General features: G+C 41.8%; 2 protein-coding genes across 3 annotated transcripts; one reads left to right on the top strand and one right to left on the bottom strand.

Annotated features, from left to right (window-relative positions):
• Positions 1-12,758: 12,758 nt before the first annotated feature.
• On the bottom strand, positions 12,759-54,171 carry fam168b (family with sequence similarity 168 member B). Of its 2 annotated transcripts, none has more exons than XM_033031409.1 (7): positions 53,990-54,171; positions 32,017-32,101; positions 31,014-31,097; positions 27,668-27,810; positions 24,379-24,556; positions 20,833-20,964; positions 12,759-17,646 (listed from the first exon to the last, which is right to left on the bottom strand). In XM_033031409.1, exons 2-6 carry the CDS (start codon positions 32,084-32,086, stop codon positions 20,852-20,854), a joined length of 588 nt encoding a protein of 195 aa, XP_032887300.1. In that variant the 5' UTR covers positions 32,087-32,101; positions 53,990-54,171; the 3' UTR covers positions 12,759-17,646; positions 20,833-20,851. The 2 variants fall into 2 exon arrangements, with proteins under 2 accessions (XP_032887300.1, XP_032887301.1); XM_033031410.1 differs by having other exon boundaries at positions 31,014-31,094.
• Positions 54,172-86,715: 32,544 nt separating this feature from the next.
• Positions 86,716-117,776, top strand: plekhb2 (pleckstrin homology domain containing B2). The gene is made up of 8 exons (XM_033031407.1): positions 86,716-86,844; positions 94,126-94,181; positions 95,383-95,535; positions 95,911-96,013; positions 97,131-97,170; positions 97,957-98,049; positions 106,240-106,360; positions 113,624-117,776. The coding sequence occupies exons 2-8, from the start codon at positions 94,145-94,147 to the stop codon at positions 113,752-113,754; spliced, it is 678 nt and encodes a 225-aa protein (XP_032887298.1). The 5' UTR covers positions 86,716-86,844; positions 94,126-94,144; the 3' UTR covers positions 113,755-117,776.
• The last annotated feature ends 11,991 nt before the right edge of the window (positions 117,777-129,767 follow it).

Here is a 129,767-nt window from a genome sequence, read left to right as displayed (position 1 = left end):
CCCCAACCATTTTTTCCCCAGTAACTTAGTCCCTCTCTCAGAGTTGAACATAGGTCACCGAAGTAATGAAGCAGCAACATTACCTGCTTCACTTCCACCATTTCATTGCTGTTTTTTTATGGCTTCATCCAATCCTTATTTTTGTTTTTTCATAACAAATGATCTCATGGAGGTGCTCTGACATGAAAAGTCCAGTTCTAAACTATTCATCTACACCAGCATGAGAGGAAAATCTCCCATTTGGTATTTGTCTATAAATGATGTTATCTCCTTCCTACCTTCGAAAGTTTTGGCAGTTTATTTAGTATAAATAGCTTTTATTATGTTATGTGTCCATGTACCAATTAAATTTGATAAGTTAGCATCAACATCTTCTTCATATTAGGTTTTTAATTATTGATGTAGCTTAATCAAACCACAAACTAAGAAAATAGGTTAAATTGTTTGTGTATTTTAAGGACTCCACAAATAGCAATATGATAATGACCAGATAACTTAGTTTTATTGAAGGTACACAAAAAAGCTGGAGAAACTCAGCGGGTGCAGCAGCATCTATGGAGCGAAGGAAATAGGCAACGTTTCGGGCCGAAACCCTTCTTCAGACTGATCGGGGGTGGGGGGGCGGGGACAAGAAAGGAAAACGGAGGAGGAGCCCGAAGGCTGAGGGATGGGAGGAGACAGCAGGGGAACTGAGGAAGGGGAGGAGACAGCAAGGACTAACAAAATTGGGAGAATTAGATGTTCATGCCCCCAGGATACAGACTCCCCAAGCGGAATATAAGGTGCTGTTCCTCCAATTTCCGGTGTTGCTCGCTGTGGCCATGGAGGAGGCCCAGGACAGAGAGGTCGGAGACGGAGTGGGAGGGGGAGTTGAAGTGCTGAGCCACCGGGAGGGAGGTCAGCTTGGTTATTGCGGACCGAGCGGAGGTGTTCGGCGAAACGATCGCCAAACCTCCGCTTGGTCTCACCGATATAGATCTGTATTAGTTTTATTGATGTTGTGATTAAAACTGGGCAGGACACAAGTGATTACATGGGATATTTTAACATACATCTGTGAGAGCAAATTACTGCTTTAATTTATATTTATATAAATGGGACGCAAATAGAGAAAGCTAGTAGACAGTGTGCGAGGCAGGAGGCAGAGAAGGGAAGCACTCCGACACATGTAGGGGAGAAAGAAGAAAAATCTAATAAACAGAGAATAAGAGGTGGTGGGTTTCTTAAATGTGTATATTTTAATGCTAGGAGCATTGTAAGAAAGGCGGATGAGCTTAGAGCCTGGATTGACAGCTGGAGTATGATGTTGTGGCGATCAGTGAAACATGGTTGCAGGAGGGCTGTGATTGGAAACTAAATATTCCAGGATTTCGTTGCTTCAGGTGTGATAGAATTGGAGGGGCAAGAGGTGGAGGTGTCGCATTACTTGTCCGGGAAGATATTACAGCAGTGCTTTGGCAGGATAGATTAGAGGGCTCGTTTGGGTGGAACTGAGAAATGAGAAAGGTGTAGCAACACTTATAGGGTGTATTATAGACTGCCTAATGGGGAGTGAGAATTGGAAAAGCAAATATGTAAGGAGATAGCAGATATTAGTAGTAAGCACAAGGTAGTGATTGTGGGATATTTCAATTTTCCACACATAGACTGGGAAATACATTCTGTAAAAGGGCTGGATGGTTTGGAGTTTGTAAAATGTGTGCAGGATAGGTTTTTGCAGCAATACATAGAGATACCTACTAGAGAAGGGGCAGTGCTGGACCTCCTGTTAGGAAATGAGACAGGTCAGGTGACGGAGATATATGTTGGGGATCACTTCGGGTCCAGTGATCACAATACCAATAGTTACAATATAATTATGGAGAAGGTCAGAACTGGACCAAGGGTTGAGATTTTTGATTGGGTAGCTATGGAAACTGAGGATCAAAGAAGAGGAAGTACTGACACTTTTGAAAAATATAAAAGTGGAAAGGTCTCCAGGTCATGACAGGATATTCCTGACGGAAGTTAGTGTAGAAATAGCAGGGGCTATGACAGAAATATTTCAAATGTCATTAGAAATGGGAATGGTGCCAGAGGATTGGCGTACTGCGCATGTTGTTCCATTGTTTAAAAAGGGTTCGAAGAGTAAACCTAGCAATTATAGTCCTGTTAGTTTGACGTCAGTGGTGGGCAAATTAATGGAAAGGATACTTAGAGATAATATATATAATCATCTGGATAAACAGGGTCTGATTAGGAACAGTCAACATGGATTTGTGCCTGGAAGGTCATGTTTGACTAATCTTCCCGAATTTTTTGAAGAGGTTACTAGGGAAATTGATGAGGGTAAAGCTTTGGAGCGCAGAAGATTAAGGGGGGACTTGATAGAGGTCTTTCTTTAAAATTATGAGAGGGATAGACAGAGTTGACGTGGATAAGCTTTTTCCATTGAGAGTAGGGAAGATTCAAACAAGAGGACATGATTTGAGAATTAAGGGACAAAAGTTTAGGGACAACATGAGGGGGAACTTCTTTACTCAGAGAGTGGTAGCTGTGTGGGATGAGCTTCCAGTGGAAGTGGTGGAGGCAGGTTCGATGTTATCATTTAAAAATAAATTGGATAGGTATATGGGCGGGAAAGGAATGGAAGGTTATGGTCTGAGTGCAGGTAGATGGGACTAGGTGAGAGTAAGTGTTCGGCACGGACTAGAAGGGCCGAGATAGCCTGTTTCCGTGCTGTAATTGTTATATGGTTATACTCTCATCTGATAATGCAATGTTGTCATATTTGAATCGGAATGTCATCCTGGATTTTGGTGCTCATATCACAGAGTCTTGAAACATGAACTTCAGAATTGGGTAGGCATGCTACGATCTGAGCCACTGTTATTATGTAAGTCAGAGATAAATAAGCCCCTGGCTATTGTTATAAATTTACTAATTCATATCTGGCAGCCTCATTCACATAAAAAGAGGTAGCTGTTAACCCCACAACTAAAGAAACTAAAGTTTGCATTCTCTCTCTTCATTTACTGGGGGTGTGGGTGTGGGTGTGGGGGGTGTGGGTGTGGGGTGTGTGGGTGTGGGGTGTATGTGTGTGTGTGTGTGTGTGTGTGTGTGTGGGGGGGGGGGGGTGGGGAGGAGACAATTGTCATTTGAAGTCTTAAATATATTTATTCATTAAAAAGTTTCTACAACAAAATTGAACCATCCGTTAATAAAACGTCAATCCATTTGGCTGGAAAAATAAACTGTGCTGCAACTTGTCGTCATTTGACCAAGTTGAACGAGTTACGTCTTTATTCTTTGGAGCGCAGAAGGTTAAGGGGGGGCTTGATAGAGGTCTTTAAAATGATGAGAGAGATAGACCGAGTTGACGTGGATAAGCTTTTCCCACTGAGAGTAGGGAATATTCAAACAAGAGGACATGACTTGAGAATTAAGGGACAGAAGTTTAGGGGTAACATGAGGGGGAACTTCTTTACTCAGAGAGTGGTAGCTGTGTGGAATGAGCTTCCAGTGGAGGTGGTGGAGGCAGGTTCGATTTTATCATTTAAAAATAAATTGGATAGTTATATGGACGGGAAAGGAATGGAGGGTTATGGTCTGAGTGCAGGTAGATGGGACTAGGGGAGAATAAGTGTTCGGCACGGACTAGAAGGGCCGAGATGGCCTGTTTCCGTGCTGTAATTTTATGCGGCTTTTTCACGGGGCGACGACGCAAGATGTAACCAGAGTGAAGTGGTCGTGGTCTAGCACGATATCACACGATATAACGGGGGGTAGATAAAGAGTTCCCACGGTACTCGGCATTTCTGTTATTTGTGCGAGTGACTTGTCCGTCTCCCGAGCTTTCCCGTTAAATCTTGAATGAACATTGTGAAGTGTTGTTAAATCATCACATGGCACAAATGATGTCACTTTTTTTTCACACACTATAAATATCCTCCCTTGGTTGAATTGGCTCATTTGGAGACATGTTTTACTGTGTATGTGGGAGACACAGATGGACTGAGCACAGTACCTCGGTCTTACTGTGTGTGGGAGAGGGGGAGAAAGAGATGTACACTCACAGAGGCAGAGTCTCTCAGCCTGTGTAAGAGGGAGGGAGGGAGAGAGAGAGAGAGAGAGAGAGGCACACACAAGGTGGATGTGAAATCTCACCTGCCTGTTTCAGTGACAGACACCCGCCGCCAGTAAATGAAGACTGTAAAACTGGGACCCTGGTTCTGGACTCCCCCAACATCGGGAACATTCTTCCTGCATCTAGCCTGTCCAATCCCGTAGATACTGATTAGACTGGTATCTATTTATTTACTTTATTGATGATTTCAATTAAATATTGGGAACATCAGGCCGCAAACGTTATTTCTTGAGTGTTAGTGCTGGACTTTGACTCGACCTTCCTAGTTAGCCGGCGCCTGAGACTGAGACAAGCAATGTCCAGACCTGACTTCAACACAAAGTGATGGAGGAACTCAAAGGGTCAGGCTCGTCCAACGCTCTGTGTTTTGCTCGTGATTCCTGCATCTGCAGTTCCTCGTGTCTACAGACCAGAGTTGCCACTTGACTCCGAGATGACCATCACAGAGCATACGGAAGATAGACACGAAATGCTGGAGTAACACAGCGGGACGGGCAGCATCTCTGGAGAGAAGGAATGTGTGACGTTTCGGTTCGAGACCCTTCTTCAGAGTCTCGTCCCGAAACGTCACCCATTCCTTTTATCCAGATGCTGCCCGTCCAGTATTTTATGTCTGTCTCCAGTATTACTGTGTCTATCATCGGCGCAAACCAACATCTACAGTTCTTCCCGACACATTAGAGGATACCGTCTCGCCATCGCTCGGATTACCCGCTTCATTTCCATAACGTTGCCACCTCTCTTTACTTTGCTTACTGAAGCCTGATCCTTGTCACACTCAGTGCTCTATCGCCCAGCCTCTCATCTTTCAATCGGGTTCGGCCAGGAAGGAACTGCAGATGCTGGATTAAAACGAAGATAGACACAACATGTAGCTCAGCGGGACAGGCAGCATATCAGAAGGGTCTCGACCCGAAATGTCACCCATTCCTTCTCCCCAGAGATGCTGCCTGCCGTCGAGTTACTCCAGCATTCTCTTTAAACCGGCATCTGCTGTTCCTTCCGACACATGCACAAGAAATAGGCAACTTTTTGGGCCGAAACGTTGCCTATTTCCTTCGTTCCATAGATGCTGCTGCACCCGCTGAGTTTCTCCAGCATTTGTGTGTGTGGGTGGGAGTTGGGGGGGGGATTCGAATCGGAACCCTTCTTCAGCCATCCTAATCGGAATTGAGTCTGAAGATGTGTCTCGTCCCGAAACATCACCTATTTTTCTCCAGAGATGCTGCTTGACTCGCTGAGTTACTCCAGCTTTTTGTGTCTGTCTTCGATTTAAACCAGCATGTGCAGTTCACTCCTTACACGGGTCTCTGGAGAACATTGATTGGTAGCGTTCCGGACCCTGCTTCGGAAAGGCATCGATCGCTAGTTGGTGAGGACTCTGAGCTGTATCTCTCAAAGAAGTACATGTGAAAAATTTCTCACGGACCATAAAAACGCGGGACCTTTCAGTAAAGTCCCTTTTAAAGATTCTTGAATCTCATTAACATAACTCATGAATAAGTTGATGTCCATATGCGGATGCAAATCTTTATTTTTAAAATTCAATCCCACAGAAGACAATTTTTACTCACCTTCTGTCCCCTCTGTCCAGCTTCCGGGTTCACCGTTCGCAGGAGTTCTCACGGTAACCGCAAGAGTTATTACGGATATCGCACGGATATCGCACTGGCCACTACGTTCATATAATGTTGCAATGCTCAACCACAAGTGTACAAGTCACTCTTGGAGAAATTCAAACTTGCTTGAATTTTCTCCCGAGTCACCAAGTTACACGATTACCTGCCGTTAGCGCCACGGTGGTCTACGAATGCCGTACTGTTATCGCACGAGGTTCCCACGATGTTAAACTCTGGTTAACTCTTGCGTCAAGTCGCCCCGTGAAAAAGCCCCATTATACGGTTATATTTGCGGGTTGAAAATGTAAAAAACAATGACATCCAGATCCAAAATAAGTCACCCAGAAATATAAACTATTTGAACAGGGCATTGCTGGCAAGGGGCTTGACCGGATTTTGACTCCTTTCAGGTCATGCCTCCCTATTAGTTTGACTTGCAATTATTATCAGATTGTGGTGTTTCATCAGGCAGGTCACTAATCTTGAAGCACTGAAGAATAATCCATGTAAAACATTCAGACTTCTCAGTGATCTCCCCGACCAAAACAAGGTCTGTTTAACAGACGCATCGTATTTTACATCAAATCACCCATTTGATGCAACTGCTCCATGCTGCTGTTAATGCTCCACACAATCATCCTCCCATCTCATACTATCCATCTTTCCTTCCTTGCCATCTCCAGGTTTTTCCCTTGCTTTCATCCTGGTTATTTTTCCAAATATTGAATGTGGTGATGAGTTCAATGTTGTAACCACTAGGAGTAAAGAACACATTACCTCTCCAAATTCTGAAAGTCAAATTGCTCTTCCCTTGGCCTTCACCGTAGAACTTGATTTATCATTTACCTTTACATCATTCTACTGTTATTTTTGGAAGTACATGACATTTCCTTGCACAGACATATTTCACCCACTTCTTTTGTCTTTTTGTTAACAACAAGTTTACTTACTTACCTAAAATGAGTCAAACTTCCAGCTATAAATTGGCATTTACTAAATTATTCATATTTCCATTGAAAGGCAGGTCTATTCTGTGGACAATAACAAAAGTGATTGTTACCTGTGACAGAGAATAGTAACCACGACTCCTTTATGATGTCACCTAGGTTTGGATATAAACCTCTTAGTTATGAACAATAATATACAAAACAAGCTAAAAGATGGAACAATAATGCTGGAGAAACTCAGCGGGTGCAGCAGCATCTATGGAGCGAAGAAAATAGGCAATGTTTCGGGCTGAAACCCTTCTTCAGACTTGCAGTTCCTTCTCCATAGATGCTGCTGCACCCGCTGAGTTTCTCCAGCATATTTGTGTACCTTCGATTTTCCAGCATCTGCTGTTCCTTCTTGAACATAATGAGTTGTGTGCAGGGTGTATATTCTAACAAAAAGATACCTGGTCGCGCTGCCCTGGCAGCAGCGGCTCACCTGCAGTCCGTCTGTTTTTGCGTTGTTTTTTTCGTTTTGGTTAGTCTAGTTTTTTGGTTTTTTGGTTTTTTTGTTTGTGTTTGGGGGGGGGGGGGGGGGGGGGGGGGGGGGGGGTTGAAACGGGGCTTGCTGTCTATCCCTGCAGGGGAATGCAACCTTTTTGTCGTATTCCCCTTCTCTGCCTCCGTCTGTGCTGAGGCCTAATGGCGGAGCTGGTGACCTCGAGGCTCAGGAGGCAGAGCCCGCCAGGACTCGCCCTGAGCTCGCTGACGTGACGACGGTCCGGCTCGGGGCTGGAACAGGGCTTCCGTGAGGGGCTGTGACGATCCCGTGAGGACGGCCGGCCCGAGGAAGGAACAGTGCTCCCGTCGGAGTGTCTGAGCTCGGGGAGGTACGGCGCTCCCAGCCCGAGGGAGGAGCGGCGCCCAGTCGGGGCGGCCCAGCCCGAGGGGGGAGCGGCGCCCAGTCGGGGCGGCCCAGCCCGAGGGAGGAGCGGCGCCCAGTCGGGGAGGCCCAGCCCGAGGGAGGAGCGGCGCCCAGTCGGGGCGGCCCAGCCCGAGGGAGGAGCGGCGCCCAGTCGGGGCGGCCCAGCCCGAGGGAGGAGCGGCGCCCAGTCGGGGTGGCCCAGCCCGAGGGAGAAGCGGTGCCCAGTCGGGGCGGCCTGGCGCGAGGCTGAGACGGTAACGGCACTCACGTGAGGGCGATCCGGCTCTGGGCTGGAGCGGTGCTCCGGTGGCTGGGACGGCAGTTCTGGTGGCAGTGACCTGAGTCCGGGGTTCGGCCGCGAGCCAGCGGCTGCGTGTGCTGGACTGGTGGACGGCAGCTTCGACCACCCCGGGCCGCGTGACTGTTTTTAACATCGCCCGGTGGGGTATCGCCTCAGCGCAGAGAGAGAAGAGGGAAGAGACTGCAGCCCTAAGACTTTTGCCTCCATCACAGTGAGGAGGTGCTAGGTGGACTCGCTGTGGTGGATGTTAATATGTGTTTATTGCTGTTTTTTATTGTATTGTATGTATGACTGCAGGCACGAAATTTCGTTCAGACTTCGGTCTGAATGACAATAAAGGAAACCCTGTAACCCTGTAACCTGGTCACCACTAATCATAAAATAAATATAAGATTGATGTTGGCATTAAATGGTTTATGGGTTGTGATTGGAAGTTACTTATCAGTTTTGGGAACTTGAGATTGAGGAAAAGATTTGAATATCATTCTACATTAACACAAAATCCCACAATCATTAAATATATTTAAACTGCTTTAACAAATCTTTCTTGAGGATTGTCCAGTGTGCCACAGTATAGGAAATTTAAGTTTGTTCTCCAACCTACCCTGCAATTAGTTGGGCTTTTGGATTGATATACAATACGATAGAACTTTATTTATCCCAGGAGGGAAATTGGTCTGCCAACATTCATAAAACACAAGATACGCGAACCATGAAATTAAAGTGACGAGTGGAATGTCCAGGATTGGGGATGTGCAAAGATTTGTGAGGGGGTGGGGGGAGAAGGGGAGTCAGTTCCATATTACAACATGAGATTCAAGATTCAAGAGAGTTAATTGTCATGCGTCCCAGATAGGACAATGAAATTCATGCTTTGCTTCAACACAACAGAATATAGAAACATAGAAAATAGGTGCAGGAGGAGGCCATTCGGCCCTTCGAGCCAGCACCGCCATTCATTGTGATCATGGCTGATCGCCCCCTATCAATAACCCGTGCCTGCCTTCTCCCCATATCCCTTGACTCCACTAGCCGCTAGAGCTCTAACTCTCTCTTAAATTCATCCAGTGACTTGGCCTCCACTGCCCTCTGTGGCAGGAAATTCCATGAATTCACAACTCTGGGTGAAAAAGTTTTTTCTCACCTCAGTCTTAAATGACCTCCCCTTTATTCTAAGAATGTGGCTTCTGGTTCTGGTATCGCCTAACATTGGGAACATTTTTCCTGCATCTAGCTTGTCCAGTCCTTTTATAATTTTATATGTTTCTATAAGATTCCCCCTCATCCTTCTAAACTCCAGTGAATACAAGCCTAGTCTTTTCAATCTTTCCTCATATGCCAGTCCCGCCATCCCAGGGATCAATCTCGTGAACCTACGCTGCACTGCCTCAATCACAAGAATGCCCTTCCTCAAATTAGCAGACCAAAACTGTACACAATACTCCAGATGTGGTCTCACCAGAGCCCTATACAACTGCAGAAGAACCTCTTTACTCCCATACTGAAATCCTCTCGTTATGAAGGCCAACATTCCATTAGCTTTCTTCACTGCCTGCTGTACCTGTAAGCCAACTTTCAGTGACCTGTGCACAAGGACGCCCAGGTCTCGTTGCACCTCCCCCTTACCTAACCTAACCCCATTGAGATAATAATCTGCCCCCTTGTTCTGGCCGCCAAGGTGGATAACCTCACATATCTATATGATACTGCATCTGCCACGCATCTGCCCACTCACTCAACCTGTCCAGGTCACCCTGCAACCTACTAACATCCTCTTCATAGCTCACACTGCCACCCAGCTTTGTGTCATTCACAAACTTGCTAATGTTGTTCCTAATTCCCTCTTCCAAATCATTAATATATGGTAAACAGTTGCGGCCCCAACACCGAGACTAGCGGCACTCTACTCGCCACTGCCTGCCGTTCTGAAAAGGACCCGTTCGCTTCTACTAATTTTCTATCCATGTCAACACCCTACCCCCAATACCATGTGCTCTAATTTTAGTCACCAGTCTCCCATGCGGGACCTTATGAAAAGGCTTTCTGAAAGTCTAGATACCCTACATCCACTGGCACTCCTTCATCCATTTTACTTGTCACATCCTCAAAAAATTCCAGAAGATTAGTCAAGCATGATTTTCCTTTCATAAATCCATGTTGACTTGGACTAATCCTTTTACTGCTATCCAAATGCCCCATTATTACCTCTTTAATAATTGACTCCAGCATCTTTCCCACCACCGAAGTCAGGTTACCTGGTCTGTAATTCCCCGTTTTCTCTCTCGCTCCTTTCTTGAAAAGTGAGATAACGTTAGCTATCCTCCAATCCACAGGAACTGATCCTGAATCTATTGAACATTGGAAAATGATCACCAATGCGTCCACTAATTCTAGAGCCACCTCCCTGAGGACCCTGGGATGCAGACCACCAGGTCCAGGAGATTTATCATCCTTCAGTTCCATTAGCCTACCCAATACTATTTCTCGCCTTATGAAAATTTCTTTCAGTTCCTCTACCCCCTTAGATTCTCTGTCCTCCAGTACATCTGGGAGATTGTTTTTGTCTTCCTCAGTGAAGACAGTTCCGAAGTACCTATTCAACTCTTCTGCCATTTCTTTGTTGCCCATAATAATTTCACCCGTGTCTGCCTTCAAGAGACCCACATTTGACTTTGCTACTCTTTTTCCCTTAACATATCTAAAGAAGCTTTTACTGTCCTTCTTTATATTCCTGGCCAGCTTCCCTTCGTACTTCAACTTTTCAGCCCGTATTGCGATTCTGGGGCTTGCATGTAAATCTGAAAGTCCGGAGCTTGTTATATTTTGTTGGACTTGTTTTAGTCCTGACCTTGTATCCTACATTGATGCTGTGGAATCCATTTTCAGATCTTGCCCCAAGCTAGACTTGCAAAATCCACAAGCCCATCGTGAACAAGCTGTACATAAACCTGGTCGTAGAGCTGTTGGTCCACTTTCTCTGCTGCACCATCAATGGTAGCGGCAGGACAAATTGTTGGTAATACGTATGCCAAATGGGGTTCTAATAGTGTGGAATTTGTTAAGTGCATCCAAAACAGTTTTCTGAGACAATACGTATATATTGGACTCCTGAAATATTCGGCTATTTATCCAAATATTGCTTTATTATTTAAGGTTGTTCTTGTCATTGAGGGAGCAAATATTCACCTGCTTCCAAAGATGGCGGATTGACCATACAAGTGGGGAATAGCAATCTGGGGTGGTATTCTTTAGAACAGTGGCGCAGTGGTAGAGTTGCTGCCTTACAGCGTTTGCAGCGCCGGAGACCCGGGTTCGATCCCGACTATGGGTGCTGTTTGGACGGAGTTTGTACATTCTCTCCGTGACCTGCGTGGGTTTTCTCCGAGATCTTCGTTTTCCTCCCACACTCCAAAGACATACAGGTTTGTAGGTTAATTGGCTTGGTATAAATGTAGATTGCCCTAGTGTGTGTAGGATGGTGTTAATGTGCGGGGATCGCTGGTCGTCGCGGGCACTGTGGGCCGAAGGTCCAGTTTCCAAGCTGTATCTCTAAACTAAACTAAAAGTGATCCCATCAAAACTTATAAAACTCTTTTAAGAGGCCAGATGGATGGAGGACGTTTTCGCCAACTGAGGTGTCTAGGACCACGCACAGACTGAGACAAGGAGACATTTCTTCACTCTACACGTGCGTGCTGAACCTTTTGAGTTCTGTACCCCAGTTATGGTGACAAAGTCATTATGGTCATTCAAAGCAGAAATTGATATATTTTGGGGATTTATAAGAATCAAAGGATATGGGGGATATGCTATAAAATGTGGAAGATAAGCCACAATCTTAAGGAATGGCATAGCTTGTTCTGCCTGGATAAAGGATCTCAACCCAAAATGTCGGCAATTCCTTAACCCCCACAGATGCAGCTTGATTTCATCCAATAATGTTTTACTTCAGATTCCAGCATCTGCTTTGATTTTGTCTTCTTACATGCTTCTAAACTTCCTCTCCTTGACAGTCTAACATCCCATTATCAAGCTGTTTATGAATGTATACTATCTTTGTTTGCACTTCCCTCACTCAACTGACTGCGAAGATTAAATTTCTCACAAAAGACAAATCTAGCAATGAAATGTTAATTTAAAAGCCAACAGTATCAATCAAAATTGTTTCCTGAAGTGTTCATATAAAGTTATGCAATTGTGTCAGCACTTCATACATTTGCTGATTTTCTATCATTCCAAACTGATGAAACTTGCATTGGACAGAAAAATAGCTCAGTCATCTGCAGCAGCCAGTTAACAGAATCTAATGGAAAACCTCTCAATGCAACTTTTCCCAAAAAATATTAAAGCCCCAACTCACCGTTATCACATTTTTGAATGTTACATGATGCAGGTCCTCCATAGTTTACAGAGAGGCTTATGTACAGCCAGTTCATAAGCCTGAGCGGGATAGAGTTGCCGGCTGCTATGAACAGGTTACAGGGATGGAATCCTGCCACAGCCTGGGATCACCTGCAATTTATTTCAGTGAACCTGGAGAGTTTACGGAGAGTAAGAAATAGAACCTGGTGGGGTTCAGCTTGAATGGTTCAGCCCACAGACTGCAAACCTACCCATGCTTAAGACCACATACCCCAGTTCCATCAACACATCGCTACCTGCACTCCAGACTCTGGTCTCGCACTGTGGACTAACTGTAGCAGATGAATATGTCAAAGCAACAGGATTTCTAAATAATTGGATAGTTAAGAGCATTAGTGTTTAACCGTACTGCAAACAATTAAGTGTTCTTCCTTTAAATGTGATCTAATGACATACTATATTTTTTTAAAGTATAAATATTTTCACACCAGTGATGTAAGCAACACAAGTCAATCTTTATTGAAAACTTAAGTATTAATACATAACAATTCTTGTTACAATAAACATGCCTTGAAGTTTCTTTTTTGAAATCTGAGCTCACCTACTTGTCAGATTGCTTTAAAAAAACAATGTATGAATTTACACATAATTGAACTGGCTCAGAAAGAAAATGTCAGAGTTTCTGGTTTATATTATCCAATGTAAAACGGTGCTTTGCTTTTAAAACTGATTTTTGGAAGACAACACTGACCTAGACTAAATATGTACCAAAATAATATGTTTATATTTATTAAGCAGAGTCATTTTTAAAAGAAAAAAAGTGTGCCTCTAACAAAAACAATCTGGGGTGATTTTGCTGTGCCTATGTGTTGCATCCGATTAGGTTATTTTGAACAGAAAAGCTGTCATACAGCACACCAACGTACACAAATCTACTCAGTCACTAAAATTTTGCAATTCACAATTGCAACCTCTTAAGACAGAGAAACATTTTGGATCAAGTCCATCTCAAATGCAGCGGAGTATATTGGCTCTGCTAAGAATATGAACAGGAGCTGGATGGATGGAGCGATGAATAGATATTCTCACTATATATTCTGTTTTATAATCTAATAATTCCTTATTCTGCTTCTCGGTTGATGCTCACAAAGCAGAAAAAAGGGAGAAAAAAGGAGACCCTCTGCATCACCATCATACAAAGAATGAATGAGAAAAGTAGCATCCAGTTGCTTGGCAGGGATCCAACATTTTGGAATGTGTCAATCTAACTGTTAAATGCTTTCATACAAACATATGTGCATATACCAAATGCAGAAAAATATATTTTTGCCAAGGAATCTATATTGACTTTTTTATTTGTCCCAATCCAAGTCAACTGCAAATTATTTTAACCAAACACTGAATATCATTGAAGGAATACATGCAACCCATTTCAAATTTAAGAACTGCTGAGGCATTAAAGTTAATTGGAAAATAGACTTCAATTAAAAATTATATTCATGAACCAAACAAAATACACACTCATTCAACACCATATGTCATTTTCAATCAGTCAGTCTCTAAGCCAAGGCATGCATTACACAAGCAGCTTGAACATATTTCAAAGTCTCAAAATTGCATGAGGCTAGCACACTTTGCTGTAACTTTTAATATCACAAGACATTTAATTAGCTACCCCGAATAGAACCTTTAGAAGGTGGAATAGAATTAGTCTGTCAACATTTCATACAAAAGTTCAACAATGGCTCAGAATCAGTCTGCCTGCATTCCAAAGTGCAGCAAAGTTACTTAACTGTTTGCAAATTTCAAACATAGCCCATGAAGAGTTTCTGGATGCTAAAGAAAGTCAAGTTTTGGATTTCCTTCCAACCACACTTTAAAAATTTGACTCAACGAGCACTCACCAAAATGCAAGTAGGAATGTGAACACCAAATGAGAGCGATTTGTCATAATTTGTCATAAAGCATAATTTGGTCTGCCAAGTTTTAAAAAGAATGCCAAACTCTGCATGAGTGCAGTGTAATATGAAAAAAAACTCCCAGATTTAAACAGTGCTTTATATTAAACATCACCCTCGACAGGCTTCCATGTGTTTTCTTTCTCATCAGTATCCATTATTTTCTCCTTAAAATATACATTAAAGAAAAGGAAGTGTACAAGCTGGTTACAAACACTGCCTGAGCAGCTCTGCACTGTTAATCAGTCTCCACGACCTGTTCATCTACTAACCATTGGTATGCAACAAATACTACAGAAACTACAAACAATTCCAAATCACCATTGCAGAAGCGAAGACTGCGTATTTGAAAAACTACACTGAAATTTTCTATTCAGCACTCGGGTACATTGCCTACATTGATGCCACCGTAGAAATGAAAGCAACATTTCAGTATATATCAGTTTAGTTGGTGGATTGAAATAAAATGAGTGGAGATACATTTATTTCAATAAAAGGGAAAATAAAGCATTAGTCCAGTGTATAGCGTTGGTTTCAAGTTGATAATTTTTGGTTCACTTTTTATGTAAATTTTAATTTGTAAATCTTTAAAAGAACAAGCACCGAAAACACTATTTTTTAAAGAATCTTGCTATGCTGGTCATGTCTGTAAATGTTATTAAAATCAGGAATCTTTCAGAAAGTCTGTACTGTGAATGTTTTAAGATTAAAAAGCCACAGTACAGTGCTATGAAATAATGATCACTTTGTTTAGTCACATTTGTTTCCAACACCTGTAATAAAACAGGTTAGAAAACAGCCTGTAAATCCCACATTGAAAAATGAGCAAAGACTTCATTATCTAACTCACATCAAACTGAAGAGGAATCAAGAATACAATTACAATTTAAAAACTACTTTCTTGTTTGTGCCATTTTAATGCAAGGTTTGTAATAGAACCTCCAAAGTCCCAGCTAAAAGACACACTGCCCTTCCGAAATGCAGCTACATAGGAGTCCTGCATAATTCCATTTTCTGGCGTCTGCACAACTGGATGTTAAATTTGAGTTCAGAACAAACCATTAAGATTCATAATGCTCTACTTCCAAAAATTAAATTCCTTAACAATTACTATTACCAGCAGCAATGCGCTGACTATTCAGAATTGAAGAATTGGTTTTGGGAGTATTTTAAATATGAAATTAACATACATGCTAAGTCCACTATAAAATTTCAATATAGAAAAATGGAATAGGAAAGATTTGAATCTAAAAGTTGTGTGCTTGTTCCCCTTGAATACTTCCTTGCTAGCTATTATCAAAACAATTCTGATTCATCAACTGACTAAATCCTCTACATAAAATGGTATCCACAACTAATTTTCTCCATTTGTGCTAATTTAGGTAGAATCTGACAAGAGTTCAGAAAGTAACAATCCCATAGAATTTGGATCCTTTATGCATCAAGTATGATACCAGCATCAACCTGTTAAAGTCCCTATATCAATCAGATATCACATACAAGAAGACAGCGGTATACCCTCAACTGCACTGCAAGACAATTGCAAACCTTGGACAATTAGAATTTGCTATAGTGTAGGTATATTTCTGCAATGACATTTCATGATAAATTAATGTTATGACCATTATTGATTGCTTAGAGGGCACCATTTTACTTGGCCATAACAATTTGTTTCTTGATGTTATATAACAAATATCCTACAATTGAAACTTTTAGGTCCTATGAAATATATTAAAAACCCAAAATAACCTTTCATTTTCAACGGTCAGTTGTACTATCCAATTTACCAACCGAGCCCATTAGATGCACACAACTGATTTTTATGTTACAAATCAAAATAATGCAAGCAGGACTCAAAGATTTTTACATTGGATACTATAAATTAAGCTTCTTAACTTCTGTTTTCCCTCTAAATCTTTGTCCGAAACTGTTGGGTCTAGATTTTAGCCAAGTCTTCTGTGTAATGCATTTAGCCCAAACAGGAAAAGCTGGCGGGTCAAGCTATTTTATACCATTCATTTTATGGTCCGAAAGAAAGCTCGATAATGACATTACCAGGGCATGGAAACAAATAACGCTCTATTGCAGCGATTTGGGTGAAAGCTTTTAACAAATGCTGAAAAACTATCTGCCCTTCTTATCATTATCAGTGAAGCAGTTTTTAACTGCGACAGTCTACAGATCACAATTAGTGCAGAAACTAGCATGCCCTGCAGAAGTCATATTACAAATGGATGCAATGGGCAGATTCCTTAAACCAGCAACAGGAAATTTACTTCCTTTATTTTTATACTAGTGTGAATATTTGCAAGCATGAAATCATTTATGCCATCAAAGATGTTATTCAAGCTTGCTTAACCAACTAAGCCATCCTATGCAATACAAAACCTGGAACAAATCAAAATAATTCAAATTATATATGAAGATTGAGAAAAAATTTCACTTTTGTTATTTTTGCCATTTTTGTAACCATGGAAGGAATGTTATTAAGCACTGGTAATTTTTTTAATTTTTTTTATTGCCCAGTGATTTTGAATTTTACAAAAAAGAACTTAGGCATGAATAAAATATGAATGTAAAGATTGCCAAATTCAAAAACTACAAATCATCAAGTGCCATGATTGTAAGTCAGAGGCATACTGAAATATTAAATCAAAGATTATAAAAATACTTTATTTTACCATACTACTGCCCATTTCAGATCCTTTTAAAAGTTAATACATTTCCTTTATCCATCTTGTTTTAACCCCTACAATTGCCTCTCCCTAACATAACACCGAATCTAATGCAGTTATAAATGAAAAAGGACTGGTAAGTCAATGCCTGTAGGCTTCATGTCATGCTTACCAGATCACCATCTCCAGGTGATGTGCTGTAAATGCACCAGTTGCTCAAGAAAGTAAATTAACATACTGGTTAAAGGAATTTGACTGTTCCCATTAAAAAAACAAATATAACAGATCAGCCGAAGTTTTTCTATCTGTTGTACAAATTCACTTGCACATTTTTTTTTTTTAAGATTACATACATAAGACTCTGCATTATTGAAATTAAGTTGCAAAACATTTTTGAATCTCAGTTCCTTTGGATTTTGCATATGATGGTTTGCATCAGTCATTGCAGGTAGATTTGAGCAAGCATTTTGTAACATGCATTGAACTAGATATGAATCCAAATATATTTATACTCCCTTTTGTATAATGTATAAAATTGCAAGACAGTCCACAAAACAGGTTTTCATGACTTGAGTACTGCTGAGTTCCAAGATGCAAGATATGCAGCCACGATAATCTTCGTGATATTTTTGGTAGTGTTTGGCAAGTAGAGAGCATTGATGAACTGGAAGGAAGGATCCTGGTTGGAGGCATGTGGGAATCAGCACCAAGTGTTAAAACTTGTTTGATTGCATATCTCCCACCTTTCAACCTGTGAAAGAGTGTTTTAAATATTTAGTCTTGAATACTTTTCTATCATTCTCCATGCTAACAATAAGCTAAAACTACAGTTACCTACCAAAAACAGGTGATTTTTGTAATATATATTTTGTTATATAAGTACATAATAAAAACTTAAGGGGTTGATTTATACAAAAATGCCCTCGCTTCTCAGTGAGAGAGAACTTGTACAAACATTAGTTGCAAAATTATGAAAAAGTATAGATTTATAGTGCAATGCAAATGTACTTAATATGGAAAAATAAAGTAATTGGGTGTAGTCAAGGTACACAACAGCAAAGTAATGATAAACAGGACTGACATTGGAGCTAAACTCCCATCAAAAATGGCCTTGGCTGGGAACTTTGTTTCTGATGTTGATAGCTACCAAACATCAGTTGAAAGGAGACCACTGGCATCCAGCAATTGTGATGTCAGCACAATCGCTGAGCTACCAGTCTCATGAAAGAATTCTCAGGCAAAGGGAAAAGCCAAACTTTAATTTTAAATAAAGACTGGAATACACAAATATTTTTGAAGTAGAAACTAAACTGACTTAAAAAATCATTCGATTTTGAAATAGTTATCAGGAATTTACACCTCACATTCAAATGGACTTTTAAGACACCTTTTATGAGTTTGTTAAGCAGTATCTATAGTTTGTTATGCTATTCAAAACATATTTTGACCGTTGGGCAATTTAACATTTTCTGGGGTTTTTTTAAATAAGAAAAAGTTTGGGAATAACTAGCAGATGTTAATTGCAGTGATTTCCCAACTATTGAGAAGACTTGGAAAAATAATGAATCAACAGAAATTTTGGGATTTACACATTAAACTACATGTGCAGATATTAAACCTGCTGTGAAGTTTCATGGTTTAATGACCAGCAATTGTTGATATTATTCCCATGATTTACAAATTCATAATCTAGATTCTAAACTACAAAATCAGGATTTCTTACTGGTGAACTTTTGCCAGAAACATGCTCAAGAACAATAGGGGTTTATCAATTTGACAAGCTGCACGATAAAAATAACGTGATGAAAATGTCAACTAGTGGAGTTATTGAGGCAATACATTAATTATATTTGTAAATCGTTACCCCCCGCTAATGGTTTTTGTTTGTAACCAGTTTATTTCGGCAATCCAAAAGCCTATTCCCCTTAAAATATGGATATCCAATGTGTTTAATTGGACGGATGCTTGAGTAAACTTGCCCAAAATCTCATCTGGGTGGACAAGAGGATGGGGACTGGACTTTGTGCCTTCCCCCACAGTGGAAACCACTGTGGGGGGATGTTTTTGTGTTTTGGTGTTGAACTTCTTGAATGCTATGTTGTATTTTTATTAGTGTGCTGCAAGGACATCTGAATTTCCCCTAAATAAGGGGATTAATAAAGTAAATCTAATCTAATCTTGAACCCACATTAGAATAACGCAACTATTTTTTTTGTCAGCAGTAAATTAATATTTCATTAGTTTTCTAATGTACACTTGTGATTTTCCTGTGTACATTAGGAAATACCAAAATGAAGGAAGGCAATGCTCAAAAGGCATTTAGAAAGTGTACAACTAAATAACTCCGATTTTGCATTATAGTGAATAACACACAAATTATCAAATCTGATCTTAGTTTTGTCATTTGCCCTGAAATTTCAAATTCAGGTGATGGTGGGAAGAGGGCTTATGTGATTTAATTATTAAAAAATGATATTCTGTAATAACGTCAAACATGTGACCACACTTTCTGTAAACAATCAATAGTTTGTTACCATTGGCAAAATATTGGAGTCCAACATAAATACACACAGGAAAACTATAAAAGATAAAACCTATGATGCATTTCCACACTTTTGCTAAGTTGTGCTGTGCATAGTTCTACAATTCTCAGGCTTTCCACTGGCAAATCTCTAACTGCCACCTAGAATGTCTCTATCACTTACTAGTCCAGCTGTAAAAGGACAGCATTTTCCAGCATTGATTTTTGGCCCTAAGTGTTATCAGTTCATCAAGTGGAGTGATCCAATGCTCCAGTTGCCATCCTGTGCCTAATTCAGCAGAGAATGCATTTGAATATATTAAAGTGAAAATGCTAGCAATCAGAAGGGGCATCATGGAGAAAAATTACCTATCAATTATGATTCTGAATATATGAGTGGAGTTGCACTAATTGCTTATACTTGTTCTGGTTTACAAAAGTTCAATTTGCTTTGTGAAGTTTGCACAAATCCAATAATCAAGTTAATTATTTTTCTTTCTAAAGTTACGTAAACATCTGGGATAACAAGGACAAGCATATGTGGCTACAGATGTCCAAGCTAACTGAAGGCTTGTAAATTACAATTGCAACCAGATGGTAGGCAAATTTATTTAAAAACACTTCCTGCACTTTGCATAGGCATGTATGTTAAATTCAATGCAAGCTCTGAGGGGAATAATTATCTAATAACTCAATTCTCTGATATTGTTGCCTTTTTCTTTCAGTGATCTAACTATTTAAACAGATTGATACACTATGTTAGCAATTGACATGCTAAGGAACTAGAGATCTATTAATGGGTATAAATGTTAAATAGCCAACAAAAATTAATTCTATTTATCAGAAAATATCGCACTGCCTCTCCCAAATCAACAGTCCTATTCTCAATCATAAAGCGGTAAGCAAGACCAATGGAAACTGGATATCACAATTCAATTTATTTGTAATGTGGTCAAGAAAATTAAAATGTCGCTCCACTGTGAGTTGACAGGAAAGCAAAGAGCATGGTTTGGCGAATGCAGGATCTCTCAGAATCATAATTGATAGATCCGGAGCTTATTTTCCTAAAAAAAAACCAAGCCTTCCTCATTTGTTACTTTTTAATGGAGGGCACACTAACATGCCCATCTTTCCAGTAATTAAAATAACGTTTTTAAATAAAAGGACAACCACTAAACGGGATTTTAATCAGTTCAATGCCTGAAAGTAGTAGCAATTCCATAATTTAGTCCATTCACGAATTGCGCACTACTAAATCCTGTATAGATCTGGCTTACTGAGTTCCCCCGATATTGAATTGCAGTAAATTCCATACTCAGTTCTAATTTATTATCTTGCACAGCAAATGCATTTCTTTATCATCTGTGTTGGTTGAAATACTAAATGGGAACTACTTTACAACAGAAGAAGACTTGCATTTCCAGTAACAGCTTGATCACCACTGCGAGGGTACATAGTTGTAAGTCGGTGTTCCTGGAGTCCTATAAGCTGGCATGGAAACAGGATGAGTAGCTACTGGCGTTGGGGAATGGGTTGTCAACAAAGTGCCTGCAAGGAAGAATATAACACAGTCAAATCTCAGTTACATTCAGTTCTGAATACTGAAAGGTAGAAGGCAAAATCATCAGAAAACCTGAAGCACTAAATAAATTTACAGTAAGATAATTGACTATTATATGCAACACAGAAGTAGTCATCATTTTTGTATTTTAATTTCCTGCCAAGAAATTCAAACAAAATCTGTGCGATATCAACATATTGTTGGTCTACTTGAGCGTAGAAATAAAATGCTGTTTTAGCCGAGAACTAAAATGTAAGAAAATGAACTCATTTGAAGGGAAATCAACCATATACTCAAAAAATGATTTTTTTTTTTGATTTAAAAAAAAATAATAAAGTGAGCGATTCTCTATCTTCAACTGCAATTTTTGTTCCAACAGAAGCTGGTTCAGCTTCCGGGCACAACTCGCCACACACGTCTAAAACAATCAAAAACTGCTTAACTCAAGCAGTTGATTTAGCATTTGATATTAGAAACACATGGAGACACAATGATGAACAGATTTGACAATAATAGAGCTTTAAGATAAGACAGTACGTGACTAACACCGAAAGCAAGCTAAAAAACACTTGCATGAGTGCGCTAGTTGGGATATGAGTAAATGTGCCTTGGATGCTCTCAAGCTTATAGAAGGGTTAGATTGAGATGTTGGCACAGAGTACTAGATAAGTCAAGTCCGGACGTAACGTAGTTACGGGTAAAATATTCAGCAATATGAGCTGTGGCAGAACAGGCATTGGCCAGTGGAATCATATATGTGGTTGGAAGCTCATCTTGTTATATTTTGATTAAGCTTCCAATTACAATACAATTTATTTTATTGTCATTTGAACCTCAAACACGAAGTTCAAACAAAATTTGGTTTCTGCAGTCATACAAGAAAAGAACCAAGTCACACAACCAACACAATTTACACAAACATCCAAGTTTTGTCTCTCCCGTGTTCCATTTTTCTCCCGATGTTAAAGCCCCCGGCGAGCGATGGCAAGTCCCGCGGCCGTTAAGGCCGCACCGGACGATGTAAGGCCCCGCTCCGGGTCTTAATGTTGGAGCCCCCGGCGGGCGATGGCAAGTCCCACGCCGGGCGATGTAAGGCCGCGCTCTGGGTCTTAATGTTGGAGCCAATTATTAACATGGAATCAGATTTGGAGCAAAGGGAGGATGGCATTAGTCTTCGCAATATCTAATTAAAGGAAATTATTAGTTATCCTGCACTGGATGTCAGAGAGCAACATGATGAATCAGGTAGTGAAAGATTAAAGAAAGATGGAAAGAGAGCATCATTAGCATAAAAACAGGAAGGGTCAATAATAGAGAAAAAATCTTTAAGAATCAAGAGGTATGCATGGAGTACGAATAGGTGTATTGCAAGCGCGCACTTGCCGTGAGTGATTACTCAGGGTAGGCAGTCAGTCGGCATTTTAAAAAAAAACTTAAACCGCGCATGCGCAGATGGTTCTCTCCTTAAAAAAAAGAATGGTTGGGGGGTGAAGGGTGATGGCAGGTGGAGAGATGATGGGGAAAAACGGGAGCACACCGGGAATAGATGAATCAGTTGTCATCTGATTGAATGACAACACTTGTTCAAGGGACCAATTGGGGGGAAGAGTTCCTTTCACAGCATGTGGGGAGTCTGGCCAGGGGTTAAGTTGCGGGGAGGGCAGGAGTGTTGAGAAGGAGGTGGTCGGGGATCACGCCAGTAACTCACTCACCGCTGCTGCGGCGCTCCGGATGCAGAGCCACCGCAAACCGGCCGGGGAGGGAAGCAGCTCGGGTGGCTGCGAGCGGGCACCCGGACCCGACAACAGAACTGGCCGCCACTTCAGCGCCTTCTGCCGGCCCGCTCACCTCTGGCAGTGCTCTCCGTCTGAACACTTCTCACCTGCCGCTCGCCGACTTAGCTCATGTCAGCCGTTTCCTGCAAATCCTTAAATTTCCACAGCCGAGTAACCTCAATCGTGCTGTCGGAATTTAAGGATTTGCGGGAAGCGGATGACATGTGAGGCCGTCGAGCGGCAGGAGAGAGGTTATTAGATGGAGAGCTGCCAGAGGTGAGCGGGGGCTGGCAGAAGGCGCTGAGGTGGCAGCTGGTTCCGCTGTCCGGCCCGGCAGCCGCTCGCAGCCACCCAAGCTACTTCTCCCCACCGGCCTCAATGTGGTGGCTCCGTGCAAGGAGCGTTGCAAGTGGGTTACTGGCATGATCCCGATCCCATCCTTCACAACGCTCCTGCCCTCCCCACAACTTTATCCCGGGCCAGAATCCCCAAACGCTGTGAAAGGAATCCCCCCCACCCGGGAAATACGGTATTTAAAAACATATAGCACCAAGAAATGTACTTACCACATTATCGTTACACTAACTCCATTCTTCTCTCTTTGTTTCTTAAAATACGCTCAAGATAATAGCAATCCATATTTGAAAAAACCCGCCAAGAAACTAGCGCTGCGTATGCGCAGTAGGCTGCTGCGCCTGCGCAGTACTGCAAAGGCAGAATTTCAGTTGCGTTCAGCCCCGCTTGTCATTGACGGCTTCAAGCGGCGCTGATGGCACATGGGCTGCACAGACCTTCGCGTGTTGCAAGTACTGCGGATGAAAGGCACAGAGAATTATGCCTACCTAAGGGATCGATCTCTTAGATAGGCATAATTCTCCCATGCCTTTACTATTTATATTTAGTGATTACCATTGTATAATTTTAGTCAGGGTAGGCAGTGCCTACCTTGCCTACCCTGACGGCATGTGCCTGATTGCAAGCATAGTCTGAAGAATGGTCTCGACCCGAAACGTCGCCTATTTCCTTCGCCCCATAGATGCTGCCTCACCCGCTGAGTTTCTCCAGCAGTTTTGCCTACCTTGCAAGCATAGATAGTAAGAATGAAACCAGACAAGGGAATTCCCATTCTGTTTGAAGAAATAGAGCAGAACTTGGAGGGAAAGGGTCGGGATCAATTGTGTTAACGGTTGCAGACAGTTGAGAAAGTTGAATGAGATTTTGCCTTGGACAAAGCTATGGGATTTTCATACGAGTTTCACCAAGGCTGTTACAGGAATTGGTGGGGTAGAAAATGATTAGATGGAATTAAGCATGGAATCATGAGAAAATTGGGGAATGAATTTGAGGTGTGCCAATTCAATAAATTTGCTATTTTGTTCAATACTAAAAGTCTTAAAACAAATTTACTACTGTTACATCTATTAATGGAAATCAAATTTTCTGGCTAGGAACTAAACTGATATCTGGATTACGTCATTTTTAAATGCAATGTTCTGTGAACAACTTGAACTATATAATATCTGCCTTACTCCCTTTTCCAATCTACTGTATTTGTGGCATGTTGTCCATTAGATATCATTGATAAGTTAAATGCAGAACATTTATCTCAAAAGAACTGAAACCCACCTGCAGACATTGCCATGGTGGTCCCGGCTACCATTCCCATGGCAACACCGTTTGCTCTGGGTGATTGAATTGGTTGTGGGTACATGGCAGCAGGCATTCCATTTGGCTGGACAACCGTGGTATGATGAATTACATGAGGTGGTGCTGCATATAGTGGCTGTGTGTAGTAAGTGCCTTGCTATTTAAAAAGAAGTGAAAGATACTGTTGAGGGATAATCAAAATAAATTAGAACATCTATAGAAAACACAATAGGAATCTTCAAATTCAAGCCAAACTATATAATATTTTTAAATATCTTACAATTTCACAAAAGCAGTTGAAATATTACAATAGAGAATAGGTGCAGGAGTAGGCCCTTCGGCCCTTCGAGCCAGCACTGGCATTCAATGTGATCATGGCTGATCATCCACAATCAGTACCTCGTTCCTGCCTTATCCAGAGAACCGGCCTCCACTGCCCTCTGAGGCAGAGAATTCCAGACTCACAACTCTGTGCGAAGAAGTGTTTCCTCATCTCCGTTCTAAATGCCTTACCCCTTATTATTAAACTGTGGCCCCTGGTTCTGGACTCCCCCAACATCGGGAACATGTTTCCTGCCTCCAGCGTGTCCAAACACTTAATAATCTAATATGTTTCAATAAGATTCCCTCTCATCCTTCTAAATTCCAGAGTATACTAGCCCAGCTGCTCCATTTTCTCAGCATATGACAGTCCCGCCATCCCGGGAATTTACCTTGTGAACCAACCCTGCACTCCCTCAATAGCAAGAATGTCCTTCCTCAAATTAGGGGACCAAAACTGCACACAATACTCCAGGTGTGGTCTCACTAGGGCCCTATACAACTGCAGCCATTCGCTTTCTTCACTGCCTGCTGCGTCTGCATACTTACTTTCATTAACTAATGAACAAGGACCCCTAGATCCCGTTGTACTTTCCCTTTTCCCAACGACACCATTTAGATAATAATCTGCCTTCCTGTTTTTGCTACCAAAGAGGATAACCTCACATTTATCCATATTAAACTGCATCTGCCATGTATCTGCCCACTCACCCAACCTGTCCAAGTCACCCTGCATTCTCATAGAATCCGCCTCACAGTTCACACTGCCACACAGCTTTGTGTCATCTGCAAATTTGCTAATGTTACTTTGAATCCCTTCATCTAAATCATTGATGTATGCACTGGGGACAGTGCAGCTTAGCTATATACACACACACACACACACACACACAAAGTCTATAACCACAAATTGTTCAAATAAAGCAGCTCCAACCAGGAAAACAATTTTCAGTAAAAATTATTACAAAATGGAGAATGGTTAAATGTTTAATAGACCAGGCAGCATCGTGCAGATAGAAACGGGTCTTCAGGTCAATGATCATTCACTGGAACTGAGAAAATCACAAGGAAAACAAGTGTTGAGATATACAAGAAAGATGGTGGAAGAGGATTTAAGATATATTCATGAATAAAATATGGATTTGGAAGAATTGTAAATTCGACATAGACAAATATCTGAAATGATCGGGAGAAAACATAATGGCCGGTGCTAATATAGAATACAAAGACTCGCACTGCTGATTATTTGAAATGACTTAACTAAACCCGAGTTAAATATTGAGCCCAGAATGTTGTATTACATCTAGCTGCAAAGTGAATTGTTGTTCCTCAAGCTTGCCCAACCTTTGATATAGGATGACAATGGAAACATTGCAAATCTTGAGCCTGCCTAAGTGTAATTTATTATTCCCACATTCCTGTACTTATGTATGATTGTGCCCGTATACAATATGACTTTTACTGAAATGTATGCAAAATAGGAATTTCATTGGATCACTGTGTCATTGTATCACTGAAATTCAAAGTATCACTGAAATCACTGCACAGACCAGATGGCAGGAGTATTCGGACATCTTTTATCTTTCCCTACTCTACTCTGATGTTCCCACATGATTTAAGACCACCACAATCATCCCAGTACTAAAGCAAAGTGGGTAATGATTATTGAAGAGTGACTATGACATCCACCATCAGGAGGTTCTTCTTGAGGTTGGTCATTGCACACAATAACTCCAGCCTCCAAGACAGTCCAGTCGCTGCAGACCCATGACAGACACCATCTCCCTGGCCCTTCACTCATCACTGGAATATCTGGACAACAAAGACACCTACGACAAACTCTTTATTTAACTAAAGCTCTGCCTTCAACACCATAATCTCAACCAAATTAATCTCCAAACTCCTGGACCCAAGAGTCAGCAATCCCCTCTGCAATGGTATCCTCCACATCTTGACACAGACTGCAATCAGTGAGGTTTGTTGACAAAATATCTGCCATGATAATTGCCAATATTGCTTCATCTGCAAGTTTGTGTTCTCAGCCCTTTACTCCATGTGCACTTATGACTGTGCAGACAACGTAAATACATTATATGCTTTAAGCACATGGTCCAGACTCTCCACCTTGGAGCATTTTGAGAAAAATGCTGGCTTATTACTCAACACTGCAAATGCAATTGGTTGACAATATCAGATCCTGCATTGGTTGACAAAATCAGATCATCCATTTAGTACCACAAATTTCAATGATGCACAACGTAAAACTTATTTATAAATACAAACCCATGATGTAATCCTTGCTATATGGAAGAACCAAATTTACAGATTAAATATTCCAGAATTTTGAAGTGCTGTAATGTAAGCATAGGGTGGAAAAATGCTTTGTGGAATAGTGTTTGGTGCATAACTCGAATATCAGAACAAACTATTTATCAAAGAAGTACATGACATTCCATGACATTTTATTAATCAATTTAAAACCTGTGCAACTGAAACAAACATCTTTGACCAACATTCATATTGTTCAAATTCAAAGGTGGCTAAAATGTAATATACAAATCGGTTTGCATTTTGCAAATTCTGCAACAACAAATCTGGTCCATTAGGTAGACAAAAATGCTGGAGAAACTCAGCGGGTGCAGCAGCATCTACGGAGCGTAGGAAATAGGCAACGCTTCGGGCCGAAACCCAATCAGAAGGGTATTGGCCCGAAACGTTGCCCATTTCCTTCGCTCCATAGATGCTGCTGCACCCGCTATGTTTTTCCAGCATTTTTGTCTACCTTCAATTTTCCAGCATCTGCAGTTCCTTCATAAACAACATATCTGGTCCATTAAATACCAGGTTTTTTTTGCTAGTCACATTTAAAGGAACAACACACCCTCAAAAAGACATCCATTAAAGACATGCACATTTTTTTTTTACAGGAAATGGTTTAATTTCTAACCTGTGCATAAGGATTCTGTTGTGCGTAGGCACTTCGAACTGGGTATACAGCAGCCTGGTATGGGTTGGGAGAGGAGGAGTAGGGTGGTACAGCTCCACTGGTCGGAGAACATGAGACTTTATACGGTGTGCCTGGTGTATAACCTGAGAAAGCAGAATCCAAGAATGTCAGAACTACCATTTATCAGGGATGATTCACAATGATACTAAATGGTGGGGATACAGTGGAATGGCTCTTCCATTTCTGGTTCTAAAGCAAACAACCACATTACTTTCACTGCAAGCATATAAATCACGTTTTACCTAATTGAATAAAAACTGTGAATAAGTAGCTATACCAAATATTAATCACTGCAATTGGAGAGGGAGAAGGGTAGATCGCAGGTGTCAGTGTTTCAGTTGAATAAAGGGGACTATGGGGCCATGAGGGAGGAGCTGCCCAAAGTTGACTGGAAAGATACACTAGCAGGGATGACAGCGGAACAAAAAATGGCAGGTATTTCTAGGAATAATACAGAAGGTGCAGGATCAGTTCATTCCTAGGAGGAAGAAAGATTCCAAGGGGAGAAAGGGATGACCATGGCTGACAAGCGACGTCAGGGACAGTATAAAAATTAAAGCGAAGAAGTACAACGTAGCAAAGATGAGCCGGAAGCAAGAGGATTGGGTAATGTTTAAAGAGCACAGAAGAAAACCAAAAAGACAATACGGGAAGATGATGGAGTCAATTATAAAAGATGAGATAGCCGAACATTTGGATAGCAGTAACAGGATCGGTCCGAGTCAGCATGGACTTACGAAGGGGAAATCATGCTTGACTAATCTTCTGGAATTTTTTGAAGATGTAACTAGGAAAATGGACAAGGGAGAGCCAGTAGATGTAGTGTACCTGGACTTTCAGAAAGCATTTGATAAGGTCCCACATAGGAGATTAGTGGGCAAAATTAGGGCACATGGTATTGGGGGTAGAGTGCTGACAATGATAGAGAAGTGGTTGGCAGACAGGAAACAAAGGGTAGGGATTAACGGGTCCCTTTCAGAATGACAGGCAGTGACTAGTGGGGTACCGCAAGGCTCGGTGCTGGGATCGCAGCTATTTACAATATACATCAATGATTTGGATGAAGGGATTCAAAGTAAAATTAGCAAATTTGCACATGACACAAAGCTGGGTGGCAGTGTGAACTGTGAGGAGGATGCTATGAGAAGGCAGGGTGACTTGGACAGGTTGGGGGAGTGGGCAGATGCATAGCAGATGGTTTAATGCGGATAAATGTGAGGTTATCCACTTTGGTAGCAAAAACAGGAAGGCAGATTACTATCTAAATGGCGTCAAGTTGGGAAAAGGGTAAGTACAACGGGATCTGGGGGTCCTTGTACATCAGTCTATGAAAGTAAGCATGCAGGTACAGTAGGCAGTGAAGAAAGCGAATGGCATGTGGCCTTTATAACAAGAGGAATCGAATATAGGAGCAAAGAGGTCCTTCTGCAGTTGTACAGAGCCCTAGTGAGACCACACCTGGAGTATTGTGTGCAGTTTTGGTCCCCTAATTTGAGGAAGGACATTCTTGCTATTGAGGGAGTGCAGCGTAGGTTTACAAGGTTAATTCCCGGGATGGCGGGACTATCATATGCTGAGAGAATGGAGCAGCTGGGCTTGTACACTCTGGAGTTTAGAAGGACGAGAGGATATCTCATTGAAACATATAAGATTGTTAAGGGTTTGGACACGCTAGAGGCAGGAAAGATGTTCACGAAGTTGGGGGAGTCCAGAACCAGGGGCCACAGTTTAAGAATAAGCAGTAAGTCATTTAGAACGGAGACGAGGAAACACGTTTTCTCACAGATAGTGGTGAGTCTGTGGAATTCTCTGCCTCAGAGGACGGTGGAGGCAGGTTCTCTGGATGCTTTCAAGAGAGAGCTAGATAGGGCTCTTAAAAATAGCGGAGTCAGGGGATGTGGGGAGAAGGCAGGAACGGGGTACTGATTGGGGATGATCAGCCATGATCACATTGAATGGTGGTGCTGACTCGAAGGGCAAAATGTCCTACTCCTGCACCTATTGTCTCTTAATCACCATGTTTTCATCTTAAATCTCCCCCAACTAATAAAGCAAAAATAAGCTTGAATGTGGGATTGCTACTGATCTTCAGAGAGTGGTCCTAGAGGGCATCCCATTTATCTACAGAACGATAGTTGAATATTCAACAGGCAAATTGAAATTTTGTTTTCTGCTGACTGCAAAGAGGTATGGCTCCATAAGGACCACTATTTAGTTCTTATTTATTCACAATCTTTATTCATGACAAAGGAATTGAGTACACAACAGACAAAGTTGCTGATAGAAAGATAAATAAAGCAAAGGTAGACACAAAATGCTAGAATGCTAGAATAACTCAGCGGGACAGGCAGCATCTCTGGAGAGAAGGGATGGGTGACATTTCAGTCGAGACCCTTCTTCAGATAAAGCAATGCGTGATGAGGACACAAGAGGCAGGGCTCTGATGAGGACACAAGAGTCGAAGGGCCGAATGGCCTACTCCTGCACCTAATTTCTATGTAAGAGCTTGTAATATGGGCAAATATTTGGCAAATGAATACAAAATCATTACATGAAGCTGTTCATTTTGTTTGCAACCAGAATACTGTTTAAATGGATTGAATACAATTTTCTGCATTACATAAGAATCTGGTTGTACATCAGTTAGCTGGCATATAGTAAACCATTAGGAAGGCAAACTGAATGATGGGATTTATTCCAAAAGAGTTTGAGTATACACCATGGAAGTCTGGCTTCAACTGTACTGTGACTTAATGATACCCTGGAGTATCGGACTTTGTGAGATCACCCAAGTCCAGAGCCCAGGTTTGATCTCCTAATCATGGATAATGGAGGTCTCTCAGAGAAGATTCACCAGATTGATTCTTGGGATGAAGAAGCCATTTTATGAAGAAAAAGTTGAACAGCTTGAGACAATACTCATTAGTCTTTGATTAAGAGAACGAGGCATAATATTTTGAAATAAACACATTTCTAAGTTTTTGATTTCACTCAGCTATATTTGGCATCAAGTTAAATGTTAAAGGAAAGTAAAGGCATCTCTGATATCTCTCAACTTAATTGTCTTGTAAATTCACTTTTTCTGCCTTAAACGTATTAAAGATTTATGACCACTTTCTCATCAACCAACTTTTTTTTAAGGCAATAACATTATATGACTATATTACAACACTGAGCTTTAGTCCTTATTAATATATTAAAATATATTAAATCAGTTAATGCTGCACGAGTAAAGTTATTTTTGCTAATCACAAGGTTGCATATAACAATCAATTAGGTGGTATACCTGTCGGGAAGGCTGGATTGGTACCAGCATACATAGCAGGAGAAAAAGCAGGAGCAGCCGCTGCATAGCCAACTGGGAAACCTGCTTTGTTCAAAACAGATCAAACAATCAAGCCAAAAACATTAAGTAACATCCAAAAAACAAACAAAAATTACACAAATCCATTAGCACATCGAAACCACTTTTTAAAATATGAAAGTTAAGACTGTATTGTGTCCCCATACACTAAAACTTGTTTGAGAATCATAACCGAAGAACCAAAGGATTAAAAATAAATTTTAGCTTTTCTCACCAAATACCATTGATTGTCAACTGACTTTCTCATTACTGATGACACGATGAAGTAGCGAAAACAGAGTAGAAATCATTAAAATCGACAACTCACAGAACATTTCATGTACATGACTACAGGATGGTGCACTAAAGAAACAGAACCATAGCTCAATTTAACAGTCCCAGAAATTGTACTGTTCAAGCATATAACATTCATGTTCGCCAAACCCCTCCGCTCGGTTCACAATAACCAACCTGATCTCCTGGTGGCTCAGCACTTCAATTCCCCCTCCCATTCCGAATCTGACCTTTCTGTCCTGGGCCTCCTCCATGGCCAGAGTGAGGACCACCGTAAATTGGAGGAGCAGCACCTCATATTTCGCTTGGGCAGTTTGCACCCCAGCGGTATGAACATTGACTTCTCTAATTTCAGGTAGTCCCTAGTTTCTCCTCCCCTTCTCAGCTCTCCCACAGCTCACTGGCTCCACCTCTTCCTTTCTTCTTCCCGCCCCCCCCCTCACATCAGTCTGAAGAAGGGTTTTGACCCGAAACATTGCCCATTTCCTTCGCTCCATAGATGCTGCCTCACCCGCAGTTTCTCCAGCATTTTTGTCTACCTTCTTACTACTTCATATTGTTTTTTCTTTGATCCTCATTCCTTCCCCTCGTAACCACCTTCCACACAACCGAGCATTTTTTCTTAACTTAGTAAATTCAACTAATAGTTTACCTGCGTATCCAATTCCTTTTGGATTTGCATATGGAATCCCTGAAGCACCTGAACTATAGACTGGATTCATGGTTTCGATGAGGAGCTGTGGAGTAGAATATACATTAAAATTAAAATTTTAAACTGGAGCAAAAAACTATATTTTTCATTCTTCCTCATATAAAGGAACTAATTACAGGAAGCAGTGAGGAAATTTCAATATAACGCAAATTTTTTTGCAGATGAAATCCACTGGCAAAACAATCATCTGTTGAGAGCCAAAATAACTTTGCTAAACTTGAATGAGTTTCAGATTTTATCCATTCCCAATGTTGGTACAAACCAACATTACGAAGGGCCTATGGCACACATTATTGCTCACAAGCTACAGCAAACACTCACCAGGCCCACATAATCATTACACTCAACTGGTTTGAAACATACAAGTTTCTGTAAATTATACAGACTATGTAGATTAAATTTGTTGAAGGCTATTTTGACACGAGAAATTGCAGATGGTAGAATCCTGAGCACAAAACAAAAGGCTGGAGGAATTCCAGTCAGGCATTATCCAGAAAAGTCCAGTAAAGAGTGTTGGGTAGGGCAAATCCTGGAAACTGATAGGTGGATACAGGTAAGTGAGTGTACTTGGTGGATGGGTGGAGTAACTGACTAGGTGAAAAGACGACAAAAGGGCGCCAGAGGTGAAATATAAAACTGGAGGGAGGGATATAGGTGAAAGGAGACATGTGGAAGAGAAGGGAGGCGATAAAAGCAAAATATGGAACTCGCAATGGGAGATGAAACAGAGGGGAAAAGAGCAGGGTGACTAGGCGGTGGGTGAAATATGCATGCACTTGGTTGGGTATTTATTACAAATTGAAGAATTCAATGTTCCTATCATTAGGTTGAAAGCCAGCCAAGTGGAATGTGACGTGCTACATAGATACATAGACAATAGGTGCACGAGTAGGCTATTCGGCCCTTCGAGCCAGCTCCGCAATGAGTACCCCATTCCTGCCTTCTCCCCATATCCCTCCGCTAGCCCCAAGAGCTCTATCTAACTCTCTTTTGAATGCATCCAGTGAATCATCCTCCACTGCCTTCTGAGGCAGAGAATTCCACAAATTCACAACACTCTGGATGAAAAAGAATTTCCTCATCTCAGTTCTAAATGGCCTACCCCTTAATCTTAAACTGTGGCCCCTGGTTCTGGACTCCCCCAACATGTTTCCTGCATCTAGCGTGTCCAATCCCTCAATAATTTTATACGTTTCTATAAGATCCCCTCTCATCCAAGCCCAGTCATTCCATTCTTTCATCATATGACAGTCCCGCCATCCCTGGAATTAACCTCGTGAACTGACGCTGCACTCCCTCAATAGCAAGAATGTCCTTCCTCAAATGTTCTTCTAGTTTGTGTGTGACCTCACTGACAATGGGGGAGGCCAAAGACAGAGGTTGGAATGGGAATGGGGAGGGGAGTTAAAATGACTAGCAGCTCGGATCCCCAGCAGACCTTGTTAGACAGAGTGCAAGCTTTCCCCGATGTAAAGGAGGTCACACCGGGTGCACCAAATGAAATAGATAATGTCTAGAATCTTCAAATCAACATATTATACATTCAAATATTCTATAGCATCCCTTGTATTTTAGGGCCTTTGAGATTTTCACATATGCTGGTTGACCAGGTTACTCCACTTAGTGTAAGCAGAGGTTTTTCGGCCATTCTGCCTTTCAATTTCAGCACCCATGACTTTTCCAAGGGATTCCTCTCACAAGATTTGAAAATAAATGGTGTTAATGCCACCTGATTAGGCATTAAAAACTAGCAAATCACAGCTGATATGTCAACAAAAATTATCCTATTAATTTAGCTCATTTAACTAATATGGGGGTTTTTTGACAAAAAGGATAATAGAAGCCACAAATTTTCCAACAATAATCTCAACTGATTTAACAAATCATCTTTAAGATGGACCAACATTATGATGCACAATTAGTTTCAAATGCTCCTTTGTGGAAAAAGGTCAAGTTCAAATAAAACTAAAGCAGAATTTCATTCAATGGATATACCTATGGAACTGGGGGCGGAAAGGAAGTTGGTTCAAGGAAATGTTGAAATAATTTTGGAATTCTTGTGAATTACAAGATAGGTCAGGAGGTGAAAATTACAAAACAGAGTCACTAGTATTATTGCTGCACAGGAAGTCACCATCTGGTCCATAGATCTACATTGAGAGCAGATTAAATTTTTGGCGACAGTATTTTGACAACATTAGATCAAGTTCAAGGAGCCCGGAATAGCGTTGATTTGCTATGAAAGCAAATTGTTTCTTTTAAATACATGACAAAAAAAAAAAAATCACATTAACTCATTGTGTAAAATAATTGATTTCAGAGCCAGGAATTAAAAACACAACATATGATATATCAATTTTCTTGGGACAACCATAACCAGTAAAGAAATTCCAATTATAAACAATGAATATTTTATGTTTCAGGTTTAATTCTCTTCATTAGACTAGAAGAAATGTACTATTTCTTGATCCTTAATCTTTGATTCAGTATTTTGACAATTAATATTATAAATTAATCCAGCTCATCATTTGCAATATACAAAATATGAATCAAATGCACCAGTCCAGGGCAGGACTCAGATTGATCTTTTCCAAAAAAAATACATGTGGATGACTAATTTATAGGCACAAACTGATTTGGAAGCCATTCACACAAAATTTGAAATTGGGATGCAAATAACCGGGAGTACAATTGGAGCAAAACAGAAGGAAGCATGCACAGCCTGGTCTGCTTTCATGGATATTCAGCCATATTGTACTGGTTTGAAGGGAATAAAAGTACATTTGTTTGTCTTCAATTATCACAATGTGGAATCGTAAATGTACGTCCTAGACAGAAATACAGCATACAACTGCTGTACTGTCCCTTCCAACCACCCAAACTTTACAGGACTATCAGTGGGATTGTTTTCCAAGGGTCAATTGATGGTGCAGCACTAGAGCCGTGATTAACATTCAAAATGTGCCGGTACAATGAAAAGGATGGTGGTGGCCAAAAAGCACAAAACTAAGCCCCTTCTCTTAAGTGAATATGAATTTCATACCAAGTGTTGGCACAAAACTAACTGCTTCTCACATGCAGAAACATATGCAACCATTGCATTTGAACATTTGGAGTCCAATGATTAGACTTTTGACCTTGAGTTCACAGATTAAAAGGCGAAAAGAAAATTATATAACTTCATTCAAGATCACTGTGCATTTCCCCAGGCAGGTGGAGCTTATTCCATCACACTCCTGGTGTGAATTGTCGATGACAGAACAGTCTTTGCGAGTCGTACAACACTGTCCTGGCGTCCAATAGCCTCAGACTTTCCTTTGCCAAAGAATGACTGGCCAGTATAGAATCTTTGCATTAATTCTCGCAATAATTCTCTTATTTATACCTTCTTCATGGCAATAGACAATAGACAATAGGTGCAGGAGTAGGCCATTCAGCCCTTCGAGCCAGCACCGCCATTCACTGTGATCATAGCTGATCACCCACAATCAGTACCCCGTTGCACACTTGATTTATAAAAAAAGTTATGAATAAAATTAAATTTTGTAATGCTAGTGTTTTATTTCCATTCCAAATTTCTCCTGAAATAGCCACAAAGACAATTCATCAGTCGCATTGCCGTGGGTTTAGAGACACATGTATCGCAGACTGATTAAAAACAATAGATTTCATTTCTTTCGATGGCATTAGTGAATGACAGGTTTTTACAAAGACGGTTAAATTTGGTAGATTTATGTGAATTTAAAATTCCCCAGCAGCTGTCGTAGTATTTCAGCACATACCTACATCATTAGTGTGTGCTGATGGATCACTAATCCAGAAACCTCTCAAGCTATCATAATTTGAAGCTGAATATTTGGATAATTAATTGTCTGAGCAACATGTTTATTCAGTGGAATAATTACAAACACCATTTGGAAAAAATGAAATAAATGACAGGCAAATTTGAAGCAATCAATAAAGATCATGACCAAAAATCATTACTAAGACAAGTTTTGAGAAGGTTGGACTAAATTAAACATCAAAAGATAATTCAAGCCGCAGTGGTTTGAATTATTAATTTATTTTTTAAATAATTTTTTACTACACATTAATGTTACAAAGTATTGCAAGTATTAAACTTTGAAGCTAGCATTGGTTACCAAATTAACTTCCAATATTATTGTCTTTACATGGTTAATTCTCCTATTTTTTAACTACATGGTTTATAGTAAAAGACCCAAATGAAATGATTCTGAATCCCATTTTTATTTTAACCATTTTAAATTGTATTCCCATTCCGACTTTTCTGTTCGGGGCCTCCTCCATTAGTGAGGCCATATGCAAAGTGGGGGAATCCTATTCCAGGTAGCTTACAATCCAACGGTATGAACATTTTTTGGTAATATCCCCTTTTCCCCCTCTCTCCCCCAACCATGATGTCTACCCAGTTCACCCACTAACCTGCCCCTTTTCCCATTCCACCCATGTTCCTCCTGTCTTCACATTTCATTCCACTTCTCCTTACCTTACATCCCTCTTGTCCCCTTTTCATTGTTAACCTATTGTCTCTTTTGTATCCCTTGTGTATCTTTTGTCTTTTTTTCCCTATTGTTAATCTATGTCCAATCATCTGCTATTCCTCTTATCACTAGCCAGACTTTGGTCCGTCCGGACCTCTTCTCCAACTTACTGCCTCCTCTACAATAAGTTTGAAGAAAAGCCCTGATGGAATGCCTACAACGATAAGCATTATTTCCATATTTAGTTTAGTGACACAGCTTGGTAACTTATTTACATGCTCCCCAACCTTATCGTGGTCGGGGTGCATGTGTGTCTCAGTGACCCCTAGAGCTATGCCAGCGGGAGATTTGTCTCCTGTTAGGGTCTCCCATGCTGGACAGGTCGAAGGGTAGAGGTGAGACGAAGAGCAATCCACTGGTCCTCCAGGTTGGAGGTTGAGCACAGGGCTAACAACCCTGTCTCGTAAAACAAATATGTTACGGAAACAGCAACTGAAGGAATCAACACCACTGGGCGTGATGGACTTCCAGGACTATCGACAGATGCTAGGATGAATGTAAGAGAATCAGACAGCATCCCAAGAATAGCCCTGCACTGGATACCGGAAGGGAAAAGGAAAAGAGGGAGACCCAAAACCACCTGGTGTCAAACTGCAAGGGAGGAAATGAAAACAATGGACCTGACCTGGGGTAGTATCCAGAAGCTAGCCCAGAACAGACAGGAGTGGAGGACCTTCATTGCTGCCCTACATGCAGGAGGCATAATTGGCAGTAAGTAAGTTGGTAACAGGCCCTTCGGCCCACCAAGACCACGCCGATCATTGCTCACACGTTCATTCTCATACTATTCTATCTCACTTTCTCATACACTGCCTATACACTAGGGCCAATTAATGTACAAACTCACACATCTTTGAGATGTGGGAGGAAACCAGAGCATCCAGAGGAAACCTACGCGATCACAGGGAGAATGATCATTGTGCGACAGCAGCTCTACCTCTGTTCTACTGTGCCACCCAAAAGGATCAAATTAAAAAAACAAATGTAAACATTGAAAGACAGTCTGATAAGAGTACTGGAAGAAAGCTCTTTGGTTGATGGTCGATACACACGCACCCAAAATGCTGATGCAGCTTGATCTACAACGATTACCTACCTGGATGTCCTAACATCTGATCTAAAAAACGTGAAGAAATTAAAATGTCAATCCAGCTCCAATGAACTGCACATCTGATCTAGCTCTTTGGCTTGAGAAGTAGCAGCAAAATGCAAATAAGCAATATTTGCTCTGGCAAAATTACCAGATCTAACAAACTGCGCTTTGACATAGTACTTTACAGTATCTATAAATCTTGGATAATTTATTTCCTTTCTATTGGTATTAAAGATTTTAACTTGGTCCTTGAGAGTTCACCAACACTGGAAAGTATCTAATATATTTCAGTACAGCTCAAGAGCAAGTTACATTAAAGATGGACTGAAATTTTATAATTAAATTTGAGAACCTATTGTTGGACCTATTCTGATCAACTTTTGCGAATGAATATCCAGGACCCCAAGATGCAGACTTTGTTAAGTTTGTCACTTAACAAGATATCTGCATGTTAACATTTTCAAATTCAACTTGCATGAAAAAGCAGAGGTAGCAGCTGAGTCTGGTATTGATCGTCAACCATTCTGGACAAAATAGAGTGAATCTTCACAGGGAGATTGGTTCAGATTTCAAAATGAATCCAAATTTTATTTAAATACTCTGAATGAGATGAGTGCAGCAAGTGGTAAAAGACACAGAGTTTAAAAAAAAATCTATGAAATGCTGCTTTGAGCTGGAAAAAGTAGCGAAATATTTCTGTCAAATACAGGGCATTCAGATGAAATTCATTAAATAAAATGCTTAGTATAATTAATCTTTGACAGTGATATAAACTCAGATATAAATTTAGCATCAATCAAACCTCAATTTTGAGTAGAAAGTCACAATTCATTGAGATGGTATGCAGATGATTCTGATTCTCAAGGATTAAACTTGAAATGTTTAACACGATAATAGAAGGGATCCAGCATCATTAAAAAGCAAGTGAAGCAAAGGAACGAATAACAGGGATATGTGCATCATATTTTACTCCTTTCTTTGACTGCAGCTATGGTGCAGGGGAGCTGAAAGACCATTAATGCTTCAGAAGAGGGAAGAGTGAGCAAATATAGGGTTATCAGCTTGGCAAAGGTGGTGAACAAATTATTCCCAGGGGCACAATAAATAATTATTTATTAAGGCACAGTTTTATCAAAATCAATTAGCATGGAGGTGTCATAGGAATAACGGACTTAAAATGCAAGGATCATTATCAAGAGCAATGCAGAAGAAATCAAAATTGGCAATGTGGGTTATGGTAAGAAAATTGCAGGTGACAGGAAAATTTCAAATGGGCTGTCAAGTGGGTAAGAAGAGTAAAGGATGCTGAAAGAAAGGGGAAGCAAGGCAAAATAAATGGTCAGATTCAGAAAAATATAAATTAATAGAGGATCATAGAATGAATAGATAAGGACAGGAGGTTATGATTCAACTATAGTACAATGTACATCTGGTCACCATATTACATGAAGGATACAATAGTATTGGAAAGACATAGAAGCAATAAACAGAGCGTTACCTGGGCTGCCAAATTAGAGTGAAGAGACAATGACCACAACAGGTCTTTAGAATTAAAGAAAACTGGGGAATTTTATCAGTGTTGGAAATTATAACAGAATTATAACACAGGAAGGACTTACTTCCTTTAGCAGAGAAGCTGAAACTTTAGCTTAGATACAGCGTGGAAACAGGCCCTTTGACCCACCATGTCTGCGCCGCCGACCAATGATCACCTGTACACCAGTTCATTCCTACACACTAGGGACAACTTACAGTAGCCCATTATGGAATGTGGGAGGAAACCGGAGCACGCAGAGGAAATCCACGCGGTCACAGCACAAATGTGCTAACTCTACAGACAGCACCCGCAGACAGGATCGAACAGGGTCCAAAGGCTAGGGATTAAATGTAACTAGTAAAAAGTTAAAAGGAATGATGAAGATCCTACTCTCTACCTAGCCAAAGACTCAAAGTGCTTCTGTAGACAAAATGTTGGGAGTTAGATTAGTCAACAGACCTTTACCAGCCAGCATAGATGTGATGGACCAAAGGGTTAAATGGTAGTCATACAATACAGACATTTCCTACCCATGTACCTGTCCGTGCCTTTTAAATGATACTAGACTAAGTGGGACCCGTTTGAGTCCCAGCATCACACGGTAGGGCTGGTATTCCAACGCAATATTCCACCTCTCCACCAATTCCAATATTAGCAGCCAGTGGGGGGTGGGGGTTGGGGGCTTTCTGGAGCGCCAGTATGGGTGTTGTGGGCTGAAGGGACTGGTTTCCGGTAGGCTAGTATGGACATTGTGGGCCGAATGGATTCGTGGGCTGGAGGCTCAGTCACTCAAGCCTGTTGCGCTGGCAGCTCACTCGCTCACGGTTGGTGGGCTGGCAGTTGACTCAAGGCTATTCCTTGAAATTCCATTCAAGCAGGGTGCAAGGCCACCAATTCAAGTGTAGTTTCACACCATTTCAAGCAGGGTGCAAGGTCACTAAAGACAGCGAGTCGTGACGTCTCCCTCCTCCATACTGCAGAGACTGAGCCACGCCCACACTTCTGGGTTTTATAGTCCCTCCCCCCCACCAGAAGGGGCGTGGCCTTCATAGCATGATTGACAGGAGAGCGAATCTCAACATTTTAAAAACACTAATAACTCTTTTATTTTTCATTGATGGGAAAAATCCTCGGCACCTGATGAGCGGAGGGGGACTCTGAGTAAGATGGCCAAAAGTCACAGGCGTACGTGGTAGCGTTCTTTCTAAAAACAATATAAAGTGCAAACGGGAAGTGGTCAAGATTAGACCTTTAATTATATAGAAGGCAAGGCAAATTTAACTAGGCAAGGGACCTTTAATTGGGCAAGGCAACTTTAATTAGGCAAGGCAACTTTAATTAGGCAAGGCAACTTTAATTAGGCAAGGCAACTTTAATTAGGCAAGGCAACTTTAATTAGGCAAGGCAACTTTAATTAGGCAACCCAGCTTTAGCATTTCCAAACCAAAGGCAACACAGCTTTAGCATTTCCAAACTATATTTTCAAACCACATTAAGGACATTGACAGGTCAGTAAAACCACTCACAGTTTAGTAGACATATATTCAGTGTTATTCACAGCTCAGACTGAGAGATGTAACCCTCTCACTCCCCCATCTTGCAGAGACTGACTGAGGCACTCAACACTTCCGGGTTTTATAGTACCTCCGGAAGGGACGTGGCCTTCAAGAGAGAGAATCTCAACATTTTTTAAACACTAATAGCTCTTTTATTTTTCATCGATGGGAAAAATCCTCTTGTCCTGCACAGCGGAGGGGGACTCCGAGTAAGATGGCCAAAAATCACAGTGGCAGCGTTTTTTCTAAAATCAATATACAGAACAGGAAGTGGTCAAGATCAGACTTTTAGTAATATATTGATTATATTACCTGGCTCTACTACCTCCTCTGGCAACTCATTTCATATTCTAATCACCCTCAGAATGAAGTAAATTTAGTGCAGTAAAATTGAATGATTCATGATACGGCACATGGCCTAACTAGAGCACAAATGTTTCATCTACGTTTGTACTAAATTATCATTATTTTTGCTAGTTTCAAATATTTGCTAATAATTAACAGATAATTTTTTTCAAATTTAAAGTATAAATGAATTATTAAATGATAAACCAAGCCTCGAAGTTACCAATAGTTGATGAAATTGTTTGTGCATGAATCTCCCTCCTATAGAAGGTTATCAGACACGACTAAGATAGGCTTATGCTTATTGGAGTTTTGAAGAATGAGGGGGATCTCAAACAAACCTGCAAAGTTCAAACAAGGCAGGACTAATTAGATGCAAATGGATGTTCTGAATTTTCTGTTATCAGAGAATGGTGCATCTGAGAATTCCCTATCACAGAAAGCAATAGAAGCCAAATCATTGAATATATTCATGTGTAGGAAGGAATTGCAGATGATGGTTTCCACCATAGACACAAAGTGCAGGAGCTCAGCAGGACAGGCAGCATATTTGGATAGAACGAATGGGTGATTATTGGGGTCGGGACCCTTCTTCAGACTAAGAATCAAGGGAGAGGGGAACACAGATAAGGAAGGGTAAGGTGCGAAAACAGGACATCAAAAGAGATGAAGTTCAAGGAAAATGTAGAATAAATTATTGTTAGCTGGGAGAAGTTGACAACGAAGCAAACAGATAAAATTTAATCGCGGTCACTCAGATTGGTCAGAGAACTATGAAGGAGATTAGAGAAGTCAATAGTCATACGGCTAGGGTGTAAGCTGCCAAAGCGAAATATGAGGTATTGAATAGAATATATTAAATTCATTAAACTCAATAAAGACCGTAAAAGATAAAGGTAACATTCCCTTCCCTCAAGATAAATAAACATTAATGATTGGTACAGATATCAACTTGCCTTGCTCTATTCAACATGGAGACCAGAGAGCTTTGAAAATATTCACCCCAATGGCTCGGAAATACAATGCAACTGTCAGGTTTTAAAAATTCACTAACAGATCAACTCTGATGTTGCTGGGTCAACTTAAATTTTGCTAAATCAATATGCACAAGTAACGATGGGTAAATACTTTTAATAGAAATGAGTTAACTGAAAGTTGAGCTGATTTGAGATTCTGAGTCTGATCTTGATCTTATGATAAAGTGTTAGATCATCCAATGCAGAATATATAATTTTCCACCTATTTCCAATACCAAAGTCAAATCTGTTCTCACTAAACTAGCACTGAATTGCAGCATTGTGACAACTCAGATAATGTGATGCTTTATAATGGAAGCAGTAAACAAAACACAAAAGGAAAGTGTCAACACAAATTAAGTATGAAATTTAGCCGGGCACCCAGGCTTGGGAGTCAATTTTCAACTGACATGTTTTGTGTGAAAATTGTAAAATAAGCAAAACTGATAACCACAATCACCTATGCATGTGCTTCTTATAAATTGAATGAGAAGGCAATATATATTTGCCCATTCTTTTGTGTGATGGACTTATTTTTCAGGATGAGGGCTTAGTTGGCAAGGCTAGAATATATCATTTTATGAAATTTCCCAAATTGAGAGGCAGCCTGGTGGAGAGGAAGGGCAGATTTCCTTCCCAATGGACCCAGGTGAATCTGAAGGATTACAACAATCCAATAGTTTAGTAATCATTAATGATTCATAGTGAGATTTGAACTATTACCTCAGCACTATGCCCAGTGGATGTTGCCACTGCACCACTACCTTAAACCTATTGTGCTGAATGCACATAATTCAAGGACATAACAGAAACCACACACCAGCCAAATTACAAGTTTTGCTGGTTAACCATTTTGCATTTTGTCATCATTTTCTGTGTGGTATTGGCCTTGAACAGACCAACTGATTTTAATGATTTACTTTATAATTGGATGGATGTTGTATGAAATAAGGAAACAACATTGTTATTTTCATGGAAAGTTGGAATCTGCTTGCATTAACCAGTTCCAGATATTCTTGAACATAAGAACAGAAGTACTTTCACACCTTTGATTCTATTATGTTATTCTATTCAATCTGGCTAAATTATATCTTGACTCAATCTACCTACCATAACATTTACCAACACAGAAGTTCAAAGTTTCTGACAGCAATTTACCAGCATTTTGTGATCCATTCTGGTCTGAACATTATGAAGAACATGGAACACAAAGTAATTAGATTGGAGAAAATTGTTCAGAATGGCTAATGCAGAAATAACTAAGCGCCTAGAGTATTTTATTGGTATATTGTACTGGAACGAAGCACTGACTTGTGCAGCACAGGTATGTAAACACAGTACTCAATAGATAATGTAATAAACAAACAAAAAATGTTCGATACATTAAAAAAAAAAACAATATAGTGCAAATTACAAAACAAAGCCTGATGTCTCTGGTGCAACCAAGGCAGTTTGTAGTTTAGTTGGAGTTCATAGTGTTCAATAGCCTGATGTTTTTTTGGAAAAATCTGTTCCTGATGTTACAGTTCTCAGTCTCCAATATCTTCTTCTTATTGGCAGGAGTGAAACGAGGGCATGGGTGTGGGTCCTTGACGATACTGGTTGCATTTTTGGGACAGTGCCTCGTATAGATATCTTCGATGCTGGGGAGGTCAATACTGGACCGGACAGTTTTCACCACTTTTTGTAATCCCTTTTGTTCCTTGGATTTCAAGTTGCCATGATGCAACCATTCAATATGCTCTCTGCTGTACACCTGTAGAGGTTCAAGGGAGTATACGTCGATGTTCGTAATGTTGTCAATCTTCTGAGAAAGTAGAGGTGTTGATAGGCTTTCTTTATCATTGTATCAATGTACAATCAAACTTATTCCTATATCAATAGTGAAAGTTGGAGGTCAGTCGCTGACGACTAAAGGGGGGTCAATAGCTTTCATCATTCCTTTACACAGATCTGTAAAAAAATTTAAATCACTGACAGTTGCTAGCTATTATTTATAATATTCTGATTTAGCTTTCTTATATTTAAAATACAAGATCGCATATTTCACTATGATGAACTCCACCTCATTTTTTCACTTCTGACTTAAAAATTAATGTCCTTTTGCTCCCACATACATCATTTTGCCATACAAGATGAAACTGTCAGCAAATAGATTTGTAGGGATGATTTTTCTTAATCTAATTTATTTATAAATACTGTGACATAACCTCTCTTCATCAATTGGCTAGCGAGTTTCAATGGGCCAGATTGTCCAATAACCAACCAGTAGTTGTGAAGTACATGCTTGTATTTATTCGCTTTACTGATGGGACCACACATTGATCGCTAATCTTCAAAACATCCCGTAACAATCCAATGCATCACTGAGCTCCTGTGGAGTTCAGAACCCTCAGTCACCAGATTGCTTTCATTACTGTGATCCATGCAGTTGGACAAATGGTATGATGACGAGGCCTTTAGAAACTGCAAAAACCCAACGAGCAACACCACTGTTGCTGTAAGCACGCAGAAAATAGTTGATGAGTGGAGGATGATGTGATCCAATAAACTGCCTTTAATTTTATTTCTGTCCTTTTGCTAATAGCATTAATGCACATTTTGGTCGAAAGTCTTCCAAAAATATATGCAAACGTCCAATGATTCCCTTGTCTACCACAATAGTTACCTCCCCCAAAAAACAATACTACGTTAAATGTACATTGCCAAAACAGTTCAATACTGATTTTCCTGATTAGATCACATTTGTACTCAACTGTAGACACTAGGAATCTGAAAGAAAAACAGAAAATCATGGAAACATTCAGTGGGTCACATGACATCTGTGGAAGAGGAATTGATGTTTCTAGTCAGATACCCTTTGATTTTACAGGGAACAAGATCAAAAAGGTAATTTTAAGTTGTAGAGCTGGGGTCAGAAATGTATGAATAAAATGGAAAGTCCGTGTTAAGGGAAGAGCAGAATTCAGCATATGCAATCTTTATCACTCCAATACATATTTGATCGTGCAAAGAACATTTATATATTCAACTGTCCACTTTACTCAGTTTGGACACGAGGCTGCAATGGAAATCAAGTATATATTTTGCCTGCTATAAAAATGAACCGTTCATTCCTCTTCTCCAGTAACATTCTGAGTTTGGCCTATTTCTGCCAATTTTGTTGTAGAGAGCAGGCCAAATGCATGCTCAGCATTGATTGGTATCTTCTAGTAAGATCTATAGCATCGTGCAACAGGGAAAAGCAATTAATTGCAAAAACATTATTTTCAGAAAAGGGACATTGATAGATTAGGGCTGAAGATTACTATTGCACAATACCATTTCATTAAAGTACTAATAAACTAATAACATTCATTTTTCAAGTAAAGGGATTCTACTAAGATTTCAATACTTTTGTGAATTTTAAGGTAGGAAGGCAAGATTATCGTGTTTTTTAAAAAACATTAAATTAATGTAGATGCAAAAGAGTTGAAGATCCAAAACTCAATTGGAAACATTATCAAAAATTAACAAAAAGTTTTCTCCTTTAAATTAAATAAAGCCAATATATCCTCAAGAATTTATGGTACTGGAACACTCTGTTGTGTGCATCAATATCAAACTTCAATTTCAAGGGGCGCAGGTTAGTTTCTGAGGTTAGTGTGTAGTTCTTGAACACGATGATCAGTTTTCAGGCTCCAGTACCTGCTTACCAATGGTAATAGTGAAATCAGAGAATTGCACAGGTGGTAGAACACAGAACAGTACAGCACAAGAACAGGCCCTTTGGCCCACAATGTCTGTGCCGAATATGATGCTAGGACTATCTCAGTCTGAAGAAGGGTCTCAACCCAAAACGTCACCCAGAGATGCTGCCTGCCCCGCTGAGATAGCTCCAGCTCTTATCAACCTGTGCATAATCCATATCCCTCCATTTCCTGCATATTACCTATCCTATTAAATCCCATGAGACGATCGCCGAGCCTGCGCTGAACATCACCGCTTAGTCCGCCTAAACCCACTTGATATCCCGGTTGCTCAACACTTTAACTCCCCCTCCCATTCCCTCACTGACCTTTTTGCCCGGAGACTCCTCCATTGTCAGAGTGAGGCCCAGCGCAAACTGGAGGGACAGCACCTCATATTTCGCTTGGGTAACTTCTCGAAATAACTGCCAAAAACCGAGTGAGGTGGAGGACATTTGTCAATGGCCTATGCTCCCTAGAGAAGCAAAGGGCTTAAGAAGAAGAAGAAGTAGCTTACACCCCAGCGGTATCCAACTTCAAGTTCAAGGGGCGCAGTCGTCTTTCTTACAGTTTGGCTTTCTTCCCAACCAATTGTTCAAGCGCTTTTGATTGCAACATGCGCCTTAATTTAGTTCAACAAAGAAACTGACAAGTTACAAAGAAACTGACAAGTTACTTGCTTTCCCTCTCTCTCCATCCCCTCCCCCTTCTCAGTTCTCCTACCAGTCTTAATGTCTCTGACTTTATCTCTATACGGCCCACTCCCCTGACATCACTGAAGATTAGTCTCGACCCGAAACGTCACTTTCCTTCTCTCAAAAGATGCTGCCTGTCCCGCTGAGTTACTCCAGCATTTTGTATCTATCTTCAATTTAAACCAGCATCCGCAGTTCTTTCCTACACATTTAGCTACTTGGGTTGCCACTTTCAGGGAGCTATGGACTTGGACCCCAAGATCCCTCTGTACATCAATGTTGTTGAGTGTCATGCCATTAATTTTATAATTTCCCCTTAAATTTGACCTACCAAAGTGCAACACCTCACACTTGCTTAGATTAAACTCCATCTACCATTTCTCCAGTGGGACTGATGATATTAGCTCCTTTTTTTGAGGAAGCACCTCCTATCGACCTCCTCCCTTCAATGGTGGGGACGTCAATATCTGTGATGGACTGAGCAATGTCCAACACTCTCTGTAAGAGAGTGGGTCTTCCCTTTGCCGAACCAGGCCGTGATGCAATCAGTGAGTGTGCTCTCTACCATACACCTATAGAAGTTCGATTGAGTATTTATTGACCTACTGAATCTCCTCTATTTCAAATTAGCATCTACACTTGAACTTGGTACAAGAGTCATACGATATTCAGCTAATGTTCTAACTCACATCCTTCCTAGCTCTGTTGATAAAATACTGCGATTATAAAGGTATTGGGGTTGTTCCACTCTGAGGCTTCAGCATATAAACTTGCACAGCAACTCCTTTCTAATGCAGTGGGAAGGATGTTTTGTCATGAATGCAGTCCTTCAGAAGAGAAATTAAATTGAAGCACTCATCTAATTCCCTGGGTGCATGGACAATGCCCCAATGTAACCATTTTGAAAACCAATGAGCAGCTCAAGTCTTGATCAAATATTGTACCTCATTCAGAGTTACATTGAAAGGGTCTTTTTTTTAATTAAACATTGTTTCCTGTAATTCAATAACGATTACAGTTCAAAAATTGCAAAAGCCCAATGGAGTCCTTTGAGACGCATTGAAAAGAAACAAAACAAAATTAGGGTTTTTCAGCAAAAATACAAATCGGAAAATGCATGTTTAATTTCTCAGGTAAAACATATATTTGAAACATATAGGCATTTCCTGTAACCCTGTCAGCTAGTGAAATTTTCCCAGTGAAAAAATGATTAAAATTTCTAATTTGATAGTTCAAAAGTCATCCACTTATATAATTAACATAACATATCTGAAGAAGGGTCTCGACCCGAAACGTCACCCATTCCTTCCCTCCAGAGATGCTGCCTGTCCCGCTAAGTTTCTCCAGCATTTTGTGTCTACCTTCGATTTAAACCAGCATTTGTAGTTCTTTCCTACACATATATAATTAACATATTTTAGCTGTGGTACAGTCTGTAGGTCAGAAATACACATTTTGGATTGACATGACACAGAATCATGCTACAAGTTTTAACCTGATTTAAATGCTGAACGACTAAAAAAACAACTTTTGCACATTTACTTTCAACTGATGCTGCCAACTGATCCTAAAAGAGGTAGAGGAAACAAGGCTGCTAATCCGACTCTCCACACAAATGCTGTTGAACAGACAAAATATTGTCCACATTATTTTCATACAAGACTAATTTGTTCTCCTTCAGTTTGCTACAAAGCATATGATCATTACAATGGATGGTCATTATATTTAGAACCGGAATATAAAAATGTTAAACTATTTATGACCATCTTAACAATGTACGTTCATAAAACACGACATCAAAAAACCTGTTTTTGAAAAATATATATTGAATTTTTGAATAATTTGGGATAAGAGGAAAATTTGGTCTAAAGAAAGCATATGCAAGTCTAATCTTCAAAGCAACATCACAAGTTAATCTACCATCTTGCTTTCCAAGCCACATACAAAAAAAAATTCTGCTAGTCAAATAACAGGTTCTCAATTTCACACCAAATAAACTTAGAAAAAGAATATGAATGTTTTTTTTTTACCACAAATTTCATAACTGCCACTGGATTTCTAGTAGAGAATGATAGTGCTTGCCATTTTATCTACTTCAACTTGAAAGGGGTGGAATTTATTTCAAGAACAAACTTAATCATGTAAAATAAAGATGAATCAATGATTATAAGAACAATATGCCTAATCAATATGCCCAAAAATGAGAGAAAATTGACATATCAAATAAGCACCTAGTACACTAAATTCATTATCTTATGGCCAGACAGTAAGAACTTGCAATCTTGAAATGGAGGTTTTTTTAATTTAAAAAAAAAGGAAAAGATAAAGAAATATGAACCAAAGGCAGATGAATGGAATTGGAATACAGATCAGCTGAGAAATGGCATTTTAACTCCATCAAGCACACACTTCCGAAGCCCTACCGTGAACTTCAATTTTCATTGTAAATGGGGTGGCCAAAACCTTGATGTTTTCAGGTTGAGGGCATTCTAAACTTTCTGAATTTTCATTACTGCAAGCAAATTTTGTTTATATTGCTCAAAATATTAGATATGTAACTGGCCATAATGTCCATTACATACTATAAATAGAAATATCTAGACTCAAAATGAAGCTGTTCTTTTGTCTGGCATAGGATTATGTCACAACTGCTGTTCATATATAAATACAAAAGAATTGGGCTTTATGTCAATTTTCATCATCTTACAATGTTCAATTTAAAAAGGTAAAAAAAGAATGCTCTACTCATGAATATGAGATTTTAGTGTTTCCAGATGCTTCACATTTTTTTATTTATATTAAAATTAGAAGGAAATTCACCCCTTGTTCCGCTCTAATATTCAAAAAGATAATGAAGATCAAATACTTCACTAACACTTTTGTGCACTAAACTCAAATTCTAAACCCATATTCCTCATTTCCAATAATCTAGATGCCTTCAATATAACCAATACTGAGGTTCAACACAACCTCCTAGGTTGAAATGACCAAATATTGTGTGAAGAAATGTCTTCTCCGGTCCAGAGTAGCCAACATCTTATTTGGAGGCTAAAATACCTGACCCCAGGGCACCACAGCCAGAAGACTGATTCTTAAAAATATCAATGACACCTAACAGCTCTAATCTATAAACCATATTTAACAAATCCCTCTACATTACATTATCATTCAAGCTACATATCATTATCATTAAAATCTGCCGTATAAATTGATAATATAAATGCAATTTAAAAGATCCACAGCAGAGAGCAATTACATATCAGATCTCTGTATTTAATTAAATAAATAACATTTTTTACACTCATTGCTCCAGTCAGTCATTTTTAAAAGTCACATGCAATACACATTTTTAAAGCGAGAATGTGGTGATAGCTTAAGGGCCTGTCCCACTTGGCCATCATTTGCGCGCCATTTACGCGATCTGCTAGCGTGTGGGTAGCGCGGGACGGGCGCATGGTGTGGAGGAGTGTGGAGTGGCGTGGAGGAGTGTGGACTTCGTCCTGCACGAAATCTTCACGCGCCACCGGCCTGTCGCGCAACTGACGGCCAAAGTGGGACCGGCCCAAGATACTGGCGCGGCGCAACATCTCACCTCCAACAGCAGCAGAAGCAGGCAAACGATTGCAGAGCTCGGCCTGGGCCTCACGGCCGTTGTGGATCCGGATCCACCGCCACTCCTACTCCCAGCACGGAGCCAAGATGATTGGAGATAGACACAAAATGCTGGAGTAACTCAGCGGGACCGGCAGCATCTCTGGAGATAAGCAATGGGTAACGTTTCGGGTAGAGATCCTTCTTCTGAATGAAGAAGAGTCTCGAACCGAAACATCATCCATTCCTTCTCTCCAGAGATGCTGTCGGTCCCGCTGAGTTACTCCAGCATTTGTGTCTATCTTCAAATGACGTCACGCGCTCCAGACGGCTGCGCGGACGCATGATGACGCGCGGTCAAGTCGCGCGTCAGTCACTGCCGGCCTGTCGCGTAAATGACGGCTAAGTGGGACAGGCCCTTTAGCACTGTTCTGCCCCATAATTAATTTACTGCATAAATCGTCAACATTGGTATGAATATATAGGTCTCATGGCAAGTTATTTTACTTCATTTTCATGATCTGGGACAGCTAGCAATGCCAATATTAACTGTCCCTACAGGCATTCAGAAGGTGGTAGGGACTCATCTTGAACTGCTGTAGGCCTTTTGGTGATTTAGAATTAGAGAATTTAGAACCCGCAATGATGAATGAACATCAAAACATTTCCAAGTCAGGAGTGGAATCTGAAGGGGGTAGGCTTACCTTGCCTTTTACCCTTCTTCGTGAAAGGTCACTAATTTGGGTGGTGCTGTCAGAGTTCCCTAGGTAAATACCTGCACTGCATTTTCGAGTTGGCACACACTGCAGCTACAGATTACCTATAGAGGAGGGAATGAGTTTTCATGATATCAATTACTTTGATTGGTATTATTGGAACCACAAAGTGATTGGTGCTGGATTGCATTGAGCATCAGGAGTGTTGCAGCTGCTGTGTGCTCAACCAGGCAAATGCCAAGTAATCCATTACATTCCTGATTTGTGCTCTGTAGGTGGTGAAAAGATTTTGGATTTGTGGAAGCGAGGCAATTACTGCAGAACACTTAATTTCCAATCTCCTTTGCTGCTCCAGTACTTGTTTGGACAGTCCATTTTATTTCTGCCCAATGGTGACCCCAGAATATTCATGTTGGGCTCAGAATAATGCCATGAATGCAAAAGGTAGATAGCTAAACTTTCTCAACAGCTAGTCTCATTTGCCACTTCTTAGGTTATGCCTTAATGTTCTTGCATACAAGGGTAAACTGCTTTATTTGCTAAACAGTTGAATGGTACCAAGCATTGAACAGTCGTGAGCACAAACACTTTTGACCTTATAATGCCATGAACACCAATGATGAAACAGTACATTAACTCCTTTTCTGCAAGGATTGACCAACAACTACCATCCTTTGTTCAAGGCATAACTAACGATTGGAATGATTGCCCCTGATGGTTAGTGGCTTCAGTTTTATCATAGGTCATCCGATAGTAGTTTATGCGATAGTAGTGTGATATCAAAGTAAGTGGTCTTAAAATTGGTGGAAATAATTAAATGTTTGGTCGTGGAACAATCAAGTCAAATCATGTCTTCATCAGCTTCAGGATATTGTGGGGGGAAATTCCAGATCATGAACAGTTCCACAGTTTTATGTTCACTAAATTGTTAACTCAGGTCTCTGAATTACTAGTCCAGTAAATTAACTTCTATGCCACAACAATGCCAAGCCATTTACTTCCTTTTAATTGAGATGATTGAAGTATATCTAAATTAGGTTTTAACAGACATGGCTGCAAAAAAAACCGGATGGATTGGTTATAACGTGCCAAAATCCCCAGGATTCTAGAGAGATTCCAGGGAATTGAAAACCAAAAGATAAATGTTATACCATTCTTGAAGAAGGGAGGGATATAAATATTATAAACCTAACATCTGCCATTGGGAAAATGCTGGAATATGTCACTGAAGACATATTCCTAAAGACATTTAGAAAAATCACAAAACAATCACAGAGCCAACATGCTTTTATGAAAGGTTAAATAGTGCCTTACAGATGTTCTGGAGTTTGTTGGAGATGTAACAAATAGGGTAGATGACGTGGAAAATAGATGTAGCATATTTTGATTTCCATATCTTTGCGATTATTGTACAAGATTGTATGTAATATTGGCATAAATAAGGGAATGGCAAACAGAAAACCTAGTAAGGATAAAGGATTAATTTTCAACTGGCCACCAGTAACTTGTGGAATGCCATGGGGATCAGTGCTGTGGTCTCCATTATTTGCGGCATTGATGGTTTGAATAAAGAAACCAAGTTTACAGCAATAAAATATATTGATAAAAAATAAGTGAGCTTGCAAGTTGTGAGGTTGATACAGGAAGTGGAAAAGGTTATAATGTGTAGGAAAGAACTGCAGATGCTGGTTTAAATCGAAAGTGGACAACAAATGCTGGAGTAACTCAGCAGGCCAGACAGCATCTCTGGAGAGAAGGAATGGGTGACGTTTCAGGTCAAGACCCTTCTTCAAAGTTATCCAGCATTTTGTGTCGACCTTGGAAAAGGTTAGTTTGGCCAAGCAGCAGGCGAGAGGTTGGGAGATGGAGTATAATGTGATACAAGATTATCCACTTTGGTAGGATAAAATTAAAAAGCAAATTAATATTTAAGAGCAAGGCAATAAATTATTGCAGTTGAAATGGATACAAAATACTGATAATATGCAAGTGTGAAGGCTAATGGAAGGAATTTGGAGTAGAAAGATTGGGAATTTTTCTTTGATGCAATTTCATTTAAATATAAAGTTCTGAGGGAGATTGTCAATGTAGTTCCTGAGACATTTCTCCCAGAATCGACATCTATAAGGAGATGCAAATTTTCAGAGAAAGATCAGTCCTTTTGTACAGATACCAGGAGGAATTGCTCTCACGGCCATGAATTTTCAAAATCCTCTATAATGGCAAACGTGGAGGTAGAATTATTGAATACACTTCAAGACCAACAGACCTTTGAACCACAATGCAGTCAAGGGCTATGAAGAGAGCAAGAAAATAATACTGATGCCAAAATTCGATCTGTCACATCTTATTCAATGGTGGAAAAGGCTCGAGGGGCCAACCCCTAATCTTGTTCTTGTATTCTTATGTGCAGATTTTTTTTAATGGGTATATTACATATTCTAAAATATCTCTACTCAGCTTTGGTATGCATTCCAAGACTAACAGATTTCGTAATCAATGTTAAACCAATTTTAGGTAAATAACGATCGCCGCGGTTTAATTTTAAGCTGAAGACATTACTTACATTGGAACGGGCCTGTTGACAATACTAACAAATTAAGGGTAATGAAAAGTAGTAATAATATTCAATTCCGTTTCAATGGGCCTACAATATTCGTACATTTAATTGTAACCTCCAGCGGCCCGCCCGATGCCATCATCAGTGTGACAGGACAACCATCAGCGGCTCTCGGGGGAACAGGTAACAGACCTGCAAAACGAACCACCAAACCTCGAGCGTTCAGCGGCGCCTCCCAGCACAGCGGTCGGTCGCTCCCTCCCTCCTACATACCGCGCTCCGTGCCCAACAGTGTCGCAGTCCCCGTCCCCGAGCAGTGTCGGCGTTACCGTCTCTCTCCCCCCCCCCCCCCCCCCCCCTCCCTCCCTCCCTCCCTCCCTCCCTCCTATGGGCTGGGGCGAAGGCACGGATCGAGAGCCCGAGGCCTCCGCACACAGCAACAATAATAAAGCCCGGGCCCTGTGCGGAGGAGGCGCTGGCTGAAGGAGCGGGCCTCAAGCCCTCACAGACTGACCGATCAACAGCGATGTAGTCTCGGTTCGGTTCTGTTCTGCTCTGTTGTGTTCTGCTCGGTTGGGTTGGGCTGGGCTCGGCTCTGATCTGTTCCACTCTCCGGCGTTGACACCGCGGCTCAATCTCTCATCAGCGGCGCTGCGCAGCAACTCCAACACCACTTCCGGCCCCACTCTGGCGTCGCCACGCGGGGGGGGGGGGGGGGGGGGGGGACGTAATGATGTAAGGGGCAAGGGTAGCGTGATGGCGTCATTGGCGGGCGGGGGAGGTCAAGAGCTGTTTAAGAAGGAACTGCAGATGCTGGAAAATCGAAGGTACACTGACATGCTGGAGAAACTCAGCGGGTGCAGCAGCATCTATGGAGCCAAGGAAATAGGCAACGTTTCGGGCCGAAACCCTTCTTTAGACTGATGGGGACAACACGGGGACAAGAGCTGGTTTGTTCTGAAGAAGGGTCTCGACCCTAAACGTCACCCATTCCTTCTCTCCAGCCTTGCTGAGTTGCTCGAGCATTTTGTGCCTGTGTTTGGTCAGAAATGCTCGCCCAGGTTCTCCAGATCTTCTCTGTAATCAAATAGATGCAACCCTTAAAGGGGGAAAAAAAATAAAATGCATGTATGTTTCAGGTTGGGCAATTCCAACTGCACATTGGTTCAAAGGACAGTCTTTAACCAAAGTGTGGTGAATGTGTTGAATTCATTGCCACCAATTGCTAACTTCTTGATTAGTAATGGCGTCAAAGGTTACGGGGAGAAGGCAGGAGAATGGGGTGAGAGGGATAAATAGGTCAGCCACGATCAAATGGTGGAGCAGTCTCGATGGGCCGAATGGCTCCTGGAGCAAAAGTAGGTTCTTTATGATCTTATGGTGTTTGCCCTGACTTGGGTGTCCAGAACTTGGGCATAAGTCTCATTTCTTATTAGTTATCATGGAAAACCTAGGGGTTGGTGAAATGGATTGACAGCTAATAACAAGCTGCCGTCATTGAAAGTTATCCAAAAATGATCATAGTAATCATTTCCATGTATGACAATTTTCTGCTGCTGGGATATATCAGAAGAAGCACTGTAGTACAGGTATTAAACTTAGTGGTTAGTAGAGATTATTCAGGAAATGGTGTTGGGTAGACTGATGGGACTGATAAATCCTCAGGGCCTGATGGTCTGCATCCCAGCGTACTTAAGGAAATGCCTCTAGAAATTGTGGATGCATTGGTGATAATTTTCCAATGTTATATAGACTCAGGATCAGTTCCTGTGGATTGGAGGGTAGCTAATGTTATCCCACTTTTTAAGAAAGGCGGGAGAGAGAAAACAGGGAATTATAGACCAGTTAGCCTGACATCGGTGGTAGGGAAGATGCTGGAGTCAATTATGAATGATGAAATAGCTGCACATTTGGATAGCAGTAACAGGATCGGTCTGAGTCAGCATGGATTTACGAAGGGAAATCATGCTTGACTAATCTTCTGGAATTTTTGAGGATGTAACTAGGTAAATGGACAAGGGAGAGCCAATGGATGTAGTGTACCTGGACATTCAGAAAGCATTTGATAAGGTCCCACATAGGAGATTAGTGGGCAAAATTAGGGCACATGGCATTGGGGGTAGAGTGTTGACATGGATAGAAAATTTGTTGGCACACAGGAAACAAAGAGTAGGGATTAACGGGTCCCTTTCAGTATGGCAGGCAGTGACTAGTGGGGTACCGCAAGGCTCGGTGCTGGGACCGCAGCTATTTACAATATACATCAATGATTTGGATTAAGGGATTCAAAGTAACATTAGCAAATTTGCAGATAACACAAAGCTGTGTGGCAGTGTGAACTGTGAGGAGGATGCTATGAGAATGCAGGGTGACTTGGACAGGTTGGGGGAGTGGGCAGATGCATGGCAGATTAAGTTTAATGTGGATAAATGTGAGGTTATCCACTTTGGTATCAAAAACAGGAAAGCAGATTACTATCTAAATGGCAGTTGGGAAAATGGAAAGTACAACGGGATCTGGGGGTCCTTGTTCATCAGTGTATGAAAGTAAGCATGCAGGTACAGCAGGCATGGCATGTTGACCTTTATAACAAGAGGAGTCGAGTATAGGAGCAAAGAGGTCCTTCTGCAGTTGTACTGGGCCCTAGTGAGACCACACCTGGAGTATTGTGTGCAGTTTTGGTCCCCTAATTTGAGGAAGGACATTCTTGCTATTGAGGGAGTGCAGCGTAGGTTTACAAGGTTAATTCCCGGGATGGCGGGACTGTCATATGCTGGGAGAATGGAGCGCCTGGGCTTGTACACTCTGGAGTTTAGATGGATGAGAGGATATCTTATTGAAACATATAGGATTGTTAAGGGTTTGGACACTCTAGAGGCAGGAAACATGTTCCCGATGTTGGGGGAGTCCAGAACTAGGGGCCACAGTTTAAGAATAAGGGGTAAGCCATTTAGAACAGAGACGAGGAAACACTTTTTCTCACAGAGAGTTGTCAGTCTGTGGAATTCTCCGCCTCAGAGGGCGGTGGAGGCCGGTTCTCTGGATACTTTCAAGAGAGAGCTAGATAGGGCTCTTAAAGATAGCGGAGTCAGGGGATATGGGGAGAAGGCAGGAATGGAGTACTGATTGGGGATAATCAGCCATGATCACATTGCAGGGGTGCTGGCTCGAAGGGCCGATTGGCCTACTCCTGCACCTATTGTCTATTGACTATTGTGTTTAAGAAGGAACTGCAGATGCTTGAAAATCGAAGGTGCTCAAAAAAGCTGGAGAAACTCAGCGGGTGCAGCTGCATCTATGGAGCGAAGGAAATAGGCAATGTTTCGGGCCAAAACCCTTCTTCAGACAATAGTTCAGACTGACTATTATCTATTATGGTGGTTTGTTGAATGCTGCCCAAAATCTTTACCATGTAAGTTACTTGCTGAGCAACTGAGAAGCAAGAGGATTCAAAAGAGGCAAATAAACTAACTGCATTGTGTCTGAATTAACTGTAAAGAACTCAAGTTCAAAATAAGTCCTGAAGAAGGGTCCTGACCTGAAACGTTGCTAGAGATGTTGCTAGAAACGTCCAGAGATGCTGTCTGACCCACTGTGTTACTCCAGCACTTTGTGCGTTTTTTTAATCGTTAATAAGTGACCACATCTCACTTCACGGTTCACAAATGGTGAATGACTACCTCACCTTCCCTCCATCAAAGAGAACCATAAAACCATGAATGAGCAGCAAGTAGCCAGTTTACTCATTTGAGCAGCAAGAATGCTGAATGAAGTCTCACCAGAGGCATGGATTGATTGGTGTGAGCAACAATCTGTTAGGCTGGTGATTACAGCTGTGTGTCTGTGAAACATTCGAACAGCCCCAAAATAATGTACTTTTTCAAAAAAGAATTCTGCCTTTTGACAGAAACTATTGAACAATCTTGCATGGCTTACCCACTGTTTCCAATTTTACTTCAGCCATAATAATCAGATTGAAATAGCCCTAGTTTATATATTTAAGGAAACAAGCTTATTTTAGACAACTACCGGGGGCACAGAAATTAGTCTGAGGCAATTATCTGTCTTAAAAAAAGTTATGCTTGTATTTATCTGGATAATAGTAAGATTAAACGAGAACTTACCAGTTTGAAGTTTGATCTGTATTTTATGAGGAGTTACGATGAGGGATTATGTGAAGAGCCCGCTCAGCACGCATGCGCGGCATACTTCAAAGCAGCGGTGTGGAATCACAGATAGACACAGTTATTGAAGTAAACATAGTAAAGACAAGGAGACATCAGTTTATCAGTTTGACCCATATTATTGAGGGTGGGAGCGGAGGGCAAGTAAACCCTCATCGTAACTCCTCATAAAATACAGATCAAACTTCAAACTGGTAAGTTCTCGTTTAATCTTACTATTTTACTTCGGAGTCACGTGAGTGACTACGTGAAGACTTCAAAGCTCTGTGATTTCAAACCGTGTAACAGGTATTACTTCACGCACTACCGAAGTCCTTGAGGGAGGAAGTGTGTTATCGTAATCAACCAATGAATCTGTTTGTAGAAAAACACAATGGTATATTTTAACAATAACAACAAAGAAATTAAATTGCTCCCCTGGGCTTAAATTAAATATTTGCAGTCTGTAAAATCTTTTCTGCAAATAAAACAGGTTTTGCCAACAGCTTATTATAAAATTTGTGAACGGTCTTTCCCCCGACCATCCTGCTGTAGCCAGGATGTGGTCCATTCTTTTAGCCGTCGACGTGGATGCTGCCCTGGTGGAATGAGATTTGTACATGTTAGTGTTTATCCCAGCAGCTTTTAGCACCTGCTTGAGCCATCTCGCAATGGTTTGGCTCGTCACCCGACCATAAGATTTTTTATGACTGACCCACAAGGCTTTCCATCTCCCTCGAATATTTTTGGTTGTGTCTATATAGGATAGTAGGTGGGTCATGGCACATAACCGTGGTTTTGGCGGGTAAGCCCGGAATTCCACGACTGGATTAGGTGTTCCTGGTCTGCTCTGTTTGATCAGTCCCTGGATAACGACAGAGATCTGGTCTGGAGCTGTGAGCATGCTGTCCAGTCGCAATAGGTGTAGTGACTAACCCTCTGTGCAGATACAAGTGCCATCAAACATGAGTATTTTGAGCATAGTTTGTTCCAGGTTGAGGGATCTGGCTGGTGGCCATCCCCTGAGGTATGTCAGGACCACACTGACATCCCATGTATGGGTGTACCTTGGTCTAGGGGGTTAGAGTTGTAAATACCCTTCATTAGTTTGACCACCAGCGGGTGGGACCCCATGGCCTGTTGTCCTGGAGCTGGTTTTAAATAGACAGGCAGGGCACTTCTAGCTGTGTTGATGACTCTGTAGCTGAGTCCTTCATCGTGGTGAAGGTTCGCCAGGAATTCCAGTACGTTGGTAACTGTAGCGGTTGAGTAGGTGGTCCCTGTATCCAAGCAGTACTTCTCCCATTTTTTGATGCTGGACAAGTGCTGTTTTTTAGTGGATGTTCGGAGGGATGCTGACATGGTGTCGACAGTTTGTTCTGATATTCCCAGTCCCAGAAGTGGTTTGTGCAGAATCTGCAACCCAGGAGTTTGATTTTTTCATGGCACGGGTGGCTTGTGCCCAACACTGGTTGTTAATAACTCTGGGTCACTGGGGAATACCATTGGAGTTTCAACAACCATGTCATGGAGTATTGGGAACCATGGCTGCGTAGGCCAGTCGGGTACTATCACAATACCTGAAGCAGAGTCCATTTGTATTGTGCGTAGTCCCCAACTGATGAGGCAGAAGGGAGGAAATGCATAGAAGAAGAATTTCCCCAATCCAGCGCGAACGCATCTACCGCTGCTGCCTCAGGGTCTGGTTCCCAAGCGACATACATAGGTACCTGGTGATTTAGCCTTGATGCAAATAAATCGATATCTGGCGTGCCATATTGCTTGATAACTTTTGCAAATTTTTTGGGGTTCAACATCCATTCGATGTTGTCATTAAATTTACGTGACCTGGTGTCTGCCACTGTATTTAGCTTACCTGGCAGGTAAGTTGCTGATAGCCAAATATGTCTTTCGACACACCATTGCCAAATTGTGTTGGCCAACTTGTCGCATGATACCGATTTTATGCCGCCCATATGGTTAATGTAGGCCACCACCGTAGTATTATCTATTTGTAACCGTACATGCAAGTGATGCATATTTGTGCATGTGCTTTTAAACTATAAAAGTCACCCAACATCTCTAGATAATTAATGCCCAGTGTAAGTGGTAACGATGACTCTGGGTTAGTCCATCTACTACTTGTGCTGGATATAGAGTTAGTTGCTCCCCAGCCTTGAGCACTGGCATCTGTTTGGATAACTAACGTAGGGTTAGTGATGATAATAGGGCTGAAACTATGCCAAACGTTTTTTGCCCACCACTGTAGTTCTGATATTGCTTCAGTGGGTAACTTTATGACACGATCATAATGACCTGTATGTCGTTTTGGTGCCTGTACCTTTGCTCTTTGTAAGTTTTGACAGTGCAAAGGTCTGAATCATTAAATTGTTGCATGATTGTGCCAATTCAACTGTTTTGTCTCTTGGCAATGTTACAGTCATGTAGACTGAATTAATTGTGAAGCCCAAGTAGTCCATGATTGTGGATGGCTTCAACTTAGATTTATCTGGATGTAAGACAATCCCAGGGTTTCGAATAACTGTTTGGTAGCTGATACAGCTAACATAGTCAATTCCATGGTCTTGCCTACTATTTAAGATATCATCAAGATATGCCATGACAATATGTTTTTGTCTTCTGAATATTGCCAAAGCTGGTTTTAGTATCTTGGTGAATAATCTTGGGCTGATGTGAATCCATTGGGTAACGCTTTAAACTGCCATAGCTGCCCCATCCAGGTAAATTTCAGGTATCTGCGATGATTCTTGTGAATGGTACTAAATAGTAAACATCTTTAAGATCAATGCTTGCCATGAAGTATCCTTTGGAAATTAGTTGTTTGGCAGTAACAACCATTTCCATTTTGAAATGTATATACTTAACAAACATATTTAGTGAAGTTAAGTCAATGATGATGCGACATACACCATCTTTTTTTGGGTTTAGTGAATATATTTGATACGAATTCCAAGGGTTCATGTTTCCCCATGATACCCTTTGTAATTAGTCTCACCAGTTCAGCTTGTCCCTCTCGTTTCTTTAACGGAGAGGGGAAAATACCCTCTGGGATGAATGTTGAACTGGTGGCAATTTTTCTAGTATGAATTGTATTTGTATCCACTAATGCCATTGAGTATATACTGATCACTCGTGATAGACTCCCGTGCTTCTTAAAACAGGTGTAATCTCCCCCCTGTTAGTATTAAGCCCCTATTTTCTATATGCTGGTAGGAACCAGACCCACCTACCTCCATGGTTATGGGTATTGTTCTGTTTCCTGCCGGTCCAACGAGTCTTGCACGTCGTCTGACGTAGCGGTGATGTTGGGGGGTGGCGCATTTTCCATGGGGTCCGCTCTGGGCCCTGGTCTAAAGAAGACTTCCGGGGATAGAATGCGGACCTCGAGCTTTACACCAGTCCAATATGGTAGACGTCGACTGATGGACGCGATGGGGTGCTGCTGCTTAGGAATTATTGTTTTTGGTTTTTGGTTTGCTCGTCCCGGGGCCTGCCCTCATGAGACCGAAAGTTTTTTAAAAGCCTCTTCCATCCTTCATATGCTTTGTGAGGTTTTTGCCAAAGAGCAGTGGGTCTGGCTCAGTGGCTGGGGTATGCACAACCCCGCAAATTTATGATGTTATGGCAGGTTTTATGATTTGTTTACGAAGGTTGTGGTCATCTCCGTATTTGTCCACGGAACAAGCAAACGATATGATGGCTGACGTCAGGAGCCTGAGGATCCGCTGCAGTTTTCTAAGGCCTTATTAACCACCTCTCCTGTAGGGGCCTGCTGGAGAGGTGGTTAATGCTGGCCGCTGGTTTGGCCTTTAACGGCCTCCTGCACGTGGGGTTGCCACGTAGCGGTCCACCACACCTAGCAGCTCTTCCTGTTCCTGCACCCCTTGCATACTCCCGAGATCTTCAGCCATCTTCTTGACCAGCCCAGTCCTGGTCACCAAAGCTACCCTCGGGTAAGGAGGAAGCAATGGGCAGTGCACAAGGCACTGTGGAGGGAGTGCCTGAACATCCCCCTGCGAGAGCGCCCCTCACGAAGCGCGTCTCGCTGGAGCTCCTGCTTCAGGAGCCGCTCCATGCGGCTCAGGCGGCTGTCTCTCCCCCGGGCGAGTGGAGAGACGTCCCCATCCGACAAGTCGGAAGCCTCTTCCGTGGCTTTACTTCCAGCCCGCTGCTCAGGCGCTAGCGGGCTGGGCTCGGCACGGTGTCGGGAAATAGTGGAGCGCCGGGTAAGTGGTCCTACCGCCTTGTTGCTGTCCCCCCCAGATGGAACGCTCCTCCGTGGAGTCGAGCGGGCGACAGGTTTGTCCAAGAGCCTTTCTTCTCTGCCTGAAAGCAGAAGGCTCCCTGTGAAAGAAAACCCGACCTCAGAGCTTACCTGACGGTCCGTTCTTTCACCTGTAGCGGGAGCGCCTGACTCCCGATGCGCCGCTGTTGCACTGCTGAACGTAATGCCGCGCATGCGTGCTGAGCGGGCTCTTCACGTAGTCACTCAGGTGACTCCGAAGTAAAATTTATATATGCAGACTTCTTTTAAGCAGGGCAAGGGAGACCTGCCTAGATATCACTTCACATGGACAAATTAGGATTTTTAATGTGGAATATGTAATTATAAAATGTTTACAAAGGCACACATAGGGATGGGCAATTTCTTCCAGCGAGTAAATTGCTCAGAGTAAGAACTGCATATGGAGGTAGCAGTGATAAGATTTTCCTCCTCCCAAAATATGCAGAGGCTGCCTGATATTCACCATCAGACGGCGTACTACTGAACTAAGTTATGCTATTGCATTTTTCTTTGGAGAACATGCAGAAATGACTTTTTAAGCTTGATTTCTAATTTCATTCTGAAGTAAAGGAAAACTCCAGTAGTAGATTGTTAATTTTATAATCCAGAATTCAAAACACACCATAAGCCTTAGAAGGTTTACACTTTTATACTACACTTTATGAAATAGCTAAATTTAATTCAAGGTTGAGCACAAAAGCAGCGTACCCAAATAAATTACTGCATATCTTTTGCCTTTTTTACTACATCTGTTGAACAGAAGAAAGAAGATGCATACACGTTAATCAGAATTGAATTGAATTGAATACATTTTATTAGCCAAGTATGTATACATACAAGGAATTTCTTGGTGCTTTGCTCGCAAGTAGCAACACGATATACAGCAGACAATTAAAAATAAAGCATTATAATTTAAACATGTGAAGAATGAAATAAAATACCAGAGCTAAAGGAGGCTACAGACCTTTGGCTGTTGAGTAGAGCTATTGCTCGTGGAAAAAAGCTGTTTTTATGTCTGGCTGTGGCAGCTTTGACAGTCCGGAGTCGCCTTCCAGAGGGAAGTGCTTCAAAGAGTTTGTGGCCAGTGTGAGAGGGTGAGAGATGATCTTACCCGCTCGCTTCCTGGCCTTTGCAGTGTACAGTTCGTCGATGGGGGGGGGGGGGGGGGGTGGAGAAAGGTTGCAGCCAACAACCTTCTCAGCTGATCGGACGATGCGCTTCAGCCTCCGGATGTCATGCTTGGAGGCTGAGCCAAACCAGACCATGATGGAGAAGGTGAGGACAGACTATGATGGCCGTACAAAACTGGACCATCATTGCCTGTGGCACATTGTGTTTTCTCAGCAGCCGCAGGAAGTACATCCTCTGTTGGGCCTTTTTGACTGTGGAGTCAATGGTGGCCTCCCATTTAAGGTTCCTGGAGATGATGGTTCCAAGGAACTTATATGACTCCACAGATGTGACTGTGGTGTTATTGATGGTGAGTGGGGGGAGGGGAGAGGGAGCTCTCCTAAAGTCTACAATCAATTCCACTGTCTTAAGAGCATTGAATTCAAGGTTGTTGCGATGGCACCAGGACACCAGCTGTGTCACTTCCTGTCTGTAGGCAGATTCTTCCCCATCATGGATCAGTCCAATCAAGGTCGTGTCATATGCAAACTTGAGATACTTGACCGAGGAGTCTGGAGGTGCAGTCATTGGTGTAGAGAGAGTCAAGGAGAGGGGAGAGTACGCAACCTTGCGGTGTTCCTATGCTGAGGGTCAGCGGGTCCGAGATGTGCTTTCCCGGCATCACATGCTGCTTCATGTCTGTCGGGAAGTTGGTGATCCTCTAACAGAGAGGTTCAGGCACAGTCAACTGGGAGAGTTTGGAATGTAGTAGCTCTGGCACGATGGTGTTGAATCGAGAGCTAAAATCAACGAACAAATTCCTTGCATAGGTCCCTTGGCGGTCTATGTGCTGGAGGATGAAGTGCAGGTCTAGGTTGACTGCGTCATCCACTGATCTATTGGCCCGATATGCAAACTGCAGGAGGTTTGTGATAATTTTCAGGTGGGCCAGCACGTCTTTCAAGAAAAGGTCTAATTAAAAAATGTCTTGATATTTGATATTTGTCTACTTATTTATCTCTTTCTATGAGGAAATTGACAAAAATCATGAACTTCCGTAAATGTTACGAGAAAATATTGTGCATAACACAGGGAAAACTTGATTATGATCTAAACCTGTTAAGTGTTTCATTGTCTGGCTGATAGATTGAGGATTATATAGCACTGACTGAAAAATATAGTGCAAGTGAGAATAGTGAATTTAATATCTAATCAGACACAGAAAACAAAAGAAAAAAGAGGAAAAGAAGGACTAAGCTGAGAATGAAATTAAAAAAAAAAAATATTAAAAAAAAATCATAGACAATTAATAGTGATGGAATGAGACTCCTGAAGTCAATCACAATCTCCTTTGTCTTGCTGACATTGACGGAGAGGTTGTTGTCTTGGCATCAGGTTATGAGGTTCTCAATTTCCTTTCAGTACTCTTCATTCATTATTTGGTATCCCACCCACTACGGTGGAGTCATCTGCGAACTTGTAGATTGAGTTGGATTGGCATTTGACTGCACAATCATGAGTGTATAAGGAGTATGGGAGGGGGCTGAGAATGCATCCTCACCAGTGGTGAGAATTTTAGAGGATGACTTCTCACCTATCTTCGCTGATTGTGGTCTGTTGCTCAGGAAGTCAGGCATCCATTTGCAGATGGGAGTGCTGACTCTAAGTTGCACAAGTTTAGAGATGAGCTTGGTTAGGATAATGGTATTGAAAGCAGAGCTATAAGGTTCCTCATGGAAGGTTGGTTAAGAAAGTTCAATGGTTGGGTATTAATGGTGGAGTAGCAAGATGGATTCAACAGTGGCTGAATGGGATAATCTAGCATTGAATAGAAGTCTGACGTGGGTATCCTTAAATTATCCAGGTGATCCAGGGACGAGTGTGGGGTCAGGGAGATGGCATCATTCGTGGACCTGTTGTGGCGGTCGGCAAACTGCAGTGGATCAAGGCTGCTTGGTACGCTGGATTTAACGCGTGCCATAACCAGCCTCTAGATTAGAGGTATTCATGATGATGGATGTCAAGGCTACTGGATGGTAGTCTTTAAAGCACGACATCTTGGAAACAGACTGATGAAATTCTGGCAGCAGCAGCACAGCAGGTTTGTAAACACAGTACTCAATTGATAATAATGTACAGACAAACAAGAAAAAGTAATTAATTTTTCAATTGCTTATCACACCTTTAAAAGGGATGACTATATAGACAAGCCCAAGTTCACTGTGGTTCATATCATGCATTACATTTGTGCAGTCAGCCAACTGGCAAAATACTATTTCTTCAAAGCAAGAAGAGGACTGCCCCTCTACAATACCAATTATCAAATGTAACTATTCCCTGCCCTCAACTGAAGATGTTGGGTGTGGGGCAGTGTGTGGAAGAGGGAGGGGGAGGTGTTCAAATAAATAATTGTACAGAAGTTGGGCAGAATGTTTTCAAGAAGCATGGTCTCAGACCATGTGTGTAGTATACCTCGAGGTCAGAGAAGTGGTGAAGGTCAGGGGCCACTCCAACTGACTAAACTCTGTGTGACTATACTCGTGTTGTGCCCCCTATGGTGGAGCAGTAACTTGGAGAGGGTCTGGACACATTGCATCCTGCCATCAGTGTTTTGTCAGATGGAACTGACGATCAGAATGTAACCTGTGTATTTGAATGGATTTGTTGTCCCGGTGGGAAATGTGCTTCTCTTATTTTATCCTACTGCAAATTCATTATTGTATTTATTTATGTTTTGATTTACATTTAATCAACTTTACAGATTTTGTTTTAAAAAAAATGATAACACTTAAATCTAGATGAATAATTTCAAAATGGTTCACCTTCGTGGGCCATCACAACAGTTGGATACAAGTGTCAGAGTGAGGCCCAGCGCAAATTGGAGGAACAACACCTCATATTTTGCTTGGGCAGCTTACACCACAGCGGTATGAATATTGACTTCTCTAACTTCAAGTAATCCTTGCTTTCCCTCTCTCTCCATATCCCCCCTTCCCAGTTTTCCAACCAGTCTGACTGTTCCCGATTACATTTTATCTTTGTTTGCTTTGTTGTTAGCTTCTCCTAGCGAACAATGATCTATTCTACATTTTCCTTGATCTCCACCCCCTTTGATGTCTCGTTCTCACACCTTAAACTTCCTTACCTCTGTATCTCCCCCTCCCCTGACTCTCAGTCTGAAGAAGGTTGTCGACCCGAAACATCACCGTTCCTTCTCTCCGGAGATGCTGCCTGTCCCGCTGAGTTACTGCAGCATTTTTTTGTCTATTTTCAGTTTCAACCAGCATCTGCAGTTCCTTCCTACACAGCTGGATACAGGTAGTCTGGAAGAAGTGTGAGCTGGAGTGGATAGTGAATAGCAGGTCTGGGCAGTGAGCCACAGCCAAGATAACCTAGCACCAACGTGACTGTCATTAGGCTCACTACGTGACAAGGAAGTTATTGTTTTAGTCCTAAAAAAATAGGATAAAAGTAGAAAAAATACATTTTAAAGTGCTGCATTTGAAAGCTTGTTTCCTCAAAGCAAAAACTTAATTTTTCAAAATAATTCTTCACAGTTTTTGTTTATAATTTTGAGTTAGGTATGAGATGATCATATGAACTACAATACATTTGCTTAATGAATCCTCATGACAATAAACAGTTTTATTTAATCAGTTTTTTTGCTTCACAAAGGCTTTGTTTGCCATAATGAAAGGTGGGGAACAGATTTCACTTCTCATGAAGGTAGACAAAAATGCTGGAGAAACTCAGCGGGTGAGGCAGCATCTATGGAGAGAAGGAATAGGCGACGTTTCGAGTCGAGACCCTTCTTCAGACTGAATCACTTCTCATGATGTAACTGGGCTCAAATGAACTCACCGCACCAAGCAGCAAGCTGTTAACTTGAGAACAGTAGGCGCAAGCTCAATGGCTTCAGGTGATGAGGTCTACTTAGGATTCACTTTGTAGGAGCCGCCTCAGCTGGAGGGCTGTGCGTTTCCACTCGGTCAAATTGGATAAGCAAATGCAACTGATGATCACGGATTGGTGAACCAGATTCGTTCCAAAATGTTATCTTCTCCCTTCACCATTATCTTCCTAATGCTAGATACCAAACTGAATATTTTAAAGAAAATAATGGAAAGCCACCTTCTTCTTAATGCTGGAGTAATTCATCAGGTCAGGCAGAATCCCTGGAGGACATGGATAGGTGATGTCTCAGAATGGGAACCTTCTTCAGACCCAACCCAAAAGGTCACCTAACCAACATGTTCTCCAGGGGTGTGCCTAACCACTTAGTTACTCCAGCACTTTGTGTGCTTTTTTGTAAATCAGCATCTGCAGTTCCTTCTTTCTCCATTTTGGCCGCTCCACTGCAAAATCTCCTCAGGTTATGCCTATGTTGAAGACATTCTCTTCCTCACTCTGACGGGAGCTCTGTGAGACCCTCTCTCACTGCACCCCCTCTGTGGAGTCCGAAGAAGGGTCACGACCCGAAACGTCACCAGGGATGCTGCCTGACCTGCTGAGTTGCCTCAGCACTTTGTGCTTGTCTTTTCCACGCTATTAATTTTCACATAATGAAGGGTGCTTAAGGAATATAATCCCATTGTTACCCAGTGGAAAAAAACTCTACTTTTGTCTACTTTCAGAAAGACCTCTGAAACGATACCTTTGGTCTGAGATTGAAAAACATTTTGGAGGTGGGTTGGGTGGGGGAACATTTGTTGTCAATGATGCTGCGCATTGCCTTTTTCTACTTCTTCCAGTATTACATTCCAACTGCCCCTTGAGTGCATGTTTGTTCTCTTGCAGTACCAACAATCTTCCTCACTGCTTACTACACTTCCATCCACGCTGCATCTTGTATAGATTTGGACACTTTACTTTGTACATAATACTACATTTCAAAAATGGTAATTTTGCACTGACCTTCCGGAAAACAATGTCACCCCGAAAACAACCGTTACTTTTTATTTTGCCTTGAAGTCAATTTCTCAGCCACATTGCTATTGACCTTTTAATTCCATGGATCTGCATTTTGCTGCAGCAGATTCATAATGGCACAGTTCACATCCTGGAACCTTTAACAGCTTAAAAACAAAATAGTATTTTGTCAAACATTTCTGGCAGCTCATGACATTTACCACCTTCCCTTTCTCAGCCTTTTCTGGCTGCATTAATCAAACACAAATTTCCTCTGTGACAATCGTAGAAACATAGAAAATAAGTGCAGGAGGAGGCCATTCGGCCCTTCGAGCCAGCACCGACATTCATTGTGATCATGGCTGAACTTCCTCAATCAATAACCCGTGCCTGCCTTCTCCCCATATCTCTTGATTCCACTAGCTCCTAGAGCTCTATCTAACTCTCTCTTAAATCCATCGCGACTTGGCCTCCACTGCCCTCTGTGGCAGGGAATTCCACAAATTCACAACTCTCTGGGTGAAAAAGTTTTTTCTCACCTCAGTCTTAAATGGCCTTCCCTTTATTCTAAGACTGTGGCCCCTGGTTCTGGACTCGCCCAACATTGGGAACATTTTTCCTGCATCTAGCTTGTCCAGTCCTTTTATAATTTTATATGTTTCTATCTGAGATCCCCTCATCCTTCTAAACTCCAGAATACAAGGCTAGTCTTTTCAATCTTTCCTCATATGACAGTCCCACCATCTCAGGGATCAATCTCGTGAACCTACGCTGCACTACCTCAATCACAAGGATGTCCTTCCTCAAATTAGGAGACCAAAACTGTACACAATACTCCAGATGTGGTCTTACCAGAGCCCTATACAACTGCAGAAGAACCTCTTTACTCCTATACTGAAATCCTCTTGTTATGAATGCCAACATTCCATTAGCTCTCTTCACTGCCTGCTTTACCTGCACGCCTACTTTCAGTGACTGGTGTGCAAGGACACCCAGGTCTCGCTGCACCTCCCCCTTACCTAACCTAACCCCATTGAGATAATAATCTGCCCCCTTGTTTTTGCCGCCAAAGTGGATAACCTCACATTTATCTATATTATACTGCATCTGCCACACATCTGCCCACTCACTCAAACTGTCCAGGTCACCCTGCAACCTCCTAACATCCTCTTCACAGTTCACACTGCCACCTAGCTTTGTGTCATCCACAAACTTGCTAGTGTTGCTCCTAATTCCCTCTTCCAAATCATTAATATATATGGTAAACAGTTGCGGCCCCAACACCGAGCCTTGCGGCACTCCAATCGCCACTGCCTGCCATTCTGAAAAGGTCCCGTTCACTCCTACTCTTTGCTTCCTGTCTGCCAACCAATTTTCTATCCATGTCAACACCCTACCATGTGCTCTAATTTTAGTCACCAGTCTCCCGTGCGGGACCTTACCAAAGGCTTTCTGAAAGTCTAGATACACTACATCCACCGGCTCCCCTTCATCCATTTTACTTGTCACATCTTCAAAACATTCCAGAAGATTAGTCAAGCATGATTTCCCTTTCATAAATCCATGGTGACTTGGAATAATCCTTTTTACTGATATCCAAATGCCCCATTATTACCTTTTTAATAATTGACTCCAGCATCTTTCCCACCATCGAAGTCAGGCTAACTGATCTGTATTTCCCCGTTTTCTCTCTCGCTCCTTTCTTGAAAAGTGGGATAACATTAGCTATCCTCCAATCCACAGGAACTGATCCTGAATCTAATGAACATTGGAAAATGATCACCAATGGGTCCACTATTTCTAGAGCCACCTCCCTGAGGACCCTGGGATGCAGTCTATCCAGCCCAGGGGATTTATCATCCTTCAGTCCCATTAGCTTACCCAATACTATTTCTTGCCAAATGAAACATTTTCAGAACCCCTACCCCCTTAGATCCTCTGTCCTCCAGTACATATGGGAGATTGTTTGTGTCTTCCTTAGTGAAGACAGATCCGAAGTACCTCTTCTGCCATTCTTTGATAAACCGGCTCTCCGGGTATCAGCTAAAATCTGTCCATGTTTCCACGAATTATTATTTTTAAAAGCTTCCCCACAACCAAGCTTAAACTGATGACCTGGCATTTCATTCCGTGGGTGTTACATGTGCATTTTTCCAGCCCTTACCTGTGTACATGGACACAAGCAAATCTGTAATGGTTTCTACCCCACATCAAGACATGAGGCCCTGAACCAAGGGCATATCTGGCTCTTTTAAACTGATGCTCACCCCTATCACATTTGTTAGTGAGCCAAAACCTCTTGTGTCCAAGCAAACAAACATCTTCCTTGACATGACAAACCTGGTACATAATGGCAAGGCCCATATCCTGAAACTCTTCCCAATCTTGAGGCAAAAGGTAATTGGTGACATTGAGGATATTGGGAATACACATAAAAAAAACTTCCAGTAATTTCTTGATGATTAAGTGTGATTATAGGTCATTTTGGGGAGGTGGAATTTGGAATAGATTCTAAATAAAGCTTTGCCTATAAACCTGCTTTGATAAGGCATTTGACATGGTAGGCCGGTCCAGAAAAGTAAGTAACTTTGGATTCGTGGTAAATTGAATACAGAATAGTGATGTAAGGGTCTTTTCTTTTCCTGAATGGAGTCCTGTGATCTGTAATGTTCCACTATGACCTTGGTTGTTTGTGATATATATACAGAGGTGATCTGATTGGTAAATTAGCCATTAACTCAGAAATTAGTGGTGTTGTGTATTGTGATGAAGTTAGTCAAAGGATATAACATAGTATAGATCAGTTGGTAATTTGAGCAGAAAAATGACAGATTAATCCGGACAAGTATAAGGTGATGCGTTTTGGGAGGACAAATGCAAGAAGAAAATATGCAGTAAATGCCGGGACCCTAAGGAGTATTGATGTATAGAGAGATTTGGTGTGCGTCAATAGCTCCCAAATGTGGCAACAAATGTGGACAGGTTGGTGAAGAATGTATGTAACATGCTTGTTTTCATTGCTTGGGGCATGAGTAAAAAACTTGATATGTCATATTGCAACTATACTTTGACAATAGACAATAGACAATAGGTGCAGGAGTAGGCCATTTGGCCCTTCGAGCCAGCACGACCATTCAATGTGATCATGGCTGATCATCCCCAATCAGTACCCCGTTCCTGCCTTCTCCCCATATCCCCTGACTCCGCTATTTTTAAGAGCCCTATCTAGCTCTCTCTTGAAAGCATCCAGAGAACCTGCCTCCACCACCCTCTGAGGCAGAGAATTCCACAGACTCATCACTCTCTGTGAGAAAAAGTGTTTCCTCGTCTCCGTTCTAAATGGCTTACTCCTTATTCTTAAACTGTGGCCCCTGGTTCTGGACTTCCCCAACATCGGGAACATGTTTCCTGCTTCTAGTGTGTCCAAGCCCTTAACAATCTTATATATTTCAATGAGATCCTTCTAAACTCCAGAGTGTACAAGCCCAGCTGCTCCATTCTCTCAGCATATGACAGTCCCGCCATCCCAGGAATTAACCTTGTAAACCTACGCTGCACTCCCTCAATAGCAAGAATGTCCTTCCTCAAATTAGGGGACCAAAACTGCACACAATACTCCAGGTGTGGTCTCACTATGGCTCTGTACAACTGCAGAAGGACCTCTTTGCTCCTTTGGTTATGATACATGGAGTATTGTGTGCAGTTCTGCTTGCCCCATTATGGGAAAGATTTGGAGTATTTGATGAGGAAGAAAAGATTTGCCAGTATGTCGCCTGAATTTTATTAGTATTAGCCTGAAGAAGAGGTTGGACAATCTTGGATTGCCTTCTCTGGAAGGTCAAAAGCTGAAGGGCGACCCAAAAGAAGTATATAGCATTATGAGATGCATAGATAAGGTGACATTCCGAATCTTTATCTCAGGGTGGAAAAGTCAAATACGAGGTCATTGTTTAAGGTAGGAGGGGCAAAGACAAGTTTTTTATTTCACAAAAATGGGTGGGAGGGTGGCTGGAATATGCTGTCAGGGGAGGTGATATCAGATAGGACTGCAGTGTTAAAGAGGCATTTAGATGGACACATGGACAGATTGGAAATGGAGGGATGATTGACCATGTACAAGCATATGGAATTAGTTTGATTGGCATCATGGTCATCACATACATTGGTGCGTCTAAGGGCTTATTTTTGTGCTGTCCTATTCTATGTTCTATGCTTCATCTGCTGGTCAATCCGTGGTGAATTTTAAATATTTTATGCCTTTTAAAACAATTGTACAGATGAAACAAGAAATTCCAGTTACTCAGGTTAGCAAGTGTGTGATTAATGGGTCGGTATGATCTTCCTCCATTTGCGATTTTAACTGAACCAGAATAGCAGAGTGAGAGAAATTTCATTCAGACAGATTAGGTGTTATCATCTAAAGTAATACCTTACAGCTTGATCCTGTGGGGGGAAATGATTGTTCTTGTGCCATAAATAAACATAATACAGTTTGCAATACTTAAAAGAAAAATCAAGTGCATCTGAAAATAGAAACCATTATGAGTTTTGTGCTCTCAGGAAGATTTAGCTGACAACGTTTAATCTGAGTCTGCAATCAGTGGTACTGTTATTGATTACAAATGCCATTTCTCATATATAGTATTGTCATTGTTGTCCATGTACATAGGCTGAGTACACTATTCTGTATATGGCATTGTGGCAAAGCGATATCCACAAGCAGTGCACAGAAAATCTTAAATGCAAACAGTAAAGTAGCAGGTCAGAACTATTTATTCATTTAAAACACTACACATCATTCAACGCAATTCAGTTGCAAAGTAATTACAGCCATATAAATGTACATGCCCCCCCCCCCCCAGTTGGCTCTATAATGGTACACCGACAATATGATTGTAACATTTTGAGAACTCAACATACTTCCAGTATTAAAATGGGGTAATTCAAAGAAGAACGTGTTAACAATTTCTGAATATTAATTGGGGATTTTGGAAAGTTAATTACTACTATTATAATGTGTAGGCAGGAACACAGGCCTCCGGTAAGGAAGCGACCGTTCCTGGTTTCCCAAGCCACTGTGAGGATTCTCCCGATGCCGGAGCACCATCATCCGGCGAGAACGGCTTGGAACATCGGGCCTCCGTAAAGGCGACTGCGGAGGCCTCAATAGGCCCGACTATGGGTGGACATGGGGATGGGGACCGGACTTTGTGCCTTCCCTCATAATGAGAACCATTGTGGGGGGATGTTTTTTATGTTAAATTTCTTTATTATTGTTATGTTGTTTTCTTTTTTATGTGCTGCAATGGCAATACACATTTCACTACACCAATTGGTGTATGTGACTAATAAAGAACCTTTGAACCATTGAGATGCTGGTGTACACAAGATAGACACAAAATGCTGGAGTAAACCAGTGGGACAGGCTAAGTTACAAGGACAGGGATGAGTTAACCCCTCAATCTCCACCCCTTTCCACCTTCCGCAGAGACCGTTCCCTCCGCAACTCCCTGGTTAACTCATTCCTTCCCACCCAAACCACCCACTCCCCAGGTACCTTCCCCTGCAACCGCAGAAGATGCAACACCTGTCCCTATACCTCCTCCTTCGACTTTGTCCAGGGACCCCAACAGTCCTTTCAGGTTAGGCAGAGGTTCACCTGCACCTCCTCCAACCTCATCTACATCCGTTGTTCAAGATGTGGACTCTTTGTACATCGGTGAGACCAAATGAAGACTGGGCGATTGTTTTGCGGAACACCTTTGGTCAGCCCGCCTGAACCTACCTGATCTCCCGGTTGCCGGACACTTTAATTCTCCGTCCCATTCCTACACAGACCTTTCTGTCTTAAGTCTACTCCATTGTCAGAGTGAGGCTAAACACAAATTGAATGAACAGCGTCTCATATACTACAGTCTGAAGAAGGGTATTGACCCGAAGTGTTGCCTATCCATGTTCTTCAGGTTTGCTTCCTGACCCACTGAGTTACTCCAACTTTTTGTGAAGGACTTTGCTATTGACATTGAGAACCATGATGGTATATACCCCAGTCAGCATCAGTGGTGCCAAAGTGTAGGCAGTCAAGAGCTTCAAGTTTCTAGGTGTAAATATCACCAACAATCTGTCCTGGACCAACTGCATTGAAACTATGACCAAGAAAGTAAACCAATGCCTCTACTTATTCAGAAGGCTAAATCGGTTTGGCATGGCTCCAACAACTCTTACCAACTTCTACCCAAGTACTGCAGAAAGCATCCCATCAGAATGCATTGCAGCTCGGTTTGGCAATAGTTCTACTCATGACCGCAAGAAATTGTGCATGTTTCCCTATCACACAAAACTAGCCTCACCATCAACTTCATGTATAGTAAGTTCATGCTGCCTCAGGAAAGCAGCGGAAATTATTTTACACCCAGGACGTTCCTCCTTTTGGTGGTGGAGGGGAGGGGGGGGGGGGGGGGCTGAATACACAAGGCTGCGAGGCTGAAGACACAAATGCTTGCAAGCACATACCACCAGATTCAGCAACAGCTTCTTCCCTGCTACAGTCAAATTACTGACAAACATGGCATAAGCCAAGGATCTAGTTCCCATTTCCCAATCTCATTGCTTACACTTTCTCTGCAAGCTTATGCTATAATGCTGCAACACCATATTCTGCATTCTGGTATTTTCTCTTTGCACTACCTGTTGGAATTATGGCTTGATTGTACTCATGTATAGTATATTTAAGTGGACAGCATGGGGTGCAGAGAAACCAATGCTAATTTAGCAAATTCATCTGGAGAAGTGGGGGCAGAGAAGGAGAAGTGAAGAAAGAGAGAGCGAAGTGGAACCACATGTAGCAGGACTCGTGGAGTAGCAGTAGCTCCAGCATGTATTAGCCGAATACAGCTGAAGCCATATCCTGGGGCGAAGCAAGAGAGAAGACATAGCATGAGTACGACCATCCTGCAGGCCTGGTGGTAGCGTTGGATGGGCAGAGACATGGATAAATTGTGTCAGCAGTGCGTTATTTGTGCCCAGCATCACCTAAGCAGGATCACATAAATGCGGTTTCAGGGGCTCTGGGGAACATCCAGATGGACTTCATGTATCCTCTAGAGAAGCTACTGTTCAATGATGGTGGGTAGAGACTTTCCCAACTTCCTGATGGGTAGAGGCTTTCCCAACAAGAGGCTGTACAGCTAGCACAACTGCATGCATTGTAGCTCAGGAAATCTTCTCCAGGTGTGGCATGTTTCTGGTGTGATTACGGGTTTTGGTGAATCAGGAGTGTATAGAGATAAAATGACCCAGTCTATGAAATACCTTCGTAATCAGCTTGAGATGTTGAGGGACCAAACACAACAGCGGCAACTCATTGCTGATCAAAAAGAGCCAGAGGCAGAAAGGTAATGCTATAGCAGCTGAGCGAGCAAGTAAATTGTAAGAGAGCTCCCAGCTGAATAGGGCCACAGGTGATGCTACTGAAAATGACACCTTTGTTTATGTGAAGACCCTGCGAGGCAGCTAGTGGAAACACTGGACTTTATGACTCACCTTGTGCACACCAACACACGCAGACTGAGGAACCATAGCTAACAATCTCATTACAGAGGATTTAATTGATGAACGCCACTGTCCTCTTTCACATCTGACCACTCCCGATGTAAGCAGGTCCACAAATGAACAGGAGTGGAAACATAGACCCTGAAAACATGTAGAGTTGGTCAGCAATCCATGAGGAAAGTGGTAAAGTGTAATGGTAGAAAGAAGGAACAACAGATGCCAGTTGACAAAAAAGAAGATACAAATTGTTGGTGTAATTCAGCGGGTCAGGCAGTATCTGGGGATATATGTCATTTTGGGTCGGGAAGGGCTGGGTAGCATACAATCCAACAAGATGAACATTGAATTCACCAATTTTAGGTAACTACTAGACTAAGTGAGACCCGTTGGGTCCCAGTCACACGGGAGGCCTGGTCTCCCAATGCAACCCATTCCCCAACGCAATATTCCACCACTCACCCATTCCCCCAATGCAACCCGTTCCCCAACGCAATATTCCACCACTCACCCATAGCCCCTAACTGCGCAGGTGCAGCTCATTTCCCCTCATTCCCAGCAATCCCTCCCCCACCTCTTCATGTGTAGGAGGGGAGGAGAGGGGGGTGGTGTGGGGTGGGAGGAGGGAAGGGGGTGTGTGGCGGAGGGGGTGTGGGTGGGAGGGGAGGAGGGTGTATGTGGGCGGGGAGGTGTAGGAGGGGGGAGAGGGTGGCATGGGGGGAGGGGGGTGTGGGGGAGGGGGGGTGAGTGTGGGAGTGGTGTGGGAGGGGGAGAGGGATGTGGGAGGAGGTTCTGTAGGGGAGGGGGTGTGTTGGCAGCCAGGCTGTGTTGCCTTTGGTTTGGAAATGCTAAAGATGTGTTGCCTTTGGTTTGGAAATGCTAAAACTGTGTTGCCTTTGGTTTGGAAATGCTAAAGCTGTGTTGCCTTTGGTTTGGAAATGCTAAAGCTGTGTCGTCTTTGGTTTGGAAATGGTAAAGCTATGTTGCCTAAGGTTTGAAAATGCTAAAACTGTGTTGCCTTTGGTTTGGAAATGCTAAAGCTGTGTTGCTTTGGTTTGGAAATGCTAAAGCTGTGTTGCCTTTGGTTTGGAAATGCTAAAGCTGTGTTGTCTTTGGTTTGGAAATGGTAAAGCTATGTTGCCTAAGGTTTGATAATGCTAAAACTGTGTTGCCTTTGGTTTGGAAATGCTAAAGCTGTGTTGCCTTCGGTTTGGGAATGCTGAACCGTGTTGCCTTTGATTTGGAAATGCTAAAGTTGTGTTGCCTAAGGTTTGAAAATCTAAAGCTGTGTTGCCTAATTAAAGTTGCCTTGCCTAATTAAAGTTGCCTTGCCTAATTAAAGTTGCCTTGCCGAATTAAAGTTGCCTTGCCGAATTAAAGTTGCCTTGCCTTCTATATAATTAAAAGTCTAATGTTGACCACTTCCTGTTTGCGCTTTATATTGATTTTAGAAAAAACGCTACCAAGTACGGCTGTGATTTTTGGCCATCTTACTCAGAATCCTCCTCTGCTCATCAAGTGCCGAAGATTTTTCCCATCGATGAAAAATAAAAGAGGTATTAGTGTTTAAAAAATGTTGAGATTCTCTCTCCTGTCAATCACGCCATGAAGGTCACGCCCTTTCTCGTGGGAGGGGGGAGGGACTATAAAACCCAGAAGTGTGGGTGTGGCTCAGTCTCTGCAAAATGGAGGGAGAGGTCACGACTCGCTGTCTTTAGTGGCCTTGCACCCTGCTTGAAATTGTATGAAACTGCACTTGAATTTGGTGGCCTTGCACCCTGCTTGAAGTGGTAAGAAACTGCACTTGAATTTGGGGGCCTTGCACCCTGCTTGAAATGGAATTTCAAGGAATAGCCGTGAGTCAACTGCCAGCCCACCAGCCGTGAGTGAGTGAGGTGCCAGCACAACAGGCTTGAGTGACTGAGCCGCCAGCCCAAGAATCCATTCGGCCCACAATGTCCATACTAGCCCTCTGGAAACCAGTCCCTTCAGCCCACAACATCCATACTGGCGCTTCAGAAAGCCACTCCCCGCCCCTTCCCCCCCCCCCCCCCCAACTGACCAGTAATATTGGAATTGGTGGAGCGGTGGAATATTGCGTTGGGGGACCAGCCCTCCCGTGTGATGCTGGGATCCAACGGGTCCCACTTAGTCTAGTTAGATTATAAATCATTATCAAACACTGAAGAGGCTCCAGAATGTACATGTCGTCAAGTAAGATGGGACTAACCAGCTCAGTATTACATACATTTCCTGCATTTTTCTGTTTGTTAAAACCCTGCGGCAATTAATGAAAGATTTAAGCGTATGAATGGAAGTTGTGATTTAACAGCCGTAATCTTTCAGTAACCAGGCTGTCATCTGGAATTACTTCACGTTCAGATGCAGTGATCTAATATGATGCAATCTGCTTTATAACATTTAATCCAAGAGACATGATTTGCGCTCTGACTATTCATGTTCTTTGAACTTGTGACTTCTCTTTATTCAATCATTGGATGCGGTCACTGTTGGCAAGACTAACATTTACTAACCACCATAAAAGCCTTTAAGAAGGTGGCGGTAGTGAGCTACTATTTTAAAAATGTTTAAGAAGGAACTGCAGATGCTGGAAAACCGAAGGTAAACAAAAATGCTGGAGAAACTCAGCGGGTGAGGCAGCATCTATGGAGCGAAGGAATAGGCAACGTTTCGGGTCGAAATCCTTCAGAAACAAGCCCCAATAGAATACATTTATACATGATTTAAAATGATTATAAGACTCTTGGTGATTATGGAGTGCACTTCTGCAGGAATATGAAAAATATTTCAGAAAATTCTTCTTATGATTTATAAAAGAGCGGGAAAAGGTTTTGGGAGTCAGATGGCCAGTATCAGCTTCTGAACCACTCTTGTAACCACAAGAAGGATTTCGTCCCGAAACGTTGCCTATTTCCTTCGCTCCATAGATGCTGCCTCACCCACTGAGTTTCTCCAGCATTTTTGTCTACCTACTATTTTTAAATGCTGTATTCTATGTGTTGAGACAACCCACCACTCTGAGGTAGTTTATTCCAAAATTTTAATGCAGCAACAAAGAAGAAATTGTTATATATTTCCAAATCAGTAAAGTTGGGGATTGGGTAAATTGTTTCTTCTCATCAGGTGCTGGATAAAGACTATAAATATGTGGGTAAAGATTTGGAAGCTGATGACTTATGAAATGTGTGTCTTCCTCTTCCAGATAGCGTAGTCTGCAATTATGGTATATAATGATGGAGGGTCTAAAGATTTAAGATGAGTACCAATCAAGAAAAGTACATGGTTGAAACTGATGATAAGACTCTTAGTGATTATGGAGTTGCACTTCTGCAGGAATATGAAAAACATTTTAGATTAGATTAGATTAGATTAGATTATTTAATGACCACACAGTCAAGCTGGTGGAATTCAGGTTCAGTACAGGATGTTACAAGGTAGGCTGATTCCCGTCAAACATACCATAAAACACAACATCATACAATATACAGTACATGCATGGGGAGGATTTGTGCTGTTATCATAGTGTGTTCAGAATTCGGATTGCGTGTGGGTAAGAACTGTTTTTAAATCAAGATGTCTTGGCGGGCAGTGAGCTGTAGCGCCTTCCTGATGGCAGCAGGTGGAAGATGTGGTGAGCTGGGTGGGAGGGATCAGAATTCTTAACTTATAGTTTATTAAAAAAAAGTGAGAAAAAGATTTGGGAGTCAGAGGGCCAGTATCGGCTACTGAACCACTCTTGTAACCACAATGATAACATGGAACATTGAGTAAACCATTTGGTGAAGAGCGTTTTGAACAATGTTGATGGTGAAGAATTCAGTAAATTATAGAAGTGCATTAAATGCCAACCTGATATGTTATATTTTCTAATTAAGCTGTCCCATTGTGAATAGCAAACATTACTTGAAACCTATCAGACCAGGCCAGGATGTGGTTTATGTCTTACTGCACATGAACACAAACCATACATTGGTAACCTTAGTAAAAATTCAATATAGGCAGCAATGGAAGTAAGGATGGAACCTTCGGCACTTGAGGTTGTCCATAATGCTGTAACACTTGACCACATATCACCTTGATATTAAGTACAGTCACTCTATGATCAACTCTGGAATTCTGAGACATTCACTTCTAAAAATAGTAACTTACCGGTATCTTATACAGTAATAATCCAATCGGCAATTCCTGAAATTGCTGATTATCCTACATGGATTCTGCATGAAGCAAAAGCCCCAGTAAGGATAACAAACCCACCCCATTCGGCATTCCAGAGACCACTGCCTCCGCAGCTCCTTGGTTCAATTATCCATCCCCACCCAACCTGCCCTTGCCCCAGACACTTTCCCATGCAGCTTTCAGGAGATATAACACCTGCCCCTATACCTCCTAGTCGTCCTGCTCCTTTCCTCTCCTCCATATGCCCATCTCTCATTCCTGAGTCCCATATTTCCCTTTTATCAACCCCCCCCCCCCCCCCCCCCCCCCGCTTTCCTCTACTCGCTATCCCTCCTTTCCTTATCTTACAACCTGTTGTCCCCTTTTTACCTGTACCTTTTGCCATTTATCCTACCCCCATCTGCCAATCAATTCCCCTGCTGCTCACCTCTATCCACCTATCATTTGCCGGGATTTGTCGTATCCCCATCTCTCTTTTCCAGCTTTCCCCAATCCACTCAACCTGAAGAAGGGTCTCAACCTGAAAGATACTCTGTCCATTCCCTCCACAGATAATGTCTGACCTGTTGAGTTCCTCCAGCACTTTGATATTTTCTCACGATTCCAGCATTTGCAGTTTCTTTTGTCTCCAACAAACACCGTCTTTGGCAATAGCAGCCATAATTTAAACAATCATCATTGATGTTTGTCCTGGATGGGAGTGTCATTAAACTGTTCTGTAAATAACTGATATTTACCTTGTGCTGATGTGGGAGGAGGGAGAAACATGGAGTAGGGCGTGTAGGAAGGAGGGAGGAGAAAATAATAGGTTTGCAAACAATCCCACACTAGTTAGGATGCCCTGTGTTTAAATTGGAAATTGGCTTCCCTGTTCAGTTTTGTGTATCTGATGTTTTTGTTTTGCCTATATAATTGAGTACTGGCACACAGCCTTACAAAGATTGAGTCCTGGAGTCATGCAACCATCGAATCATAGAGTCTTACAGCCATATAGCACAGAAACAAGCCAATTGGCCAAATCTATCTATGCTGACCAAGATGCCCTATTTCAGATAGTTCAATTTACCTGCTTTGGGCTCTTTTCCCTCTGTAGCTTTCCGACCCATGTACCTGTACAAATGTCTGTGAAGTTATTATTCCACCTGCCTCAACTACTTCCTCTGGCAGCTCGTTCCATGCACCCACTACCCTCTGTGTGAAAAAGTTCCTCTTTAGTGCCTATTAATTATTTCATCTCGTATCTTAAACCTATACTGTCCAGCTCTTGATTCCCCAACCCTGGGAAAAGACTTAGCTGAATGATTTTTGTTAACAATTCCAGGTGATGAGTCACTCGGCAGTCACTTGGGATTTTACTGCTAACACTGCCAATTTGTCACATCTGAAATAAATTGAATCTTGCCTCAGATTGATCCTCGTAGCAGGCATTTCCAAGAATAATCTAATCCTTCTGACAAATTGGAACGCTAATTTAGAGCATTAGTGAGATGTCCCATGCTGACCAGTCGATGTTGACACCAAAATGACTTCCCTGTGCAGATTATCGGATAGGTACCAAAACAACAGTTTTTCACTACTTTGCCGATTTGCTTTTCAAATACACATAATATATAAAATAGTCAGGCCATTTGATTTCACCTGTGTCTGCGAGTATTTATGCTTCCCTGGGTTTCTTCCCACCTTTGCTTACCTAGAACTACAGCTGATATTCGACAAAGGGTTCCAAAACATTAACTCTGATTCTCTTTCTACAGATGCTGCCTGACTTGCTAAGTGTTTCCAGCATTTTCTGGTTTTATACCTATTACCCCTCTCTCTTAGGTGTGTACTGCTTCCTCTTAACTACATCTGTAAAATTTGTTGCAGCTCCTATTCCACAACTCACAACTGGGTAAAAAATATTTAAAACAATCCCTTATTGTATTGCTGGAAGACTGACATTTATTTATGGCCTCCAGTTGTGCAGGTTATCACAAGTGATAACATTCTGCCTGTATATGTCACCATAACCTTTAATTATGTAAAGATTAATAATTACATAAGCATCTATAATTATAAAACTCTGATCTTGGATGTAGATTTATTTATTTGCGTATTTGTATGTTTGTCTATAATTCACATCTCGTCGAAAACACGACGCGCTAACGGTGAATTTTTTACATATTCCGATAGAGATTAACGCCATGATGTCAAAAATCGCCTTACCTGAAAATTGGATTAATTATTTCTTGTTATTAATTAAAATTGTTCACAAATCTGAAATCTTTTTAAAAGTTAATGAGCTGATGACGTCACAATGGCTCTGCTCCTCGCGGCCCGCTGCGCACTGTTTTCCACGCTTGCTCCTCGGCTCGTGTTTCCCGAGAGCACCAGAGCGCTTTAGTCGAAGCACGCCCGCAGCCCGCCCAAACTCTTTGGGCCCAACCTGCGCTCCTTTGGTCGACACTCGTTCGCGCCTCGGCTTGTGTCTCTCCCTCTCCCTCTCCCTCCCCGCCTCTCTCCCTCCCGCTCGGCTCGGGCCTCCCCCCTCTCTCCCCCCACCAATGTTTCCTCCTCTCACCTGGAGTATTGCGTACAGTTTTGGTCTCCTAATCTGAGGAAAGACATTCTTGCCATAGAGGCAGTACAGAGAAGGTTCACCAGACTGATTCCTGGGATGTCAGGACTTTCATATGAAGAAAGACTGGATAGACTCGGTTTGTACTCGCTAGAATTTAGAAGATTGAGGGGGGATCTTATAGAAACTTACAAAATTCTTAAGGGGTTGGACAGGCTAGAAGCAGGAAGATTGTTCCCGATGTTGGGGAAGTCCAGAACAAGGGGTCACAGTTTAAGGATAAGGGGGAAATATTTTAGGACCGAGATGAGGAAAACATTTTTCACACAGAGAGTGGTGAATCTCTGGAATTCACTGCCACAGAAGGTAGTTGAGGCCAGTTCATTGGCTATATTTAAGAGGGAGTTAGATGTGGCCCTTGTGGCTAAAGGGATCAGGGGGTATGGAGAGAAGGCAGGTACAGGATACTGAGTTGGATGATCAGCCATGATCATATTGAACGGCGGTGCAGGCTCGAAGGGCCGAATGGCCTACTCCTGCACCTATTTTCTATGTTTCTATGTGTCTATGACTGTTGGATGTCAAACATCCCAGACTCGATCCCAGACTGCCAGAGCTTCTCAGCATAGTTTCCAAGGCCAAATATGTTCAGCTGTTTCATCAATGGTATTGCTTCCACCATAAGTTCAGACGTGGGGATGTTCGCTAATGAGTACATAATGTCACATTCTACGTGCAACTGGTGAACGAGTGCATATCTGCACATGATAAGACTAGATGAGTGGGAACATCCACACTGCACAAATTTCATGCATTTGCAATCTCCAACAAGGGAAAGTTAAACTACCTTCTCGTGATATTTAATGGCATAACTATTCCCCCCCCCCGCCCATTACTACTGCCACCAGCTTCGTTGATCAACACCTTCGACAAAAAAACTCAACTGGACCAGTCTTCTAACATGTTATGAGTGTAAGAGTACAACAACAGAGGTTAGGTGAGTGACTCACCCTCTGACAACACAAAGTATTTTCACCATCCATAACATATAAATTAGGAATGTGGTCAACCACTCTCCACTTGCCTGAATGTATGGAATTCTAAAACCACCATTCATGTCAAAGCAGCTAGCTTGAAATTCCCCACCATTAGTGCTTAAATCCACACAACCCACAAAGGAAGACAAACCCAAATCCTAACATTGCCTACTCCTGCACCTATTTTCTATGTTTCTATGTTACCTCTCTCCCCCCTCTCTCTCCCCCCCCCTCAGTCCCCATCTCCCCCCCCCCTCCCCTCTCTTCCCACTCTCTCTTCCCACTCTCTCTTCCCACCCTTCTCCCCCCCCTTCTCCCCCTCTTTCTCCCCCACTTTCTCTCAACCTTTCTCTCCCCCTTCCTTCCCCCCCTCCCCCTCCTTCTCTCTCTTTCTCTGCCCCCTCTCTCTCTCTCTCTCTCTCTCTGTCTCTGCCTCCTCTCTCTCTGCCCTCACTCTCTACCACCCCCCTCCCTCTCTAGACGTGCCTGCAAGTTGGAGGCTATGTGTCAGTGGATAGGGCGGGGATGGGGTAATAGGAGCCAATGAATAATATGAATATAATATCAAGGGGGGTGGTTAGTGTGTGGGGGGGTGGTTAGTGTGTGTGTGTGACGCCGCAGGCCGCGCCCCCCCCCCCCCCACAACGACTAGTATAATTATATAACCTTTTATATAATAATTTATATGATTGTATAATTATTCACACGATTATAGAAAATAATATTTTTTATAGAAAGAAACAACATAGCCTGGCTAATTTTATGAAACAGATACAATGGATAGGAAAAGTTTAGAGGGATATGGGCCAAACGCCGACAGGTGGGTCTAGTGTAAATGTAGCAATGTTACAAAATTTTGAGATTTAAAAAATCAAGTCTAATTTATCCCATCAGATAAAGCATAAAAAGAAGTTTAATTTGACACCTAATTCACTTTCATATCTTCAGTATTAAAAAAGTTATGGCCATTTTCATACTCGGAAATTAGCATCTTGTTCCCTATTGCTTTTCCATTGCCTTAACACAAAAGCTGTGATCGAGGACAGTCAAAAGCCCATAACTTTCTTAAAAATTAAGAGAACTGAAAGAAATTTTCAGTTATTATAGATTGAAGCATTCTGAAACAAATATGAAACAATCTTACTTAGATGACATGAAATTAAAGCTTTTAATTCGTTAGTTACCTAATTGTAGCTAATTACAAAATTCAATTACTAGATCTAAACATCTATCAATTTCTTAAGAATAGATTAACATTTTTAAATAGCCTAAGTGTCCAAATAACATTCACACAAGAATTCACAATACAACATAATTTTTAAATCTCATTGTCATGGATTTATAGGCCAAATGGAAAGAATTTAATGTTTAATACCTGTAAATTAATGGACATTTAAATCATCTTACGAGTGGGTTTTTCTGGAACGTGATCAATTGGAACGTTGCGGTTGCGGTGAATTTAAACTCCATATCGGCAGGAAAAATACTGCCGGTTCGTATGGGGAACAAAAAATCAAATTTTCGCAACGTAAAATGTGAATTAAAGGCATCTTAAGGAGCACTTTTATACATAAAATAAACGGCTTTTATTTACCTGTCCCGTACGTGAAATCCATCCCCGTTGTCGGCGTTGACGGCTTTAGAAGCTGATTTTAAAATTACTCCAGCGCTGAATTATTCGGGCGATTATAAAAAGGTAGGAGAAACCCGCGTTTTAACCCCGCCCCTCCCCCCCTCAAAGGCACCAAAATCGCGCACACGGCCAGTGGCAGAATTGCAGCGCAGCTGAAGGTAAGTTTTGTAACATACTTAGTAAATGGAGCAGTTTTGGTCTCCTAATTTGAGGAAGGACATTATTGCTATTGAGGGAAGGCAGCGTAGGTTCACCAGGTTAATTCACGGGATGGCAGGACGGACACATGATGAAAGAATGGGTCAACTGGGCTTGTATTCACTGGAATTTAGAAGGATGAGAGGGTATCTTATAGAAACATATAAAATTCTTAAAGGATTGGACCGGCTAGATGCAGGAGAAATGTTCCCGATGTTGGGGGAGTCCAGCGACAGGGGTCACGGTTTAAGAATAAGGGGTAGGCCATTAGGACTGAGATGAGGAAAAACGTTTTCACCCAGAGAGTTGTGAATCTGTGGAATTCTCTGCCACAGAAGGCATGGAGGCCAATTCACCGGATGTTTTCAAGAGAGTTAGATTTAGCTTTCAGGGCTAAATGAATCAAGGGATATGGGGAAAAAAGCAGGAACAGGGTACTGATTTTGGATGATCAGTCATGATCAACACATAATCCACTGAAATTTCCACCACCTCCAACAGGATCCCACCATTTTTCCCTTTCCGCCTTCCACAGAGACCGTTCCCTCTGCAACTCCCTAGTTAACTCATCTCTTCCCACCCAAACCACCCTCTCCCCAGCTCCCTTCTCTGCAACTGCAGAAGATGCAACACATGTAACGATACCTCCTCCCGCGACTCTGTGCAGGGACCCCGACAGTCCTTTCAGGTTAGGCAGAGGTTAACTTGCACCTCCTCCAACCTCATCTACTGTATCCGTAGACACAAGATGTGGACTCTTATACATCGGTGAGACCAAATGCAGACTGGGCGATCGTTTCGCAGATCACCTTCGCTCAGCCTGCCTGATCTCCCAGTTGCTGGATACTTTAATTCTCCTTCTCATTCCCACAGACCTTTCTGTCCTAGGTCTCCTCCATTGTCAGGGTGAGGCTCAACGCAAATTGGAGGAACAGCATCTCATATTTCGCTTGGGCAGGTTACAGCCCAGTGGTATTGATTTCTCTCACTTCAGGTAGCCCCGGCATTCTAGCTCTCTTTATCCCTCCCCCACCCAAGTCGCACTAGCTTCTCATTTTCACGCTACAAACAGCCAACATTACTTTTTTACATATATTTCATTCATTGTCCTTTATCTCTCCACATCACCATATATCCCTAACCAGTCTGAAGAAGGGTCTCGACCGGAAACGTCACCCATTCCTTCTCTCCAGAGATGCTGCCTGTCCCGCTGAGTTACTCCAGCTTTTTGTGTCTATCTTCGGTTTAAGCCAGCATCTGCAGTTCCTTCCTACACATGATCATATTGAACAAAGATCATAGAGCCGCTCTATGATCTTTGATATTGAATGGCGGTGCTGGCTCGAAGGGCCGAATAGCCTACTCCTGAGCCTATTTTCTATGTCTATCTTGGATGGCCGAAGAATGGCTCTGTTTGGGGAGCAGCAGGACTACAATTTACCGTTGGTGAAGGGCTGGCTGCTGTTTGTGTTGGCTTCAGCTGATCAGGCCAGGGAATGGTCGCCGCGCTTCCCCATGGGATTTGTAGTGAGGTTGGCGCTGCGGGCACAGCGGAGCTGGGTTGTACAGACTACAACTCCCAGACAACCCCAGGAACGGAGCAGGCGGGTCTGGGACGTTGGCGTGACTGAATCTGGAGCGAAGCGTCATTAGTTGAAGTGGACAGTGCAGTTTCCTTCGGGTGTCTGGTGTTGACTGTGGACTGTTAGCCGGTAAGTGAGGTGTTTGGGGAGGGGTGACCGGCGGATGGGGTGGGATGGGATGTAACCGGTAACACGGCGTCCTGGTCCCAGTTCCATTCAGTACCAGAATTGCAGCTGGAAACATCGGTGACCGGGCTTGGCCCAGGCCTGATCCCCATCCCTCTGTGGGTCAAGGTGGTGGGAGGTGGGTCACAGGTCGTGCTTGACACAGGGCTGTTTCATAACTCGGGATGTGCCTGTTGCTGATGTTTACATAGAAGAGGCAGCCATCGTATCTGGGCGTCTGCTGCTGAGAATCTATCCTTACTTCTTGCACCTTCTTCACTTCACTTGCACTTTCTTCACTTCTTGCCCTCTGGTCTGCCTTACTTAAAATCGGAATTTTCCTAACCAGTCAGGTTCCAGGGTTTCATTAAGTTTCAATAAGATAATCCCACGGTGTTTGCATCTTGGGTGTATTAGTTAAATGGCGTTTAGTTCAGAGTGTGATTGTGTTATAAATGGCATCATGTGATAATGGATCACTCCTAAAAGCAAACAATGTGATCCATTTTCATTTTTGATTCATTTCCGCCCTCCTTCCAAAAAAGTTGAATCCATTCTCCGTCACCGATACCACATTGATGTGCAGTTCTGAAAATATTTGTGTATTTCAAGAAATAGATAATAGATAATTAAATTCATTGTGCAAGATAAGCACACCACGCGATGATGTAATTGGTTTTAATTTCCAGGAAAACTTGTTGTTGTGGCTTTAATTAACAGTTTTTTCTGGTGATTAAAATAATCTGCGTATCCTAATCTGAATAATTCAGTGACATCAGTTTCTTTTTTGAAAAGTGGATGTGAGGATTGGACAGTTGCCTGTGGTTGTTCATTACTGATCCCTTTTCTAAGCAGGTCACATCTGTGATCCCAGAAAAAATAACTTTGCTCTTACTTTCAGTTCTTAGTTCTCTTGTTAGTACTATACTGAAAACAATATAATCTGTCCATTTTGGTATTAAAACTGTCCTAACTTCTTTTATAGTGGTAGAGGGGGTGAAAGATAACCAGGGGGAGATAAGAATTAACAATCAGATCAGTACACCTTATAATGTGGTGGGGATGTTTTGAGTGCCAGTGTACTTACCCCTGCTAATTTATATATTCATATCTGTGGATGTTAACAGTGAAGGGGGACATAGAAACATAGAAAATAGGTGCAGGAGGAGGCCACTCGGCCCTTCGTGCCAGCACCACCATTCATTGTGATCATGACTGATCGGCCCCAATCAATAACCTGTGCCTGCCTTCTCCCCATATCCCTTGATTCCACTAGCTCCTAGAGCTCTATCTAACTCTCTCTTAAATCCATCCAGTGATTTGGCCTCCACTACCCTCTGGCAGGGAATTCCACAAATTCACAACTCTGGGTGAAATTTTTTTTTCTCACCTTAGTCTTAAATGGCCTCCCCTTTATTCTAAGACTGTGACCCCTGGCTCTGGACTTGCCCAATATTGGGAACATTTTTCCTGCATCTAGCTGTCCAGTCCTTTTATAATTTTATATGTTTCTGTAAGATATCCCGTCATCCTTCTAAACTCCAGTGAATACAAGCCTAGTCTTTTCAATCTTTCCTCATATGACAGTCCCGCCATCCCAGGGATCAATCTCGTGAACCTACGCTGCACTGCCTCAATCACAAGAATGTCCTTCCTCAAATTAGGAGACAATACTCCAGAGGTGGTTTTACCAGAGCTCTATACATCTGCAGAAGAACCTCTTTACTCCTATACTGAAATCCTCTTGTTATGAAGGCCAATATTCCATTAGCTTTCTTCACTGCCTACTGTAACTGCACACCAACTTTCAGTGACTGGTGTACAAGGACACCCAGGTCTCTCTGCACCTCCCCCTTACCTAACATAATCCCATTGAGATAATAATCTGCCCCCTTGTTTATGGCATATGAGCATAATGTTTTGAGCCCAAACACACCATGTTTCCTCAGGATTAAGACATGAATGATTTGGGGTTTTTGTTGAGAACGGAAGTACAACAAGGGGAAGTTTAGGATTGTGTAAAAAAATTGCCTCACACATAATCCTTCTGAGAAATATAGTTCCATGTTTCAATTTTGCTTATTAAACATTTAATACAGTTATCATTTACTAACTTCCCAGCAATAATAGTGATTTTTATTTTGACTCTCCTGGGTTTCATCCATCTCCATATTGGTAGCAATGTTACAAAATGTTGAGATTTTTAAAATCAAGTCTGCAATTTATCCCATCAGATAAAGCATAAAAAGAAGTTTAATTTGACACCTAATTTACTTTCATATCTTCAGTATTAAAAAAGTTATGGCAATTTTCATACTCGGAAATTAGCATCGTTCCCTATTGCTTTTGCACTGAAAGCTGTGATTGAGGACAGTCAAAAGCCCATAACCTTCTAAAAAATTAAGAGAACTGAATGAAATTTTCAGTTATTTTCAGTTGAAGCATTCTGAAACAAATATAAAACATCTTACTTGAATGCCCTGAAATTAAAGCATATAATTAGCTAATTACCTAATTGTAGTCAATTACAAAATTGACCGTTGTGACGGAAATAGTAATAAACACCCAGACTGCCTTGAAAATTCAAAAATGTGATATTCTCAAGATCAGAACTTTAATATTATTATATTATGTGCTGTAAGTCCGTAACAAATAGGTAAATAAATTACAATTTCTAGCAATAGACCAAGTCTTTATGGAGAAGATCAGATGCTAGCTGGTACATTGGCATATCATAATCAGTAGCATCATCATACTCCTCGGATTGTAACCAATAAGCAACTCTGTATACTTGCTTTTCCTCAACTTTTCAATTTTCGCATTGTAAACTATAGGTTTTTGCTCTTCAAACCACGCATGACATGCCTTTCTGCCCACTACTTTCCCATTAAGAATGTCCTGTAGATTCAATTTCTTAAGAAAAGGATATATTTTTTTAAATAGCCTAAGTATCCAAATAACAACCTAATCCCATTCACACCCGAATTCACAATATAACATGATTTTAAAATCTCACTGTCATGAATTCATATGCCAGATGGAAGAAATTTGATGTTTAATTCCCATAAATTAATCTAGAAACATTCGCTCAATATAATCAAAGTTTTAATTTTTTTGCACAATACATGGGTCTAAAACTGATATTTAGTATAAAAATATTGATTATGGGTAGACAAAAACACAAAATATAGACGATTTAGATGCTCTTATGACATGATTGTCCAAAAAAAAGAGCATTTAAATCATCTTGCAAGTGGGTTTTTCTGGAACGCGATCGATTTGGACGTTCCATTTGCGGTGAATTTGAACCCTATATTGGCAGGATAAACACTGCTGGTAAAATTAGATTAAAGCCATCCCAAGAAGCAAGTTTATATGTAAAATACACGACTTACCCTTTGTTTTGTCCTGTTCTTGCGATCCGTCACGTTGTAGGCATTGAGGGCGTTAGAAGTCGCCTTTTATTTTAATCAAATTTTTAAATTGTCTCACGATTTAAAAAAAAAAAAAAAAAAAATCGGGAACGGAATTCGGATCAGCTTCAGCAGCTATCAGCCCGAGGAAATCCGCCTCCGACAGGCAGGAGAAAACAGAATTTTAATCCTGTCCCCCCCCCCCCCCCCAAAGGCGCCAAAGTCGCGCACACGGCCAGTGGCAGAACTGCAGCGCCGCTGAAGGTAAGATTGGTTGCAGCAACTGAATAAATAGTCCAGAGTTCAAGTGTTGTAATTTCAATTATAAAATAACTAAATGGTATTTCTACTATCGGTTTTATAAAGGGAGTAGCCTCCCACTAAATACATTGAGTGAGATTTAAAAGGGTTTTCCTCAGCTTGGGAAGAAATAACAATGGCGGTTAATTTTGGAAAAAAAAGTTTTTTCTTCCTGGTTCAGTGGAACCAGCTTGTACTTATCTCGTCCATTCCGTTTATCAGAAACTCCAGAGAATCAGACATTTGATGCTGAATATTGGGATCACTGAAAGATTGGTGCAGGGTAGAGAGATTTAGGCATTAAATTCCATGAGATTTACAGTCTGGGAATTTGCCTGAGTGCCACTTTTTCAGAGCTTCATTGTAATGAGATGTTTTTTCGGCTTGGATAAAAGCATTGATGCCTATTTTGTTGAAGGGGTAGAGGTACCTATTATGACACTGGAATTACAGCTCAGAATTGACAAGGTTATAGTATTTAATTTTGTAAAACTCTGTTTATTGCTGGGGAAAATGATTGTGAAAACATCCAAGTTTATATGACATCCATCCATCCATCAGAGAAGGCAGTTATTTTCCTTTCAGTTCCAACCTCTGTACCACTTTAATCCAGCAGTATCTGGATGAGATAATATCGTTGTGACTAGGCAAGGGTTTGCAAAACGGCTCAGTCCAGAAGACAAAATAAATGCAGCTCTGCCGTTGCCACCCTAGCACCAAATCCTGGCTCCTTTTTTCTGTCACTAAATTAGTTGAAAAAAACATTCATTTACTACTTTCATTGTATAATTAAATGCTGACTCTATTCAATGTTCTGGTCAATTACTGTATTTCCCAGCAATGAAGACGCACCTGTGTTGAAGCCGCACCCCAATTTTGAATTGATAAATTTTGAAAAACGGCTGGCGGGTCATAGAATTTCTCATGCTCAAAAAATCTATATAACTTAAAGTCTCATCTTGACCACTTCCTGTCTGCGCTGTATATTAATTTTAGAAAAAACGCTACCCTATATCGCTATGATTTTTGGCCATTTTACTCAGTCCTCCTCCGCTGAGGCAGCCCCGAGGATTTATCCGATCGATGAAAAATAAAAAAAGTTTTAAAAAATACTTGAGATCAGCTGATTGGTCCTCTTGCCTGTCAATCACCATGATGAAGGTAATGCCCCTTCCGGGGGAGCAGGACTATAAAACCCCGGATGCCTCGACGTGAGTCAGTCACTCTCTAAGATCACGAGGGAGAGGCCACAGCTGTGATTCTAAGCTGTGAATCAACTGAACTGTGAGTCTGCAATGTACTTACAATAAATGATTTGTTAGCCCTTAATGAAAATGCAATGAGTTGTTTGGCCTGCCCTGTGCTTGAAACTGCAATGGAAATGGAAATGATATGAAAATGCAATGAGCTGTTTGGCCTGCCCTGTGCATGAAACTGCAATGGAAATGGAAATGAAATGAAAATGCAATGAGCTGTTTGGCCTGCCCTGTGCTTGAAACTGCAATGGAAATGGAAATGAAATGAAAATGCAATGAGCTGTTTGGCCTGCCCTGTGCTTGAAATTGAAATGGAAATGAAGTGAAATTGTTTGTTTGGCATGTCTGGAACCACTAATTTTGGCCCACAAGGCCCCTATTAGCTGAGAAACGTCCCTTTTGCCCAAAATGCCCGTATTAGCCCAGGAGGAGCATTTTGGCCCAAAAGGCCATTGCCAGGCCAGGAAAAGTCCAGAAAATCTGTCTTTCACTGAGATTTCACTCTTTTTAAAGAGCCGCTTTGGCCCATCAGGCCTGTTCTAGCCCAGGAGAAGTCCTTTCGGCCCATCAGTAAGTATTCCCCTTTCAAGTATTAAACCTCCCCCCCAGTATTTTTCTCCCTCCCTTCATTGGCTCCATGTGAGATCCAGGCCAGGATAGACTTTCCTCCTTCATTGCTGTGATCTGCAGAAAAATATGAAACATGTGTAAAATTGATTCTCCACCCTCTCCCCCTTCTCTCTCACAGAGTCTCACCTATTTTGGGCAGAATTTCTGGCAGTTTCTGAGCTGCCAGCCCTGAGTGACTGAGCTGCCAGCCCACCGGGCCTGAGTGACTGAGCTGCCAGCCCACCGGGCCTGAGTGACTGAGCTGCCAGCCCACCGGGCCTGAGTGACTGAGCTGCCAGCCCACCGGGCCTGAGTAACTGAGCTACCAGCCCACCAGGCCCGAGTGACTGAACTGCCAGCCACCAGGCCTGAGTGACTGAGCTGTCAGCCCACCAGGCCTGAGTGACTGAGCTGCCAGCCCACCAGGCCTGAGAGACTGAGCTGCCAGCCCACCGGGCCTGAGTGACTGAGCTGCGAGCCCACCGGGCCTGAGTGACTGAGCTGCCAGCCCACCGGGCCTGAGTAACTGAGCTACCAGCCCACCAGGCCCGAGTGACTGAACTGCCAGCCCACCGGGCCTGAGTGACTGAGCTGCCAGCCCACCGGGCCTGAGTGACTGAGCTGCGAGCCCACCGGGCCTGAGTGACTGAGCTGCCAGCCCACCGGGCCTGAGTAACTGAGCTACCAGCCCACCAGGCCCGAGTGACTGAACTGCCAGCCACCAGGCCTGAGTGACTGAGCTGTCAGCCCACCAGGCCTGAGTGACTGAGCTGCCAGCCCACCAGGCCTGAGAGACTGAGCTGCCAGCCCAAGAATCTATTCGACCCTCAATGTCCATCCCCCCCCCCCAATGGCCACCAATATTTGAATTAGTGGAGAGGTGGAATATTGCGTTGGGGGACCAGCACTCCCGTGTGAACATGGGACCCAACGGGTCCCACTTAGTCTAGTAAAAAATAAAAATAAAGAAAGTAACAATTCAATTTGCCCAAGGCTTCCAGATCTCCTCCATTCTGAATGACTGAATGGGTGTGGGGTGGAAGGTGACGGCAGGTGGCGAGATGGTGGGAAAAATGGGAGCACACAAGTTGAATCAGTTGTGATCTTATTGAATGACAATACTAGTTCAAGGGACTAATTGGGGTGAGAGTTCCTTTCACAGTGTGTGGGGAGTCTGGCCCGGGTCAGCTCGGGCAGGAACGTTGAGAAGGAGGGGAGTCATGGATCATGCCAGCAACTCACTCACTGCTGCCGTGGCGCTCTGGGCGCAGAGCCACCGCATTGTGGTCGGGGAGGGAAGTAGCTCGAGTGGCTGGAAGCGGCCGCCGGGACCGGACAGGGGAACCGGCCGCCACCGCAAAAAATAGCGTCTTTGTTGCCAGGAAATACAGAAATACAACCAATCCAAGTCTTTTGTTGAATGTTGGCGATGTCATATAAATGATGGGACACCTTTTTTTCTTGCCATATGGTCTTCATTTGTGTGCTGGCAGAATTTTGGGGTTTCTAATACTTGAAACCTTTTCAACTGCCCTTTTGATTCAATTTGAACCTACAAAATGTTAGTTGAAAGAAGGTGTGCATTCTCTGTAATTTCACATGCCTGAAACATGCAAGATATAACTTATGGGTTTTTGGTTTGTTCTGATCCCTTTCTCTTTCCACAGGTCATTTATTATTACAAACATGGCCTACATTAAAAGTGGATGGCTGCTTCGGCAAAGTAAGTTCTTTCTGATGTGCTGGAACGTGCTGGTGACTTTTAAGCAAAGATCAAGATTTGTAATAAGAGATTTGTAAAGAGACCGTTTACTAGATGATAGAATGTAAGCAGATTTTGCTGGTATGAATCATTGTAAGCAAAATAAATCAAAATGAGAAGTTTACATTTATTGATCTAATACAATTCAATAGTTTTTCATTTTTCCAATAAATCTTTGTCCTTGCTCCGGCTGTCTGCTTATTTAGTGCATGCACTATATTGAACTCGATATGCTGATTGGATAGCTTGTTTTCCTGGGCATTAAGCCCATCACATCTGGTATGTTCTGGTGGTTATCCATCCAAGTTGCGATTGGGCTCAATCTGCCAGACTTGGGCTCAGTCTGGATGCCAGCAAGGAGTGAGAAGAGTGCAAATACATTGCTCTACCATGTGGTATTTTTATTCCATCATCCTTTCTGCTGGTGTGTCAGTTTTTCCTTTTTGGATTAATTGGAACATGTTAGGATACATTCTTGCTTTCGCACAACTTTCAATCGGGTGTTTGCAAAAGATGAGCAATGGGAGGGAAAACCAATATGGTGTTGAGGGAGGAGGTGCAAGGACAAGGGTTGCATCTCCTACAGGGGAAAGTGCCAGGGGACGGGACAAAGAGGGATTAGTTTAATTTGGCGATACAGCACAGAAACACTTCGGCCCACCGAGTCCACGCCGACCAGCGATCCCCGCATATCAACACTATCCCACAGACACTAGGGACAATTTACACATGCACCAGGCCAATTAACCTACAAACCTGTACCTCTTTGGAGTGTGGGAGAAATTGGAAGATCTCGGAGAAAACCCACGCAGGTCACGGGGAGAACGTACAAACTCCGTACCGACAGCACCCGTAGTCGGGGTCGAACCCGGGTCTCTGGCTCTGCAAGCGCTGTAAGGCAGCAACTCTACCGCTGCGCCACCGTGCCGCCCTGGATAGGATGGGTGTGGAGGCATAGAGGTGTCTGTAATAGAATTGCTTAATATTTGAGAAGCATGGTGTGGCAATGGCTTTTATGGATAATCAAGAATGTGTTTTTGTGTTTCGGGTGTTTGATAGCTTTGTGCACTATTTCCTGTTTCATGGCCAAAGAAGGAGCTGTGGACCTTGTACTGATGGACAAAGCTTTATGTTTTGAATGCTGCATTTTTAACTGTTTCAGGTACTATTTTAAAGCGATGGAAGAACAACTGGTTTGACTTGTGGTCCAGCGGTCAACTCTTTTACTATGATGATCAGCTGCGTGTAGACATAGAAGATAAAATCCATATTAAAGTGGACTGTGTTAACATCCGATCTGAAAATGAGTGCAGAGGTATTGTCATGTTTTTTTTCTTTATTCTCCTTCATTCTATCAAAGGCATTAAATCAAAGCAGTACTTGATTACATTTACCACTTAGAATAAAAGGCTGAGAGGTTTATTAAATACCGTCCCAACTGTTTATTTATATCATGCATTTTCTAAAAGCTCAAGATTTGGCTGACTTGTCTAACCGGAAAGTTGTACAAAATGCCACAGAGGTAAGTTGACTGGGGATTTTATTGTGTAAATTTGAAAGGAAATTATGCTTAAAGCTATAGTACAAACAGTTAAAGATAAATAGATGCTAAGCCCCTAAGTGACTTTGGGAGAAGCAGATCCTTTCCAGTTACATGAGTTGTTTCACTTATTTTTTTATCACAAATTAGATTTCCAGCCTCCAGAAGGAAAGTCGAGAGATTGTTTACTCCAGATTGTGTGCAGAGATGGAAGAACTATCAATCTCTGTGCTGAAAGCCCTGATGATTGCTTGTAAGTGTTTTTTCCAAGTTTCCCTCTGGTCTTAACATTTTTGTGGAAATGTTGATTTGTTTTTAGTGATGGAATATAAAAACAAAATGTATTCCTGCAATTGACACTCATTCCTTTTAATGGCACAGAAGGAGGCAGTTCGACTCATCGGTTTCATGCCAGCTGCTGAGCAAATTATGTTGGTTATTTTTCCCCATTTCCCCCTATCCTTATTTCAAATAGTTGTCACTTATAGTTAAGAGATACATCATGGAAACAGACCCTTTGGCCCACCACATCCACATGAACCATAAATCACCCTTTTCATGCTAGTTCTATGTTACCCCTCTTTCTCATCTACTCCCGACATACTTAGGGCAATTTACAAGACCAATGAAGTTACAAACCCGCACATTTTTGGGATGTGGGAGGAAGCCAAAGCACTCGGAGAGAACCTATGCAGTCACAGTCGCATGCATACTCCACACAGATAGCACCTGAAGTCGGGATTGAACTGATCCCTGGCGCTGTGAGGCAGCCACTCCAGCAGCTGTGCCACTATGCCGTCTACAATACATGCCCATCAACTCCCCTATTGCCGTTCACCAATGTAGAAGGTAAATTGCTGTGGCCAATTAACCTTCCAGCATAACTTTGGAATGTGACAGTAAACTGGAACACCCATAAAGAACCCACACTGTCACACAGAGAAAATGCAAACTTTGCATAGACAGCACCCAAAATGAGAATTAAAGTTGGTTCCTTTGAGCTGTGGGGCAGCAGCATTAGTTTGTACCCACTATTACATTTTCTCTTTCCATGCTCGGTTCCCTCCCTCGTAAAATATGTATTGAAAATGCATTGGGTTTCTTGTCACCAGGATTTCAAATGAACTGCTCTCAGACATTGCGCTTGTTCAAAGTAATTAGTATCCTACATTTAAAGGCAAAACATTGCTTTCTTGTTGAACACCTTACTTTTCTGACTAAGTTTGTGCTACATCTCAAGCATTTTAAAAGTTCTAAATGTTAATTGGATTTCGTCAGACATTTAGAATTTAGTTGTGTTAATGGGTTAAGAATTAAAAGACCAGGAACTTGAGTGCACCTAAATTATGTCTGTTTTATTCTTCATGCAGGGCTTGGAAAATTGCTCTTCAAGATGCACGGACAAATTCAGTAAGTGGAAAATCTTTTGGACTGGACTCGGAGAAATTGTCTTTTGTTTGAATGGATTCAGATGAATGCTTCGTGCCTTCAGATTTCACTTATAGCTTGCATTATAATTGGATTATCGTTGGAGAATAGTGAGATACTTTTCATCGCTCCTAATGCTGTTGCTTAGACATGTCCTCATCATTAACAACAATACTCCATCCTTTCACCTAACCATCCTCCCTCCTTATCCCTTGCTTCAAATTTCCAGTGTGGTAGTTGTTTACAATTGATAGGTAAAGCTAAATGTTGAGTTGCCATCTCAACACGAGGCAGTTCATTTACAGGTAGAAAATCCTAGATTCTTCACCTCCCTAAATACAGGGTTTCGAGGTTATTATTTGGCCTCTTTCAATTTAATAAAATGTGCAAAATAAATTTGCTAATGCTTCGCATGGATTGTGTTCGTGCAGCCTATTGGTCATTGAAAGTATGAGATGTTATAAATGTCATTGCCTATTATAAAATTTTCAATGCATCATGATCATTTAGAAAATGTAATTCTCCACTGTTTTGATTAGAATATATTTGTAAGTCTTCATGTCTGAACCACTAAGTGAATGCTCAGTGTGTTGTGCACTGTTTGGTGTCTCTGTTTTTAGAAGGATCCTCTAATGATTATTATCAGATCATAGTTCTTGATAACATTATTTTTTTTTTTTTTAAGATTTCTAATTAACAAATTCTATTATTTAAATTCTAAGTGAATTGTAAAAAATAAATCTTGTTTTAATGTATGTGACTCTGCAGAACTTTGCGTTTGGTCCTGAAATTCTCATGGATGATGCTGTTTCGGACTCTGCACCTCCACCCTACTCAGCTTATCCCACAGCACCAGCACAGGTAGCTACAGCCATTGATCAAACTGATATTGCCTTTTGCAGTAGAAGCTTTTATTTGTTATGCACATGGGATTTTTCTTGAATCGATTCTTTGCTTTGCTAAAGTGTACAAGATGGATACTTGGGCAGTGCAGACGAGGAAGCAAAACCAAGTGCATTTTTTGGGTCAGAGTTCTGGGATGTTGTCAATAATTCAACCGCACATTGCCAGAGAAAGAATGCGAGCATTTGATATAAAGGGATTTGAAGCGGAGAATAAGCGAGCTGGGAATGGAATGATAGTTGAAGGTGTATACAAATTGGACGTTGAAAGCTAGACAGAGTAGAAGATGTAAACGTGAAGAGTTCAGAATAAAGAACTTTGGTAAGGAAGTGATGGAAGGTCAGGAGAGCAAAAGGAAGGACTCTTTGTCAGCTGAGATAAACGATTAATCTTTTGTGTGAGTGAAGGATTGGTCAGTTCTATCCACTGTACCTGCCCTGAATTTCCTCGTGATGCAATGCAGGAGAGTTGCTGTTGCATCTTCTCTTCCAGGGTAAGATTTTTATTCTGCCTCTTGACTTTGCTTTTGTTTTATTGGAGGCACTCGGACTTCCAATGATAACCTGCAAAGACAAAACCTAAGAACAGGAGGAGTTCTCAGCCCCCTGCTCTACTCACTCTATACTCATGACTGTGTAGCCAGACATAGTGCGATCTCCATTTTCAAGTTCGCCGACGACACTGTTGTTGCTGATGAATTACAGATGCTGATGAATGGGAGTCAACAGTATAGACGTGAGACACTCGAGTTATAGAAATGGTTGCCAGCACAGCAAGCCTGGCTCTCAATATCAGGTAAACAATGAACTGATTTTGGACTTTGGAAGAGGAAGGCTATAAGGACCCACAATATGTAAACATAGTACGCTGTAAACAATATGATAAACGAGAGGAAAAAAGCCCCATAAAAACGAACAATAGTAGTGCAATATAATAATAGTCTATTGTAGTTCAGAGCTTATTTGAGGTTGTCGTGTTTAATAGCCTGATGGCTGCAGGGAGAAGCTGTTCTATATAATATATATATGTATGTATATATATGTATGTATATGTATGTATATATATATGTATGTATATGTATGTATATATATATGTATATTATATATATATATCTCATTATATGTATGTCTTCTATCTGTTAGGTATCTATCTGTGTTGTATATTATATCTATCTATATCATCTATATGTCTGTATCTCTTTATCTATTTCTCTCTATGTATGTCTGTACTATGTTCTGTCTCTATCTGTAATCTCTCTGTGTGTCTATGTCTATACATCTATCTGTCTCTGTCTATGTTCTGTATCTGTCTCTCTCTCTTCTATATCTATCTCTTCTTCTCTCTTCTCTCCCCTACATTATCTATCTCTATCTCTCCTCCCTACATCCTTATATCTACAATATAATGAGAGGGTCCCTTTGAAGGAGTTAGAAATAGTATCATGGCTTACATTCATCTTGGCATTTCTGCTTAAATCATGAGGTTAGTTGTAACATAGCTCCATGGTACATTTATTGTCACTGTGACAAGGCACCATCCCAATTTCCAAGCTTTCCGGAGAATGCTCCAGCAGAGTGTTCTTGCAATACAGGGCTTTCCTTCTCATCTATTACATCAATCAGTACTTGGAAGTCAGACAATTGAAAGGAGTAACTCTCACCTCTCTCTTTCTTCCCAAGAAGCCCCTTTGTCTCTTGCTGCCAGTCTGTGTCATTGCAGTCTGTACTTATGGTGTCCCTTTTAGGAGTTGACACTGGTGGGATTGGTGCCTAACATAATTCCAGGTGGAAAGCATGCAGAAGCATTTTTTGCTTAAAATGTTGCTGGTCAATTTTTGCCTTTTTATTTGCAGGATAATGTGTAAGTGTTAGTGTTGCGTGCAGAGCCCCGAAAGCAAAACCAAAAGTGCCTAAAACCTTGTCTAAATAAAAATGTATTTAAATTTTAGGAAATAGTAATTGCTTGTACTAAATCAATTTTTATCCAGGGAATCTGATTACTGTTCTAGTGTATCTCATTTAAAATTCAATATCAACAAAACAAGAATTATACAATCATTGATATGTAAAGTAAATGAATTGATCTTGAAAACTACACTGAAAAAAAAGCCTTGGGCAAAACAGTCCACTTGAATATTGTTAATGTTTTGGCTTAAATTGGCCAATGAGAACTTTTTTTTCTCTCTGCTGAATTTCTGCAGAATTTTCTCCTTCTTGCCAATAGATGGCAGTCACCTGCTGTTGGACAGACATTATTTGTTGGAGGATGTGGCTGCTGTAAAAGGCAGTGCACGTGGTTGTAACACTATGACAGGAAGTCACTAATGTTTTTCTTATCAAGCTTGGAAGGAGGCATAGAGGCAATGGGTAGAATAGCCTTATTTAGGGATTTTAATGTCATTTAACCTTGACACCCCTCTGAATATCAACCACTAATTCTGCATTAATCCTCTTCATCTTTCGAAATGTTGTGCTGGATGGCTCCTTTCAGAGTGCAGTCTTTCCCCAAGAGGCTGGCTCCTAAGTCAAGCTTGCCCCAGCACAGAATTGTGCAGAACAACTGTTTTCCCAGTACAAGTAGCCATCAGCTCTCTCAGAAAGACTGGCAGTCAGGGAGTGCCTCGTCCCCAGTCGGCACTCAAACTGTCTGCTTGTCTGTGGATATCTTTCACAAAAGTTTACAAAAACAAATCTAAGATGTATTCAATTCAATACTACAGCTACTCCAGCATTTTGTGTCTATCTTTCTACGATTTAGTAATTCAACTAGAAGGCACCTATTTATGCTTAGATGAAATTTAAAAAACATATTGGAAATCAACAGCTGGTCCGTGTTTAGTTACTTTCTGTTCTCTTCCTAATGGAATTAGTATAGATAGCACTTAATGGTCAGTATGGACACAGTGAAGAGTCTCGACCCGAAACGTCACCCATTCCTTCTCTCCAGGGATGCTGCCTGTCCCACTGAGTTATTTCGGCATTTTGTGTCTACAATTTAAACCAGCATTTGCAGTTCTTTCCTACACACTGGTGGTCCTAAGAGCCTGTTTCTGTGATGCGGACTCTTCCATCAGCACTTGCACTATAATTTACAGTTGCTAGTGAAATCAACAGCCAGCACATCTTTGGAATGCGGGAGGAAATTGGAGAACTCATGCAGTCACAGAGAACATGCAAACTCCACACAGACCGCACTGGAGGTTAGAATCAGGACTGTGGCTGTGAGGCAGCTGTACTACTTGCAACACCATTGTTACACTGTTGAAGAGGGAGGCCATTCAGTCATTTGGGTCCATGCTGGTTCTTGAGGCATTTCTATCAGTCCCATCTGTACTTATTCTCCCGGCAAGTTAATCTCTTCCCCATGCCCATCGACACTTCTGCTGCTGCCCCCACCCCATCCCTTCCACTTCTGATTATTCTGCTGCCCATCTGTATTGAGGGTCGTGAACAATGGCCAGTGGAGCTATCTTTGGAAATTTTTGGGATGTGGGCAGAAACTGGAACACCTTGTGGAAATCCTCTCAGTCAAGATAATTTGCACATCGAGAGCATCTGAAGAAGGGTCTCAACAGGAAACGTCACCCATTCCTTCTCTCCAGAGATGCTGCCTGTCCTGCTGAGTTACTCCAGCATTTTGTGTCTACCTTCGGTTTAAACCAGCATCTGCAATTCTTTCCTACACATTAGAGATCAGGATTGAACCTGTGGCTATGCCCCTCGTCATATGGATACATTTTCATTTTTGGGGGAGCAAAGATTAAATTTGTTCTTGACAGCAGACATTGGAAATATTTGTACCACTCATGTGAATCTGGTCTTCATTTATTTGGGTTAATTTATTTTAAGATTGGGTGACAGAATCTTGCTGAATTAGGGGATCAAAAGAAAGGTAGAAAACATTCTTCCATGACAACACTTGCTGCTCTTCTGAAATACTTTCACCTTGCTGTGTCTGAAAGACATGAAAGGTGCTGTACAAATGCATGTTTCTCCCCTTTAAGTAACTTGTTTGGGAAATAAATGTGGACTGATAGTGGTGGCAAACAGATTTGAGATACAGATTCCTTAATTTCACCAAATGCCTGAATATGTTTAAGGATCTGAAAAATCTGCTTTTATTTTCTATCTTGCTTTGTTTTAGTCTGTAAGCTTCCTTTGGGAAAGCAGTAAGTAAGGACGTTGCACATCGCCATCCATTCGGAAAACTAAAATAAATTGTTAAAATTATTGTCCTTTTGAGAAATGGCTTGGGATGGCTTCAGAAGATTGTTGTTTGTGAAAAATCTTCCTTGACTTTGGCTTGATTGACTGCTCTTTTCTCTCGAGTCCCTTGAAGCATTACATTTTACAGGCTGTTGGCTAGTTTCAGCATTTGTCTTAAATGCTGACTTCAAGACAAAGGCAAAACTCCTTCCAGGCATGTATACAAAGATACTATCAGACAGCATTGACAGCTTGTTGGTCTGTGGGAAAATATGCTTTTTACTCTTTCAAATGCCACAGACATAGGCATTGAAGTTTTAAAAGTATGATGAATAATCAGTCTTCAATTTGCACAAGTTATTCCATTCGATCTATATTTATATTGTATATTCAGAGATTCTAACTTTATAATTGTCATGTTGATCTTCTGGCATCAGTCTGAAAATTATTTTTGAGATGCACCAAATTATTTTGGAGATGGAATCTTGAGCAAAACTGTGGGATAGGCAGTATCTGGGGAGGCGATATTTTGGGTCGGACCACTTCTTCAGACTGATTGGCGTAGGGGGAGAAAGTTGGAAAGGAGAGGTGAGGGTAGGGCGAAGCCTGGTAAATAAGAAGTGGATAAAGGTAAGGGATATTTAATTGCAGGTAGGTGACAAAGGCAAGAGATGGAAAGAACACCTTGGTGTCAGAATGGAGAGGAGTGAAATGTAAACCTGGACGGAGAGATGTGGCTGTCAGGGAATGGAAAATAGGCAAGCAAAAAGGGGATTCTGATGGAAAATGAGTGTACAAATGTGGGGAACTGAGAGCCAAAGTTTTTCTGACACTTCTGCCACCTTCAACTTCTCTGACATTTCTGCCTCCTTCAACATGATCCCACTACCAGTGACATCTTCCCATTTCCACTCCTATTCGCTTTCCGAAGCTCATTCTTTCTCACCACAATCCAAACTCTCCCCAGGTACTTCCTTCTAGAAGCGCAGGGGCTGTAATACTTCATCCCTACACCTCCTCCCTCACTTCCATCCAGGGACCCCAGTAGCCCTTCCAGGTAAGACAGATTTACATAATCCACTTCAAAATTCTTCTACTGCATTTGTTGCTCCCGTGTGGCTTCCTTTAATTGGCGAGACCAAGTCTAGACAATTTTGCTGAATACTTGTGCGCAGTCCCCTTAAGCCTGTTGGATCTCCTGGTGCCAACCAATTTAGTTCCCCTTCCCCATCCCATTCCCATACCTGTCTTTCTGTCATTTCCTCCTTCATTGCCAGAGTGAGGACACATGCAAATTGGAGGTTCAGCACCTTGTATTCCGCTTGGGTAGCTTGCAGCCCAATATTATGCCCATTGAATTCTCCAAATTCAATACCTCCTGACCTCTTTCTTTCCCGTGCTATCCCCACCCAGTGCTCTTTTATGTTTCCCACCATTTCCTTTCTTTTGTTCCTTCGTACACTCGTCTCTCCTTTTGATGTTCCCTTCCAACCTCCGTGTTTACATTTCACTCCTCTTATCTGACACCCTTTTGTCTCCCTTTTCAACTCTAATCTTTGTCACTTAGTCGACCCACCCACCAATCAAAGTCTCCACATCTGCATCCACCTATCATTTGCCAGGCTGTAGTCTAATCACCATCCCTCCTTTCCATCTTTCTGCTCACTACTCTAATCAGTCTGAAGAAGTGTTCTGACCCAAAGTGTCACCTGTCCATTCCCTCCCTCGATGCTGCCTACAAAATCTTTTGCCGGTTTGTAGCCATATCGCTCCATAGGTTAATCAGAGTTAACTTTCTCTATTTTAGGTTAAGTATCTCACATGCTGGATTGTGTCACCCCAACCCCCAAATGTAACTGACCCCTTTCACCCAAACTTGCACTTAACCCGACTGTGTGCAAAGGAGATACCATTCCTGGCCCACCAAACTCTGGATGGTTAATACATGAACATTGTGTTATTCTGTGCCACAGAGCAAAGTTGGGGCTGGGGCATGAACATTAAAACAATACAAAACTATGAAAATTGAAGTAAGCCATCAAATGTTCTTAAAGATAATTGAAAAGACACAAAATGTATGGAAATGAAAACATTGAACTAAGGCAAAATAATTTAGAAAAGTAGTTTTGCTGCCTAAACCATTGTCCTAAAGTCCTTATTGAAATCTGTTCAATCCTGGTATTTGTACCAGATGTGACGTAGCACACAATCTGAGAGGGGATTTTATTCTTCCTCCTGCCACTTGTCCAACTAATGCTGAGAGGGAAAGAGAGTGGGTAAATCCTGACAAGATTGGCTTGGCTACTACTTCCCAGTGGCAATGCAACTAGGGACAGTTTCCAATAGTACTTGTAGAATTCCAGGACATGAGTTTGCCTTTAATGTTAAACATTGACTTTTCATATATGAACTACCTGCTTCAGTGAACACAATTTGGCCCTGAATTTCCCCAGTCATTGCTTAATGTTTGAGGCATGAACGTTGTTGTCAAAACCTGCCCCAAGTAGCCTTGAGTGAAATTACAATTATGAAGCCGGCTAATGTTGTGACTATGCTTCTCAGATATGATCATCAAATAACAGTGGCAGTAAATAAAAGAATCCCTAGGGCCAATTACCACCTTCAGCCAAGTTACCGTTGACCTTGATCAAGGACATGGCCATGAGCTGCACCTCACCTCCCACATCTCAATTTGCATTTGGATCAGCAATCCTTATTGCTGCAAGGTCAAACCTGTGATCTCCTACCTAGCAATAGTATAAGGATTTTCACCACCATGGGGACTGCAGCAAGTTGAGAAAGAAGCCCATCAGTAAAAAACTTCAGTATCCTTTTTATTTAGTTGATTAGCGCTGCATTAACTGGGCATGTTTTTGATAATGACTGTGAAGGTAGCTTTCCTCCCTGCAGAAGGATTTCAATTTGTTTTGTTCCAATGTGTAACAATTCCTATGTTTGCACCAGATTTAATCAGTTTGCTTGGATATTTTGTATCGTGTTGAATTTCACTGCCCCCGCCCCTCCATTTGATAGAATCTGCATATACTACCATGTAGCTTTATCTCCATTAGCAGCATAAAGAAAGCATTCACTTAGAATATTCCTACTACTTGTGCATGCTCCGGGTTGACTCCATTTGTGCTGTCTAGCTATGGTGCAACTTTAATTCTGGCATATAAATTTGAAAGAATTAGGTTTATATATCATGATGTGTTTTGGTGTGCATGGGTGTTTCCCTCAATGATACATAAAGATGAACAAATCTAGTAAGACTGAATTGCCACTCAAAGGAATGTTCATAACTTCTAGGAGCAGAGTTAGGCCATTTGGCCCATCAAGTCTGCTCCTCCATTCAATCATGGCTGATCTGTCTTTCCATCTCAGCCCCATTCTCATGCCTTTACCCATACCCCTGACATCCATACTAATTAAAAATCTGTCAATCGCCATCTTAAAAATACCCATTAACTTGGCCTCGACAGCCGTCTGTGGCATTGAAATCACCACCCTCTGACTAAAAAAAAATCCTTCTCATCTCCTTTCTATAGGTACATGCATCATTTTATTCTGAGGCTATGGCCTCTGGTAGACTCTCCCACTAGTGGAAACATCCTCTCCACATCCAGGCCTTTTACTATTCGGTAAGTTTCAATGGGTTACCCCACATCCTTCTAAACACCAGCAAGAATGTGGGGGCCGACAGGCTGAAAATCAAATACCATTGTCGTTCCTGGAATAACTAATAGCCATGCAATGATTTACACCCTGGAGGATGGTGATTGGCAGAGAAAGAGGAAAGAGTCTTGCAAATAGCACTTTGTTTGGTAAAGATGATGGCATATTTGTCTTCTAGTTGGGATGTGGTGTGATCATCCTGAGTTAAAGCATTACTGTAAAGCATCAAATACTGCAGATGCTGAACAATTAACATGGACTTTTTCAGGTCTACAGCTACGATTCATACAGCGGTACCTATACGCCTCAGCAGCCTCCTGCATCGCAGCAAGTCATGTACACCTCCAGTGGTCAGCCTTATGCTGTGGCCTATCAGTATCCTTATCATGGTAAGTCTGTTTCCATCAATGGTTTCTGTATCCTTCATAGAAATCCAGACCTAACGTTAAAGATAACCCTAATGAGACAATGAAAGTTACAGGCTAAAGGGTAACTTCTCAATTTAATCCTCATTCAGTTTAATATTTTGTGACCTCTTTGAGTTTCAGGAAAAAAACCCTTTGTCAGCTTGCTTTTGGTAGTCAGCTGAATTATGCTTTAATTGCTGGCGAATTTCCTGCTGCTGATTCCTTCCCCATGTGGTAATTTCAGGAACTTTGGCAGGTCACATGAATGTTTTATCAGACTGCGGACAAAATCAGGACTATATCGCACATATTTTTGTTCAGTTAAAATTACATGACATGCCTCTTTCAATGTTGTCAATAACGGGCCAGATGGTGGCAGTGTTAAGCTAGTTTCTAAACTCCGAATTCATCTTCTGGTAAGAACTTGTATTTGTTGCTGACCTTGAATCATTGGCGTTTCATTATTTTACAAAGACTTGGCATTGATGGGTCAATGTGAAAATGATTAGCGGATGACAACTATTCTCATAGACTTGGAGTAAATCTTTGTGCTGAACATCTGCTAATCATTGCTGAATTTGATACTGCTTGAGGAAAACTATATCAGGTTACAATTATCCAAGTGTGTTTCCTCCCCCCCCCCCCCCCCCCCCCCCCCCCCGCTTGGTCTCACCGATGTAGAGCCGTTGACACCTAGAACAGCGGATGCAATAGATGAGGTTGGAGGAGGTGCAGGTGAACCTCTGCCTCACCTGGAAAGACTGCTTGAGTCCTTGGATGGAGTCGAGGGGGGAGGTAAAGCGACAAGCATTTCCTGTGGTTGCAAGGGAAAGTACCAGGGGAGGGGGTGGTTTGGGTGGGAAGGGACGAATTGACCAAGGAGTTACGGAGGGAGCGGTCGCTGCGGAAAGGAGGGCAGCTAATTTTGGAGAAATCCTTGTATTATTCTCACCACCTCCCCCAAAGCATTAATCCAGTTCTTTGTCTGTCTCCTTGTCTGTTTTCCAATTCTCTGACTTTATAAATTGTTCCTCTGGTTTCTGACCCAGTTGTCAATGGAAGTTGTTCTGTTTTTTAACTTTTAAACAATGCAATAAATGATCTAATTTTTGAACATCTTTAAAATCTCCCCTTAACTCACTCTGTTGTTGGAGCAATTCCAACTTAGCTGGTGAATGAAAATTGAGTGCTTTTACTTTTCCCTGCTGCAGTATAGGAGTTCTATATAAAAATGCTGCTTGCATTGCCATTTAATCCCACGGCCTGCAAAGTTTCGCGATGCCTCCAGTTCAGTTTTGTCTCAATAGTTGCCCATCAACCATTGACAGTTGATTATCATCACAGTCATCAAAATGCTTTTGCAAAGTTTTACACTCGTTCTATGCTTGGTTTGACCTCATTATCAAAAATAATCACTTTCAATCATATGGTTCTTCACGCGATGTAGATGGCGAGGTCATTTGGTTCTTACCAGCGATGGAGATGGTGAGGTCTAGAAACGGTAGGGAGATGCCTGAAATGGTACAGGTGAATTTGAGTATTCACCTCAACTACACCTGGACCATTTCCGACATCTCTCTACCGTTTCTAGACATCACTATCTCCATCGCAGGTAACAGACTACTGACTGACATCTACTACAAACCCACTGACTCCCATGGCTATCTAGACTACACTTCCCACCCTGCTTCCTCTATCCCCTGCTCCCAATCCCTCCGTCTACGGCACATCTGCACCCAGGATGAGGTGTTCCAAACCAGGGCATCGGAGATGTCCTCATTCTTTAGGGAACGGGGGTTCCCCTCTTCGACTAATAGACGAGGCTCTCACCAGGGTTTCCTCTATATCCCGTAGCTCCGTTCTCAATCCCCATCCCCCCCACTCGAAACAAGAACAGAGTCTCCATTGTCAGCACCTTCCACCCTACCAGCCGACACATACAACAGATAATCGTCCGAAATTTTCGCCACCTCCAACGGGATCCCACCACTGGCCACATCTTCCCATCTCCTCCCCTTTCAGCTTTCCGCAGAGACCGCTCCCTCCGTAACTCCCTGGTTAATTGTCCCTTCCCACCCAAACCACCCTCTATCCTGGTACTTTCCCTTGCAACCGCAGGAAATGCTACACTTGTTGCTTTACCTCCTCCCTCCCTCAACTCCATCCAAGGACCCTAGCAGTCTTTCCAGGTGAGGCAGAGGTTCACCTGCACCTCCTCTAACCTCATCTATTGCATCCTCTGTTCTAGATGTCAACTGCTCTACATCGGTGAGACCAAGCGCAGGCCTGGCGATCGGATCGCCCAACGCCTCCGCTCAGATCGCATTAACTAACCTGATCTCCCGGTGGCTCAGCACTGCAACTCCCCTTCCCATTCTGAATCCGATCTTTCTGTCCTGGGCCTCCTCCATGGCCAGAGTGAGTCCCACCGCAAATTGGAGGAGCAGCACCTCATATTTTGCTTGGGTAGTTTACACCCCAGTGGTATGAACATCTCCAATTTCAGGTAGTCCTTGCTTTCTCCCTCCTTCCCCATCCCTTCCCAGCTCTCCAACAGCCTACTGTCTCCGACACTTCCTTTCGTCTTCCCACCCCCACCCCCACATCAGTCTGAAGAAGGGTCTCGACCCGAAACGTCACCTATTCCTTCGCTCCATAGATGCTGCCTCACCCGCTAAGTTTCTCCAGCATTTTTGTCCACCCTCATCTCTGATACTGTCTGTTTAGAGATTACATGGTCTCTCTGTGATTATGTGATTTTGGTTGGTGCTCAAATTTCCTCCCACATTCCAAGGACCTTGGTAGTTTAATTAGCTACTGTAATTTGACCATAGTGTACAAGGCCCAGAGATAGAATTGAGAGGGAGTTGATGGGAATGTGGGAAGAATAGGTTACACGGAAAATTAGCAAGGAATGAGTGTAGAGGCACCAAACATCGTGAATAAACGTTTTTTTAATTCAGGCATTATAGGTTAGATATACAGGCACGTTTAGTCCTCTAACACAAAAGTTATTGTTGCTGCTGCAAGGCAAGGCTGTTGCCTCGTGGCTCGAGCTGAGCTCTTGCTGAGGTGGCAGGACACTCACGCGAAGAGAGAAGAGAAAGAGAGCCAGAGAGGGTTGACCCGGAGTTCGTTATATATACTAGGACACACCCCTATACACCGTGACAACTCCTCCCCGCCATTGCCCGGTCACGTGACCCTACCCCCCCGACTGCCGAGGGTTTGTGTAGCAAGAGGCCTAACCACTGGGTGCCGCCACATGAGATTGCTTTGTGAGCCGACATTGATAAAAATATGCTAAAGTTGCTACTTCCTTTTAAGGAATATGGGAAAATCAGAAGAAATATGGGAAAATCAGTAGGGCATTTGTCATTTACGGAATACATCATGAAACACCTCTTCCTAACATAATGTTTCTTAGATAGGATGATCAAAATGGCTTTTGGCACATTGGCCTTCATCAATCAGAGTATTGAGTATTGAAGTTGGGAGGTCATAGTGCAGTTGTATAAGACTTTGACGAGGCCACATTTAGAGTATTGTGCTCAGTTTTGGGCACCATGTTATAGGAAAGATGGTATCAAGCTGGAAAGGGTACAGAGACGATTTACGAGGATGTTGCTAGACCTAGAAGGTCTGAGCTATAAATGGTGGTTGAGTAGGCTGGGACTCTATTCATTGGAGCGCAGGAGGATGAGGGGTGATCTTATGGAGGTGTATAAAATCATGAGAGGAATAGATCAGGTAGATGCACAGAGTCCCTTGCCCAGAGTAGGTGAATCGAGGACCAGATGACATACGTTTAAGGTGAATGGGAAAAAATGTAATAGGAATCTGAGGGGTAACTTTTTCACACCAAGGGTAGTGGGTGTATGAACAAGTTGCCAGAGGAGGTAGTTGACTGACTATTATGCATGTCAATTTAGCAAGTAAGTAAGATTTATTGACAATAGTCCATGTGCCACATGCAAAACCAGGCTTACATTCTGTAGCCCAATGGTATTATCTATTGGGTCAACAATTTTAATTTGTATTGTTTATATATTTGGTTAATCATACAAGCCACTGTTAAAATCAAAGCAATATTTGAATATACACAAGGTAAGTGTTCCCCACCTTTTCCTGCCAAACACGCAAGCATTTATCAAAGTTTTTTTGCTGGGTGTGGGTACATTCACACCATCTCCATTCCTTGTGCACATCTTTTTGAATTTTTAAACAAAATGAAGTTTCATTATTGAATCTGGAGTTTATCCTGTAGGATGGTGCAACTCAACACTCCTGCTCCACCAATCTCAGATGCTCTGCTTGTTTTGGATATAAGTAAAATGTGGAACAAAACGAGTACAAATATAGTTGAAAATTATAACAAAACTGGGATTGTGCATTTATGCGTACTGGATATTCATTTGCAGTTATAAACAATAGACAATAGGTGCAGGAGTAGGCCATTCGGCCCTTCGAGCCAGCATCATGGCTGATCATCCACATTCAGTACTCCGTTCCTGCCTTCTCACCATATCCGCTGACTCTGCTATCTTTAAGAGCTCGAGCTAACTCTCTCTTGAAGGCATCCAGAGAATTGGCCTCCAGTGCCTTCTGAGGCAGAGAATTCCACAGATTCACAACTCTCTGGTAAAAATGTTTTTCCTCATCTCCGTTCTAAATGGCCTACCCCTTATTCTTAAACTGTGGCCCCTGGTTCTGGACTCCGCCAACATCGGGAACATGTTTCCTGCCTCTAGCGTCCAATCCCTTAATAATCTTATGTTTCAATAAGATATCCTCTCATCCTTCTAACTTCCAGCGTATACAAGCCCAGCCGCTCCATTCTATCAACATATGACAGTCCCGCCAGTTGTCCTCAATTGCTTAAATATTGTATTGGGAAATGCTCTGCTGGTGTTGCCAATAGGAATTTTTTCAAAGCTGCCTCTGGCCTTGAATTTTAAGAAACTGAGAGCCAACTTGCATCTAAACCTGTACAGTTTATCAGGGCTGGTGAGAAGTTTTCAGTTCATTTGAGATGTCACTTAAGTTGGGCTTTGTGCTGCATGATATATTATCAAGGAGACTGCTGTATTGTAGATGGCTGTGATGTTTTTAAGAAAAAAACATTTCTTCTCTCAGGTAATATAAATGTGTTGGAAAATTTCCAATAGAAAGCCAGCACATTACTTTGTGCACCAGCAGTCCCCAATGTGCTCTCATATACCAACACAACTATGCGAAAAGGCAACTTCAAAGACTATGTATGGTTCACTATTATTGCTTTATTCAATACCAAGGAGAGTACTTCTGGCAATGCTTCGGGCATAAGTATTTCCTGTGGTGAAGGAAATAGGGAATCACAATGTATCCTGGTGTTTCTGTTTACCTTGTTTTTAAGAATGTAGTTATTTGGGGAATTTATCCATTCCATTTGTCTTTTCTCAAAATAAGCCATTGTCATTGTAAACATTTTCTCTTAAGACATATTATTTATTGCAAAAAAAAAAAAAAAAAATTCTTAAATCTCCATGAGTGTACCAGATGTTAACCTAGAGCTGAACAGGACCACTATCTGTTGGTCCATCCAGCTGCAAAAGGTTTTATTGTCTACAGGCATGCACTCTATGTGGTAACATTGTTGAAAGGGAAACCTTTCTATTTTATTGAATGCAGATTATGCTCAAATTTCATTTTCAATGTTCTTAAATGGTGGTAATATAAAGAATGCAGATGCACGTTGCTGCATCATCTGCACAACAAACTGTGACCAAGTAGCTTGCTACAAGTGCTTTATCAGATTATTAAATTCATTCACAATTGACTCTTGTTTTTTCTTTTGGGGAAGAAAATATCTTAAAGATAAGAGACAAGGGTTTGGTTGTAAGATGTAATTTCAACATAATTGGCAGGGAGATGTTGACATAATTTTCCTTTGCATTTATGTCAGCCAATTTACAATGTCAAAATCACTTATTACAAAATCTGCTGTAAATTAAGTGAGAGACTGACTATGGTGGTACTTTTCAGATCAAGCTTGTCAAAGGCAAATTCAGAAAAGTCCCAACCTAATCATTTTTTTCTAAAAAGAGCAGAGGCATTTAAATGGCTTGTTGAATTTTCATGAGCATCACACGGAGGCAGCAGCAGTTATTGTTGTTCACATTACCGCTCCATTTTCTTCCTCCCAATATGTAATAATAACATCAACCTTTCACTAATTCTGTGTTGCTGAGGTAATATTCTACCCATCTCCTACAGAGCCTTTACTAAAGTTCAATCATCATGACAGCAATGTCAACTTCAACATGCCAATATAGAATCACATTTGTGATCACAGGGCTGTCTCTCTACTCACCTAAATACAAAAACCTATATTGCGATTTGCGCCTCCTGTCCCCTGTATGCGGAGTTGCCCATGGTGCTGTAGTCTTGTTTCTGGCTGCACCTCCAAATGGAGTCCTCTTAATCTATCGGTATTCAGAACTTAATACTGGTTAGAGAATAAGATGCCCTTTAGAACCTCCTGAATTTCCTGACTGACAGTCATCCTCTCCCTCCCTGACTGCATGCTCTTTACGCTATAGGGTAAACACTTGCTGATGCGTGCTGCTCATGACGTGCTCAACCTTGCAGATAAAGTGACTGCAGTGATAAACCTTTGCTTTTGCTTAGACTTTATAGCCCAGCACTCAATTTCTTTCAACTGGCGACGTTTCCTGTACCTGTGGTTGCCCAGGAAAGAGGACGTTTTCTGTTGTTCCCTCATGCCACACGATACAAATTCCACAGGTTTGAGCTGCCCTGACACAGTTTGTTTTATTTTAAGTCCTGAATTTTAAACACATGTAAAATTTTAGCTACAGTTTCCTGCTCACTGATCTGCTCTGCCTGAGGTAGTCAAGGAGACCGATTCAGTTGTGGTATTGAAGACAACATTTGAAGTTGATGTATATCTGCTATCAGAAATTTAGCTGGATTTTTCTGGATTTGGTCCCTGTGCCCACACTCAAATGGCCTGAATGCAGAATCCTGTTCTTATTTGGCCTCCACACCCTAGATTTAAGTAGCTCAAGTCATAGTAGCAACTATGGCTCAGTGACTCAATGTCAATATTTGCCAATTACATTCCAGCGGAGAGCCCCGGGATGTTTGCTAAGTTTAAGGCACAATATAACTGCAAGTTGTTCATTTTAAATGCAAAAAGGGATATTCGTCTCGAGATTAACTTCCCGCATTCATTCCCTGCAGGTCCTTACCCCCCAGCAACCAATCATGTTATCATTCAAGACCGGAGACGTGATGATGGGGACTTGGCGCTGGGCATGGTGGCAGGAGCTGCCACTGGTATGGCACTGGGATCATTATTCTGGGCGTTCTAGAACTCCTGAACCGCTGCATCAATCTGCTGCTTACGTAGCTGTCACTTCCCCTGTGGAGAAACTGCTTTCAATTCGCACCCATCACATAATTTCTTAACACATGTTGTCCTCAACACTGCTTAGTCTCTACATTGCACCTTAACCTTGTTGAAGCAGTTCCTGAAATTTGCAGTGATGTTTCTGTAGCAAAATTGAAGTGTGTTTATCGAATATATATATATATTCCAAGAGAGAGAGCAAGATTATAATTAACTTATCTCAGAAATGCTATGAATTAAAAATGTGTTTCTCTAATTCTAATTTTATAACTTACAAAATGTTATTGCTGATGATATAGAAGGAGAAGAATGAAATATTTGATGCAGTGAATTGCAGCTTTTTAAATTTTTAAATTCTGCTTGAATTATTGAAGGTTCTTGCATTCATTGAAACATTCCTTTTGCTGTGCAGATAAAACTCTTAATTGTTAAAGGAAGTTTTCAACACATTGCACAAGGTGTGAATTTGGCCTATCTCAGTTGCAGTTGTGACAGGTAAAAATGTATGCTTTGGAGGAAACTACAGCTTCAAGCTACATTACAAGCCTGTTTAGTCGCTAGTTACCAAGGATATTCTATTTTTACTGTGGGATATTGAAAAGTTACGGCCACAATCACAAAATGAGTTTTCAAGACTCATTATGTTGAAAGTTAATTTTTGTATTTGCTAAGCGAATCCAAGCACATTGAAGTCTGTCCATAAGCTATTTTGCCATAGCACATGAAATGCCAAGTAGCAACAAAGGAAAATTAACTCTTTAATGCTTCTTTATGAGACAATGTAATAGAAAAGAAAGCCACCTCTAGGATCCTAACTCACCCATGTTGTATGCCTCAAGTGTTTGTAGCTCAGCTTCTATCACTATGTCAAGTATTCTGATCCTTCCTACATTTTGCACAAGTATAAATTTACGTATGTGTGCAGACTGAAATTCCTGAAAACATCAGACCTCACCAGAAATGACTTAATCCCACCTGTGACTTTTTTTCTGTTCGCCCAGTGTGTATTTACAGCTTGTTCTGAGTCTTGTTTCCCTAGTCAACTAATCTTGGGCATATGTAAACTTGAATTATTAAAGTTTTTGGTTTAGGTCCTCGTATTACTACTGTGTGTGTTTGTGTGTGTGTGTGTGTGTGTGTGTGTGTGTGGAATGTCTATTTCTTTAATCGTCTTTCAAGGCTTTATACTTGGGATCAATTGTATTGATTTTTCTCACCAATTTCAAATGCATGCGGGGTTGTTTTATTTTGTTTTATTTTACCAGGCATGGAGTTAATACTCTGCATGGGTTCTGACTAAAACCTTGTATAAGCTCCAGACCTTAACTGTTTCTAGGTTTAAGTTTATTTTTGGTTTACTCGTCACAGTTCCTTGAGATGGAATCTGACTTTCAACAGTGTGTGCTAATGTAGTTCTGTTTGTTATTTAATTAAATTGTGCATTTTATTGGTATTACCTTTTGGTGACCATTTTTCCAATTGTATTATTTTTTTTTTGTGTAGTTATATATCATCCTGCCTTTTGGACAAATGAGGTCCTGGATCAATCTGCTTGTTTCCATTTAATCTTTCAGTCACGTTGACCCTTTCTCTGTCCTTGAATAGTGTGGGGTTGGGAGCGAGTTTCACTGATGTCTATTGCCTAGAGCTTTAAATGATTAACTCGCCAGATGTTGTAAAATGTTTTAGAGTCTAAGATTCTGCTGTTTTACTTTTCAGCACATCTCACTGTGCTCCCTATCATTAATTTATTGCTTTGCTTAAGGAATCTATATATATTCTGACAATCTTAATCCCCTGTCACTTGGGACCAAATACTGCCTCCCTTTCTCACAATATTGTCCATAGCACCATCATAAAATATACATGCCTTTGACCGACATTTCAACCTGACAGAGTGATTTGTGCTCAACCTATCCTTGAGGGTAAATACAGAAGTGAACTTAGTAGGAATCAATAGGGCTGACAATGAAATTGAAGGATTAGTGTGGTCCAGACAGAGAACCTGCAAATACGTAATCTGGGAGGTGAGGTATTGATCTCATAAATGTGTGCCTTTAAAAAGAAATAAAGGAACCATTTGTGTTGTTTCACTGGTCTAAACAATCTTGTTTGTTGACTGGGGTAACCAATAACATTTTCTTTTAATTATCAAGTCTGTAGCTTCCAATTTTTCTTTGCAAAGTCTTTAACTGTAGTGTCCCATTTGTAGATTTAGATTTAAATTCAACTCTGCTGGCTGCAGTAACGATACAGACCTGCAATTAGTATTGCACACATGAGCTGCGAAAAACTAATATCCAAGCCCCTGAAAGAGAAAAGCAGTGATCATTGAGATATTGGAAGATGCCTGTACAGGCTTACCAGAGCATATTGCAAAGTGCTTGAAAGTGGCATGCACCGAGGAAAAAACTTTTAATTGAAAGAGGAGAGGGAAAGATTGCTTTCAATTCATCTTGCACTTGTATTGACAACTTTAAATTGCTTCTGTGTAATTTGTTGTGCTTTTGGTTTTAACTGCTTTGTCAAAATCAGAGTTTTGGTGTAAAATGCTACAATAAAATGTTTTTGTTTCAAAGGCTGCCCACAAATTCCAATTAATCGATTGGACCATTGAAAATACAGCTGCAGTTTCAAATTCAGGAGTACCAGCTGTTCCTGAGCTTTATCATCTTTTGGCATACTGATTTAACAAATCCCTGACAAGTTAGAGACTTCACATGTGGCCTTGTGCTTGCAATTGTCTCGCAGGATATTTGTTTATAATGGGAAGAAGGCGAGTAAAGTTAAATATTGATCTAACCTTTCTCCCTCCATTGATGGGAAGGTAGGAATTTGATGGTCATCAATAGTTCTGATAGTTTTGTGCAAAGCTACCTATTGCTTTGGTTGAATAGTGTGGATAGATTATCAAATACAAATGGCAAACTTAGAAAGGGTCACCCTCGATGGACAGACCCACAGTACTTGGCAATTTCTTTAATCCATACAAGAGGTTTTAATGGCTCTCACTGACTTTCTTCCTATTTGTGGGATATTACCTGCTAGAGGAAAGCAGTGCAGTTGCTTTAGAGGGGTAAACGGAAGGAATGTCACACTGCAGAACACTGCTCTTGAAGTAGACCTCAGTGATGCTGAATCATTCATCATCTCACAGCAGTTGTGTTTTTAACAACTAAGATTAAAGAATCAATGAAAATGTTACTTCAGTCATAACCACAACAATTAATGTTTTTATTTGTATTTTCCTCCAGTGTGTTCTGTATTTTTCAGCAGGTTAATAGTGTTAAGAACAAGCAGTATTTCACTTTGTTAAAAACAATTCTTATAACCAGTGAAGGATTAACTAAGGGACATATTTGAGAAAGTGGGGATAGGGGGAAGGAAGGAATTAACAAACCAAGAGAAGATGGTCACACTGACATTGAACGAGACATTGTATTGTTGGAGGTGAAAAGGGTGCGCGAGATGCAAGAATAAAAAAAGGCGCAAGGTAGTAGAAGAATAAAGGGAGTGATAGAAATTGATAGATTTTGGTTTAGATTGCTGAAATATTAAAGCAAAACCAAAATGCTAGAGGAACTCAGCAGGCCAGGCAGCATTAATGGAGGGAAAAGGACATACAGCATTTCAGGTTGGGACCTTTCTTTAGACTGAACATATTTGAGTTAGGCAGTGACAGGCAGCGAATGGAAAAATTGTGAGTGAGCTTTGAAAATGGTTTCAGACGTTGGCTACTCGTTCTGATTTTTAATATTTATTTGCTGTACTGATGCTTAGCAAAACATCTTGTCTTGTGAAATCGCAATGTGTCGTTACACATTTAAAGGTATCCTTTAAACATTTGTTTAATCAGCTGTTAAAAATGCTTTTAGAAATCCAGTCAGCTGCAGTAGGGTGAATTATAAACATTGCGCTGTTACTGATTGTGCTGTGTTTCCGTGGAATGTAATGATATGTAATTAAATAAATGTGATTGCCTTACCCTTGTCTTGTCTGATTTTAAGATTAGGGATCCAATTTCAATAACTTTGTGGCATAAGGTTAGCACTGAGGTAACTTCAGTGTCAATGTGAACATAAAACTCTCTTTTACTCCCTTGCTCTCTTACTCTCCCTTTCCCTCTGCTCTCCTGAAAGGATTTTCACCTGTGAATGTTGTTGAATGTCAGCAATTTCTATCTATTGGGAAGACTACCAATGGTCATTGGTTCAGATGTGCACAACACTCCTAGATATCTGAAGACATGTGGTATCATTATCTCAGTAACAAGTAGTTCGATAAAGGAATCATTGTTGCAACACTTGGGTTTTGTTGCGTGCTGTTAGATCTCCCCTTGTCTACCTTCATATGCTGTTTTGGATCAATTCAAAGCCGTAAGTTACAAGATTTTCAGTTGTCTAAAGTAGGAGGCTTGTGGAGTTTAAACTGGTGTAAGCCAGTTGGACCAAGATATTTGCCTCCTGTGTAATTTAGCAGTTCTATGTAAGCAAATAGACACTTTTCAAGAGAGAGAATCTCAATTGGAGGTAATTAGACCAGGCCTCTGTTTTATCAGTCCAAGCTATTTTTATTACTAGTCTGGTAACACAAATGGCAGACAACAGTACTTAATCTCTGCTAAGTGTCCATTCAGATCTTGTAATGCAGGAAGATTTTGTCCTGTGTTCAACCTGTCCTGGAGCTGACTGTCCTGTCTTGAGCTAGCTGATCTATCACTAGTAAACTCATTATTTGGGGACTTCAAGTTACCAAACTTTAAATTGAAAGGTTACCATCTCGATTAAAGGTGGGAATTTCAGGGCATCTAAAGACAAAAAAAATAATGAGAGGCCATTATAGATTTCAGGAAAGAAATTCTTCACCAAATGTTATGACTTTTTTTTTAACCTGGAATGAAGACAATGACCTATATTTATGGGCAACACAGTGACACAGCTAATTGGACCAAGATATTTGCCTCAAGATAAAGCTGCCTCACAGCTCCAGCTACCTGTGTTTGATCCTGACCTTGCGTGATATCTGTGTGAAGTTTGCACACTCTCCCTGTGACTGTTTGGGTTTCCTCAGTGTTCTGGTTTTCTCCCACATTCTTAAAATGTACAAATTAGTAGGTTAGTTGGCCACTGTGAATTATCCCTTGTATTTGGATAAATAGTAGAATTTGGAGAGAATGAACTGATTGGGGAGGGATTGGTGTAAAATGTGTGTTTGGGGCAATGTGGATTTGATGGGCTGAAGGGCCTGTTTTCATGCTGTACCTCTGACTCCATGATGGTAATGCAGCAGATATAATTTATCTAGGTTTTCAAATCCACATTAAATATCCCGCAGAGAAATGAACAAGGTTGCGGAGTTGGAACAAGTAGCAGAATTAGTTGCCTGCTGGGTTTGAGATGAAGCAGATTGAGAACAAAAATCAACAATTCACAGTGGGGCCACAAGAGATTGCAGATGTTGGAATCCTGGAAGAAGATGGGTGCAAAAAAAGGATGAGTGTTGAGACCACTATTGTTCACAATTTACTTTTTAGCAATTTGGACAATTTCTAAGTTTGCAGATAATACAAATATTTAGATGTAAAAGGCCGCAATGAAATACAGAACGTGACAAAATGGCTGAATACATCCATGTATGTATTTCCTATCAAAATATGTGATTGGTCATGTGGGGCAAGAAGAAAAAAGGATTGGAGTACAAATTATTAAATGGTGTCACAGATTCACATGACATGGAACCTGAGTGTTTTCCTTTTTTCAAATTCAGAACAATGGAATTGAAAGGTAAGGAAGTTATACTGCACCATATCAGACTGATAAAACTACATGTGATATTTTTCACAGTTCTGGTATGTATATCAGGAAAGGATAAACATTTGGGTTTCATGACCAAGGAAAGCTGAGGAATAACCTATTAGAGGTCTTTAAAAAATAAAAATGATGCCTTTAAAAATAGTCTATTCACACTGATGCAATGATCAAGAAAGCACATCAGAATATATACTTAGGCTTCTGACAAGATTCGGCATGACCACAAGGATTCTCCCAAACATCTGCGGATGTTCTATAGCGTTTTAGATGCGATGCATCTCAACCTGATAGGGCAAATGCATTTGAATACCTGAATCTGCAGAGAATGGTGAACTCAGCCCAGTCTATCACAGCTCGTCACTTCCTTCCATCCAGTCCATCTTTACAGTGTGTTGCATCAGGAAGGCTGGAAATATTATCAAGGATGCTTGCTACTGTGACTGCTCCCTTTTCTCTCTTCCACCTCTGGGAGAATTTACAGGAACTTGAAAACGTGGACATCCAGACTTAAGAACAGCTGCCTTTCCCACAGCTATCAGAATTGGGAATCTCTTGCACACTCCATTCCCAGAGGTGTTGCCACTTACTCTGAACTCTACCTCATTCGGTTATTCTGTTATTGCAATTTAGTATTTTTGCACAACAATCTTTGCCATTCTGCTGATCTTGCATTTGTCGTACTTATGGTTTACTCTGGGCTTCATGCGAACTAGGAATTTCATTGCATTCTGGCGTATATGATAAATTAATCTGAATTTGATAAAGTAGCTTCAGAAAGTGTTTCTATTTATGCAGAAAAGCATTACTAGAAACCATCATTGTAAGATAGTCCAACATGAATCGAATAGGGAATTTGGAAGAAAACTTTCTATTCCTATCGTCCCTTCAATCTTAAGGATGTGGAACTTGCTATTACTGCGAGTAATTAAGGCTATAGAGAGAATGGGCAAGCGTGTGAAGGAGGAGGCTCATATTGTTTGATTTTAATAAGCAACAATATTATTGTTTCTAATAGGGTGTCATGGTGGCGCAGCTGTAGAGTTGCTGCCTTAGATCGCCAGAGACCCGGGTTCGATCCTGACTACTGGTGCTGTCTGCAGTTTGTACGTTTCCACGTGACCGCATGGGATTTCCCCGGGTGTTCCGGTTTCCTCTCACACAGTAAAAACATACAGGCTTGGGTTAATTGGCTTTGGTAAAAATTGTAAATTGTCCATAATGTGTAGGATAGTGTTGGTGTACAGGGAACACTCGTAGGGCCTGTTTCCTCGCAGTATCTCTCAACTAAACTAATTGAAAGAGGCTCAAATGGAACACCAGTGTTGACATAGATTGGTTGAGCTAAATGCCTCATTTTATGTTCCTTTTTAGTTGTGATCAAAATTTGACCCTTCTCAAACATTTTCATTTCTTCTCTTTAAGACCAGGAACACAGATGCTCCCTCTACATTCACCTCCATATCGTGGATCATATCAGGAATTGATGTAAGAGTTATTTCCAAGATTGTTCAGCTTCCTCTTGAAGCCAGCAGAGGTTTTGTCCACCATCAAGTGGATTGCTAAAAGCAAGCTATTCCCAAAACAGCATTGAACTGCTGGAAAAAGTGAAGTACTAAAAGCATTTGAAAAGACTTCAGTTTGAATTATTTATTATCTCTTCTATTTTACAATTATAGCTTACACTTTTCATTACTCGGGCGTGAGTTGCTTCTGCTGGTGTATATTAACCAGTGGGCTATTATATTGAATTTTATTTTTTACACCAGTGTCATCGTGTTATAGAGCATGTTAACAGGCCCTTCAACCTAACTTGCTCATGCCAACCAAGATATCTCGTTTAAGCTCGTCTCAATTGCCCGTGTTTGACCTCTATCCTTCTACATCTTTCCTATCCCTGTACCTGTCAAATGTCTTTTGAATGTTGTTATTGTACTTTCCCTAATTACTTCCACTAGCAGCTCATTCTATATACCCACTACACTCCTGGAAAAAAATATTGCTTCTCAGGTGCCTATTAAATATTTTCAATATTTTAAAGGTATGCTCTTTTAGTTCTTGATTTCCCCTACCCTGGGAAAAGACTCTGCACTCGCCCGATCTGTTCCCCTCATGATTTTATACTCCTCTTCTAAGATTCATTCCTCAGCCTCCTGTGATCCAAGGAATGAAGTCCTAACCTGCCCAACCTCTCCCGACAGCTCAGGCCCTCAAGTCCTAGCAACATACTCGTAAATCTCTGCTCCTTTTCCAGCTTAATGGCATCTTTCCTCGAGCAGCGTGGCCAAAATTGAACACAATACTCCAAATGCGGCATTGAGGAAGTGACTGAAGAACGGTTTCCCCTTTTCCCCCCCACCACCCCCCACACAAGACATACCGAGAGACACTAAAACAAACATTTGGACACACTACTATACCATACTCAATTCCCAGACAGATCATCAAGGCCTATATCCCAAAATCCTTCCTCAGTGGTTCAATAGTACTTCATTGTCACATTGATCTAGATGCAGTGTAATTCTTAGTTATGCAAACAATCTGTAAAATCATATTATACATAAGCAAAATCACAAGTAAGTCCAAAAATACAGCGATTGTAGGGTAAGGAAAGCATACTTCATTGAGGCAGCACACAAAGGGTTACCATGGTTCTCTGCCTTTCAGGTTACATTCTTAAAATAGAGTCCTTGGTGGCAGAAGTGGATTAGTGTTGCAGGAGTTGGCCTGGCCTGGCGATGTTGTTGATGTCCTCCTCCACTGCTCCGTGTTGCTGTAGGCTTTGTCTGATCTGTGCGCTCTGTCTCTGTGGGTTGTCCAATCCATGTGGTCCCCAGACTGCCGTAGGGTTTCCAGCAGACCCATCGACACACGAATGGCTGTCCCCACTTCTCCTGCAGCCGCCTCCCACAGCCACCTGCATTGGAGCACTTCCTGCAGCCGAACACCCAGAGCAACTCCGAAGATGTGGAAGGCGAACCCCCAGATCAAATCACCAGCACCGATTCTCTCCTCTATCGGCCGCCATCTTAAAGGTCCTGTTCACTGCCCAGCGGCAGGAAGAAGAGACTCGTGTCCACATTGAAAGAACAGTCGGGCCAACGAGACTCCCACCAGTCAGGTCCCAGGTCAACATGGGAAAGGCAGAGAGCAAGAACCAGCTTGTTTGATATAATGCTCGTCGTCTTCATTTCTCTCAATCAGTTTCCATTAATGGGTCCAGGCCATTCCCTCTCCTTAGGCCTCGCTGCCCTATCTACCTGTGATGCCACTTTCAGGAAATAATGTACTTGTACTCGATCCCCCTGCACTCCAGCAGACCCCCGGGGCCCTACCGTGAAGGTCTGGCCCTGATTAGAATTCCCAAAATGTAACACCTCGCACTGATCTGAATTAAACTCCATTTGCCATCCTTTGCACACTTGCACACTTGATCAAGTTCACGCTGTAATTCTTGATAACCATCTGCACTCTACCATCTGTGCAATACCACCTATTTTAGTGTTAAGGGCCTGTCCCACTTTCACGACCACTGCCAAGTTTGCCCTTGACTCATACTCGCAGCATGGTCGTCACAAGGTCGTAGGAGGTCGTAGCCGGCTGTGATGCTAATCGTAGGTACTCGTGGCATCAAGTAGGTCGGGGCGTTTTTCTAGCATGATGAAAAATGTCCAAGAGTAAAAAAGGTCGTGAATTAGATCGTGAAAGTGAGACGGGCCCTTTATCTGTAAACTTGCTAACCATCCCTTGTACAATCTCATCTAAATTGTAGATAAATGACAAACGACAATGGTCCCAGCACTGATCCCTGAGACACCACAACTAATCAGCCCTCCAGTCCAAAAAAATAACCCTGCAACCCTCCACTCTGCTTCCTACTGTGAAGCCAATTATGTATCCTGTTAGCAAGTTTTCCCTGGATCACATGCGATCTAGTTTTCCAGAGCAGCCTACCATGCAGAAAGACTTGGCCAATTGAATGCAAGGAAATAAGGTCTCAAAGTAATTCCTTGTGTGCTTTATTGAAATGACTGAGCAGAGAAAAGGAGTGAATAATTTTTAAAAGTGCAGCACTGATCCCCTTTTCTATTACCAGTTGCCTAGGTGACAAGGTATTCAGTAGTTTGTTGACATCTGAAGGCCTTGCTTTTTATTTGATTTGCCTCATGGGGTGTAAACACATTTACATTCAAGCACAACATCTTTCCGAAAGAGAGCAACCAAAGCAGCATTTTGGCTTTCTGTGTTAACTCAACACTTTTAATGTTGCTGCCTGAGCAAAACGAGAAGCTGTACCGTGGTATGTAATCCTTAGCAGAACAACTTGGACATTCCTCTTTAACGAGTTTTAAAGTTAATATTTATTTGCGAGTTGGGGCGGCTATAAAATTGTGCGAAACAGATAATGCAGATGTGCTTTGAGCCAGAAGTGTCTTCTCTTCGGCTTTATTTCCCTGAGATTCGTCTGGCAATAAACTTTTGAGAGCATCAGTCAGCCTAGAGTTGAACATGTCTTGCAAGATTGTGACGTTTCATCTTATTTGGACATTGCTCTTAAGTTAGAAATGATTGATGGTTCCTTGTGTTCCTTTAATGTTTAGAGTTCAAATCAAACTGTCAGTAAGTGTTGCTTTTATCAGCTGGCCACTTGTCATTTTAACGTGATTGAAGATGCACTTGGAGGTCAGGTTGAGCCTCGCTACATTGTACTGGTCCAAACGGTAAACAGTGCAATTCTCTTAACAGAATGGCAGGGCTATTTTCATTTTTCTTCACAATCCGATGCAGTTGTCAATTTAAAAAAAAAACTTGCAAGTGTGATTGAGTGGCAATACAGCAGCTAAACTGAAGCAGACAATTGCAGCTCAGCAGCTGACTCAGAGTATCAGCTCTGGAAATATTGCTCATTCATCTCTGTGCTTACCTTCCACGTTCATGGGGAACACACTTCAAAACATATTCCACCTTCCAAAACGATAGATGTACCTATTTGAATTGCTGTGCGGTTCTGATGGGCAAACTTGGAGAAAGGCCATTGGTAAGTGATCCATAAAAAGCAACAACAAAAAGTTTGAGATCACATTTTGATAATGTTTGCTTATGGGTGTCAGTGTTACTCGATTGTATAAAGCCATGAATAGCATAGGTAAAGTGGATACTGAGCTTTTAAGTTAGTGAAACTGATTTTGATAAATTTGTTCCACAACAGCTGATATTGTTTGAAAGTAGAAATGTGTGGTGTGTGTGTGGTGTCGAAGAAGCCACAGGTTAGTGGTGAAGTTTGAAGTGTGGCTGGACTGCTACTTTAAGTAGTATCTAGTAGACCAGACAGCCTTTCAAATCTATTCCACTGTTCAATGTGATGAAAGGTTAATCTGTACTATCACTCTGCATCCACTTTGTTGGATAGGTAGTCATACAGCACGGAAACGGGTCCTTTGACCCAATTTAACCATGCTGACCAAGATGTCCCTTCTAAGCTGGTCCCGTTTGCTTGCATTTTGCCCATGTCCCTCTAAACCTTTACTATCCATGTACCTGTCCAAATGGCTTTTTAAATGTTATTATACCTGCCTCAACTACTGCTCGCAGCTGGTTCCATATACTCAGGGCTGAGACTCACGCATTTCGCCAAATTCTCACGCTCATTAGCTCATTGGTCTTAGAATAAAGGGGAAGCCATTTAAGACTGAGGAGAGAAAAAACTTTATGGAATTCCCTATCACAGAGGGCAGTGGAGGCCAAGTTACGATGGATTTAAGAGAGAGTTAGATAGAGCTCGAGGGGCTAGTGGAATCAAGAGATATGGGGAGAAGGCAGGCACGGGTTATTGATTGGGGACGATCAGCCATGATCACAATGAATGTTGGTGCTGGCTCGAAGGGCCGAATGGCCTCCTCCTGCACCTATTTTCTATGTTTCTATGTTTCATCACAAATTTCTCACGCTCTGTCGTGAGAAATTCTGTGATCAACAAGAATTTCAAAACTCATATCAACTGCATGGGCCGCGGGTGTTGGAGAGCCGGGGCTGGCGAGTGTTTGCCGGGCTGGAGAGTGTTTGCCAAGCTGGCGAGTCGCTCGCTGCAAGAGTTCCGGGCAGTCGGAGACGTCGGAAGCGTTGTGCCACAGTGAGAGTCTCTGCCGAATTCGCCTTGGTGACCGGCATGGATCAGGCTGTGGCTCGGTGTATCCTGGAGGACAACCAGTGGCTGCTGGAATTAGGTACCAAGCACTAGGTAGAAGCGGTGGAAGATAGTGGCCTTCAAATGGGGGTGGTTGGAGAAAGCATCCTGCTTGCCTGCTAAATTTTCTCTTACTGTAACTGCATGAAAAATGTTCCCGATGTTGGGGGAGTTCAGAACCAGGAGTCACAGTTTAAGAAAAAGGTTAGGCCAGTTAGGACTGAGATGAGGACAAACTTTCTTCACCCAGAGAGTTGTAAATCTGTGGAATTCTCTGCCACAGAAGGCAGTGGAGGCCAATTCACTGGATGTTTTCAAGAGAGAATTACATTTAGCTCTTGGAACTAGCGAAATCAAGGGATATGGGGAAAAAACAGGAAACTGATTTTAGATGAACAGCCATGATCATATTGAATGGCAGTGCTGGCTCGAAGGGCCGAATGGCCTATTCCTAGACCTATTTTCTATGTTTCTATGCTATTCCTACACCTATTTTCTATGTTTCTATTCAGGCACGTGCCGTCAGAGAAGGCAAGGTAGGCACTTCCTACCTTGACTAAAATGGCAATTATTAAATACAAAAAGTGAAGGCATGGGAGAATTATGCCTATCTAAGAGATCGATCTCTTAGGTAGGCATAATTCTCCGTGCCATTCAACCGCAGCACTTGCAACATGCGAAGGTCTGTGCAGCCCACGTGCCGTCAGCGCTGCTTCAAGCCGTCAATTTCAAGCGGGGCTGAAGGCAGCTGAAATTCTGCCTTTGCTGTATGCACAGCGCTAGTTTCTTGGCGGGTTTTTCAAATATGGATTGTCATTATTTTAAGAGTATCTTAGGAAACAAAGAGAGAAGAATGGAGTTTGTGTACTAATAACGTGGTAAGTACATTTCTTAGTGCTATATGTTTTTAAATACCGTATTTCCCGGGGTGGGGGGGAGAGCTCCTTCCACAGTGTTTGGGGAGTCTGGCCAGGGGTAAAGTTGTGGGGAGGGCAGGAGTGTTGTGAAGGAGGGGATCGGGACCAGTAACCCACTTGCGACGCAACGGGCACGGAGCCACCACATTGTAGGCAGGGGAGTGAATTAGCTCGGGTGGCTGCGAGTGGCCGCCGGGACCGGACAGCCCCTTCTGCAGGTCCCCGCTCATCTCTGGCAGTGCCCTCCGTCTGAAAACCTCTCTCCTGCCGCTCGCCGGCCTCACTCATGTCAGCCGCTTCCCACAAATCCTTAAATTCCGACAGCACGCGCAAGGGACCAGTTGAGGTTATTCGGCTGTGAGAATTTACGGATTTGCGGGAAGCGGCTGTCAAGAGCGAAGCCGGCGAACGGCAGGTGAGAGATGTTCAGACGGAGAGCACTGCTAGAGTTGAGCGGGCCAGCAGAAGGCGCTGAAGTGGCAGCCGGTTCTGCTGTCGGTGCCCGGAGCGCTGCGGCAGCGGTGAGTGAGTCTGACATGATCTCCGACCCCGTCCTCAACACTCCTGCCCTCCCCGCATCTTTAACCCCTGGCACAGACTCTCCACAGGCTATGAAAGGAACTCTCCCTCCAATTGGACCCTTGAATTAGTATTGTCATTCAATAAGATGACAACTGATTCAACGTCCCGGTGTGCTCCCGTTTACCCACCATCTCTCCACCTGTCTTCATCCACCATCCCCCACCCATTCAGTAATTAAAAAATGAAGGAGATTTAGAAGCCTTGGGAAAATTGAATTGTTACTTAGAGAACAATCTGCGCATGCGTGGTTTAAGATTTTAAAAAAAAGCCAACTGACTGCCTACCTTGAGTAATTACTCATGGCACGTGCCTGGCTTCAGTATATGGCAATAAGAATCGACCACTTGATTTTGAAGCATACATGCATGGTGGAGGTATAATGTAGTCATCGAGTGATACAGTGTGAAAACGGGCCCTTCGGCGCAACTTGCCCACACCCGCCAACGTGTCCCAACTACACTACCTGTTATTGGTCCATGACCCTCCAAACCGGTCCTATCCATGTATCAGTCTAACTGTTTCTTAAATGTTGGGATAGTTCCTGCCTCAACTACCTCCTCTGGCAGCTTGTTTCATATACCCACCCATGTGGAAAAAGTTACCCCTTAAAAATACTTCAAACAAAAAACATTGAAATCATACTTCTACAATGTACTAAAACATGATTTTAACACATCAAATTTCAAAAAGTCCCCCCTCCCACACCCTCCCCCCACTCGGTTGCTCCACTCCCTCACCGGGTACCCCCCAAGGCCAGTGATCAATGATCACTCAGCCCCTCCACTTTCAAAAATGCTCCGTGGCCCCCGGTTCAAACAGATTTGAGCGGGGAACTGAGGCCAGTTATCCATGATGTCTGGATCCCAATGCTCAGCGCTTCATGTTTCGGAGTTGACTAATGTTATTGATTTGTAATTAGCCTGATTTGTAATTAGTTGACAAAACCTTTTAATTTATTAATCCGGAATATCCAGGACGATGTGATAAGTGTAATATTAAAATGACATGCAAGGTGTCAGGCTATCTGTCCAACATACAGCCCCGATAACCCATTATTTCCTTGTTAAATATTGGGAAGGTAGCACTATTGTCACTTGCCACTCAACTATTATGTTTGTTTACCTCACTGACTATTTCTAACCCCCCCCCCTCCCCAAATTCCTTTGACAGATTGAATAGAAATGTCCCCAATCTCATTGTTTTATTAATTGAACACGTAGATGAACATCCTCAAGGAGTGTAATCAGATAGAAAAAGATTCAGATGCGATGTTTAAGCGCTTGTTCAAAGAAGGGGCATATTTTAAAGGAGTGACAGAGATACTTGCAGAGGAATGTGTGAGGAGGTTATTATTTGTCTTTAGTTTTAGCTTGAACCAGTACATCTGAAGATTCAAAGTTTAATATTGTAATTGTGCTGATACTGACTCCAACGAACCATGTAATGAATATCATCCATTCGGAGGTTTTATTTTTTTTCTGATGCCATTTAAACTTCACTTGGGTTTCAATCACTGCAATGTAAAAGTAATTGGGAATGGGGAGCATTGGAACAAATATTTGCCCTCGGTACATATTAACTGTAATATAATAATGTATGCATGTTGGTAGGTGCAATCAAAACAAAGATCCTTTTATCATTGTTGTGTTATGAATACCACAGAAAATATTATGTACTCAAGATCACATTTAATAGAATAGTATTGCTTAAATATACAGTTATTGGACTATGCATTTCGGAGAAGTCCCAGCTGAGAGGAAGACAGCAAAATACTGAAAATATTGGGGGTGAAACTGGCTTCAGGACAGCTTGTTAGGAAAATGAAGGAAATGGTAACAGAATACTTATACAGCTGAGTGAGTATAATTTTATGGATGAGAAATTGTGTTCAACCAATTGATGACTTCTTTGACAAAGTAACTATCATGTTAGATAACAAGGAAGCCAATGGATGTAGCAAATTTTCTTATACAAAATTTGGTCCGTGAAGTGCCCCATAAAAGATTACCGCATTAGATAAGCACCTGTGGACTTGAACGTAATAGGTTAAGTCCAGGGGGTCAGATATGGGGCTTTATGTGTGGGCCAGATAGGAGCAAGGCCAAGTGTGCATCCAGAGTCAAGGTCTGGAATAGTACTAGGTGTGCAGTCAAAGCTGGGACAATGGGAGTGTTCAGCACTGGGAACCTAAGCAGCTATGATCAGGATAGAAGAGAGGGTCAGGTGTAAGGCTGGACTCAGGGTCAGGATTGAGAGAAGGTATGCAACTGGAGTCAGGGTCAGGAGTAGTACCAGGTGTACAGTGAGATCCAGGTCGGTCAACATGGGCCAAGTGTTTGATTATAATCTGATTTCTATACATGAATATACTAAGATCATTCATATGCTGCACCTGTTGATCAGAGCCTGGCTCTTCTGTGGAATGTAATTTAGCCTAACCTTATTCATAGCTAATCCAATATAAAGCATAAATATTGCATTCAAG

Source organism: Amblyraja radiata, chromosome 13 (assembly GCF_010909765.2).
Source record: "Amblyraja radiata isolate CabotCenter1 chromosome 13, sAmbRad1.1.pri, whole genome shotgun sequence".
Taxonomy (NCBI): domain Eukaryota; kingdom Metazoa; phylum Chordata; class Chondrichthyes; order Rajiformes; family Rajidae; genus Amblyraja; species Amblyraja radiata.
This window is presented reverse-complemented; position numbering and strand designations above follow the sequence as displayed.

Excerpts from the sequence above, each read along its gene's own strand:
- plekhb2 (XM_033031407.1), top strand. The coding sequence starts at position 94,145 with ATGGCCTACATTAAAAGTGGATGGCTGCTTCGGCAAA. Across the intron at positions 95,536-95,910 it reads ATCTGAAAATGAGTGCAGAG|ATTTCCAGCCTCCAGAAGGA; the intron begins GTATTGTCATGT and ends ATCACAAATTAG. Across the intron at positions 97,171-97,956 it reads AAGATGCACGGACAAATTCA|AACTTTGCGTTTGGTCCTGA; the intron begins GTAAGTGGAAAA and ends GTGACTCTGCAG.
- fam168b (XM_033031409.1), bottom strand. The coding sequence starts at position 32,086 with ATGAATCCAGTCTATAGTTCAGGTGCTTCAGGGATTCCATATGCAAAT. Across the intron at positions 24,557-27,667 it reads AACAGAATCCTTATGCACAG|CAAGGCACTTACTACACACA; the intron begins GTTAGAAATTAA and ends CTTTTTAAATAG. Across the intron at positions 20,965-24,378 it reads CACCATGGCAATGTCTGCAG|GCACTTTGTTGACAACCCAT; the intron begins GTGGGTTTCAGT and ends TCTTCCTTGCAG.